The sequence below is a fragment of the Zeugodacus cucurbitae genome, chromosome 4, assembly GCF_028554725.1.
Source record: "Zeugodacus cucurbitae isolate PBARC_wt_2022May chromosome 4, idZeuCucr1.2, whole genome shotgun sequence".
Lineage (NCBI taxonomy): Eukaryota > Metazoa > Arthropoda > Insecta > Diptera > Tephritidae > Zeugodacus > Zeugodacus cucurbitae.
In genome coordinates this window covers 17,310,397-17,432,292 of record NC_071669.1, presented here as the reverse complement: position 1 = coordinate 17,432,292, position 121,896 = coordinate 17,310,397, and the positions used below count along the sequence as shown (strand labels likewise).

The window sequence follows — 121,896 nt, the reverse complement described above, 5'->3', positions numbered from 1 at the left end:
TAAACGATTCAGATTGTCTTCAAAGTTCTGGTATATGGGAAGTAGGCGTGGTTGTGAAGCGATTTGGCCTATTTTCACAACATATCATTGGGATGTAAGGAAACTATTACAAACCAAGTTTTATTGAAATCGGTCGAGTAGTTCCTGAGATATGGTTTTTGACCCATAAGTGGGCAACGCCACGCCCATTTTCCATTTTGTAAAAAAATCTAAGTGCAGCTTTCATCTGCCATTTTTTATCTGAAATTTAGGGTTTCCGACGTTTTCCGTTAGTGAGTTAACCCACTTTTAGTTATTTTCAACCTAAACTTTGCATGGGAGGTGGGCGTGGTTACGATCCGATTTCTTTAATTTTTGGACTGTATGAGGAAGTGTCTAAAAAAAACGACTGCAGAAAGTTTGGTTTATATAGCTCTATTGGTTTACGAGATATATGCAAAAAACTTAGTAGGGGGCGGGGCCACGCCCACTTCCGCAAAAAAATTACATCCAAATATGCCCCTTCATAGTGCGATCCTTCATACCAGATTTTATTTCCATAGCTTTATTTATGGCTTAGTTATGGCACTTTATGTGTTTTCGGTTTTCGCCATTTTGTGGGCGTGGCAGTGGTCCGATTTTGCTCATTTTCGAAAGCAACCTTCCTATGGTGCCAAGAAATAAGTGTGCCAAGTTTCATCAAGATATCTTAATTTTTACTCAAGTTACAGTTTGCACAGACGGTCGGACGGACGGACGGACGGACGGACAGACATTCGGATTTGAACTCCACTCTTCACCCTGATCACTTTGGTATATATAACCCTATATCTAACTCGTTTAGTTTTGGGTGTTACAAACAACCGTTATGTGAACAAAACTATAATACTCTCTTTAGCAACATTTGTTGCGAGAGTATAAAAAAAAATAAAATAATTTACACAAAATATTATTTTTTGAAATTTTTATTTTTGCATTAAAGTTGTAATTACTTCCTTTATTTGCATGTCATTTGAGTTGTTTTGGGCTTGTTGTTGTTGCTGTTATTACATATGTTCAACTATTTTGAATTTTTTTGTATTTACCATTATCACTACACATTAAAAATAATATTATATAATATTATTATTTACTCACATTACACTATTCAATTTAATATGAATCAATATCATGTCTGTATGCGTGAATCTATGTATGTACTTGTATGTGTTCGCGTTTGTGCGCTCCGCGGTTGAGGTGATTGAGTAGAGCAACTTGAAAGCGACGCAGAATATTATTTCAGCTAATTCGCTGTTCGAAATGCAAATATGCAGAAATCTGAAATTGAGGTTATGTTGAAATGAATTTTAAATATATTTTAAAAATATTTTAAAATATTTTTTTCTTTAATTTTTATAAATTTTTTGCTTTTCATATTAAGTGTTGCCTAGTTTTCGGCGCTTCCCAGTTGCTTGACTCAACTGCTTCAAACGCGCTGCAGCTTTCATTTATTTATTTTAATTGCATTTTTGTTGTATTTGTAATTGTAATTAAAACTTGCTGTCTGACATTTACAATGGTTTTTGGTTTATGCTATAATTTTATTATTTTTATTTTTATTTGAATTTAATTTTTTTATTTATTTTTTTAATAATTTTTTTTTGGTTTTATTATATTTCTATTTTTGTTCGCTCGTACTATTAACTTTTGATTTCATGTTTGCTTCTGTTGTTGTTGCATTTTATTGTTTAGCTTAATGCATTTTGTAATATTATTTAGCTTACTTTTGTATAATAAATAAAATAAAGTATTTAAATTTGTATTTTTTAATTTTTTTTGTAATCCCTTTTCACGACATTTTTTGCTGGCTCTCTTTGCTTACCTTTCATAATAAGTAAATATATAATATACTGACTCAACTGCAAATATCGTTTAATCATTTTTGTTTTTGTTTTATTTTATTTTTTTGTTTTATTTTATTTTTTATTCATTTAGTTTTTTCTTTAATAATTAAAATTCACAAAATACAATTCACAACTACTTTATGCTTATATCATAACTCACATTATCATGTCTGTATATACCTGCTGATTTTTTATTTTTAGGTTTGCCTTTTCTTCTGCCATTAACCCTTTTGTTTCTTTCGTACTTCGCTTTGTAAGGTTAATGCCATTTTTCTTTCACCGCAAAACTCGTTATACTCACTTTATCCGCCGTATTTTCAAAAAACTTCACTTTTTTCTTATTATCTGCTATTAAACGAATTTATTTTATTTAATATACTTTTGTCTCACATTGAATATTATTTTTTGTTTTTGGTTTTACTCTTACTCAATATATATATACTTATAAATATTTAATTATATTTTTTTTGCTTAAAAAACAAAAATAAAAAGTTGCTAAATCGTATACATGTTTGAATTGAATGTAAATGCTTAAAATCTGCGAAACCAGATGCTTTAAATTATTACTTTCCTACTTTGCTTTGTCATGCGCTTCGCTAAAATATTTGCTTCACTTTTACATTAATTAGTTTTCGCAGCAAGTAATCATATTTCAACACATTAATCGTTACTGGCTGCTTTGCTCGCGCTTATAATATAATTTTTTATATTTCTTCTCTCTCTCTCTCTCTCTCTCTTTTTTCTCAATATTTTTCACGTCATAAATTTGTTTGCTTGTCAAATTTTGACTCAATCAACTGTCAGCTGAACTCTTCTCTATCTCTCACTTTCTCAAGTACTTACATATCTCCTTTCTAGCGAGTAGCGAGTAATCGTTTATGCATTAAACTAAGAATTTACAGTTTCTTCCTTCAACTTTTGTGTCCACACCTGTCACTTAAATATACATATATATTTTTCAACCAACTTCTTGTATACATTTCAAAACATTTTTCACTTAAGTTTCTAGCATAAATACTTTAAAATCTACTTATCCAATATATTACGTATTTTTACTTTTTTTTGCGTAAGTGTAGTATTGCAATATTTTCATACACAATTTACCTGTTTTACATCATTACATTTTGCTTATTCTAAATTTATTTTAAATATTTTTTTTATATATTTTTTTTTTATTTTTCAAGTTTTTACTTTTTTGTTTTGTTACGTTTTACATAAACAGCGTCTTTTCAATTACGTATATTTGTTGCGATTTATGAAAGCTTATGCATTTAAGTTTTGCTTAAGTAATTAGAGTTTGCATCTAGTATATAAATTTTTTGTATTTATGTACAGTTGTAAGTGTTAAGTTAAGTTAAGTAAGCTTGTAAGCTTTGCCATATGTAGATACCGATCGAATAGCTTTTTATACAGCAAGTTTTAAGCTTACGCTTAGGTGATAATACATTATTTAGATTACTCAGTAGTAAGGGTGAAGTAGTTAGGTGTAATTAAAAGCTTTCACAATCAATTAATTCACACTGAAATAACGATGTAAAGAGAATGTAGTGAAAGCTCAGAAGAAATGTAGTTAGAAGCTTTTAAATAGATATAGTGACAGCTCCAATGAAATACATTGCGCGGTTTTTGGTTGAAAGCTTTCAAATTCTTATATCAATATATGAGTGAAAGCTTCAATGAAATGCGTTACGAAGCTTTTATAAATGAGAAAATACTCAAAATTTAGTATTTGAAAATAAAATGGAAGTATTTTCACTGTGGCAACTGATAACTGAATTAAGTGAAAGCTCTCTGTGCATGTGTAAGACGAAGATTTCAACGAATTCGAAGCTTTTGAATTGAATTTTGATTTAAAGAAACGTAAGCTTTCACTGTACACTGAAAACTAATTTAGGTAAAAGTTCTTAATTTATTTCAAACCTTAAAAAAATTGTTACACTGAACAATCTGAGACAGATATTTAGTGAAAACTTGTGCCATATTACAAACAAGCTTTCATTATTTATACAACACAAAAAGTATTAGTAAATTTATTGACATTTTGAAAAGCTTTCAAGGAAAGCACTGCTCTTGCAAAAGGATTATAAAAATCTGAGTCCGAAATTTGGTGAAACCTTATGTCATACTACAATCAAGCTTTCATTATTTGTACCTCTACGAAAAATGTTATTAAATTCTTCAGTATAAAATCTTTCTTTGAAAGGATTGTTTTAGAAAATAATATACAAATTCGACTTCCAGAGCTTTCACTTAATATATAGGAAGAATATTTCAAAATATGTGTAATTTGTATAACCAACTAATCTTTTAGCTATGTAGCTTTGTCGTGCTTTTTATCATAATTTCTTTTCTTAAAATGCCTAAGGTACCCTTATCAGTGTTTTACAAATAAATGCATTTCCATTCTCAATATTATATATAATAATAAACAATTAAATTTTACACTACATTATTTGCACTACTACTACTACACACATATCTGGAGTAAAGTAAATACAAATTTCACTCGATTTTACATGCTGCCTTCTTCAACTTTTGATTATATGAGGAGGGTTGTAACTGCTTTGTTTCGTATCAAGTATGCCTATGCACACTGGAGTGTATCTAGTAGGTCTAATTAATATTTATACTCCTATATACTATAGGGCAAGCCTGTTTTCACTGCTACGTATATCAACTTTTACAAAATTTACTGTTTGTCGTTAATATGCTTTAATCATATAAAAATTGGCTAGTTAAATATTTCTTCATTCTATTTATTTAACATTAAGCTTACCGAAGAAGTGGAGAGCTGCAGTTCTAATGATACGTATGAATTGTTTGTTTTTGTGTGGAAGGAAAATTAATAATTAATAATAAGATGTGAAATTTTAAAAAGTAAAAAATGATCATAAAAATATAAAAAATGGTTAAACTAAATTATTAGTACTTAAAATAATATTTTTTAAAGAAAACTGTTTATATTTTTTATAATTATTTTATTCCGTATTTAGAATCTAATTTAATAATAACATGCTTTCAAAAAACGGTTTGGTTGAAGAACGCGTTTACTACTAACGAACAACATTCGCCGACCTGGCGACTCTTACCCTAACTTAGCGGAATAAAAATTCAATTAAATTTTGAAAAATAATTTTCAAAATATTTAATTAAAGTGAAAAAAAATACAAAAAATATATGTTGTAAATAAGAATAAGTCGTAGTGTGCAAGTGCAAGTGTTTATAAAAAAAAAATAATTTTGGTGCTTAAATTAATAATTTTATGTGCCTCAGAAAGTATTTGTAAAATTTTGTAAAGTTTTATTTTTTGAAAAGGGTGGCAACTCTATTTTAAAATATGTCTAAATTAAAGACGCTTTAAATACCTTTCATTTGGCACCCATATTCCTTAATATTTTTTTCAAAGGGTGGCAACTCTATTTTAAAATATGTCTAAATTAAAGGCGCTTCAAATACTTTTCGTTTGATACCCATATCAATTTTTTTTAATTTTAAAATGGTGGCAACTCTATTTTAATATGTGTTTAAATTAAAGACGCTTCAAATACCTTTCATTTAATACCCATACTCTCTTATCTTTTTTTCAAAAGGTGGCAACTCTATGCCAAATTGTCTCTAAATGAAAATCCTTTCAAATACCTTTCGTTTGATACTCATATTCTACTCTTTTCTACCTCTTTATGCACGAGAATTGAAATGAGTGCCTTAGGACCCTCATATATCTCTACAAATAATTGCGGTTCCAATATAAATATTGTAATCAATTTTCCTTAAAATAGTTGAATATAAAAAAAATTAAAATTGAAAATAATTTCATCAAGATATGAGATATGCCTAAAAATATCATTAAAATTTGAAAATTCGCACTCAAAATAAAAGCAAACGCAGCGCCTTTTTTTAATACACACACACCCTATCAATGACGCGCAGCCAGCGTCGTCACAAATAAATTTCGTTAAATCAGTCGCCTACCCAACTACCGGGCGAACATAAATGCAAGGCAGCAAACATTCTTTGCAATGGTTGTGCAGCCACTGTATGTGCGTATGACATGCTACACCCACACGGCGCAAAAAAATCGCAGCGCGAAAAATGTAAAGCATGCTTTTAGGGGCACATCTTGTTATTAATGCTGTTCACCTGGTTTGGGCGTAGGTGTGAACGGGCAAACATTGAATTTTAAATTTTCATAAATTTGTGTGTGGGGGTGTGTAGGTACGCACTGGGTGTGAGGTGAAAATGTGCATGGGAGAAAAATGTATGGGGACACGTATCTGCATTGACGACTATTAAAAAAACGCATGCTACATATTTTATAGAGAAAAAAATGTCATGATATAAAATATTATGAAATCAACTAAAATCAACCAAAATCGTATAAAAAAGTTCTGTATGCAAAAAAATTGTTTTTTTTTAAAACTAAATGAAATAAAAACAACAGAAATTATATTTTTTTTAAATAATTATTTTTTGTTTGCATTTTATTTAGCATTTTTAAATAAAAACAATAATCAATCGTTAAAGTATAATAATTATAAGATAAAGTATAAAATAAAATACACAATTTTAACTCTTCGTGTGTTTTTCAACTTAAATTAGGCGAGAAATTTAAATACATATAATAAAGCAAGAGAAAAGTTGTTCGTTCAGTGTAAATAAGTGGCAAAATTTCGTATGTGAGTTTGCAATCAAATGGCTGCTGTTGAGTGTTTTAAGACTCAACAAAATTATTTTTATATTTTTTTTTTTATAAAAATATTTCAGCCTACTAAATTACTTAAAACATTTCATATAATGTCCGTCCTGCCTTGCATAAATATTAATAATATTTAAATAAATTTGAATGCTTTGCAAATTACATTACAATTTTACTTTGCTTACACAACTACTTGTTGGCATAATAGTTTTTCATTTAATACATACAAATTATAAAAAAATAATTATTATTATAACTTAATTTATATAATTAATGCGTGACTACATGCAACTATGTACAGTTTCTTGGCAGCAAGAAATACAAATGAAACGAAAATCAAAAACAAAAATACTTAATTATATTAATTTTGTTGTTATAAATGTAAACAAATAAACTTATTAAAAATAAGTAGGAAATTCTTGTATGCGCTTTGTTAATAAATAATTTATTATAATTTATTTTCTGTTTGTTGTTGTTGCACTTACGATGTGGCAAACAAAATGCAAAATACTTTTTCAACTTTTTTTAAATTTTTTTGAATGTTAATTATGAAAATAAGTGGAAAATGTGCAGCAATTGGCGTGAAACATTTTGGAAGATTTTTTTTTGTGAAGTTGAAAAACAATTTTGTTGAATATTTATTCAGAATTTTTGGTGTTTATTGGCATAATTTTTGAAATTAATTGAGCTTCATCCAAATTGAACTGAATTTTGTGAGAATATTTTAAAAAATGAAAATGTTTAAAAGTATCAAACTTTTTAAGAATTTTAATTATTTTTTGTATTTTTTCATTAAACAGTTTCGGAAATATTTTCAGTATTTAAATAAATGTATTTATTTTTTTTTAGAATTAGAATTAAATTTTTGTGAGAATTTTTTAATAAATGAAATTTTTTGGAAACAAATTTGATCTTATTTTGTAAGGAATTAAACTTTTTTTTTTCTTAAAAAGTTTAAAAAATATTCAATATTTAAATGATTAATTTAATGTTTTTTTTTTTTAATTTTTAAAACAAAATTTCTTTTTTCTAGGAAACAATTAGTTGGAATTAAATTTTTGTTAGAATTCTTTGAAAACGAAAGTTTTTTGGAAGAAAATTTTAAATTATTTTTTAAGAAATTACATTTTGCATTTTTTCCTTGAAAAGTTGCGGAAAAATATTCAGTATTTAAATAAATAAATTTTTATTCAAAATTTTTTTTTTGAATTCAAGTAATTTTTTTCTAGAAAACACTTAGCTCGAAATGCCAGAATTGATTAAACAATTTAAATTATGTAAAAAAATAGTTATTCAAAATATTTTAATTTAAATATTTAAAAAAATTGAAAAAATAATAAAAAAAAATAAAAAAAAAAATGAAAAAATTTAAAGACTTTATAATAAAAAAAAAAAACAAAATAAAAAAAAAATTCTTGAAAAAATCTTTTTTTTTTATAAAAACTGTGTTTAAATTCTCGATAGTTGTTAAATATGAATATATCTTCCAATAAATCTTCAAAAATAATATTCCTCTCCAATCATTATGCGAAAAAAAAACTTTTTTTCCTTCAAAATAAAGAAATGTCTACACAATTTGCCTGCTTTAACACACTCTACACATAATTTTCATATCAAATTTTTCGTATTACATTTTCTTTTAATTTCATCTTTCGTAATTTTGCATTTTTTTTTACGCAAAAAATTAATTATTAATAAATTTCGTGGCGCACATAAACACTTAAATAATTACACATTTTACGCTGCTAAATTAAAAACTAAAATTCAGTATTTACAGTTGGACATTTAGTGCTTGCGCTAATTCGTTGGCATTTAATTTATTATAAATTATTTTAATTTATAAATTAATTATTATTAATTATCTCTCTTCAGTGCAATTTCTTGTTTTTTAATGATTAATTTTTTTTTCATTTCAAAACCCACAATGTGTGCTTTGCTATTATTTTCATATTTTTTTTATATTCATCAATGCTTACATACAAACGCTACATACAGTTAGGCGTATTAAATGCTACAAATAAACATGAAATATATATTTTACAAATGCATTTTGAAGGTTTACAATATTTTCTCATCGTTTTTAACACAACTTTTACACTTTTTGATATTCGACTTTTGTTTTTATTTTTTGCTGGCAAATTTACATGCATTTTCTTATGTAAAACGTATAAGTAGTGTTTTTGTTGTTGTTATAATTTTTTATTATTGTTATAATTAATATTATTGTTGTAATGCAATATGGCGTTGGCGTTTTTGGCAGTGGCAATTTACACACGCAATTTTGGTGGTAGGAAAAATCCAAAAAAAAAAACCTTTTTCAACTTTACTTTTCTCCACCGTTTTTTGTTTTTGTTTTCTTGCTTTACATATGCATACCGTTAACATTTGCATATTTTTGCGTTTGCTTATACAATTCGTACATTTAAAATTTTATTATTATTTTTTATTTCATTTAATTTTTATATTATTTTTTAATATTATTTTAAATCAGTCTATTTGAGTAGAGTGTTGAAATATGGAATTAGGAATAAGTGAAATTATGTTTATAGATTGTTTTTTCATAAAATATTTTTTTTATTGAAATTTTTTTTCTAAAATTATTTTTTTATAGAAAAAAAATTAACGCGCGCATTTGATGTGCTTTTCGTATCGCTTCACTTTTCCTAACTGTGCAACACACTTTACTTTCATTTGCTATTTTTTCAATATTTTATTAATATTTTTTATTTTTAATTTTTAAGAAAAAAAGTTGTAGCAAGTTGGTTGTGTTACGCTATAAGACTATTGACTATTTTTTTTTTTGCTTGAATTCATTTAGTGTTGATATTTTATAGAAATTGTGCTTTGTTGTTGTTGTCTCATACTTTTTCAATATTTACCACATAATATTATTTTTATTTTTTTTTATTTATTTTTTAACTTTTTTCTTTCAATGAAAATGGACTAGAATTATATAGTTTAGCTTGCTCTTACTCGTTACTTTATTACATATACTCGTTTAATTTTTTTTTTTATTGTACAACTATAAATTAGCAGAAAGTAATATGGCGCCTTGTTGTTGTAACTTTACAACACATATTAACACTTCATATGCAGTGCATAAATTTAAAGAACAAAAAATGCAACACTGCAAATGCGTACGACGCGTGTAGCCAGCGCCTGCACGCATTTACAGCTGCGAAAAACTGCTCGTCGACACCCAGTGCGCTGTATCTGGTCGTACCATTAACTATATAGGACCATAGTCGCTCAGCGCCTGCCCGGGGTGTTGCGCGCCCGGCCCACCAGGCAACGTAACGACCACGGACACCGCGCGTGAATCGATCACCGAACCGGGTGCCGTACTCGGTCCACCATTACCACCGCCATTGCCACCCATCGGTCCCATTGGACCAACACCACCACCGCCGCCATTACCATTGCCATTGCCATAAACGCCAGGCATACCCATTTGGCCGGGTGTAGGTACACCCATGCCACCGCCACCGTGCATCATACTGCCAGGAGGAGCCCCAACACCAACACCACCACCGCCGCCAACCGTACTATTGCTCATACCCGCTGTGCTCATCAGAGTACCGTGTCCGCCCAGCACGCTGCCACCGCCAATTGTACTGCCGCCGCCGCCGCCACCACCACCGCCCATCGTTGAAGCTCCGCCTGACTCTCCATGTCATACGTGACTTGCTGCCGGTTGTTTGAGAACATGATGGTGCAAATGGTGATGGCTGGTGGAGGCAACCGATGCGCCACCCGCCTGTGTATATGGTGTGGCGAGTAGCGAACCGGCCGCCGAACCCACTGGCATACCCATGCCGGAGCCAGCATACGGATGCGGTATGGGCGGTCGCGGTTTAATGAGCGCCTGATTGGCGCCAGTGCGATCCGGTGCGCCGAAGAGTCGACGCCAAAAGCGACGCCAACTTTCCAACGTCTTACCGGACCAGATCCAAACGCCCGATGTAATGCCAACTGCCAATGCCATGAAATACTTCAGCATTAGTACTGAGTATAAGGGTTTCTTGCCAGGCCCTTTGGTCTGTGCACATGGGCAGGCGAGCGCTTTGATCCAGTCTTCGAAGAAGGCGGCCTCATACAGGTAGCATCCGATTACGATGGTTGCCGGGACGGTGTAGAGGACGGAAAAGATGCCAATGCGTATCATGAGTTTTTCCAATTTATCTGCTTTAACGCCAGCGCCAACACCGCCTTGTTGCTTGATAACGGAACGTATGCGGAAAAGTGAAACGAAACCCGCCATGAGGAAGGTGGTGCCGATGACGAGGTATACAAAGAGCGGTGCCAGCACGAATGTCTTCAGATGATCCGGATTGAGATTGCCCACATAGCAAATGCCGAGTATGGGATCACCGTCGACAGCTGAGAGCAGCAAAACGGCTACCGATTGCACTGTGGGTATGAGCCAGGCGGCTAAATGAAAATACTGCGAGTGTTTGGTGATGGCTTCATTGCCCCATTTCAAACCAGCGGCGAGGAACCAAGTGAAGCTGAGCACAACCCACCAAATAGACGAAGCCATGCCGAAGAAATACGTCAGCAAAAATACCATAGTACAGGAGTGTGGTCCCGCGGAGCTCTCCTTCAAGTAGCGACCATCACAAGCGATCTCTTCATTCTGTAGAAAATTCTTCGACAGATAACCAACAGCGACCATAAAGTAGCAGGCGGAGAGAAATACAATCGGACGTTCGGGATATTTAAACCTTTCGGTGTCGATGATGAACGTGGTGAGTGTCATCAGTGTGCTGCAGAAGCACAGACCCGACCACAGGGCGATCCATATGCCGGCGAAGTCCTTTTCGTCGTTTGTGAAGAACGGTCCCTTGCACGGGATCGCGCAATTTGGTACGCCGGCGATTCTTTGTACAGTTGAATTCATGTACCACGGGTAATGCATGTGTGGTGGCTGCATCAGCGCTTCCTTCCCCAGGAGTAGGAGTGGCGGGCGACACGAGCACGTGCAATCCTTTACGTTTGTTCTTTCTCCTAGGGAATTTTGGCAGTTTTTTGAATTTTTGCCTTTACATTTCTGTGAAGTTGAGCCACCGGCACCAGATTGCTTGCGTTTACCACCGCCGCCGCCACCACCACCACTACCACCGCTGCCACCGGAACCGCCGGAGCCGCTACCGGACGAACCATCACGTCCAGAACCGCCGCTACCCGACTCCGTATAAGACGGCTGTTCCATGCACAAATTCTCCGGATCGCCATGAACGGGCAAGTGCTCGCAAGCCATACGCTCCGGCCACTGGAAACTATACTGTTGCATGATGGGCGCACAACCGGCGCGTGCGCGCTCACAAACCGAACGACAAACCGGCAACGGCTTGTGATAGTCCTCCAAACAGATGGGTGTGTACATCGAACAAAGGAAGAATTTCAAGTCGGGTGAACATTTGATCTCCACCAGCGGCCAAAATTGATGCACTTCCAAGCCGGCCTCATCCTGTGTCTCGTGATTCATCTCATTCGGAAACGAGGTCATGTTGTAACCAATGCCGCGACACATCGGTATAGTGATCTCTTCGCAGCGTGAATTCGGATCTTTCGGTATGGCGGGCAAGCCATAACCCGGCGCAGGACTAACATCCATCGAATGTGGACCCATGCCGCCCATGCCAACGCCACCGCCGCTATCCGCGAGATGTTGCATGCCGTCCGCATGACAGTTATGTGTGTGTAGCAACAGCACGATGCTGAGTACGAATATAGAGTTGCATAACGCCAGCGGATGCCGCCGCGTCGCATGACTGTTGTGTGCCGTTGTGCGTGACATGACTTATGTTTGTTTATATTTTATATATTTAAATATTTCGCGCGAAACTTATTCGCTAGCGCTTCCAAAATTTTTTGTAGTTGAGTACTTTTAGCTGTCTGTGACAGTGACAGTTGACAGTCAACAGCTGACTGAAGACTGAAGACAGTGCAGAGTGCAAATGTGCAGCAAAGTAAGTAAGTAGCTGTAGTTGTAGCTGTAGCAACGCTAGTGGCGCGCGCTATGCAACAATGCGTACGACCGAACGCACGCTCAAACCGCAGGCGCAGCGGTGTTGTCAAATCAGCGGTGTGCGACAAATGAAGGATAACTGCAAAGAGAAGAGAGACAAAAAATTAATAAATGTTGCTAGGGTCTGTAAGCGCTTAAGTGTAAATATGTCAATGTTTTCTTAGTAACCACAAACGATTAGCTTTAGTCCGGCTGCTGTACCCCCATGAGGATGACAACAAACAATTCGAGATTCGAGCCTAAATCAACAAAAATCTATTAAATATCGAGTTTTAGGAAGACAAACACATAGACTTCTATATATATATATGTAAATATATATATACAATTAAATACTAGTAGCTGCCTAATGTTTTTCTACTCACTGCCATTTCATTTGTTTCAATTCCCAACAAACAGGCAGCGAAAGTGTCAAGCAAACACTTGGCTGAGGGGTGAGAGAAAGACAATAAACTATAAGCTGAGGCTGAGGCTGAGGCTGCGAATAGCAAGTCGCTGACATTAGCAAAGCCAGCATTTAACCCCTTCAGAGAGCCGCCGCGTTTGCCATACATATGCGCGTATATTCAAACAAAAGCGTTGAACGCGTGTGACAAACTGACACTTGCGCGCTTAAACGCACACTCATACACACACGATTTACATACAAATTCACTTTAGATGGACCAGATGATGCTCACTTGTGCCACATCAATCAAAATCAGTGATTTTTATTAAATTTGACAGCCACAAACGGCTGCAGTTACACATTAACACCACTGCATGGTGAGTTATTGGTGGTGAAATGTATTAACTAACGGTCAGGAAAAGGGCGCTGAAAGTGAATTTCTACCGTGAATTTGCACATTTTGCTTTGATTAATTTTTTTTCTTTGAATTTGTTTGTTGTTGCACCGTAGAATATGTTGCGTTGTGCGTGTGTGTGTGCACTCGTGTGTTTGATTGGTCGAAACTAAATTAAGCAAATTGCTCATTTTGCAGCTTGACAAGTCAGCGTAGTCACTGCTGATGGAATATGTATTATATATACAGGATGTATGAGTATACAAGCGGTGGAGAGCGCGAATAATGTATCATTATTGTGAGTGGCTCGAAGTAGAGAAAATAATAAAACATTAATTATGTTAATTTTTTCGAAAGGAATCTATTTTATTTTTTGAATTACAGTCTCCCTAACTCGAATGTTTTTTGAGGATTCTGGTGATTCGAGTTAGGGAAATCTGTACTTTTTATTTCATTTTAATAATGTTTTTTACAAAAATTAATATTTTTAGTAGAAATTAAAGGGGGAAAGGGGGGGGTGTTCGGGCTGTAAGGTTTGTTTCGTCGAAAAAGACCTTTTTTCATGAATTTTTTTAGAAAAAAATATTGCTGTAAGTTTTTTTTTACTTATTATTATATGAAAGTACAACATTTGAAGAATACTTAAAAAAAGTTTTATCGAAAAATAGCGAGGAATAACGGATTTATCGTCGATCTCTGCAGGCACCTCGAAAAGAAGTTTTTGTGCGGTGACCAGCCTACAGCATCACTGGATCATCCGAAACCAAAAAATCAAAACGCTTTCATTAGTTTATTAGTTTATCTTTCAATTGACGTCGAGTTTTTTTAAGTTTTAAATTTTTCAATTTTTGGTACCATTTTCAAGCCAAAATGACGATTTTAGACGAAAAAATCGACCTATTTGTTATTGTAAAATTGTTAGTAATTAATTTGGAAAAACTCGACGTCATTCGAGAGCTATATATATGTAGAATATTTGTTCAAAATTTCAAAACGATCGATGCAGTAGTTTTTTCTGTAGGCTGGTCACCGACTTTAAAAATCACATATTTGGGAAAATGTATTCAAAGTTTTGTACACTCAGCGCAGGTAGCTGGAGGTATCGTTATCGTTATCGTCAATAAACTTTATTATTTTTTTTATTTAAAAAAATATCGATAAATACAAATAGCAATGAATAGTATTCACATATTTAACATAATTTTTTTATAAATAAATTTATTCATTTAGAAAGGAAAAAGAGGCTTCAATTGGAGTATCTTAATGTCATGTTGTGAATGTTTAGACACCAGAACCAATAAAATTTATTTTCTTTTTCGATCTCTTTCAAAAAAAAAACAGCAGGGGATATTGACGTCCTTTAAACCTGATTATTATTTTTCCAGTAATTGTGTGTTCTGCACAGTTTATGACGCTTAAAACTTGATCAAAATCTCATTCAAAGCTTTTGAAATTGATTCTTAAATTTCGAGAATTAAAAAATCTGAATAATATCCAGCTTGTTAGTCTCTAATTGCCACACTAGTTCATTCATTACCAACATTTTAGGTTTTAGTTAGAAAATATCTTACAATTAACAGCTCTTGCTCATTTCCACATTTATTCATTGGGTCCAAAATTGTAAATACTCACTGTAATACTAAACTTGCCTCAGTACCAAATATTAAATTACACAGTCTCACACAATCATGTGACACACTCAACACTCATGCAGCTGTTATTTGCATAATTAATTGCAAAGTAAATAATAGAACAAAAATTCGAGAGCACGCTGCTCAAACAACAACAACAAACATTTACAGAAAACTATCGAGACAACAAAAAATGCGAGCATTTTCAAGAATACATATTTTGGAAACCCCAACAAAAAGCAGCGCTCATCACATTTTAGTGACAACACTAGAAGAGACACTTTACGCGCAACATGTGTAAATGCTTTTATAGAGCACTCATATATAGAATTGTGTGTGTGTGTGTGTGCATGTAAATTGTTTAGTGTCAACAAATGTTATTAATTAAAATGTCATTCAAATTTAACATAATCATCATAAAGCAGCATTGTCATTTGTAGTTCAACAATATAAAATTGAAAAACTTCATAAGCTGCATAGACAAACATATATATTTGTATGTATATACAGTGTGTATATATATATAGAGAGAGATCATAACGATTTCCCTACATTTAGTGCACAGCATTTTCATCAACTTGCCACAATGCGCCGTATTGTCGTTGGAGATCAACTGACAGCTGTGCAGACACAGCAGCACTTGCGGCTATTGTGGGTGCTTACATATATACAAACATATGTATATATAGGGTATTGTCAGCAAATAAGCCACCCACACAGCATATTCAATGCCACGCTTGGTTTCATTAATGCATTTGTATGTATGTAAATGTATCTGAACACAAAACTAGTGTCATTTTAGGGTCGCCCTCACAAGGCACCAATTTCACCCCCTGTCAGTCAAGCAGTCACTCACTCACTCAGTGTTTTTGCGCCCTCACTGTCACTTCGGGCTTATGCTGCTTACTCTTCCTGCTGTTGATTCACTAAATGCTGCTGCTTTTTTGGCTGCATTTTATTATTTACTTGCCACGCTCTGTCTGATTTTCACCCTCTTCACGCTCTTCTGCTGCCACTTTTAGTCAAATACACACTCGCCACGCTTTTCACACAACAATTTCAGTTTTGAGGGAGAGATTTTCCTGTTGTAGTGTTTTACGCATAACGCTGGGTTTGTGCCAGTCAGCGTGATAGCTTTCGAAGTGTCAACTTGGTAAAATGTACACAATTACAGCCGTTGCTGGCCGTCACTCTCGCCGGCTACTCGCATAGCTCTCCACAAACTTTTTGCCGGGTTTTCTTTGCAGTCACGGTGTACTATTTGCTATTGTTGTTTGCGTACGACAGCTGCTACCGTTGACAGCTTTTCGCCTGCCCTACCACTATTGTTACTTTACGTTGGTTATCCTTTAAATCGTCGACGCTCCAGATATTTGCATAAATACGCGCAATAAGTTGGTCCACAAGGGGTGAGTGGACTTGCCAAAGTTTGAGTGTTAAAATTTATTAGTTGGTCAGTGTACGATTTCGCAAAGCACCAGTTGAAAGTTTAATTTTAGAAATTGATTTCTCAACTATGCTTAATTTAATTAAACTGAAAGTGGGACAAGTTTTATTATTCGCATATAAATTTATAATATCACAATTACTTAGCGAATTTACTCTCATGCATTCACTTACGCTGTCAACTGTCAGCTGTCAGCTGTCATACCACTACTCATTATTGGTTAAGCGCTGCGTATATGATAACCCACTTGAAGGTGAACAGTAGCCTAATAATCGCTTCAATTTATTTAATTTAAATATTTCTTTTTTATTAAATAAATATTGAACTACAGTCTAACTGTCACTTTACCCTACAACTGTCACTCAACTGCGGTTTGACCACCAAACAGTCATGACGTGCGCCTGTATGATGCTATAGCTCGTTAGTATTCGACAGTTAAACCGCAAAACGTGTAATTAATACTTACTACAAGTCTATTTTTTAATTTTATTTATATATTTGCATATAGATTGAGTACTAGTAACCTCTGAGCTGCTTATTAATCTATTTTTTTCATATTTTATCTTCATATAATCTATTATGCAGGAAAAAGTGTAACAGCTTGGTTTAGGCTAATATTGTTGTTGAATATGATTTTCTAACCACAAGTGTCAGCTTTCCATAACATTTACAAGCGCTCAAATGAGATATCTGGGATGTAAAGATGGTTATAACGATACCCACTTTCTTCAATATGCTTATAAGATTAGCTAAAAGTTTTTCTATCTGGTATCAACACGCATTTCTGTGGAAACTATTGAGAAATTTGGAAAGAGAAGAGCACTCCGGCGTATTGCCATACTCCTGGTGACTCTGGGATTACTTGCTCTTAACTTTTATGTATTTTGAACTTAATTTTGAGACAGATTCGATTTTGACTGACTCGAACAATTAAATTCTCTATTTTTTGTGCTTCAATTATATAGTTTTTGATATTTACTCCAGTGAAATTTATTGAAAAAAAAAAAATTCTTCCAAAAAATTCTAAAATAATTTATGGAATGGACTATATACACGAATTAGGTCAGTCTAACGACAATAAAAAGATCTCTCAAGGATTTTGATCGTGCCTATGGTCTTTTCTAATGTTCTCTCGGTAACTAAAGTAGTCAATAATTAATAATTGTTCATACTTGAGATTTCTATGGTCAGAGAGTTTTTTTGTATAAGAAATATTAGGTCTACAACTTTACTTCCGCGGTTTTTTTTTTGTATAAAAACGGTTGCAAATGTCGATGACACTCAGCCGCACTTTTCTTGGAATTAAAAAAGAAAAGCAAAATTTCCCGCAAATGTCGAGAATTCGGGTCAAAAAGTGACATTTTCAGTTGAAAATAAGTTTGGGATGCAAACAGATCTCTACAAATATTTTGTTGGGTTAATGTTGACACAACTGTCCAAGATCGATTTAAAACGATTTAATCGACCAGTGATTGACCCTAGAGACATCTATTGGAAAACGGCGGAAGCAAAGTTGTAGACCTAATAATTTTTTATTTCAAATGTTTTACTATCTCAAGACACTACGTTTAAACCACTCAAAATAATGACATAAATTTAATTTTAAGAGCACTGAATACAGTCCAGAGGAAAGAAAAAACAACAATAAAAAAATCACAAAATCATTATTCAACTGCAAGGCATGTTTATACAGTAATAACTGTGTAAAAGCAAATAACCAGTGTGAAATATGAACTTGGCCTAAGCATTTGGCTAACAAAATAAAAATCTGAAAAACCAAAAAGTGCTTAACAAGAAAACTAACAAACCACAAATGCGCACGGGCTGAGAAAGAAATGCTACCAATAAACAATGAGATTGAGAAAATCTGCAGCAGCACTTAAACGGCAAAACGTGACCAACAAATGTTTTCAAGTACCAAAAGCATGATTAGGGCAAAAAAAATCACACAAGAAAAAGCAATAACAACAATAATATACGAGTATGAACTGAGAGGCACTAAAAGAAAGCAACAAAAAGCGCAAGAATTTTAGAAAAACAACAACAAATATTTGTATTGCTTTCAAGTTGTTGTTGTTGTTATTGTTGTTGCACAGCTTAGTTCTTACTTGAAATTGACGCCGCATAACATAACTTTGCTTTAGTGCTGCACATAATGAAGTTGGCTGTAAAGAATCAGTGAAACCACTTGTGGCAAGTATGTGTTGCAAGCAAGCAAGCATTGTGTTGTTGCTGTGTTGCAAGTATTGCTGCTGCTGCTTGCTTTTAAGCTGCAGCACACTTGAAGAATGCAAACAGAAATAGTAGCTCTAGCTATGCACCACAGCCATTACAAGTTGAATAAGTAGCAAGTAGAATGCCAAGAAGCAGCTAACTGGAGCAACAACAAAAACAAGAAGATAAAGAAGAACAGTTAAACTTGGCCATCTTAATGAGATAACAAACTCACATTTTTAGAACACGCTTAAATGCAACGCATGCTGCTTTGGTGCAACAGATAGTGAGTGGTGTGCAGCATGCCACATTCGGTGGCAACAACAACAGGAAAGTGCTGAAGAACTTTGTAAATAGCAGCAAAGTGTGCAGTCTGGCAACACTCAGCACTCAACAGCACTTCGCCACTATCAGCGTTCGCTCTTGGTGATGCTGCAGACTGTGACCACTTGATTTGATTTCGAAAAAATCTCTATTTGTTGCTGTGTGTGTGTGTTTGTGTCTAAATAAACATGCCACTTGGACAATGTGGCATTAACGAGTGTCTGTGTGTGTTCGTGTGTCCGGGGAGTATGAGTAATGTTTCCGAAGAAAAATAGCGACACAACAAACACAAAATTGGAATTCGAAATTGGAGTAGGAAATGATTGTGGCATGCAACTAACGCAAACTGCTTGGTTAAGAATTGGTTAAGAAAACATATAGCAGTAAGAAAATATTTGTCTTTCGCCTTTTCGCAGACAAATCCCAAGGAGACCGCCAGTCAAGTCGAAGGCAGTTGATGATGATGTTGTCGTTGATGAAGAAGCACAAATTGAAATTGAAGTGGAACACAAGTGCGCAGATATACATACATACATATACATGTGTATATGCATATATATTTGTAAGATATGTGTTTCCAAGATCCACGCTGCAAGTTCGTCTTTGACTTGTCATTGTTGATTTTAGCGCTGCGAATGCATTTCATTAGGAGCTCTTGGAGTGTGGAGTATATTGCTGTCGCCACTTTACTAATATTTTATTCATGGAAAATGATGTGCAAAAAATTAAATAAATAAATGAGACATTTGAACATACATATGTATGTGTGTGTCTCTATGTGTAATATAAAAACTAGTTAGAATGCTCAGTTACTTCGAAATGAAGTCGCCACTTCGCTTTGGAAAATGCATTTACCATTTTGGTAGTGTTGCATTTATTGTGGCTAGCTATCTTTTTGATATTGTTGTTGTAAAAAATTTAAAAATATGCGCATAACTTTAATTTTAAATCAACTGAGTTGGTCAGTTAACTTAGGTGTATACATATATGGCGTGCTAGAGACAGCAAGAAAAGCTGGCAAATAAAAAATCAAAGTAAGTACAGTGTTCACCGTTTAAGTGAGACTAGATTGCTTATAAAAACAGTAAAATTATACAATTTTTTAAATGAACTTTTCATGCATTTGTGGTCAAAATTATGATCAACTAAAATTACACTGTGCAACAAAAAAAAAATTAATAAAAAAAAATCGCACAGTGCAAACAATTTCTTTTTTTTTTAATCACTGTACAACAAAATTTATTTTTAAAATAAAATCACACTGTGCAATAATTTTTTTTTCAAAAAATTAAAATTACACTGTGCAACGACTTTAAAAAAAAAAATTAGAATTATATTGTTCAACAATTTTTTTTTCACAAAAATTAAAATTCCAGTACAACCAAAAAATTTTTTTTAATTTGCACTGTCCAACAAAACATATGTATGTTCTTGAACTTTTTACGGATTTTTGGTCAAAATTGTGATAAATTAAAATTACACTGTGCAACAAAAGAAAAAATTATTTAAAAATAAAAATTGCATAGTGGAAACAAGTTTTTTTTTTTGATAAATCACCGTGCAAGAAAATTTATTTTTAAATTAAAATCAAACTGTGGAACAAATTTTTTTCTTCAAAAAATTAAAATTACACTGTGCAACAAAAACATATATTTTTTAAATTTGCACTGTCCAACAAATAATATGTTTTTAAATTAAAATTACACTGTGTAACAAAAATTTTTAATTTTTTTCTTTATTTTTCAAAAAAGATTAACCGAAAAAAAGTTGAAAACGGTTAAAAAATCCAAATGTGACGAATAATAATTTTTTTTATAAAATGATAGGTATATAAGTCCTTTGTTATTTTAGCTTTTATGCGAATATGTACGAAATTAACTCATACTACAGTAGAACTTCCCTAACTCGAATCACCATAATCTACACATAAAACTTCGAGTTAGAGAGACTTCGAGTTACGGATGGAAATTATGAAATTTGACTTCTACTGCCAATTCAAGAGTTCCGGGTATGGAGAACTCTGAATTATAGAAGTTAGAGTTATGGAATATACATTCAGTTTAAGTTTTGCAATTTTTATATTCACACACAAGGTTTAATTTTGACTTTGATGTTCACAAGGACCTTATTGGAATATGGCAAATAATATTTAAATTATGTTTCCTAACCCATTATGATTACTTGTATGAAGATTTTTATGACTTAGATTTAGTCGCCTGTTTGAAATGCGACAAAATTATACATGTGTTGGGTAGTTAATGGGTTAAAATATGTATAAAAAATTCACCCTTTTGATTTATCACTTTTAAATTATTGAACTGCTAAATATATAAAATCTCAGAATTACAGATTTCTTAAGCGGAACTACTATATTATAATAATAGAGTACAAAAGAGAGTAATATTAGCAATTTGGTGTATTATATAAGCCTCAATATTAATTGTGAAACCTAAAATAAAATTTAAATTATTTTAACCAGGTCCTACAAGCGAATAGAGTTTCCTTGCAGCGAGAAAGTACTATATTATGTGAGTGCAACTACTCTCCTCTACTATTTGTTATAACATGTAATGAAGCAGCGCGCTTATGTTATTAACTTTTTACAATTTGCTAATATTTTTTTTTTTACTTTTCTCTACAACGTAACACTAACACTTACTGCCACATACTAAGGAAAAATTGCACTTTTATTTAATTTCGCTTTAGTCGCGTCGTGTTTGCGGAGTACGTAGTATGCCCGGCAGCGTTGCAAGTAAAAGGCGTTAACTGTCAGGAGTTTACAATTGTCAACAACAAGTCAGGCAAAAAAACAACAACAACAATGACAGTAACTGCTTGCTGCCAAACAACAAGCAGACGAAAGTAGTAAGGAGCCAGTGTGGAGTAAACGTACAGTGGTTACTAACTAACCATTGCTAGTTGAGGTTTGGATGGTAAGAAAAACTTTCCTGGTAATCATGTTTATTTAATTTGTAATTGATTGCATAGTTAACGACGAGACGTTTGTGCCCAAGGCAGCATTTGTTTAAGCCAAACACGTGAGTGATGTTTAAAATTGTCCGTTGCATGTGGTGTGTGTGTGATGGAGGTGAGTGAGTGCCTGGAGACTATTGACAGTAATTGCAATTGATTTCTGGCGCTTATTTAATTTTTTTGGATTTTTTGTGGAAAATTTAAAATTTTTTTGAATTAAAATTTTTTGGAATTTTTGTTGGAAAGTAGGTTGGGGTGAGAAATATATTATAGAAAGTTGAAAATTTTTATTTTTAGGAAAATTTTATATTTAAAATATTTAATTAAAAAAAAAATTTATTTAAATTGTTTTTAAATATTTTTATTTCTATTTAATTAAATATAAAAATAATTTTAAAATATGTTATTATTAATTTTAAAATTATTTTTAATAACAAATTTGAGTAAAAATAAAAAACAATATTTTTATAATTTTAAAATTTTTTTTTAAGAACAAATTTGTGTAAAAAATATAATTAAAAAAATTATATATTTGTATAATAAAAGTATAAATAGTTAAATTTTTTTTAAATAAAAAATTATTTTTAAGAGAATTCGAGAAAAATATATCAAAATAAAAATAAAATCTTATAATAATAAAATAACGCAATAAAAATGTCTATATCATACACTCAGTGCCTCCACAAAACCCACTGTCTGCGAACAACTACCAAACAAAATATCCTTCCACCGTCTCCAACACTTAAATACACGTTTCTTTTTAACAACTCAGCAATTTAACAACTTCAGCAAATACATACATTAGACACAGTAGATCATCATGTGCGACGGCAGTCATGTCTACGCCACACAAATCCATTACAATGGGAGTCAGACGCCTAAGCAAACACGGCTTGAACTCCTTGAAATATATGTAGTACCAAAAACAAGCATGAATTGCGCAGGCAAATGAGCTAACAACTCAACGCACTCAGCAAATCTCAGTAAGTACTCAACGCTAAGGCGATCATTGAAAGTCGCGACGCACGATCGTTAGGCATGCCCACAGGTATAATGGCACATAGAGGAGGAAATATACAACAAACAACAACAGCGCAATTGTTAGTTTGCTGCCTACAAACACAGTAAATTGCCGCAAGATCATAGCACAATGATCGGTTGCTGATCGCCAAGGCAGTTAAGCAGGCAGTCAGTGAGTTGATCGCTCTAGGCGCAGTTAACATGGCAATTGTTTGCTAAAGACTTGTAAAGCAGCTAGAAATGCAGTGCAAGGCGAAGAGGATTGTAAATAAATAGAAAACAATGAGTGAGCAGAAGTAGGGAAAGAAATAAAGGAAGAAAAAAAAAAGAATTAAAAATAAATCACAAAAAATTTCAAAGTCAAAGGCAAATGCAGAAAAAATCACGAAGGAAGTCATCACAAAGCAAACACAAGCACAGTAGCAACTAACAACAACATACGCTCCACAAATACAACAACAAACATACAAACAAACGTATTGCATTTAGAAAGGTTGAAATCATAGTGGCACGCATAATCAGCTTGCCGACCAAGTTGCAGACGATGGCTAATGCTGATAAACCAAGCAACTCGGATTGTTGTAGGTCGCAGCCACCACCCATATTGCATGTCGCCAAGATCACTTGAGATTGCATTTGTATGTTTGCTACAACAAATATAGCAACATATAAATATACAACAACAACTACAACAAACATACAAACAATAATTACAACAACAACAAATGCTGCTGGCAATGTTTTGAACCAAGTTGTTGCTGGCTGTTGTTGGTAGCTTATGTTTTGACTGTTCTAAGCTGTAGTTGACTCTCAAGCGCTTTGCCTCGTCAACGACAAGCGTTTGTATTAATTATGTAAATAGTCGTTAAGAAATACATACAAACATATTTCGCTGAGCACTTGAGCGAGTGCAAGTGCGTCGGAGCAAATGCTTGGTTAAGTGGCCAACTGAAGCAGGCAAAGCACACAGAATGCTAAGCTGCGCATGAGCAGTGTTTGTGGCGGGCTAACGGGTAACTACGGCAATGCAAAGTATGCTATGCAGTGGCAAAGTTGCATGGCCACGTGAGTTGATGAAAAAGTTGGCAACTTTCAAGGCTATTGCTTTGAGGCTACTGTGAATTCACAGAATTTTCTTTCGAGTAAATAAGAATTGATGGAAAGTTGGAAGGTTTACGAAGCCTAATTAGTAAAAAAATTGAAAGAATACGATTCTAATATTTATATGTATAATAAATAAAATAAAATAAAAAAAAAATAAAAAAATAAAATAAAAAAAATATAAAATAAAAAAATAAAATAAAATAAAATAAAATAAAATAAAATAAAATAAAATAAAATTAAAATAAAATAAAATAAAAAAAAATTAAAATTAAAATAAAATAAAATAAAATAAAATAAAATAAATTAAAATAAAATAAAATAAAATAAGATAAAATAAAATTAAAATTAAAATAAAATAAAATAAAATAAAATTAAAATAAAATAAATTAAAATAAATTAAAATAAAATAAAATAAAATAAAATAAAATAAAATAAAATAAAATAAAATAAAATAAAATAAAATAAAATAAAATTAAATAAAATTAAATTAAATTAAATTAAATTAAAATAAAATAAATTTAAATAAAATAAAATAAAATAAAATAAAATAAAATAAAATAAAAAATAAAACAAAATAAAATATAAAATTAAATTTTAAAAAATTAAATTAAATAAAAATGAAATGAATAAAAAAAAAAAAAAATTGTTACCAAATTTTACAAAATAAAAAACTGATAAATTTTTTGTAAGTTAACAAATTGAAATTTTTAGTTAAAATATTTACAGTTTACAAAATTATTTTAAATTAAACAAATTTGAATTTTATTAAAAAGATTTTCCCACTAAATAGATATACGAAAAAAAATAATAATTTTGAATAAAAAAATGTTTGGAAAAAATATTAATTTTTAAAATTATTTAAAATATAGATATTTAAAAAATACTTGTTTTATTAAAATAAAGAAAATATTTACCGTTAATAAAATCATTTAGAAAAATTAAAGAAATTATAGATTTTATATACAATTTTTATAATCGTTTTAGATTTATTATCATTAATTGCATTTCAAATATTTATATTCGTTCAAGCATTTCACTTAAATTCAACGATTTCCGCGCGATTAAATAAATTGCTTATTTTTACGCGCTAGTTTGTTGTTGCCGCTATTTTATTACGTACCAATGCGCAAACTTTTGCGCGAAAAACTTTGATTGAAATTCAATCAAATTGAAATCAAAACTTGAACCACGATTGTTTGGCCAAAAAGAAGAATTTTAAATGCTAACGTTGACTGCTGCATGCCGTAGCCAATAACATCATACCACTACATAGCACCTTATGGCATTGAAAGAGCACTGATGCTGACAAGGACTACTACACGCGAGGCACCAAAGTGAGGCCAGAGAGTGGGAGAGATAGTGGAGGGAAAGAGGCGATGCAACGTGGTCAATAAGAGAAAACAACGTAAATCGGCGTTTACAAAGGCAAATAGCCGCTAACACCCACACACATACAAATTGCCAGCGCAAATAGTAGCAACACAAACATACTATTGTGTGTGTGCAACAAAAAAACAAGCGGGTAAACAGGCGCAGACGTGCAGACAATCACGTTGCTTTTGTGCAGAGAAAAACAAGAAGCCCCATAAACTGTTTTTTGGAGCTGTTTTTGCTTTATTTTTGCACCGCCACAATTGCAGCCAACTTCACTACAAGCACGCGGAGGCAACACAACACAATTGCATTGCTACAAAGTAAGGACAACAGTGTGGTGGGTGGAGTGTCTCCCCCACTCCACTTGCGTAGGTGAAGGTGCTGTGCAAACTCAAGTGCGGCTGTTACAAACAACAAATAGCAACAACAACAACAAGTAACCGCGAAAAGCAATTGCCATATGACAGCTTTTGCGCTTGCCAGCGAAGAACAAAAAGGCAAAAGTTCAAAGTTGAAATACAAATATACAGTAGGACCTAAATAACGTGAACAATACATTAAATGCTCTTTAGTCCAGTTTAATTTAGTAAGGTCGAGGTGAAACGATTTCTCCAACCTCCAACTTCAGACATTTTTAATTTTCAACTCAAGTTGAGAAATGAGTTGAGTTGAGAGGTGAAATAACAGAAAAAAAGTGTTTAAAAACGGTTGGGGAAGTGGTGAAGGAACTTGGATGGACGGTGTGTGGTGTGGGTGGTGAATATTTTCTAGTTTATAACGGTACTTATTAAAGTTTACTCAGATTTGGGGTTAGGAACCCTTTCTAGATGTCTCTTTTGCCAAGGATCGCTTTCGAGAGCAAAAAAATCCTACATAAAAAACTTCACTTTGACTCAAGAGATATTTAAGAGCTTTATTCACAACTGGAGCACCTACTGGTATTTTAGTCGGACCATTGTTAGTTGAGTAAGTTTGAGAGGACTTAAGAAGCGGTGAGTGTGGTGTAGGGTGGGGAGTTGTTTCCTGAAACGATACTGTTGGAAAACTGAAGTTCCAAGCGAGTCGGTGCTTCGTTATCAGAACTGTTAACCAGAACCAGTCAAATCAGAACTGTTACTCCATCAAAGACTATTTTTTCGGCGATTAAACCCGAAGCTTCTGATGTTTAGATATTTGAGGCGTTGGTAAACACAAAATTCAATATTTTTAAATAAAATTCTGAAAAGGAAACTAGTCTTGTATAGCTATGGTAAAATCATACTAAGCATAACAATACTAGCCTCGAGCTCGGACAACACTTAATGCAATAATACAAGCATTCTGCGGAGAAGCACTTTCTTTTTGCACTTGTCTGGCCTTCAACCGCGTCGCTAAGCTGCTTGACACTGCATGGTCCTTTCTGATGTTGCGGTTGGTTGGTGAAAAGCGAAAATGGAAAAGTTTTCAGCGAATGCAGACAACAAGTTCTATGACCTTACAAATACAATAAAAAAACAGCACAAAATACAAAAAAAAAATGAAGGCAGACGCAAATGCAAGCAACAAGCAGAGCAAAGCAAACAAATACAATGGAAAAGCACAAAGTGCCATCAAGTTGCTGTCTTCATTCATTCATTCATTATTGCCAACAAGCGGGCGGAAGCACTGCGTTTGCAACAGCTGTAGACTTCTTTAATGTGGAACAACTGAGAAATATTTATCACCCGCATCAAGCGCTTTAAAACGCACTGTTAAAAGCTTAAATTTTTATTTCTAAAAGCGACAATAGAAATCACTCAAGACTCTCTGAGTACACAAGTTTTCTAATCTTTGACATTTAAATGTGAATTTTAAGGATATAATATATATATTTCTTTATGTCAAAAAAGAGACAATGCGAAAAACCACCGTTAGAAATGTAACAGAGCATAATTGAGTGAGAGCGCAAAGCAAAGCCAGCAAAAGAGAGCTTTACTCATAGCGCACTGAGCGTAATATCCTGTGAGTGCGACACTCTCAACTAGTAGTAGCTAAGTAGTTCCCGCGCTGGCTTGTAATTCTCAACCACTTCTCAACAGATTCTCATACCATATACAAGTCTCAAACTTTTTGTTTCACAGTAACTGCGCTCTATTTGAATTTACTTTGACATTACATGCGGAAAGAAGTATTTAATACTTTGGCACTTGCTTTGTGGCAAATTGTGAACTGAAAATTACATTTTTTTCGAGCATTTGCTTTGCATTGCTAAGTATGCTGATACTTTGTATAATTTTTTGCCGCTTTTTGCAACTTTTAGCACTATGCCACTTGCTAGTGGAAGCTTTGACTGAAATTTGTGCGAATTTTTACCTTTGCGAAGACTATCGTAATATAATTAATATGCAGTAGAGCCGAGTTATAGGTGAAAACAGTTTTTTTTTTTAATTTTTCTGTGTAAGTAAGTATCTCTGCATGCTGCGCCTTCGTTTGCCGACCACTTCAAAGCACATTAAAACAAGCTTTACCTTTACCTCTTTTATGTTGACTTTGCCTCATTAATTAATGCTTTTTCAATACGAAGCTGGTTTAAAAGTGCTACAAATAGGCGCATGTTGCAAGCGGTGAAAAAAATCACATTTTATATAAGCCTTCATCCGTTGCAATAAAGTTGTTTATATGTATGTCCGCTTGCAATTGTGTTAAAAGCACAGCAGTTGCATGTGTAATTACAACGTTGAAAGTTCTAGCAAATGTATGAGTGAATGCAAAATGCAAAAAAATAATAAAAAATCAACCGTTAGCAAAGCAGCAAACTATATGCGCTTTTACTAGTAATGCACAATCAATAAGTGTAATGAACCTTCTCCAAAGGCATATTATACATGTGTACATACAACAACAGTGAACTTGTGCATATGCACAGCATTATGGTGCTTATATATGTACATATATACATAAATACTTATATAGATATATACATATATTTAAAAGAGATATTACAATCGTGCTGCCTACTTGAAAGCTCAAAGGACACAATGATTGCAATAGTTTGTATGAAAATTGCCATTAAAGGCTCCACAAATAGATATGTTGGTAACGGAAATATGTTGTGCTAACAGTTGAAGGCTTTTAAAGTTTGTTGGTATGGCACAAAGGAATTGGAAATAGCCATGGAAAGTATGCTAATTAGGAAAGCTGATTGTGAGGTTTAAATGCTAATAAATAATAAATAATTAATTATGAAAATTATTATAAAAATGTTCAATAATATTTAATAGAATTGAAAAAATATAAGATTTTAGTCAGCTTAGAGAGCTTATTTTTCAATTTCAGTAAGCTGTGAAAACAACTCGATTATGCCCCATATTATATTCTGGGTTCTAGGATTATCTAGGAACACTTTTTATGATTAAAATGATCTGCTTATTGGTTTATTTTTTTATTTCCAGTACCTTATCACCTTGAATTCAGTTCATCAGAAGTGTAACATAACCTTTTAGAACCCATCCTCACCTATAAATGTACCATAACCTAATCTAACCTAACTTAACTTAGAACATCAACATTATCTAATCCAAACCAGAATCACTTCGAAGGATACTATAACTAAACTAGAACCTAACACGACCCAGATATGTAAAATAATCTTATTTAACCTAAAAGTCTTATATAGTTTAATGCAACATAACCTAACCTTCAAACTAACAATCTATATAAATGTAGCCAGAATAAATTCGGGTTTAAGATTCGGTCGGGTTAAAGGACTTTTAACTCATTAACGTTTTCAAGAATTATTTGGAAATATTTTATACGGCAACAACAACAACAATAAATATCATTTATATTTGACGAAAACGATGTTTTATCAAAGGACGGTCAACTTTCTTAACTCTTTCAGTCGTGGTAGTTAGTGTCAATAACCACCTCTTTCCGATTTTTATATTAAAATCCACGCCATCTACCGACAATCGCGTGAATTATCATGAATGTTTGTACCTTTTTTGACAAGGTGCGACCAGTTAGCGGCATATTGATGATGATACTTTCAGTGATATTTCAGCTGTAGATAATACCAAAACAATAATCGAAACATTCAACATATTCTTAATTTAAAAGCGTGACTGAAAGAGTTAACAGACTGTCGACATCTCTTATGCTTCTGGAACATTTTTTAAAGAATTAACTACAGATTTATCTAATGATTTTCTGAAATCTTTACTCTCCTAAAGATTTTTTATTAATATATTTACCATATAGATTTATTATAGGAACAAAAAGGTTGTGTCACAAATATGAAACTTATCTATCTCATCTGAAAATATTGGCATCTGGTGCGGTGTTTTCACGATCTATACCTTTACAGTAAAAAAACACTATACCAATAATTATCATTAGAAAGTCATTGAATATTTGCAAACAAATAAAAAATACTTACTATAACACTACACATAACTGCTAGACACACAACAACAATATAAAACTACCACCCCTACCACGCTCACACCACCTCTCTCAACTACTCCTGTACACTTAAGCATGACTAACATAGCAAGCAACCCCACACCCCTGAACTCAGCAAACGCAGCAATTTTCTGCACGCTTAATGACACCGCAAAACGCACTTAAATGTAACAATTCCTAGTGATTTTGTCTGTCCAACCTACTGTAAATGATTTCCTGTATTTTTGTATTTTTTTCCACTACTCATTCAGCTTCTAATATAGTATTTACCGCCTACATTTTTACGCCTGTCATTCATTTCCGCGCAACGAACCCTTGATTTACTAGTGATACAAGCGAGTATAAGAACAAGAAGAGGAAGAAGAAGAAGAAGAAGAGGCAAACAACAACAAAAAAGTGCGTACAAACTTGTGTGTGGCAACCAAAATGGCGCTGCAATGTGACAATAACAACAACAGCACTTTCCTTAGTTGGTCTGCATGTCAGCCATAATTCTGCCGCATAGAATTACAAATGTCAAATGTGGCAAAACATGGAAATAAAATTAAATTTACGATTTTCCTTTTGACACAACACGACATGGCAACTTAAGTACAAACACACATACCTACACCCATATTCGGTGGTATATATAATACGCATACAAGACACAGGACAAGCGTACGCCAGCGACTTTAATACGCTGACAAGGTTGTATTCATTTTGGACAACAACATGTAGGGTGGCTTAGGTTTGCGTGTGTGTGTGTGTGTGTGTGTGTGTGTCGCTGAAATGATATGAGTAAAGTAGGTTTGTGCGTTGCTTGTGCGAATTTTGCTAATAACACGCATTGTCATTGCGCACATGTGCGTATTTTCTGCGATTTTTGTTGGTGTGATTTCTTGCAAAATAAAAAAAAAATGAATGTATAGTGGGTTTACATGGTTCTAGGAGAGTGATAGTGTTTTTTGAGGAAGATTAAGGCAGATTCAGTAGTCGATGAAATTAATTAATTAGTGTCGAAGGCTATAGAATATTGGCCTAATTTTTTGAAATTTTGACAGAAAATGAACTTTATTTATCAGTCAAGGTTTTGAAGTAAAGTGAAGCAGGGTTGCAAAGTGATCTGTAGTCTTTATGCAATTTTTTTCTATAAAATTTTTTAATAAAAAAAAAGATTTTTTCTGTAGAAATATTATAATAAAGAGGATATCTTTATTCTTTATAATTATTTTTTATCTATCTGCAAGATATTAGCATACTTGATGCTATTTTAGATCCTATACCTTTTTATAACCTCACTTTTTGAGCAGAAAAATAAGGGAAATCCAATAAATGATGGAAGTGTTGACTTCTAAAACATTTGGAGCGAGCATGCAACTGATTTAAATCACTAAAAAGCAACTTAATTATTATTTTATTTAATAAGCTTTGCAAAGATCATCTCAAATTGGACAGATTTTTATAAAATAAATGTTCTAGAAAACAGCTTCCTGCTGAGTATGGAACTATTGCTACATTTTGCAGCGATAATTAATTAACACTTGTTTTAAGGCATTAAAATGGTCTTCAGGGTATAAATATCATAGTGCGAGCTCGCTGAGCGAAGCATTTTTAACCTAACCTAATATTATGAGACCTAACCTCAAACGTTCTCAACTAACCTAACTTAACCAGCTCGTCTATTTGGTACATAATTGATAAAAAAATGGGTTTGATGCAGATCTATTTTACTTTGAAACTTATTTTCTTAGTTTTTTGTTAAAAAGAAGAAAATAATTCTTCATAAAAATATATTTTAGAGAAATATTTGGAAATTAAGTGAAAATCTCATGAAATTTTATTCCTAATTAACAATATATTTTTTAAGAATTTCCATATTATATGCAAACACAATACATACATACTATTTGTTGGAAAAAAATTATTCTTTATACAAATAGGTTCCCTGCTGATTTACTCTTTACTCTTTACTCCACTCAACTTACGAAATAAAGAAAGTGTAATCACAAAAATATGCCATTAATTACCGTTGTTAGCAGTAATGTCAGCAGCGCCTGCGAACAAAACTCATTTGTACTGCTCACTTGTATTATTTAATATACTTTGGAGCACTTTACTACAGCGTCGCATTTGTACACTGGCAGTAGTCGGGCCCCCACGGGCAGTGTGACATTAATTAATAAGCGCTGGCGACATTTTTTTACGCTGTCACTTTAGTGAGCTGTCACTTTTTCATTGTCAAATCAACTGCGCAACGGCGCACTTGTGATTTTTATGCAGTAATTTCTCTAACAAGTACACACTAATTGGTGGAGGAAGCACGATTTCTTGTATTCGTAGTGGAGGAATACTTATTTTAGTTATTTGAGTATATTTTTGGATGGCAATGGAGTGGTATAGGTAAGGAAGTGACAACTATTAAGGCAAAAGCAAGAAAATTTTATACAAAGAAGGCTTAAAATGTTATAAAAATTGATGGAGTATAATTTTTTAAATTTAATTCACGTCTAAATAATGAGCACTTCAAGCGCAAAAACTGTCTATGACACATCTCTCCCAGCGCCAAGTCTACAATGTTGCACGGCTCATAGCGTACTTCACAACATTGTCTGCGCAATTTAATTACAATAAAAATATTAACTATTTATATTGAAAAGACACTACTTGAAGTGGGCTATAAAAATCGCCGCACGAGGGACAAATTGCTCACCCGCACCACAGTAGAACAAATTCAACGACAATTTCCAGAAATACAATATTCATTCACATTGAATTAACAGCATTGCGCGACAACAAAATTTTATTACAACAAATTTTCTTGCAACCAACACTACCAGCTTTCAGCAGCACACCCTTAACCTATCCGCTTAACCTACCAACCAATACCATAACTTTCGCCTATTATTTATTATGGTGCTTAGCTGTCAAAGAATTTTACGACACAAACGGCTCTCACTCCAATATAATTACGCGTTACGTTACGTTACGAAATGTCCAAAAGAAAAAGGATTAAATTACTCGCCGAAGTGTTGCCAGACTTTATTGCTTTGCCACATTAATGTCGCTGGTGGCTTCTTCTTCGGTCATTACATTGAATCCCTCACGCATATTTCTACGCTCACATCGGTATTATTATTATTATTTGCGGTTATGTTTTAATATTATAAAATAATCGATTGCTATAAAATAGTCATGAAAAATAAACATAAAAGTGTGGCGCGACAATAATTGAGGGAAGTGTGAGCAAGCAAGCAGTGGGAATAGCCGTAAGTGTTGTCGATTGTTTTCGAATAGGGTTTAAGTAGTGTATGAGCGGGTAATGAGTAACCATATTGCGTTTGTCAAAGTGTCGTTAAATGGCGGAAACTCTCAACGATTTTAATGAAGTCATAAAATACGTTTAAATGCACTTTAAGTGGTCGGGAGAGAGATAATGTTAGAGAAGAGTGAAGAAATGCGCATGGTGTGAAGAACAGCTGATGGGAGTTTTGAGGAATTTGTTATTAAATTTAAAGTGACAACACTGGAAAGTGGCGAATCGCACAAACAACTGGTATAAATCAAACAGAGTGGTATAATCAAAGAGACATAGAAGATTATATCACTTTTATGAGATAACCGCATACTCTCTTATATAGAATTTGAACATAACATCTTTGCTGTTGCTCTCTCATATTATTTTTTCGACAAATAAGTTATAATTTAGCGAGTAGGGAAGCGGCGAATCGAAACTGCTGGTATCTTACTTATACCAATTATTAATTTACTTTAAATCTACATTCCAACCAAACAATCGCATTCAAACTACTGCAACTCTATTAGAGATGAAACAAAAAAATCAAAAATAATAATTGAAATTCAATAAACAACTAAACAAATTCCCTCACTACAAGACAGCATTAATAATTCCCCATCGGCTGTCAATTCCCCGGCCAATTGTCTAACTTAAGCATACTAATGTACTGATCACATTGATATACGCGTGCTAGATCGGTTAGAAACGGCTAGCAACTACAAGCTTCACATCGCATAAACAAAGTGCATACCGAAATTGACTGTACAAGGTGAGCGCTCGTGAGTGTTTACAACACAAATTTTAAACAAGAAGTTCATAAAAAAGTAAACCAAAGCGCATTTGGTTGGAAAGAAAATAGAGATTGCGGTGCATATAATGTTGTAATGAAGAAGTCTCGAAGGAAGTGAAAATCATGGAACCCAGTGGTGAGTTATGGAAGGGAGAGAGTAATGAATCAAGGAAGGAAGTTGGAGAGGCTGTAAGGAAGAAGAGCAGAGAACTACTCACTATTGAAGGCATTAGAAAGGGAAAATAAAGGATAAAGAAGGGAATAAATTAGGTTTGATCTGAGGAGTAGGAATGAATGCTTTTAAAACTGAATAAATTTGAGTATAAAAGACATTAAGATGAACTAATAACAGTGTTCGAAAACGATAAAATAGAATTGCAAGTAGGAGAAAAAGAAAATGATATATAGAAAGAGTGAAAATATGAAGCTACGTTATTGAGAAGGGTGTTAATGCTTTTAAGTAGCACGAGTATGAGTATTTTACCCTAAACGACTATTTTAACAGTGTTGGAAAACGATAAAATACAACTGCAAACAGACGAATGAGAAAATAAAGGTGGGAAAGAGTTAAAAAGGGTAAGACTCGTGACGTAGAAAAGTGAAATGTTTTTAAATTTAGAAAAGTATTAGTATTTGACCATAGTAGACTCTGTTAACAGTGTTGGAAAACGATAAAATATAACTGCAAAGAGTAGTAAGCGCAAATTAAAGGAGAGAGAATAAAAATAATGCCGTTTGGACGGTAAGAATGTTGCGAAGTCTTTAAATTTAAAATATTTTGAGTATTGCACATTAGCAAACACTACTAATAGTGTTTGAAAACAATGAAAAAATTACAAAATATTTATATGGGTCACGAAAATCCATCAATATAACAGTTAGATCGCAATAAATGATATTTTTACTACTCAAATTCTTCTTGCCTCCTTTCTCCCAAACATTCCACCACTGGGAGAACACAGCCAGCTAATAACAGCACAAAAGAAATAGCCGCCAGTGTATGGTACGTGAAGTACAAGAAGAACTCGACTCAAAGGGCTAACAGACAAGCAGCGAAGGGAAAGCCAAAGGGGCAACAAACAAAAACGAGAAGAAAAAAAGTCAAATTCTAAACAAGTTCATTGATTGCTGATGATGGGTGAAAATTGCTGCTGTTGAGGCTTTTACGGCTGCACCAAGTCGCTGACTGCACGAGCGTGCTTTGCTGCAGTGCTGTTATTGCATCGTTATGGTCCGGCTGCTACAAACAAATACATATGTGTGTGGCTGTATGGGCACATATAATTGGTAGTTGTGCGGTGCTGTTGCTAGTAGCCACAATTGGCTGCTGCAGTACAATAAACAAGCAACAGCGGCAACAGCACAACAGCAATAACAACTAACAATAATAATAAAAAACACAACAACAACAACATATATACAAACAACATAGTGTAAAAACGATTTGCAGACAGCATATGTATGCAACACACTTGCGCTGGCGATGAAGTTGCAGAACAACTTCAAGCACAGCACTGCACTGTACTGAGTAACATGCCACACAGTGCATGTGCAACGTGCTGGTGAATATTGCGGTGTAGCAGTTGATGAAAGGCAGCACACAAAACGGTAGTGAAAATAAAAATCTGTAAAAACAACAACAATAATGTGTAGTTGTTATTGGCTATGAGTGCAGATAAAAAAAATGTTTGGAAAAAAGCAAAACCAACGGAACTACAATAACAAAACAAATGGAAATGAAAATGAAATAAAAATTGTAAACAAAAACAAATAAAATGAAAAAAGAAATAGAAAAAAAAAATAATAAAAACAACAACAACTAAATATAAAGTAAAGCACAGCACCAAATTACAGACTGCACACCGTGTTGCACCCATAGTCGGGCCGTCATGGCCGCCGCCGCCATGCGCTATATGCACATACTCGTATATTGTGGCCGTTATCGTTGCGGCTCGTTAACACAGCTTCCAGCGAGCCTTTGCTCCATATGTGCATGCAACTGTGTGCAGAAAATATAAAAAAAAATATTGCCAAACGTGCAGCAAGCGCATGAACGCATTTCGGTATGTACGACAATGGCCAGTGTTGCACACGTCTGCCAGTCTGTGTGCCGCAGTGTTGTAATTCCGCAAATTACGCGTTCGCCAACTGCATTGCATTTGTATGTATGAGGCGTGCTGCAATTTCTTTTTTTTGATTTTGCTTTTGCTTTTGTTTTTGTATTTTTGGTTTTAGTAGAATTCTTAGCTGACACGTCGTGCAAATGAGTGGTTCGTGCTAGCTTTAGCTATCTACGTTTTGGCTCAAATCTTGAAGTGTAGTGAACCGAAAAAGCAACCGGTATAAATTGCATAAACTGGTATAAATTACACAAACTGGCATAATGTAATTGCAATAAAATAACGAGTGTTTATAATGTTTTATGAAATGTTTACTTGGAACTGGTATAATACAACTGGTATAAATTATATAAAATGGTATTATGTAATATCATTAGTATAAATAGTTATATATCACTTTATTAATTGTAAATTTAAATGCTGGCGCATAGAAATAGCAACTGGTATAAATTTTATAAACTGGTATAATGAAATTTCAGTAGTTTATCGTGATTTTATACGATTTTCGATGCTGGTGAATAGAACACGCAACTGGTATAAATTTTATAAACTGGTATAATGAAATTTCAGTAGTTTAACGTGATATTGTACCATTTTATGGAGTTTAAGATACTATTTTTTGAAAACTGGCATAAATTACATAAACTGGTCTAATAAAATTGTAGTAGAATAACAAGATTTTATGCCATTTTTTGAAATATTAACACTTTGTCTTTCGTAAACATCCTCAAGATTACATTTTTGTTGCTTTCATAAATGATGTTTTTGTTAGAGATTCTCAAAACAGTTAACAAGCGGAAAAGTGGTGAATCGAAAGCATCATTCATTATATTTTTCACTCTCGCCTGTTTTATACTTCACTCTACTCTCATAGTATTTATTATAACTGCAACAATCATCCAGCTTTAATAAATAATTTAAATAAACCATATAAATTCAGTGATTTATAGTGTATTTAACAGCAGTTTATAGCCACTTAAGCGACTGACCAAAAAGAAAAAATCAACCAGCACACGCTTTATACAGCACTTATCAGCTTATTTTAACAACTTAACAATAAACACTTTAGTTATTAAACTGTTGTGACTAAAAATAAACGCGATGCAGATAAAGATATGCTATGTGAAAACAACAACAACAACAAAAAATATAAATTAAAAAAATTAACGACAGCTAATACATTATGGTCAATACAAAAAAGCAAAGTTGGTTGAGCCAAAAATGCCAAAATAAAGGTATGAAATACCAAATAATCGTGTATAACGGTATAAACGTTCAATCAAAAAGCCAACAAAATGCCAAAATTGTACAAAACGATAAAGAAATATAATATGTTTGTATGTATGTCTACATTAATCTGATAAGCGCAGTTGATAAGCGTTTGTAGACTAACGCTAAGCAAAAGCCTTCAAACTAGAATACGGTTATACATTGAACATTAGTTGTGGCATATAATAGGTATAATCAGCACATGTAGAACAAACCACTTGAGTTTCAGCTACACTATCTACTGATTTCCTATGTGTGTATTATATATAATATTATTATTTTTCTATTTTTTATCCGAAAATCAAAATAATCCATCATATTTTTATCGATAAGTTTGAAGGCAATTTTCGTTGAACTTTTAATGCTCAACAACGGTATTTTTGTGTTAGTTGGAATTTGTTTTTTCTTTTTGTGTGCTTGCACAAATCTTATCACCGTTATGATTATTTGAAATCAAGTATGGAATAGGACTCGAACTAAAAAGCTAGTAAACTATAGGAGTTGATATATGAGAGTTCAGCCAGTGTTTTGGTAAATTGGGTATACGGTAATTCTAATAAAATTAAAATTTACGAGCTCATGATTTAACTGTGAAAATATACATCTAAACACTTCTTGTAGTTCACTTAGAAAGTTAGACGAGGTAAAGAAAGCAAGCGATTGAAAAATACAATAAACACACACGAATGTGCTCTGGCGACAATCATTTCGGTTTTCTATACAATAAAATCAAATCATAAATAAATCGTTATGCGTAGGCCGGCCACTCGACACTCAAAAACGCTTATCGGCTAAGCAAAACCTAAAAATTATACATAATTATACATACATATATAAATTGTTAAAAAAGAAATACAACAAGAAACAAAAATCCGAGACAATATAGCGCGTGAAAAATAGACCATAATAAATGACCAAACGTCGTTACGCTCAACTTCAAAGGCCCAAAATGCCGCCAACAATGGCACGAGGCGGCTAATCGGCGTTTGGTTCACAGCAGGCAGACATAGAGGAACAAAAAAAATAAGAGATGTGGCCACTGCGTGAGCGTGTTTAAAAAATCACAGTTGTTGTAGAAGCGTAACTTAATAGTTTTGGTGTGTAATTAGTATGACTAGTTTTTAATTTGGTGTAATGTTGGTAGATTAGCAAAAATGTGTTTGGCTTAATGCTGAAATTATGTTATTTTAATGAAGCGATTGCTTGAATGGCAATTAGTTCACAATTATTATGGAGAAGTTGATTACTAGAGTGTTAGAGAACACATCTAAAAGGCTTAAGATAAGATTAGAAGCAAATTTTGGTTGAAAATTAATTTTTGAATATTTTAAATAAAATTATAATATTTTTTTTTTTTTAATTTTTAAATAATTTATGTTAAATTTATATTTATATTTTTATTTAATAATTAATCAATCAATTAAAATTAACCCTTAAGCAATATTTTTTATGCGTTGAAGTATATAATCTTTCTATTCGACACTTTGTATTGCTTGTTCGATTCGCTAGTCGGTAGTTACTGATACCTTATAGCCTTTTTACACAGCCAAGATAATTGATCAATTAAAATTTTGATTGAGAAACCAGTTTTTGCCCTTCACACTGCCGGCTACTCAATAACGGATCAGCGGTTATACATTTTTGTTTTGATTTTCATAAGAAGTTGGTAAATTTTATCAGTTGATTGCTATTTTTAGCAGCGGCATCTACCGTCGTGTAGACTGAATAACAACTCGCAGACGTACGAGTATATATAATTACAAAAACCGTCTTTGTCGCAGAGGTGCATTTAATTTTCAAGACGATTGAAATTCAATTTTAAACTAATATAAATTTTTATTTTGGATGGTAAATCGATCTTAATCAGCGTTTTAATCGAGTAGAGGCCGGTTAATTGATCAATTAGCTCCTGTGTTAAAAGGCTAATATTTTGTAACTCAATAATTAGAGCAATTGAGTTGAGAGAGAGGTTGAGTGAGACAGAGAGCAACAGAGAGAATATAGAGCGATGTATTGTTCAACGCAGGAAAAGTTATTAACATTTGGCAGATAACCTAAAGAATTTTAACTAAACTAATGCTTGACTGGCCTCTTCTGAGACAAAACTATAAAAAATGTTACATGACTTAAAAAAGGTACTTAAAATATGCTACTTAAGTGAAAGCCGTATCAATTACTACTGAAACCAGTTTTCGGAAAATTCAAAGTTACGCATAAATCAATAAAAAACCAATAATAATATTTTAAAGATTTTTACGATGAAAATGCATCAAGCAAAATATGTCAATAATATTTTGAGTCAATGACTTATTCTAATAAATATCTCTTCGTCTCCAAACATACACCAGTTCACAGCGCGCCTAATCATTTTATGCACTTCCATTTTTTATTACATTCCGTTTAGTGTGATTTTTACGAGCGAGCAGTATAAAACCTTGACCTCTGACGCTGTTAAACGCATAATAAACTATGCGATGGCAATTTGTAGTAATAAAAAAGCTGGCAACCGCAAAACACGTGTTGCGCACGCATGTTTGTAAACTAGAAAAGCATTTGTACGCATTTCACTTTTTTATGGCGTCGATATGACGTGTCGTTCTTAATGTGCAAACTCATAAAATTGTTGTATTCGATTTCGTTTATAGACATAAAGAAAAGCAGAAAATGCAATAAGCAAGCAATTAATGGTGCTTTGGTGCTGGATTTCCTGCTATGGCAGAGCGTGCGTTGCATGGGCGACTAATAGACATTGGTAGTGTCGTAAAATTGACGTAGTTGATAGCAAGAAAATTGCTCTCACGAAATTTTAGAAAGTAAATTTTTTTATATTTTTGTTTTCATTTTGATATATTATTGCGTTAAAAGTTTTTGTAGTCAACAAGATAATAAATTTTGATATATTTTAAAGTGCAGTAAATGTTATTTTACATTACGATAATTTTTAAGCAAAAATAAAAAGTCTTCACTATTTGGAGACCACGAAATAATAATTTTTTTCCTGTTTTTTTAAATGCATGCAATGTAATTTCACATTACGCGCATTTTTAAACAAAAAATAAAAAGTCTCCACTTTATTAGAGTTTTTGGAGACCACGAAATAATAATATTTTCAACTGTTTTTGTGTGCACGCATTGTAATTTCACCTCATAAGCATTTTTAAACAAAAAATAAAAAGTCTCCACTTTTTGGAGAGTTTTGAAAAATGTCAGTAATAGTTAAAATATTAACAAAAAAGTATATAAAAATCGTTTTAAGTGTTTGAGCGCTTAAATTTAATATAATATGTGCACTTAACAATAGTAGCATACCATAAAACTGATTTTTATTTATGGAAACTAACTGCACACAACTAAAATGTATTTATAGCAGAAGCCGCTAATAAATTTCACACAGACAACAAGTCTGCAAAACAGCCATTAGTTATAATTCATTTAAATTTTGCGCTCATCGCAAACTGTCTAACGTTGACACTTTTATCGTCCAGTTAATAAAACATATCACTAAATAATATGGACAACTTAACGGCAGCTTGTGACGGAAATAATTTCATTTTACTCCAACCATTATTTACTTTATATTAGCGCTGTAATTACGCTAAGGCTTCAAATAAATTTTCTTGTTTATTGCTGCTGCTCGTCTGCAAGCAAATACATTATTTTCTCAATGACTGTCTGCCAGCTGCAAGTAGAAAATTTTGCCAAAGCAAACATGGACGCACTAGCGTAACTGCTTACTTGCTACAGTACTAAGTAGAAGAGCATATGTTTGTATGTACACAGTATGCACATGTTAGATTGGCTTCACTTGCTTTACAACCTGTCATTAGAATATCACTCATACGCCATGTCTGCTCAACATCACTAATTTCAAATAAAGCGAATTCCGTTTCGCCCGTTTGCTATTATTATTGCTTGCTTGCATTTAGTTCCACTATTTATATCGCATTTTATTAGACAGTATTATTTGATGCATGTAAGCATAGACACATGAGCGTATGCCGGGCGCAGGTGTATCATTCTATTTATTATTCTTGTGCGCGTTCATGTTGTTTGTAATATGTTTAAATGTAAATGTAAATGTGTTTGCAATTGTAATTTTAGCATATGTCTGGCATGTCAGCGTTCAATTCGAATTTAGTTGTGGCATGCATATTGACTGCATGACTGATTGACTGACTAGTTGACGGTTTGATGGATGCGCTGCAGACATATGTTATTATTGACTTTATTGCTATGAATTGTACGGTTTTTCTTAGATTTTTCTTGGTGTTGTAGTTTGTTGATGTACAGAAAATTTCTGCATTTTTGTTTGTTTAAGTTAGCTCACACATTTGTGGGTGTTTAGTGCTTCCGTGTCTTATTAAAAAACAGGCAGTGCTTTTACTTACTGTTTTTTTAGAGTATTTAATGTATTTCTATAAATAGTTTTAACACAAATTGTTTTTTTTGTATTTATATACTCGCACTTTTTACAAATATTCAATTAAGATGACATTTTTCATCAATTTGGACATTTGTTTGAAATTTGTTTTGTTTGGAGTGCTGTCAAATAGCAAATTTAGTGTTTCCAATTAAAGTTCTGGAAGTTTTTCGTATTCAAAACACAAAATATAAACTCTCCACTTTTTGGAGAGTTGTCAAATAATGCTTGTTTTTATTTTTATTGCAATTCTAGTAGTTCTGCGTGTTTAGTATGTTGAAAAAACGTGAAACTAAAACTTTCCACTTTTTGTAGAGTTGCCAAATGACATTTATTTTCATTTCTGCTGCAATTCTAGAAGTTCTGCGTATTAAATATGTTGGAAAAACGTAAAATAAAAACTCTCCACTTTTTGGAGAGTACAAAAAATGCATCAAATTGAACGATTTTTGAATTTCACTAACTGTTACAAACTCAACTTTCGTTATATATCATTAATAGCCTTATTATAAACAACATTTAATTGCTTGTGCTTGAAACTATCCATATTCTTTCTATAGATCTGCCATTTTCGGACTAATGCGCATTTTATAATATCCACAATACAATTTGCTGCTCCATCTAACGTTTCCACTATGCTGTGATTACCTTCACGTATAAATTTTCCAAAATACAACTACGTGCCACACACAGTTTAAAATAGCCTTTACATCACTCTTCCTTCCTTCCTCTCATGCTGCTTGCTTTTCTTCCTACACAACACACCACACTCTACAAAGTCTATTTATTATTTCAATCTTTCATTATTTGGTTTGCTTCAGTTTTATGTTATAGCATCAATTAAATAACAAATTGTTGCTGATGTACAAATAATGTGTTAAATTCAACAAGGCACACACACCCACAAATATACAACAATAAAAACAATATAAAAATAGCATGATTTCGATTAAAAATATATTCAAACATATGAAATGAAAATGAGCTAGCGCGCTGCCTGCCACTGCTGCTGTTACTAAATTGTTTATACGTTTTGGCTGCTTAATACCATATAGTTTATAGTTGAATGCTAATGATTTAGATTTCTCCCCTTCGACACTTATACAACGTGATTTGTTGCAGTGTGTGTGGGTGGGTAAGGGAAGGTAGGGAGACGCTCCCCGTCTAAATTAATTTATAGCATTAACGCGCGTGTTGAAATATTTTCCTTCAACAGTGAGAGAGAGCAGCAGGCAATTAGATAAGTAAACACTAACAATTATAGGATATCAAAAAGAAAAAAAAATAATAAAAATTGGGAAAAAAGTAATGCTTGTAGTCAAAGCGTTGTAATAGTGTCGTGGCAAAGTATTTGGAAATACAGATGTGTCTTCTTCAGGGGTATGCGCTGCTTTAATTCTTAGTTCATCGCCTATAAATTAATATAAATTGGCTTTTTTTAGTTTTTGTTGAATTTTATTTATTTTTTTATCTGCTCATTGTGTGTGTAGCTTGTGATTTAGCACTCAATTGACTTTGAAAATTTCCTGTCCGTCTGTTTTTATTGTACGCCGAGCTATTTTCGCTGGCTTTGATATAAAACTGCTTGCAAATGTTTGTTTTTTCACGGCTTCCTCTTTTATATAAAATTATTTTTTTGTGTAGTATTTTTCAAAAAAAAAAAAAAAAAAAAATTTTTTTTTTCAAAAATTAAAAAAATAAAAAAAAAAATTTTATTTAAACAAAAAAAATATAAAAAAGGAAAATAAAAAATAAATAAAAAAATTTAAAAAAAAAAAATATAAATAAAAAATTAAAAATAATAAAATTAAGAAAAAAAGGAATAAAAAATCGCTTTCTTCGACGTCTGCCTGTCTGCTTGGCCAACAACCAATGATTTCGGTCATAATTTACACCAATTGTTTCTGCGTTAAGTACATACATATGCACATACAACCATATATGTATCTATATTTATATATCTATATATCTATATGTACCATATAGGAATTTTTATGATTTTTTCCCACAAACCGCTCAGCAACGACTCCAGTAGACATATAAAATCAGCAAAGCGCCTAGAACTATACTGTATATATGTTTGTATGTCACATGTGTATAGCGCGCCATAAATTTCCAAACGCTCGAAGCGTATGTGTATTTACAACATTACAACAACAACACTATACATATCAAATAGATCCTTGTTCACAAAAGTATTTTTATGTCTGCTTATATGCCTGCGTGTCTGTGTGTGCGTGTGTTTTAATGTGTGTTAACAATATCCCATAATGATTGTCAATGCCATGTTAGTCGTTTTTATGTGCGCGCCACCCAAGCGCTATCACAAGCACACACATACACGGTCTACACTAACACTCACACAGAAATACGCGTGGGGATTTGGCCACCTCCGTAAACGCCAAACGGCCTTTAGCTCTACAACAATTTTCCTTTTTTTTGGCGGCGGCGGCTGCTGTGCTCCTTCACCTCTTGTGGCACACAGAACGAGCAAACTCACTGCATACACTTTGCTCTTTAGCTCTCTTTAGTTCACTCAATCTCCTTCTCCATCGGTCCACCGCATTGCCCCCACCGCGCTGTGTGCGCGCTTCCTCATGTGTTATTGTATGATTTTCCATTTTCTATTTTATGACATTCTACATTTCAGTAAATATGCGTACAAAGCGTACACATGTCGACGCGCTACGATAGCAACAACAAACACACGTGAATATATAAATATTTTTTTTTTGTGTTTGCTCCAAGCGTTGTGTCGTAGTTTATGCGGCCATTTGCCTGTCTATCTTTTCTTTTATTGTATTTTGCTTGGAGATTTCATTTAATGGATTTTAATGATTCTGCTCGCATACATATTTCCCAGCTTTTGTGCTTTATTTTGCTTTTGTTTCGCCACTTTTTATTTACCCAATTTTTAAGTGCAATTTTTATTGAAATTTTTATTTGCAGTCGTTTGGTTGAAGAAAAAAAAGAGTCAATTAATTCGTTGCGTAATTTTAAAAGCTGTTTCTATTGTACCATTATACAATAAAATTTTTATGCGAACTAATATTTTTATGGTTGAGAGTGTAGTGTAATGTGAGTACTGAAATTACTACGGTTGGTAGAAAAATTAATGTTTAAATTCAATTAAAACGTTTGGCTCGAAAAGTATTTTGCAAGCAGTAAGTGTATGAGGTATGTTGAGTATAAATATGATTCGAGATAACAGTTTTTGGTACAAGAAGAAGTAAACTGACAACTTTCAGAGCAATTTAGGAAGCAAAGTAAGAATATTTTATGTAAAATACTGGTTTTTTCACATTATAAATTTTTTTTTGCGAAAAATATGTTCTAAAGTAAAAAACTAAAAGTCTCCACTTTTTGGAGAGTTTTGAAAATTATTGGAAATGAAACAAAATGCTTATAAATATGCTTACACATGCTTCTACTTTAATTATTTAGCAAAATACCATAAAAGCAAAACTCTCCACTTTTGAAAAAGTGTGCATATTAGGTTATTTCAAATTGTAGTTGATTTTCTAAGGCAACCTAATTGATTTTTTAGCAAAACGAAAAGTCTCCACTTTTTGGAGACTTACAAATTTTATTGAAATTAATAGTTATACAAAAAAACTACTGCAAAAAAACTCTAATGCGTATACAATTTGTGAATATTCGACTGCAGAAATCATTTTTTGTGTTCTCTACATTTTGCCCATAAATAAAACCCCTTCAATATTTTCAAAAATATTTTAAATTATCTTTTAAATACGTGTCAAGCATTTAAGCAGTCATAAGCAGACAACAATAGAATACCTAGCAGCGCATTTAGCATATTCAACACGTTATTTCAACAAAATAACGTGATTTTCAGCAACACTACCTTCTCTTATTTGCATAAAAATTATTGTTTGTTGCAAATTTGACAAAAATTCAATAGAAATACACACAAAGCTAAATGTAAATCAACTATTGTTGCTGCTCGGCTGCTCAAAAATGCCAAACACGGTAACGTCAAAGCACTCAAGCCATTAACACAAGAGAGCAGGCACTGCGCATTTCAATGAACTGGCATGAAATTCGAATGGCTGAAAATTACAAGCGACGTACTCGTGGCTAAAATAAAGCTCCAACATAATTAAATATTAGAGGAAAAAATAGAAGAATAAAAAATTTAACTGAAAACTAAAAGTTCGTTTAACTTGTTTGCCAAAACTCATCAGGAGTGCGCTTGGTGAAGTCAAAGTATGATTTATGGCAATTATAACTGTACTTTTTTTAATTTATGGAATTTTTTTGTGTTTGTTGTAAGTTGACGATTGTGAAGACATTTAATTTTAAAAAAATTTGAATTATTTTTTTTTCGAAAATATTTTTATAAATTTTTTTTAAGTCGCCTGGCAACTTTTTAAAGTTATTATTTTAATTGAGCTTGCGTGGGATTTATGTTTTTGTTGAAATATTTTTTTTTTTTCACTGAGAACTTTTTAATTTTAATACATCTGGCAACGCTCTCCGACCTAAAATATTTCAAATGCAATGAAAAATATGAAAATTCGATTTTCACAGAATTTCATAATTTTCTTTTAAATTTTCATAAAAACTCCAAGCGATTGAGTAAAAGCCCTCAACAGTCAACCACAACTCCAATACATATAAAAATATCACTCAGCCTCATTTACGACACCGTTAAAACCGTCATAAAACGTGTCAAAGTTCGTCGTTGACACGAATGTGTTGCTTAAGCACACGAAAAAATGGCGCGAAATTGATAAAAATGGCCAACATAAAAACGCAAACAACCGAAGTTGTGCTGAGATGGAGAGGGAAGAAGACCACAAGTGCTGGGTGGCAGGCAATAATAATAAAGCACGAATAGGCGCATAAAAAGGAAATGCAATGACATGAAATAACAATGCCAAAAATACCAATACACAGACTGCCAGGCAGCAAAATAATAGTGTGAACGTAGAAATGAGGCAAGTAAAAAGCTATGGGATGATGGCAAAAAACTATTAAAAATGCATAAAAGACGTGTGTGAGTGAATGTATGTGGGAGAGGAGGATGTGGGCGGTAAGCAAGCAAGTGTGGAAGTATGTTTGTATGCATTTAATAGCTTGCTTGCCACGCAAATGTTTAATAACGGCGGCGCAACAATTTAATTGCAAATGTAATTGTGATGTGCAACACAAATGCAAAAAACAACAACAAAAACAAAAACACAGAATATTTTTTTCCACTTGAGTGCACAATAAGCACGTGAAAATCAATATGCGCACAAGGCAGGAAATTATTATGGCTCAAACACTTACAGACACACACACACACACATAACTGTATGCATTTGCCTTGTAACAGCGTTGTGCAACGAAATAAATTGCCTGCTTGTGCGCCTATTGATAGGCCGTAAAAAAAGCAAAGTCTCCACCAACATCGCTTGGCAGCTTTGCAAATGAATTTTTACGCCTACTAAAAGTCAACGCCGAAATAACGGCCGTCATAAATGGTTAGGTGATGAAAAGCAAACAATGCAATGACGTAGAAAGCAGCGCATGTGGCATGCACCAAACTGCAGTTGTGGCAAGCAAAGTTGTTAAAAATCGGGAAAATATATTTATGCACTTTGTAGCATTTCTACCTTTAGTGCGGCAGTAAAAGTCTGCTCGTGGGCGGTACGCAGACGTTGACATTCGCTAGCGTATTGCAGTTGCACGAGTTGGCACGAAGGTACAATTTTTTATGAGAAGTATACTTTTGGGCTTGTGAAATGGGGCTAGACAATTGTCGTATACAGTAAATAGGTAATATTAAGTTGGACAGGAAAGTTTGGTGGGAAGTATGCTTATTTCGTTTAGAATGCTATTTATTTTAATTTTGGGTTACAAAATGTTTTATTAGTTTTTTTATAGGGGTAATTTTTATGTATCACTAGGTTGTGTAGATGGAGATACTATGTAGGAAAGTAGAATTGCAATAATGACAAATAAATATTGGTGTATTATTGGTCTTTGCTTTTATATAAAAAATAATTATAAAAATATTTAAAAGTTATTTTTTAAGAAAAAATTCGAAAAAAATTAATAAAAAAACAAAAAAATTTAAAAAATATTAAAAAAATATATTGGTGTATTGGTCTTTGATTTTATATAAAAAAAATGTTAAAAAATAACATTTGTAAAAATATTTAAAAGTTATTTTTTAAGAAAAAATTTGAAAAAATAAATGAATAAAAAAATATTAAAAAAAAATTAAATCAAAAAAATATTTAACAAAATAAAGAATTTTTTTTAACAGAAAAATCTAAAAATGTATTAAAAAGAAATGCTAAAAAATTAATATAAAGAAAAATGCTATTTTGAAATAAGTAATAAAAATAATGTCCAAAAGAACCAACAAAATTATTTATTATTTTCAATAATATACATATGTGCATAATTAATAAAAGAATATAAAAATTTTTTCAACCAAAAGAAATAATAAAAACTATTTAAAAAAAATGTTTTTTAAAAAAATAATTTAAAGAAACATTTTTATTTTCAATAATATATACGCATAAATAATATAAAAATATTTAAAAAAGTTCAAAACGAAATAGCGAAAAAATAATTAAAAAAAATGTTTTCTGGAAAGAAATATATTTTTCAAAAAACAATAAAAATATTTATTATTAATTTTATTTATTTTTATGTTTTTTTATTTCATTTATTTATTTTTAATTTTATTTTTATATTTTTTTTTTTATTTTTTTTTTGTTTTTTTTTATTTTTTTTTTCATTTTTTGAATTTAATTTATTTTTTATTTTTTTAATATATTTTTCATTTATTTTTTTTATATTGATATGTTTTAAAAGAATATCTTTTTTATTTTCTAAATTTAATAAATTTTAATTCCATCGAATCACGCGTGTCATTATCATTGTGCGCCTTAGATCTACTAATATGCCTCGCATACCTCATAAATGTCTTTCACACTCTTACCACCACGAACGTGCCAATTTGTTATTTTCCAACAGAGAACTGGGACATAAAAACACTATTCATTACTTCTATCAAAAATATTTCTTTCCACACCAGCAACGAGATGACCGCCCGTAGTAGCACAATTGCCTCACGCTCCCATTGGAATTTCTTAATAATTCACAGAAAATTTGTATATTAAATTATTTATACACATAAACGAGATTAAAAATTTATATGTGAATATACTAAATTATAGTGAAGAGCGAAAGAAAGAAATTCTTGAGACGCCCCACAGTTGCAGCAAAGAAAACAACGCCAGATATGCTATATATATATACAGCTACTTAATGTTTGATATCAGGCATTTAAGTAATGTGTGCAGCGAAAGCACCGCTGTGCGCTATTTTTCAATACAAAGTAGCCGATTTTAGAAAATTTTTCAAATTTTCCAAACAACAGCAGCATGCCGTCCGGTAGTCACACGTGAAAATAAACAACCCACCACCACCCATTGGGACGATGTGGCCATTTCGGTTGATTTGTTGTTGTGTGTTATGTTTTTGTTATTCTCTCTACCGGTAGCTTTTCAACTAATGCCGTGTTGAAATAGTCGCTAGCATGTGGCATGTGGTAAGAAATTTCGAAATATGCGTTTTTGAACATACCAAAACGCACTAGAGTATAAGTGTAGTGATATATGAGTGAATAACGTAGAAGAATCCCCCATTGTGCGCGGCATTTTGATACTTCAGCGATGTATGTGTGTAGAGGTGGCAGCGGCATAAACATTCTGGTATAAAACATGTCTGGCAGATGACAGATTGAAAGGGTCACAGTCGCGATCTTGTGGATATACAAAAATAATTTGAAGAGGCCGAATATCTAATATATAGTACATATAGACTGAAATATATATAAATAAGTGCAGGAGCAGTGTTCTTGAGACTTGAGGTTTGAAAGAGTACTTATAATACTACCTGTATTCCTCATGGAGTTGGATGACACAAAAATTATGAAAATTCTATTGAAGTAGAACGTTGAAAGCAACATTTTCCGGAAAAAATTATATTTTCAAAGGCAAATTTGGCATTCTGAAGCATTTTTACTCGAGGGATATTTCAGAATGAATCAGAAAAATTTTTATTATTTATTAAACTGACATTTTCCGAAAACAAATTGGGGAAAATATCTAATTTCATTTAATGCATGGAGCTCAGATATGACTGAATTATTTGGTACAGGTTGAGTTTTGCTAATAAAATAACTCTTCTAGTGTCAAAGCAAATAATTTGAATTTTTTCATTAGTACATATTTGAGGCCGATTATCTTGAGAACATATTAAGAGAATGGGCTCAGTTGTGGAAAAATAAGTTCACTAAGCTTAAAAGAAGTAGATGAAAAAGAAAAACTGAGAGAAAATAAAAAATACAGCGTGAAACTAACAACTAACGAAGCCTTCATTTGTTAAAACTACTACTGGATTATGAAGCTACTGAAGAGAAATATTGACATTTTCTTCATTTTAAATCATTCTAATATGATTTTTATCTCGAAACTAATCGAATAGAAATTTTAAACTTTGAAAACTAAATAATTTTCACTTTAGTAGAACCACTAGATCATACATAATACGAGCTCTAGTGAGAGCGAACATTCCATCTATTAACATTTTATGCGATTTATTTTGGAAAAGCACACATAATGACATACTTTAAAATACTTTTAGCTTTGACAAGAGCACTTCGGCATTTAAAAATCCACAAAAGCTTGGATTTCTTTAATTTTTTTTTTCAGCGCACTCATACTAAGCTCGTATTATATTTTATTTCAAATGCATTTAATAGTTTGTGTATCGTTGAAAATTTAAATTCATATGAATTTACATGTCGTGCACGCTTATCTCAACACAGGCAATCAGACATAGCACAAACACTAAACATGAAGAAGCCGCACTCAAGCGGCGAAGACACCGACACAGAGACGGATAGGGAGATGGAGATCGAGCCAGCTGAGGGGTGAAGCATAAAGATGCTAACTAGACTTAAACGAGCGTGTAGCAGACAAACAGACAAACACTTGAATGCTGTTGCCCCAGCATGTTGCATGCAAAGCAACAGAACAAAATTTACGAGCGCACATTGAGTATGAAGAAAGAATGAAAGAAAGAAGCCTCAAAACTATGGTACTATGGGCGCATAAAAGGCTAAACAAGATTGAGATTGAAGAGATGAGTTGAGCAGCGCACAACAAGGCAATTGGAATGAGAGTAGGCAAGCAGCCAACAGACAGCAGGTATGACGCAGCTAACCGGTAACCGATGAGGTTATAAACAGAGAAGCGCATAAAAGAGGCAGCAAGCAATAAAAGTGGCAAGAAGAAAAGACCTTGAACAAAAAACTAGCAAAATAAGAATGAGCAGACAACTTGGCTAACACACAGCTGCAAGTCAAGTCTGTTGATGACGATGATGCTGTGCGCTAAGGCAAACTAACTAGCAAGCAAAGAGAATATGTGATTGTAGGGAACAGGAGTAGGGAGGCACGTTGCAATGCCGGCAGGAAGAACATGCGATTCGGTTTTTTTGTTTTGTGTAGAAAGAAGTCAACAGCTCGTTAAAGTTAAAGTGCTGAAGCGCAACGAGTACTGAAGTGTTGAGTTGGCTGGATGCTTGCGCGCCTGCAAGGTTATGCAACGCTGTAGAGTTGGCTCGTTGGTAGAGCAAGGTGATAACGTGTGAGCAGAGCAGCAAGCAAGCACAAGCAGGTAGTCAAAATGTGGCTTGTCTTGGACGAAAAGGAAACTACAATTGCGTTTTGAGTTTGAGGATGTGAGGAATGAGGAGCTGTAGTGGGGAGGTATGCAAATGAGTGTGTTGCAATAAATGAAGGAAATAAATAAAAAGTTGCAAAAATGCAAAGGAGAGGAAATGTGAAATGTGGCAAAGAAATACAAATTTTGAAGAAAAAAAATTATTTAAGAATAGAAAAAAAATTAAAAATCGAAAAAAAAATTATTTAAGGAAATACAAAAAAATATTTCAGAAAATAAAAAAATAAAAATAAAAAATAAAATATAAAAGTAAAAAAAATAAATATAAAAAAATTACAAAGAAAATTATTTAAGAAAAGAAAAAATATAAAGGTAGCATCTCAAAAGCTCCAAAAATAAAATTATACAAATGTTCCCTTGCAATAAGTAGCCGAAAATAAAATTCCGAAACATCAAAGCGAGTGTTGACTTGAACTTGAGACCGCCGAAAGTCAAAGCAAAGTGTTAACAATGGGCAACAAGTCGCTTGCGGGCAACAACAGCAACAAATAACTTGAGTTGTGGTGGCAACCGATTGCATAAACCGTTGATTTCTGCGGCCAATTGAAGAGATTTGAGGAACAGTGTAGAGGCAAGGAGAGTAGAAATGCAAATGCAACAACAACTCTCCTGCAACAAAATAGGCAAATGGCTTATAAGTTGGCTTACAAGCCGGCTAAGCACCAAGTGGAGTTGGTTGAATAAACTGGTAGAGTATATTTTTTTTTTCTACATGGATATATTTGCATATATTTATATATATTTCTCTATATATATTTGTATTTATATGAAGTATATGTAGCATTATCGCCGTTGGACCAACTCAAATGCCGGTATAATGCCTGTGTTGCGGTCGAGTTGCTGATGATTGGATCACTTTGACTGCCTTGCTGTCTGGAATTGAGAAATTGGATTTCCCATACATGAACACACAGGTCCAACTCCTCTATGGCAGCGTTCAAAAAGAGTGGACCAGCATAGTGTTGGCAGTTTTTATGTGCCGCCGAAAGTCAGGCAGACAATAAAAATAAATATGTATATGCAGGCAAGCATTTGGCATTAAACTTGAAATTGCATCAGGCAATGGGAATGGAATTGCATTTTTAGTTGCTCAGCAAAGGCTGTGCTGCTGCTTCTTCTATCTACTGTCCATCCGTCTCGAGTATTGTAAATGAGCTATTATGCCTTTAATGCTTGTGGCAGTGAATGTGAGCTGCTAAATTTAAGTGTAAATGATAGTACTACATATACATATATATGTGTGTATGTAAGGCACTTTTAACCTTGTGGATACCTCGAGCGGTCTGTGCATAAATGAATTCGTTCTGACCATTTAAGTTGAAATGTGTTAAATTCGTATTTAAATGTTATTCTATACAGCACTTACAACGTCACAAGAAGTGATTTGCGTCCACATTTTGGTTGCAAGTTTCAGCTGTTCAGCTGCAAGTTGTTGTTATTTGCATCTTAACTTTATCGGTGTTAGTTTATTGTCAAGTTGGCTTGTTAATTGTTTTTTCTTAATGGATATTTGTAAGGATTTTATTCTCTATACAAGTATTAAAACTTACCATTTCCAATTCCATTTTCTCGTTGTTGAGTGTTTAATTACTTTGCGGCATTTGCGTTTGATAAATTAAGTAGAAATTTGCAGATCTGTAATGGAAAGGTGTGGAAAAATTGATTATTTAGTGGTTGAAGTGACAAAAAAACTATTTAAGAAAATATACATACATATATATAAGAAAAATTAGGTGAAAATTTTACTAACTCGAGTTTATAAAACTCGGAGTTTAATGCAATACTTTTTGGAAAAATTTTGTTGTTAAATAAGATTATAATTTAGCGAAAATTGTATAAACTCGAGTTTATGAAACTCATTTTTGTTAAACTCAGAGTTTAAGAAAATTAGTTTTTGATTTTGAACACATTTTGTTGTAAAACAGGATAAACAATAATTCCTCGAAAATGTAACAAACTCGAGTTTAATATTGTTAAACTCAGAGTTTAAGAAATTTAGTTTTTTTAGTTTGGTAAAACTTTGTTGACATGATTATACAATAATTACGCGAAAAAATAACAAACTCGAGTTTAATATTGTTAAACTCAGAGTTAAAGAAATTTAGCTTTCGATCCAAAATTTTTTTGACAATTTTTGTTGTAAAAGTAGCGTATATGACCGCTAACTCGTGTCACAAACTAGTGTTTTAGATTACTAATTAAACTAAAAGTTTAAGAAATTCAGTTCAATAATATTTTTTTCGTAAAATATTGTTTCAAAAATAGCATATACCTCTGCTAAAATTTCACAAACTTGTGTTTAATAAACTCGGAGTTTATTCCAACACATGCTTGACCTAAGAAACTAATATAATAGTTTAATCGAACACATTTGTTTTAGAAATTCAGTTAAAAAAAAAAAAACAAAAATGGTGTTTACTTCCAAACTCGAGTTTAACGCTTTGATATTATGAATCACTCATTTTCATATGGAACTAATCCTTTGAGTACTCGCATATAACTCCGCTAAAATTTTACAAACTCGAGTTTAATAAACTCGGAGTTTAACAAAACTCTTTTTTTTTAAGAGTTTAAGAAACTCGGGATTTAATCTTAAACTTTTTTACAAACTTTTTTCTAATAAAAATCCAAAAATGTTTTTCGTCCCAAACTCGAGTTTAACGCTTTGCGATTATGACTCACTCATTCTCATATGAAACATGGGTGTATTTAAATAATTCCACACCCTCATCATACACTTTACAACAACACTTAAAGCATACACCCTTACCGTTGTCTTTATGTTTACACCTACACAAGTAAATACACCCTACATCAACCGACCAACCAACATTTACTTAACTCACTCAATTAATTTGCATAAATATTTGCATTTTAATTATTAATTAAACACGAAAAGTAATCAACTGAAGTGAAATACTTACTTATAACAACAACAATAAATATGCGTGTAAATACGCAACCAAAGGAAAACAATAAAATGTAATATTAATAATAAAAACAACAACAACGGTAAGCGTAGAGACAATAAATTTCAAGAAGTGTCCACAATTAAAGCATTGAGATAAGCAAAATGACATGAAAAAGGCAAACAAGTGAAACGGTGGAATGAAGTTGAAGAAGATGCGGTAAGGTGGAGAGATAGTAGGTGGTTGGTAAGGAGCTGAAGCGTTGTTTTGTAAACTCAAGTAGAGCCACATTAAAAATGTGAATTTTTAATTATGCGCGTAAACAAAGGGTTATACACCGACATACATTTGTATATAGTGGCTGTGTTTGTGCATAAGCCGTTACAGTATTTATGATAAATTGAAAATGGTAAAACAAAGTTGCCGCCAACAAATACGCGTGTAGATAAGCGAATGCGTCACGGCATATAATGGAGGTAATGCGAGAGAAGTGTTGTTTTTCTTGCTGACACGCGCCAATGCGGAGGCTGTTGTGGGTGGAGTAAAATAGGCGCCAAAATGTGGCAGTATGTGTGTGTTGTTGCCACAAATAGCACAGTGAACCGAATTTCTGGGTTTCGGAAATGTACTAAAGGCTGCGCTTACGAAGTTAATAGTCAAAATTTGAGTAATTTGGCGCTTTGATGGTCGAAACATAATGTTTTCGCTCAAAATTTGCTGAATACTGTAATTCTCAGATGGTTTATGATAGTATAGCTTTACAGGATACTAGGTTATGAATTATTCTCGAGAGAGAGGAATAAAATTTTGAGTAATTACGCGCTCTAATGGTCAGTAGTCGCTTAATTCGCTCACAATTTGCTGAATACTATTATTCTCGGCTGATTTATTATATGAAACTAGTATATTCCTAGTCACTTGCTGGGTTACCTACAATTCATTTACTTAAAAATTGTAAAGAAACTATACAAGTGGACAACGGTGCTTATAATGAGTTGCGCAAAAACTATATTTATACCACTTGTCAGCTTGTGGGTGGCTATTGTCGCCGACTTGCTTTGTTTGATAAATCTAGCGGCGAGTAGAATGAAATAAGACTAATAAAAAAAAGTTGAAAATAAATATAAATTTAATTAAATAGACACAGAATATGCGACTGTATTTATAGTTATAAGCAAAGACTGTTAGTAGAAAAGTAAAGCTTCAAGTGTACAGGTGCTTCAACTTAGCGAAGGTGAATGGAATATAAGTACTGTTGTTTCAGTTAAGGCAGCACTAAAGTTAAGTGCATGTGACAATAATTTGTACTATATAAAGAGTTGAGTGTAAATAAAGTTTTTAATTTTCCTTGACAAAGTAAACATGGCGCTCAACAGTAGACAGAAGAAAGTTGTAGAACTTGCGCTAGGTAAATAGTAAGCATGCTGTGAAGGTGCTGACTGTAAATGTTTTCAAAGATGCCGTTCGAGTGGAGTTGGCGCAGGCAATAAAAAGGCGTATGGAAGTCAATATAGTTAAGTAGACAAAGTTTTGATGGCTAAGGAGAGAGCACATTCAACTCTTCAACTCTTGCTCAATATGACAGTTGAGACAAATAGAGGTGACAGTTGTTATTAAATAAATATGACAGCTGTCAATAGATAGGAAATGTAGTGAAATTGTATCTTTTTATGATGACGCTGTTTAGCGTAGAGTTATTTAGAACAAATAACTATAAATGAGTGTAAAGTGCTAAGTAAATAGCTTGCGACAAATTTTTAATTCATTTTAGTTTTTATTTAATCTTTTTTTTTTGCTTTTTTTACTTTCGAAAACCGCTTTAATGATGTCATATTATTGTTATTTTCTACTTATAGAATTTATAACTTATTATCTTATGACTAGAGGTATGTCATGTTTTATGTCTAGATTGTCCCCTCATTTCATCAACAATTATGACAAACATTTAGATATGTTATGTTAAAATTTAATTAGTTATTTGATTGACAGCGCTTGTGAGCGATTTTGAGAATCTTTTTCGAGTTGCCAACTAGTATTATTTGTTATTTAATAATTTATTATTTTCCTTTTTTATAAAATAAAATAAAATAAAATAAAATAAAATAAAATAAAATAAAATAAAATAAAATAAAATAAAATAAAATAAAATAAAATAAAATAAAATAAAATAAAATAAAATAAAATAAAATAAAATAAAATAAAATAAAATAAAATAAAATAAAATAAAATAAAATAAAATAAAATAAAATAAAATAAAATAAAATAAAATAAAATAAAATAAAATAAAATAAAATAAAATAAAATAAAATAAAATAAAATAAAATAAAATAAAATAAAATAAAATAAAATAAAATAAAATAAAATAAAATAAAATAAAATAAAATAAAATAAAATAAAATAAAACAAAATAAAATAAAATAAAATAAAATAAAAAAAAAATAAAATAAAATAAATAAATAAAATAAAATAAAAAACAAAAATAAAATAAATATAAATAAATAGTATAAAATAAAAATAAATAGTATAAAAAATAAAATTTCAAATTTCTCACAAAAAAGATTTTTATCTGGCAACTCTTAAATTAAACAAACTGTCTTTTCTAACAAAAACAAAAAAGAGCACAGTTAAACAGTCTGATAAGCCACAACCCATACAACTGCTGCTGCCTCGCAAGTTTTATGTCGAGGCAGCAAAGTTTGATTTCCGACAAATTAAAGAACAACTACGAAATAGAGTTGTCTTTCGGCAGCGCTTTGATGTTTTCGCCTTTTAATTTCTTCACTTGTTTGTAAGAGATGTTTGAGTGACAGTTATGTGTACTTGGAAGTTAGTACAGCCGTTTGAGGGGGTGTAGTGTAATCACAACGATAAACTATGAGTACAAGAAAGACACTTTGTGGCTGTGTCTTTGATGCTTTTGGGTGAAGCTGCCGGTTGTTAGAGGAGTAGAAAGGCGGTAATTTCGGATTTGTTTACATTTTTTTTTGCTTGAAGCTTAATTAAAGTGTGTGGTAAGTGTTATCAAGAGACATAAAGTTGGTAATGTAGGAATGAATTTAATAAAAAAAAAAAAAAAATCATTTGAAAAAAGAAAAATAAATGAAAAGAATTAAAAAACATATATATATAAAAATAATAAAAAAAAATTTAAAAAAATAAATATGAATAAAAAATAATAATTTTAGAAAAAAATAATAATTTTAGAAAAAAAAATTAAAATTTAATTTATAAATTTTAATTAAAAATTCAAAGACAGTAAATCATTCTTATAATTTTTCATTACTTTTTAAAGCTTTTTAGGTGCGATCAGTACTCAACATTCTTATTACTTGACATCACTTTCTCGGTAAAAGCTGAAGTCATGAGAGATTAAATGATTTAAGTAAAAAAAAAATATTCAATACAATTGAGCTTCTTGCAGGCAAGTAAGCCGCAATTTATCAATATATCTTTTTTCATAAAAATATTTGGCAAAATCCTCACTCACTGCATGTGGCATATTGAAATATTACTTTGATTTATATGTAGCACATATTAAGTGGGTGTGTGCGCGCTTGTTATGCGAAGGCAATGCTAATTAATTAACAAATATTTGCAGACTCCCATAAAGCAGCGACTTTATAAAACAGATGAATTCGAAGAATTTTGTATTTATTTTTTTATTTTTTGGCTTTCGCACAGCAAACAAAAGTCACAGCAAATTTTATTTATGCAGAAAATAAGTGACTAGCACAAAATTTATGTTCGGGGGATTCCAGGAAAGACATAATAACAAGTGATAAAACAAGAAAAAAATAAAAATAAAAAACAAAGAAAAAATCAAAAAACAAAGAAAAAAAGCGAAAAGCAACTAACAATTAAATAAAGCAACAAAACATCAAAAGCAAAAACTTTAGCAAATTTATGTCTAAATCGATGCTTTTACTTAATAGATGTTAGTTCGTTGACCATAAAAAAAAGCCAAACGCTTTGATATTAACCAAACGCTGTATGTATACACAAGTGTATTTCCTGTGTAGATAAATATGCCTAGCCTATAGCGTATATACTAGCATACATATTTTTATTTAACTGTGACTATAAATCTATGGCAATAAAATCAAATGAAATTCACTTGAAACGCAATAGTTGATACACTGTTGTATTGAAGATGGAAAAATACATATTAGAATAAAGTGCAGAGAACTCTCACAAATTGATTTTAGGTTAGTTGATTACTGATTAGTCAGAGTATAATATAATATAAAGTGAGTGAAAGATGATGGGCGTTTCAGGAAAAAAATTATTAAATGATTTTGAGTTATTAGTTCAAAGTGTTCTTAAGAACTAATGAAAAATATTTAAAAAAAAAAATATTAAAAAAAAAATCCAAAGATTTAGATTTTTCGTTAAATATGGAACCAAATTTTTAAGATCATGAAAGTTAAAATACTGTGAAACATATTTTCGAAAAGGAAGGGTATTCTAACTTGAAGATTTATGAGGATTGCTCGACAAATTTGGGGGGATTAAATTTTTAGGACCATTAGAGGGTTACAAGTCTTTAAATTGCTGACATAAATTATTTTTTTCGAGAGAAAAACTACTAAAATTCATTGAAATGTATTTTTCAGAATTTTTAACACTCTGGCAACGCCAAAAAAACTATATTGTTCAAAACAATTGACAAAGTGAATCCAAAATACAATTTAAGGCTTTACATTTTCGTCAAAATGGATTGAAGTACTTAAATTAACCATAATTCATAAACCTGCTGAGAATTACATGCCTTGTTTTTAAGGCGAATGAAATTGCATATACAATTTAGTTTGTAGCTAACATTGGGGGATATTTAGTGTACACCTTTAAGCTTCAACTAATTAGTATTAGTTATGCTGGCGATTGATTTCTCCGGAACTACAACAATAACAATAAACTAATAAAATCATAAAAAAAATAAACCGATAAGAAATGAAATAAAAAACGGCAAGTGATTTTTGTACTCAAAAATTTTATAAAATTTGCAATAAATTATTTATGACGCGGAGGAAACCACAAATTAAGCGCCAATAAATAAGACAAAATATTTCAAAAAAAAAGAGAGAATCAATAAATGCCATTTGGGTGCCTCATTGCTGCAGTGAGCAAAAAGCAATGCATTAAACAGCGCATTGTTGTGGTTCCACGCATTTAATTGTTGTTGTTGTTCTTGGCGAAGGTAAGGAAATTAAAAAATACAGCAAACAAACGACAAAACAATAATTAATTTTATGCTATAAGATTTTTGGTTTTCGATTCTTTGTTGTTGTTGTTTTTTGGTTTGGTACGAAGACAGTGAATTTATCGAAGATTTATGACAAATAACTGCGGGCTATTTGGCGTTTACTTACGAATGCCGCAGGAGGTAAGCGAAATTGGCAGCGCCAACTACAGAGTTGTATATGACTTTGTGTATATTTATATATAATTTTAAATGTGTGTGCGTGTGTTTTTATATAAAATTAATAAAAAATTCGTGTTTGCATTGGCTTGTCGCACGACGATCAATTTCAAATGTTTAATTTATGAGTGTTGCAAATTTATGAGCTTTTTGACTACATACAAGGGCTAACACAGGCAGCAGACAGCTAAACAAACAGCAACGAGGCGTTTGCAGACAACGCGGAGTTATTAAGAAGATGAGTCTCAGACAACAAGCAAGTGCAGGCTGGCGTGCTGGACAGACGAATTCAATGATTGTTTTTCGCTTTATTTATATTATTTTTTTGGACTTTGTTGTTGCTTCGAGTATTTGTTGTTGTAATTTTTTTTTAATGTTACATTTTTTGTTTTTGTTGTTATTTTATTTTTTTGTATTACTTTTTATTATTTTTTATTTTTTTTTTAATTTCTTGTTATTTTAATTTTTTATTGTTGTTGTTTTAATTTTGTTGTTGTTTTATTTTTTCCTCCTCAACTTTGTTGCAATTGTGTCTCCTGCCGTGCTGTGCGTATGCAATTTCTTGCCTCATTTAAATGCGGCAGACAGCGACGGCCGACCAACGTCGCGGCAAAAGAGGACGCTTCGCCAACCGACAGCCAAGCGAACGCCAACGAATTTAATGAATATGTATGGGCGCGCGCCGCATAAATTTTATATCTGCGAATTACAAAAATTGAAATTCAAAAGAATTTCGTTGCAAAAAGACGAACGAACTCGGCGCAGCAACAACAACAAACAACAAGCAACAAGCAAGAAGGCGATATGTTGACGAGCCAGCAGCCAGCAGCAAACAGGCCGGCGGTCAGCTCCAATTGCACTGACTGTTGCCTGCCACATTTTCTCTGTGTGTGTGTGTGTGTACTTTACCGCCGGGAGGAAGTAGGACGTGCAAGGCGTAAAACAAACAGAAATTAATTATGTTTCAATACGAGGTGGCACACACACATACACATGAGATGCATACAAACAAACCTACAGTTGTTTATAAAGAAAATAAATACATGGCTTGCTTGTTTGTTTTATGCGCTGGTGTTGGTTGTTGTTGTTGCACTGATGCTGTTGGCCAGCGGTTGCTTGATGAAGATGCGCGCACCAGCTTGTGCTACAAAAAACAACAACAAATATATGCGGCGGCTTGCTAGTTAGCTGTTTGTGGTATGCACTTGTTGTTGTTGTTGTTGTTGTTGTGTTGTGTTGATGTTGTTGTTGTTGTTGTTGTTGTGTTGTGTTGATGTTGTTGCAGCTGCGTTAAAGAGTTAAGTTGGGAAATAAGAAATTCGAAAAAATTCCGAAATTACTTTAGTTCTATTTGTTGCTGTTGTTGTTGTTGGCCACATGCTGCTGAAGATGTGGAGAAAATACAAGCACAACAACAAACACAGAGGCAAAAGTACGTTTGAGTCAAAAGTAGACAGTGAGTGAAAAGATTTGTTAAGCGAAGAGAGTGCGGCAAAGCCTACAATCAAATATGCACAGAGAACTACAGATAAACTGTAAAAGAACTGAACAACAAATCTACAAAAACAAAAAAATAAAAAAAAAATAAAAAAAGTTATCACAAGGCATGTGTTTGTTAAAACAACAACAACAACAACAACAAATACAAAACATTTCAACAGCGCCTGCTGTTGCAGTTGCTGCATTTTGTTGTTCTTGTTGTTACTGTTGCTACCAGCAAATGCAAAACACATGCAACAAACCGAAAAATATACACTGCCTTACTTGTTGTTGCAAGTACTGTTTTTGTTGTTGCAGCAGCATAAAGCAGCCGACAGATAATTTTACTACTTGAAGCACTGACTTATTGCGGTGTTTGTATGTCTGTCTGTCTGCATGCCCATCTGCATACTTTATATACTCACTTCTCCATCCTCCATCTCTGTGGCGCGCATTGGGCCGGCCGGCCTTTTTCGTAATTGAAATTTTCTACAATTTTGTTGCGGTTAATTTAAATTAATGTGCAACTTCGGCGAGTGAGCGCGTAAAAATTTATGTGGTGGTTCGAAAGACTCAAGTGTAAGAGTTTTTAAATTAAATATACTTTACTTGTCTAACGTTCTCTATTTGCATTTTGAATTGAATTTTTGATTTGTAATTATTCAAAATTTCGACTAAGCCAGCTTTAAACTATAGCAATTCTACAGAAAAGTATGTAAAGAAGTGCCGAATCGAACACGCAGCTGGTATAAATCACATAGATTGGCATATTTTATTATATAGAGTTAGAATAGGAAGTGGCTATACTACTTGAATAAAATATTCACATATGTACTCTCTTGCATTAAATTAGGAGAGCAGAGATCATGGATAGCTAAGAGAGAAGTTTTTTATTGAATGTAGCTTATATTTAAAGTCGGTTATTTTTGAACTGAACTCGTTGTAGTGAAGGTAGCTTGCATTTAAAGTCGTTTACATTTGAAGTAAACTCGTTGTTCTTGAAAATTTCGCCAATTTTGACACTTTAAATGTGTTTTCTTATCTAAGCGAGTGTTCGTTTGGTACTCGCTTATAAAATAACGGTACTAAATTTAGTAAAACTGCATGTATATAAACAAATACTAGCTCTGAAGCTCGTTGAACCCAAAAATTGGGTTAAAATAGCTATTTTAGAGACACTTTTTACTTTAGCGAGTGTTCGTTTGGCACTCGCTTATAAAATAATATTATTATATTCTGTAAAAGTGCATCAAAATAGTTATCTAATAGTTTTTTAAGCACGTTGGACACAAAATTTTAGCAAAAATTATTACTTTAGAGCCACTTTCAACTTTTAGCGAGTGTTCTTTTGGTACACGCTTATAAAAAAATTAAATTATATATATTCACTAATAATAGATGTAAACGCATTTATTGTAGTTTTTCGAAGCATTTTCTAATATATTTTTCTTTTAGTTGATTTTAAGTTAAGTTTCTCCATCTTTAACACCCTTCGAACCACCCTGTTGATGAAGTTGTAGCAAGAGAACATCAACATCCGCTGTGTAGGCGATTCTTTTACGCACCAACCAAACAATTACGCTTATTTTTAGATATTTAACAGTTCAAATGTTGCAACAATTAAAATGAAAAGTGAAGCTACAGCGAAAAAGTGAAAAATAAAGTGAAAATTCGGTGCTTTATTTAACGCCAAAGCGAAAGAAGGCGAGGAAAGTAGTACACTATTGTGCTTATTTTTGTTGTTGTTGTTTTTTATTTCCTTATTTTTTGTTTTTTTTTTATAGACTGTAGCAAGATTTTGCGTATTTAAAATTGGCTCGTAAATAAATTTGTGATTGCCTTTGCTTCCTTCATACCCCACACAGCTGTGGAGCTGCGCTAAATTTTTATTTGCTTTTTTCATTAAAATTTTAATTAACTTGACATTCTTTTAATGAGCCACATACGTTGTTAAACGCCAACAAAATGCGGCACTGTGTACGTAGGTGTTTTCATATTGCTTTTAGAAAAAAAAATAATAAATTCAAGCAGTGTGTTGCATATGTGACACGAGTAAGATTCAGGGTTAAAGCGGCGCTGTGCAATGCCGCCGCCAAAATAACTGCAACTCACATTGCATCGGTAACATTTTTGTTCTGCAACATGCTAGCAGGCGAGCGAACAACAGATTGATATCGTCAAGTTCATTAGGCGACTGAACACACAGCCGAGCAGTGCTGTGGCTATAAACTTATGTCACTTTTGTTTTTGTTGTTGTTCATGTGTCACTTTAAAGACCCATATCCCTTTTTACGGTTATTGCTACTTGTTTTCTTGTTTTTGCTTTACTTCATGTGTTCTCTCTACTTTATTTATTTAATTCAATGCTTATTTATTTTTATTTTTGTTTTAATTGTGTTTTTTTTTTCATTTTTATTTTTTTGTATCTCTTGTTGTTGCATGCTGCTCCTTCGGCATTTTTAATTGGAATTGATGCGCTTGGCAAGCACTGCAGCTCATCAGTTGGGCTACGAATGGGTGAAAATTAATGAAGTCGATTCTTAAGAATCATGTTTCGAAGATTTTTGGTGAATTGATTAAATTGCGGAGGACAAGTAAAGGGTGAGTGGAGATGAGAGATCATGTATAAAGATTGTTGTTGTTAGCATGTGCTGTTGAGCAAATAAATAAGGAAATGCAAGATCTCTCTGTTTTTTGCTTGGCTTTTCTGCTGGAGTGAACACGAAGCGGTTCAGTGCAGGTAGCCGAGCGACACACGACGACGAAACAAACATTTTTGGCGGCAAGTGAAAGCAGATATGCAGATTAGCCAAAATTTTAGCCGAAAACTCATTAGTTTAATATCTTTCGATCTTGTCTAGACGTGGATTTTGTACCAAAGAAGTTCAAAGTTTCTTTAGAAATACTTAAAATATAGAAATATAGAAAAGAAACTGGAGATTTTACTAATAGCACGTCAGAGAAAAATACTTTATTCAAGAACTAACAAGTTAACTTCGTTGGATTGATAAGATACTTCTATGATCTAGTCTAATCACTAGTCTTGTTCAAGTCTTTTTCAGATCCATTACCAGTCTCTCTTTATGATTTGATATACAACGAGGCATTGCTGCGGAAGTGAATTTGTTTGCCGAAAACTAATGCAGAAACCTCTTCATACTAAGTCTTCAGAAGATTTAGATATGTCTTTACTATTTTTTAGTAAATAAAGATCAAAAATAGGCCTAAATTTGACGATTGCACAAATTAATCTGAGTTTGCAGCATGTTTTTGACACTCAGGACAGACTTAAAGATCTTCTTCAGTTGAACTCAAATCGAAAGAACAAAATTTTTAATTGAAGAGCGTATGATATTATCACTTGAGTGACAGAAATTTATAGCCTTTTCACACAGCTAAATTAATTAATCAATTAAAATTTTAATTGAGAAACCTGTTTTTGCTCTTCGCACTTCAATTCGATTAAAATTCAATTAAAAATTCATGTAGAAAAATTAGATTTTTATTTTGTATGGTAAATCGATCTCAATCAGCGTTTTAATCGAGCAAAGGCCGTTTAATTGATCAATTAGCTCCTATGCGAAAAGGCTATTACAAATAAATTCAATTAGTATTACTAATGATCCACAGCTCACCTTTGACCTTGCTTTATACAACCAACTCATTAACTAACTCTACAAGCCTATACCACATGCTGACTGTCTTCAATAGCACATAAATATTTAATTATAAATATTTTTTTTAATAGTTTAAACTAATTTCAGCTAAAATTAAGCCAATGTCAAGTGCTATGTTGTTGCTGTTCTTTGAAAAAGATCAAAAAGCCGCCAAAAAACATTAAAACAATTTGAGAAATATTAACTAAAAATTCAATTAATTGTTTTAAATAAAAGGACAACAACAAAAGTACACAACAAATATGCCAAAAAATCAAATGAAAAGATATTATACAACAAACAGAGTTGTTGTAGACAGCTAATAGCTAAAAACAAAATCTGTGTTTTGTAATCTTTTCCTCCACCTGCCTGGAGCGAGGCGATTGGAAAATATTTGTTAAAAAACGAAAAGAAATATCAAAAAATTCATAACATAAATATAAAACATAATGGCAGAGAGCTGAAACTAACAAAAAGCAACAATAATAACAACAACCCCTAGGCAGCAGCTGTTGCGTCGGCGGCAACATCAGACATAAAAATTTGAAGATGTTGCTGACTTTTGTTTGTGACTAATCTTTTGTAATTTTTCATTTTCTAAACAAATAGACGCCAGCATAGCTAAGCGGCCATACAACTATGCGATGCACAAGACATAAAGATATAAAAAAAAAATTATGAAAAAAAGGAAAAAAAATGTAATGATTATGTGGAGAGAAACATAGAAGAAATGTTGATTAGCATAACATAGCTTAGCTACATGTTGCTGGAGTAAATGTTATACTGAGCAGTAGGATGCTGGTTTAAGCTGTTGAATGATAATGATGGTGATTATGAGTGAGGAATATGAGCAAATAAATCAACGCACAGCGGGTAACACGCAAGCGCATAACGATATTGAGCGCTTAAGTTTGAGGTTATCATTTTTTACGTGTATTTTGACAGGGATAATTGTTTGGCGAAACCATTTCAACGAGCATCTAATATGTGTGTAACGAGCGAAGTCATGAAAAAGCAAAAAAAAAAACGGTGAAATTTCGTGCCAAAGGCGAAACAATAATCAATAAGCCGGTGATTAGTTTGGCGCTCTGTGAGCGTTAGAGAGCGTATAGAGCAGTAAGGAACCGTTTGGAAATCCAGCACAGTGACGGTAAATAGTAATTGATTACTTTGTGCCGAGAGTAAGGTTATTTGCGGACAGTTGGATGAGTGAATTGGAGCACACGAAGTAGAGCAAGCAAATGACAGTTGGTCACAAAGAGTTGAAATAGAGTATTTTCTGGAAATAAAGTAAATATGAGCGATTGTTTGACAGAGCTGAAACCTTTGTGTCGAAAATTAGGATTGAAAAAAATATAATAATGAGAGAAAAGCGAAAGGAAAAGGGATATGGTATAAAAGGTAAAAAAGAAGAAACCAATGAAGAAATATATAACTTAAGCGAACATGGCATATCGAACAAGCAATTAGAGACCGATTATAAACTGCTTAAACTACTTTAATTGAAGTATTGGATTCTATTCAATAACTCTCTGCATGCTTTCACAAGTAAATTTTAAGACAAGAGAGAGAAATATAGCAACTAAGCGAATGACGTATCGAACAGGCATTGAGAAAACGAATATAAAGCTTTTAAACTACCTTCATTGAGGTATTGAGTTCAAAACAACAATTCTCTCTTACTTTCACAAGTAAATCTGAAGACAAGAAAGTGGTGCTCAACTATCAAAAACAGTTAAGTGGCGAATCGAACGAGACTAATTGATAAAATGAGCGTTTCGAAGTAATTTTCGAAAGAAATATTATGATGATTCCACAAACAAGAACCAATTTGCTTTAACAACAACACAACAAATTGATTTTTGGCCACACACGTAAGGATGACTAAGCAGAAAGGATACAGATGCATATAAGTGAAGGTGGAGCTGGCACAAAATCAATTTTACCAATTTGAAACCAAGCAATTGCGGTTTCAGTAGCGCTGGATTGCAGGGGGAACATCAAAATATCGATTACTGTTGATAAAAAAAGAAATGAAGATAAGGTAAAGAATCCAAAAAATAAACACGGAACATGCAAGTGAAGGTGTGGCAGCACACTTGCAGCTTCATGTGGCATGCCAAAAGGGGCAGATAAGCTGATGATACCGTGAAAGCAATATCAATAGCAGTATGGTGTTAACGAAGTGAGGTTAAGCCCGACAAAAGCGAGAGAAGAACAAATAGCTATTAGCGACACATACTGCTAACAAAAAATAATAAAAAAAGCAACAAAAAAGAAGAGTAAAAGAAGACTACAGAACAACAACCATTCTTGCAAAATCAAGCAAAAAAACAAGATGGATGAATTACAACAAAAAGATGGATGGTTTGGTACGATTGATGACGCGCATGATGCTTACTTTCGAAAATAAGATATTGGAAGGGAAAACCCCCTTCAAATAAAAAAAAACGCCATCCACAGCAATTGGTTATGAGTTAGCCAACAAACAATCACTTTGCCACAAAGCGTGTGGCGCAACATAATCAACAAACAACAGAAACAAGGCAGTTAGCCAATCAGTCACTCAATCAGTTAAGCATTCGATTAGGCAACATGGCAACCAGCAGCTGCCCAGCGCAAGAATCTTAAATGCTTAAATGTTGCTTTGTATGTTGTTATGAAATTAATCAAGTAAATTAAAATTATTAATCATTCACCGCCATACAAGAGTATTGCGGCTGCCTGAGTGTGAGTATGAGTTGATGGTCAAAACAAAGTAGAGAAAACAATATGAGTTGGCTGTGATTTTGAGCAAGGCAATTGTGAGGCGTGCGCGCTACCAGCTTTGCGCTTTCGTCTTTAGCAGGCAGCTGTTTGGCGCGGTAGCATCATTTGTCTTCCTAGTTCATTGAACAAGTAATGAATTGTGCTAATAACTGTGGTGGTCAGATGTACATATTTGTTGGGAAAATTAATAGTGCGTGGTGACAAATGTATGTGCGAGTATTTTGAGACAAGAATTATTTGGTGATTATAATATATTATTTTGTGTGATATATTAATTTCATATATTAATCATTTTCAGATGATGATATTTTATTTGTTCATTTAGTTTTATTTTCTCTGGTAGAATACACAAATTAATAATTTTCAGAGAAATATTTATGAAATATATGAATTGTGATAGCTAAGAATTTTTGTGTAAATTTCTTTTTTAATTTTTTTTATTAATGAAAAATTATTTTTAAAATTTTTTAATGCCAAAAAACACCAAATTTTTTTGTTTTTGTTATTTTAAAGAGGCTCTGAGCTACGGCGAATATTTAAAAAATATATTATGAAATTAAATTTTTTTTTTATTTAAATTCAAGAAATCAAATTGAATTTATTAAAAAATTTGAAATATGTAAATAAAAATAGAATTAAAATATAATGAAAGTATTTCTTTTAAACAAAAAAATATATATAATTTTTTAATGTTGTTCTTGATGGTTAATTTTACTTAATTAATAAACGGTATTTTTTTTAAATATATCTTGAAACACAAAAATAATTTGATTAAGTTAAAAAATAAAATAAATTTTATTCAATAAAAAAAGTGGAATATATAAAAAAAAAATTATAAAAAATATATAAAATTAAAAAAAATATTTTGCAACTATTTTTAAATTTCATAGCTCATTCCGTTAATTATCGAATTCAATTTATTTATTATATAACCAAACAATTTATTATTGTCAATAAAATATACCATAAACTAGTATTTAAATTTGAATAATAATTTTTAACAGCCCAATCCTCATTATTATTAATTAATTAATCCGCCCAACCCCTAATTGGATACCTAACCGGTTAAATAAGTGGGTGTAAGGTAAATAAAATAAGTTTTCTATTCGATATTTAATAATATAAATTTCTGAGCACTTAAGTTTTTACAGTTAAATTACCATATAAAAGCCATAAGCTCAACTATTTTGCGGAAAAATAATTGCTAAGGCCATATTAACGGTATTTAAGTGCGCTACTGACCACACACGTGCAGCGCTTTCACCGCAATTACTGTAATTAAATAATTTTAACTTATGCAAATTTATTGAAAATGGTTATTTAATAAATTGCAAAATTATTTAAAGTTGAAAAAAAAAGTTTGAATATTATAAATATTTTTTAACTACAAAATTTATTTATTATTTTTATTTTTTTATTATATTTTTTTTATTATATATTAATTATTTATTAAAATGAATAAAAATTGTAAATAAACATTAAATAAAAATAATGATCAAATATTGTGAAATATTTGTTATAAAGTATGTAATGAAAAAATATCAATATAAAAATATTAAATAAAAAAAATATTTTAAAAATATACTTTTCAAAAATTAGTTCACAGTTTGTGTGTCTATGCATGGCAAACAAATTAAAAATTAATTTCAAAAATAAATAATAATCAAAATCAAACAAACTGATTGCCACAGTTAATGGAGCTAATAAATAAATACTATAAAAATTTCGTTCAGCTTGTTAAATGCAATTAACACCAACTAAGCAGGACAAAGCACAGCTGTGTGCATATACATATATACATTTGTAAATATAATTTTCGCATAAAACAAATATTACAACAACTATGCTACAAAAATTTAAATGAGGTTTGTGTATAAACTAATTTAATATGAAGGTGTCACAGCAGCCTTCACTGCTACAAACATACTTAGATACACACATAAACATACATATGTACATATGAAATTATGTCGCTTAGTGAATTATGGCTGTCAATAAACCCAACACACACACACAAACGCAACTAAAAATGTTGGCAAAGATGCTGTAGCAAAGAGCTGACTCTAGAGGTAAGATTTACTTACACATACACTTGTATATATGTATGTATATATAGTAGATATGTAGTCAAGTAATCACAATGGAGAGCTGCGCAGGCGTTTTGTAGACTAAACATAATAAAATTATGCCGTGAAAGACGCCAAGCAAATAGCTATTAAATAGCATACACGCTTGACTACAAGGTGTGTTTAAAAGATTGCAAGACCATAGCAGTCTAGCTTTATATGAAAATTTGTTTATAAACATATATATATTTACGCATTTGAGACATTTTTTTCTTCTCAACTATGTCGACATGTGTTTGTGCCACCTAAAGCAGGGTGATTTGTTTATTTAGCACTTTTAACCTTTTATTCAAATGCAAATTAGTTTATTTTGTATTAATTTGATTTTTTATATTTTTTCAGCAAATGCTGGTTTGATTTTGGTATGGAATATGAAAGTCACAATATCTGCTTGTTAAATAGAACTTGTTAAAATTTTTTTATGATTTTATTAAATTCTTTGCAAAATTATAGGGGTCATAAATTCAAGTCTTTATGGAAAATATTGGGTACAAAACTTGATGTTGCTTTAATAAAAAATTAAAACAATATATTTAACATTGAACACTACTTATAAACTCGAGTTTAATAAAAAAACAATTATTTTTTGTCTTCTTTTAACCTATCAAGCCCATTAATATCTAAAAAAGCGTTCAAACAAACTCGAGTTTATTTGAAATTTCGGTATTTAACCTTAAACTCAAGTCATAAACTCGGAGTTTAACATACATAGGCTTTATTATACCTTTCCACTAACTTAATAAGCTTTCAAAATTAAAATTGTATGTTTTGGTTGCTTCATAAACTCGAGTTTATTTAAAATTTCGATGTTTAACATTAAACTCAAGTCATAAACTTGGAGTTTTACATACAAACATTTTCAAATTACTTATCTACTAGCATAAAAATCTTATTAAACTATAATATCGCGTTCTGGTTGATGCTTAAACTCGAGTTTATTGCCTTTTTTGAGTTTAACAATATACTCTAGTCATAAACACGTAGTTTAATAAGCTAATAGTTTTTAGAAGTCGTGTTTTAACCTATCAAGCTCATTAATACCTAATAACGCATATGGTTGCTTCATAAATTCGAGTTTATTCGAAATTTTTTGACTTTAACATTAAACACTATACACAAACATAGAGTTTAACATATAAAGACATTATTTTTATTCATTTACTAATCTAATAAACTCATTTAACTCTAATAACGTCTTAAGATGCTCCGCAAACTCGAGTTTATTGTTTATATTGTAATTAAACATTAAACAATATTTGATGAATAACCAAATTATGTCGGTTTTTGTGTGATAAGACAAAAACAAATGTTTCGGATAGCCACTTAACGTAGTCAGTTAAGTATTCGAGCAGACGATTAGCTAATTAACTCAATTAAGAAATTATTGGAAATGCCTAGTAACCAAAGAAGGCTGCAAAAATATATGAGTGTCGATCGGACTAGTAATTTATGTGAAAATATACAGTCTGCTTCTCTTGAAAAGAAAATAGACTACTGTTGAGCGGTTGAAATAAATATTAATAGGGCGAAAAATTAATAGTGTTATCTGCGGTTCGGTTTTGTATAAATTAAACAAAATTAAGTTGTATAACAAGTAATCAAATGAACTGTATATTATTTTTATTGTTTTCAAGGGTATGCTTTTTATTACTAACAATTCTGTTGATATCAAAATTCAATACCTTGCGACAATTTTCCACGTTTCTTTCGCTACTTGCCTTTAAGCAACTGCGTTACTACTCTGATTACAAGTATGTAATGCAAACAACTCGGCATATTTTATGAGAATTGCAATGAAAAATTGCAGAAATTTATTTTGTAAGCAAACGAGCTGCAGTGCTTGCCACGAGGGCGTATTGCAGTTGTATATTTATGAGACAATAACGCATGGAATTTGTAAATAGCAGCTAAGATTGCGAGGACATAGGAAGCGCTATACGATATGTGAGAGTCAAGATGAAGAGTAAGCGTCAAGGAAGTGGGTTTAAAAATAACTGCAGGCAGGCAGGCAGACAGAAGTACTTATGTATAAGAATATGCATACACATATGTATGTTAAATGCCATATGTAAAGAACATATGTATAAATGTAAATCAGCAGTAGCTCTTAAAGCAACGTGAGCTATTGCAGAGCGGAAGTGTGGGTGTATACACACAGATATACATAAATTTGTATATAAAAGTAGTTGAGTAGGTGTTGAAGAATTTATTGATCTAGAGAATGCCGCCTATAAGAGAGTTTATATTCAAGTACACGTGTACTTTCCAAAAACAAAAACACAAACAAGCATTGCAGCGCAAAGATAAATAAATAACTGTTTAGAAGTGTATAAAAAATGTGTCGGCAAACGGAGTGAAAATAAAAAAAAAGAGCTGAATAAAAAACATTAAAGAAGAAATATGTGTATAAATTAGGAAAAAGAAAAGCAGCGAGAATATCAATAAAAAAACAAAGAAAATTTAAAAAAAGTATGCTAGCTCCACAACGAAATAGTAACCAGCACCCAACTAGCTGTAAACACCGCCTCAGCGCTTCAAATTACCGCCAACGCTGCCACCATTGCTGCTGCTGCCACCGCTGTCGCTGCCGTTCACAATCAGAACAATAACTGCTGTTGCTGCTGTTGATTACGAAGCCAACAAATCGATGAAATGAACTTACAAATAAATATACAACACACATGTTGGTTTGTCTGTATATATACATATGTTTGTATACATATATATGTATATATGTATGTCTGCTTGTAATCATGTACAATTTTTCGTGAGACAAGAAATTATTGACTGTAGATATCGATGAGGAATTGATGAACCCACAGCGCTCGCAAACGCGTGGATACACATAACTAAACAGCAACAACAACAACAACTACCAATACATACAAACACACACTATATTGATTTATATGATTTTTATTTATTGCCTGCAGTTGAATAAGCGGCAAAACGGTAACTATGCGCACCTAACAAACAACAAATTTCCAATGTTTGCATGTGTGTGTTTGTGTGCTAGAAGTAACTGTAGATATGCTATGAAATTGATTGAGTATGTCGAGGATAGGATGTCGCGTTGTTTGGGTGTGTGTGGGGCACACATATCACACACATGCACATGCACATATTCAGATACATACATGTGCATGCTTGCGGCAGCAATCTCTTAGATAAATATTATAAAATTATAAATACTACCTAAAAGCGGTGGCAGCGTCGGCGGCACTGTCATATCAAACCATGATTGCAACGCACATATGAACACACACGCAAGCAAGTAGGTGTGGAAGAGTGAAAAAAACAAACCACAAAAATGTCGATGATTTATGATGACGACATTTGCCGGCAAATCAAGCTGAAAATTACCACAAACAACAAATAATTGAAAGTTGAAAAATTATTATGCGCCGAAAAGTGATCGACATGTGAAGGAGTTGGCTGTGATAGGAAAATTGTATATTAAATGTATGAAATTGTTTAATGGCCCGGAGGCTAAGTGCATTTTATAAATGCGCGATTAGATAGTTGTGAAGTGGCAAAGAGAGAATTTCAAAACGAGTACTTGTAATCGATGAAAATAGAATTATGTTAAAGATGCGCTTTAAATTTTGTAAATATCAAAATATTAAAAAAAGTAATCATAATGGTAATGGTAATCAAATTTGTACTGGTAATGGTAATCATAAAAGTACTGGTAATGCTTATGATTATTAATAGATAAAAATGTTTTAAAAAGTCAATCACAATAATGGTAATCAAAATAGTATTGGTAATGGTAATTGAAATAATACTGGTAATGCTAGCAAAATAGTACGATTTGTTTGTAAAAATGGGTCTTGAGAGATGAAAAATTAGTAAACAAAAGTAATGAAAGTATTGGTAATGGTAATCAAAACAGTAATGGTAATGGTATGAGTGTAAACCGATAAAGTTTTTTTAATTTAAAGTAATTAGGTAATGGTAATAGTAATCATAATAGTATTGGTAATGATAATCGAAATACTACTGGTAATGGTAGAAAAATAGTGCGATGTTTACAAAATGCAAACATTTCTACGAATTTCATAGAAAAATTAGCACTTTTTAACAAAATTGATTAATAATATTATTTGTTTGAATTGAATTACAGTAAAAGTTGTGCTAATTGCAGTAAAGTTATATTGGTAAGCACAAGAAATAATGTTGGAATAGAGAAAATAATGAAAAAAGAACTTCAAAATGTTTTGAAAATCAAAGTAATGAACTGTAGAGTAATGGTAATCAAAATTTCAATTGTAATAGTAATGGTAGCAGTAATTATGATTACAAAGAATTTTATTAGAGAAATAAATTGCAAATTTCGCTTTATTTTCATTATTTATTATGATTTATTTTCAGTATACTGTTTAATTACTTTTCAAATAGTAATATAAATGTATTTCCAGTAATTATAATAGTAATTACATTTAATTAGTATTGATAAAAGTAATCGTAACGGTTTAAATGTAGACTATGAAATTTTAGAAGGAAATATTAAACGAAATATGAAAAATTACTGGTAATTGTAAGTATTTAAAGTAATCCTAAAAGTATTGGTTGCTCAAAATTAAAGTATTGCTCTATAAAAAGTTAATTTTAAATGTCATTTGCATATTCTACAAATTTCCCATACCAATTGAATTCCTTAATATTACAAATACAAATACCAGACTGCAACAAAATTAATAAGCGTCGTGACGCCGCCACCAGAACTTTGACAACTCAACTCGAATCAATGCCAAATGACAACTGAACTGTCAATAGTGTCAATAAATCTTGCAACGACAAATGCATACAAATACATTAAGCGACTGCAAACAGCAAATAAAAAGTGGTAGTATGAAGCAAGAAAGATGGAAAAGTAATCAAGAAACGGAGCAGAGCCAATAAAAGCAAATAACAACAAAAATTACTATTTTTGCAATTGCAATTGCAAGTGATTATCCTGCCAATATATCTCCGCATGGCAACATTGACATTGACACATAAGTATTTAGACACATGCCGAGGAAAGTAGCAAGCGACTTTGAGAATGGTAAAATAAGAAGAGCGAGAGTAGAGGCAAATGACAGCCGAGCTATGCAAGTTGGCAGCTAGTCAAGAAGTCGAAAAATTTATTGCGCTGCGACAAAAGCACGTGGAGTATGTATATAAAAAACGAGTAAGAAATGGCAGAAAGTAATGAAAGCAATAAAATCAAAAAAAAGTATAGCAGAAGCATAACAAACTTTATGTGGGCGAATCAAAAAAAGACGGTAAGAGGGTATGGAGAAAAAAATGCGAAAAATCAACGCCAGTTAAGGTAGCTACTAAAAACATAATTTATGGGCTAATTTTAAATTATAAGTTGAGTGGTTAATAAATAGCGGCAGACAAAAAAGAAGAGAGTCAACAGGAACGAGAGTCAACAAGATCCGAGTAGAAAGGAGAGAGAGGAAGTGATCGTTAGCGCGATCAAAACAGAAACGAAAGTTGAGAGAAACGAAGATGAGAGAGAGCGCCGCTAAATGTTATTAAACAGCAGAGACGACGCTCTTTAGAGCTGGCAGGGAAGGTAGACAGCTATTTAGTGCCGTCTACGGTTTTTACAGTCATTTAGACGGCTTATGCGGCACCACAAGATGCAGGTAAACAAAAACGCCGCAAAATTTTTAACTGTCTGACAAACCGTACCGCGATAAATGAGTACACACATAAACTTTGACTTTTTGCCTTCATAATCCATTGTTTTGCCCAAAATTTCGTGCATGTTCGAGCGATCACCTGTTCGAGATTTCACTGAGCTCAACAACAACATTTGTTGTAGCCAAATCTGCATTTTTCGACAAAGTCATGTATACAGCGGAGGCATGTACACTTCGGGTACGAATACGTGGGCAAGGCAATCTTCGGAGAAGTCACCGTCACTGCGGGTGTTCAAAAGCTGCAAAGTCACTCCGCTTGTTGTAGTTTTGCAAGCTCATTGTTGAGATGCCTAACAACCACGCCTGCGCGGCAAACAGCTACAACAACACACATATATCTTTACCTTTTGTAAAGTTCTGTTGCAGCACAGCAGGCAGTTTCTTGCTGCAAACGTTCAACATGTTGCTGGGGCGCACGATTGATCGCAGTCTGCACGATCAACCGAGTGATCCTTGTTTGGATATTTTTTGTTGTTGCACACATGCTGCGCCACGTTAAGTGACAAGAGTATGAAGATTTTTTATAAATTGAATTTTGTTGTTGTTCTTGTTATTGTTGTCATGCCTCCACTTGTTTGTTGTTGCAATTCAAGCGCACAGACGATCGATCTTCTTGTATCTACTGATCTCCTGCCTTAACGAACTTGTTGTTGTTTTTATTATAATTTTTTTTTGCTTTTATATAATTATTCATCTGCCTCGTTTGTTTGCCTTGCTCATATGTAAATTGATATTTATTTTTCATGGCGTCGACGAGGTGGTGCATACAAATTTTCGCATACGTTCGAACACCTCCTGAGGTGATGCGACAGATTAATAATTTGTGGACAACAGTTGCGGGAGCGAACGGTTTGCGTTGATTGCTTGGTGAGCGGCAATGTGGGAAGGAAGGTTATGTGTTTGGTAGGCAGTGATCGGTGACAAGGTATTTTTAACGAGTTGGCAGTTAATTTCATGATGGCGCTGACGAAGTTGAAATTCTCGGGATGCAATGTCGATGTATTTTGAATCAAGCTGGTGGTATTTGGTGGGTGATGCGTAAATTTTAAGGGATCTAGAGATCAACAATTCGTGAGCTATGACTTGGATTCGAATTTACTCCTAAATATCTGTATATACTGATCAATGGTTCCTGATTTTTTACCTTTTCCGATGATTTAAAAACATTTGTCTTCACTATAGGTCTTATCTTGTGAAACAAACTCAAAATATCGGCCAAAAAGTTGAGAAAGAAATAACGATCAATTTTTGGATCGCTTGACCTTATAAGATCAATGATCGTGAAAATCTCTATTTATGTTTTTTAGTTTCTGTTGTTAATTTTTGGCCTTTTTGAATAATCTTCAATACTTTTCGGATAGTTAAAGATTGTTATATTGGTTGTTTAACCTATCTGGAGTGTTTTTATAGATCGTATAGATGATCGTGTTAGGCTATAGTGATCACATGAATGTTTTAAAGGGGTTCTAAACATTTAAAAGGCTTAGAATATCTACTGATCTGTTGAAAATTAAGCGCTCTGAAGCATTTATCTGAACTCAACAAATAATTGTTCATGCTTGTAACTACAGATCGCCGATCGTTAGGCGGTAAAATTTATGATTTTTGTATACATGAGCTTTCTAATTTTTTTTAAGTTGTTTAAATCTTTATTAAAACTCAAATTACTGAAAATAATTTCAATAATGTTTTGTTGATCAGTGATCTTCCTTACAAAAATAGTTTGAAGATTATGTGATCATGTGAAGATTAGACGATCAGTGATCTTGCTCAGAGAATTAATGTCAAAATAAATATATTTATTGAAAAAAATTAATGTAAACAACATAACTAAAGCTAACACTTGTAATCTGAACACCCAAGTCGCTGAAATTTGCTGATTTTCTAATACAAGATCAATCGTTGATCATTAATTGCGGTTTTTATAGTTTTCTGAATAAAAAAATGAATGCCATGTCAAACTACAAATCTAAAGGTTTCACATAAACTTAAACGCAACACAAGGTTACACAATAACAATCAAAAATGAGACATTAAAAAATGATCTTACTCAAGCGATCGCAAACTAAACCCAATACCAATGCAATAAAAATCGAATTGAGTCAAGCGAAAAAGTAATTTGAGACGCCTAAAAACTGTGGTAATTAATTGAAATTTTTATGAGGATCAAGAGACGATAAAAAATGCACAAACATGGATGCTTGCCAAACTTCCTGCACAGCGGAGCGACACAGCCTTGTGGTATACAATTACCACAAAGTACCTGTTACCAGCGAGCGCGCAAACGGCTTAAATAGGTTAAAATAAAAATTTAAAAACTTTACATTTTATTTCGTTGCGTACATTAGACTAGCAGGCTTGGTTGGCTGAGCTGACTTTGGTGACTGCTTTGTTGTAGTTGTTGGAAACCTGTTGTTTTAAGCCATTAAGACGGCGCTCAAGTGTCAACTTATGCAGAGACTAAGCTGTATTTTTGTATATAGTTGTTTGTACGTTATTTTAATACATAAATATGCTAGACTGCTATATTTATTAGGCGTTCAAATATGGCAGCTAGTTGCTTTACAACAGACCTAACAAGCAAAAGGTGTCATGTTACGCATAATTTATGACTCTGTGGCTATTAGTTAGTGTTTTTGTTATACAATATATACATACATACATTAACTACAAGGCATATTGAATTCGTGTATATAGTTAAAACTCAGTAGAGCTATATGTTTGTGTGCTGGTAGGCCGGCTTGTCAACCGAAATTCATGTTAAAATTAAATTTACTGATCGTGTAGATTACCTGTTCTCCACAACAATCTATCGATAAACATATATTTATGCTGTATATTTAGAGGTAGAGGTAGAGGTGCATATGAAAAGAGCGAGTAGAAGAACACGTAGCAACATTCTTATTTTTTCAATTACTTAATATGCGCCCTGCGGCGTTGCATGTCCAAAACAATTCTCAGTAGAGAGGAGACGACATTGTCGGAAAATGTTGACATTTTCTACTACGTTGTTGTTGTTGTTGCTGCGTTCAAAGGAAAAATAATTAAGGCGACAGTGTGTGTGTGTAATGTGAGGAAAATTGCTCTTCTACACGTTTGTAGCGTTCCCAATGGGATTTACAGCATGCAGGTAGTGAAATTTTAACGAGCTGACCTTGTTGGCCGAATGCGCACGCAGAGAAATGCACAGAGAAACACACATAAGCAAATCAACACAACGCAACATGTTGCTATACATACAAATGTTGCCAGCGCAAGGAATGTTGCCACAAATGCCTATTTTATGCATAAATATTGCAGTGGCGCGGCGCAAAACGGCAAGTAAGTTGCCAAACTAGTAGCGCTGCAACACATATGGCATACAATATATAATATGTATATGGCTGGGCGCGAAAAAAAGCAACAAACTCGTATTGACATTTATGGCGCTTGCAGCCAGCGAACAAACAACGTTGTACCATCAGCGAAACTGTGCTGTTGCAAGCATTGCGTTGCGTACGACCACCGCCAGTAGGCCGCCAAATTGAGTGTTTGTGGCCAAATTTAGTCTACTAGACTTGGTTCTTTGGTGCTGCCAGCCAGCTGCATAGCAGCGCTGAGTAAGTTATGTGTAAATTAACTGCAGTGGACAATAAATTGCGCTTAAATTGTGGATGTTGCATTACTTCAATGATGGTGAGGTGTGAAATAAGTTGGGAAGATTTGCGCTTCGTCGTGACAGAGTATAGGAAATACATAAGGAAGGTGATTTTATAGAAGAGTGATGAGAATAAATAAATTTGACACGGAAAAAAAATTTATTTAATCGAATAAAAGTAATTATTAAAAAAAATGTGTTTGGAAAATCTTTAAAAATAAAAATAATTATTATAAAAATAAAAAAAAAATTTTACACTGAGAAAAAAAATTTTACTTTTAAATAATTTTTACACCGATTTTTTTACATTTTTACTCTAAAAAATATATTTGAATCGTATAAGAAAATTAATAGAAAAATATTTAATTGATAATGCTTTTATATAAAATTTGTATTGTAAAATAAAAAAAAAATATTTTTTACACAGATAAAAAGTTTATTTTTAAATACATTTTTTACATTGAAAACATTTTGACTTTCAAATATTTTTTTAAATTATTTTACATTTTAAATATTTTTTTCAATGTAAATTAATAATAAAAGTGTTAGTAAGTTTTTTGTGTTTATAATAATTTAGTTAAGTAATTTTATTTATTTTTTAAATTTAAAAATATATTTTTTTTTTAATTTTTTATTTCAAAAATTTTCGAAAATTATATTTTTCAAAAAATATTTTTTATTAATTATAATATATTAATTATGTTTTAACAACAATCAATGCGCACTTCCAAGCGAAAAACCCCAAAATATTCCAAAACACAACAACAACATCCTTAAAACGCTTATCACTCAAATATTTATGACCAAAACTCTTCGAATATATGTAAGCAACGTCACAACTAATACTAGCCGATATAGAAAACACAAGAAACACACAACCTCTGTCATTTACGAGTCAAAAAAAGTAACATAAATATTATTTATGTAGATCATATGTATGTTTGTGTAAAAACACTAGTTATATTTGTTAGAGTGCAAAGATAAAACCAAATATCGGACAATTTGTACAGTATATCGGTAATCAGCTAGGTGATAAGCATGAAAATGTTATCAAAGCAAAGAAAACAGCACAAAAAAAGACACACAAACACCAACGTGGCCGTCATCAATAGCATACACCTAAACAACGGCGGCAGCAGAGCCATAGCGCAATAACACCTTTTGCAGCAAACGCGACGGCAACGCGATAGTCAGGCACACGGCAGCAGATACACAGTGTCAATGAGCGTTCATTGCTTATCGCATATGCATAGGTACTCAAATATGGTATGTAGTTGTGCCGACGGCCTGTCGAACGTTAACAAATTTTCGTTGTATAAACAAAATATTTGTGAAAAATTTCATATCTACAGCTAATTAGAGACAAATTTGCCGTGACAGAGACAGGGTTGTATTTGTAGTACATTTTGGAAGGAAAAAATTGAAATAGAGCAATAAACTCATGGTCAGAGTCACTTTCAAGTTCAAGGAATATTGTTTCTAAAGCTAATAGGCTATTATGAAACATCCAAAATGCTAAAAATTTACAGCAAGAAATCGATAAGGATACTTAAGTCGGTGCAAAAGACTACAACTAGTCAGGAACTAGTTCATTTCGGACATTATATGAGTTTAATAAGGGCAAAATTATAATATTTTATTCGTTGCGAGCTGAATTGCTGTAATACGTTCAAAACCTCTGCCTATGTAACTTTTGAACCTTAAAGTATACTTTATTTATCAGTTGAAATTTCGAAAAATCAAAGTTTAAAGAAAAGGTCATGAAGACCTAGAAAACAGTACCCCGAACTACTCGTTTCCATCAGAAAACACTCTACTGTTTGTGAAAATTTAATGAAATGTTTTTCAATAGGCAACAATGCTAGTATAACAACAACAATTTAGGCACATACGTGGTATATACCTCACACTCGTCCTTCTTGTGGAAAAAAAAAATATATGGGAAAACGTGAAATAATATTTTGATAAGAGCAGCAGCAGAGAACTTGTGTAAATAACAAACAAAATAATGACAAAAACAACAATAAAAAAGTGATAAAAAAATAAAAATAAATTATTCTTTTTTGACAACTACTGATGAGCTACCAAATGGTAACTAATAAGTAATAAAAATAACATTGAAATAAATAAAATTGATATATAGGACAAAAGAGAGATTGGAAAAATTAAAAAAAGAAAATGGATCTATATCTATATATACATATGTATATATAAACCTCCTTTCAAATTAATAAATGCCTTTTATTGCCCTTATTTCCACTACACTTCACAACCAAAACACCTTCTTGACATTCACTGCAAGCACACATGTGCCTTGAAAATGTCTAAAAATTTAAGCGAAAAACAATTGAAAAACCAAAAGTTGAACCCTGCTCTGTCACAGCTAGCAACACCACCAAAACGCCTGAGAATGGTGACACAAAGCAATTTGCACTGGAAAAATAATACTTGACTTGGCAAGACAAACAAAGGCATAACATTAAAATATATATGTATGTGCGCTCATAAGTGCACACATATGTGGCCGAAATGTGTTGCATTTACATACTATATAGATATAGTATATGTATAGTATGGACACATATCTTTTACTGTCTTGCTTTTCCAAAATACAATATTGCCCATCACCACTTTGTTGTTGTGTGCTATTTCTTCTTTTTTCTGCCTTTTTGTTTTTCATTTGCGTCAAAGTATCGAATTTCTTTCACGCAACAAGACTTAGACGCACCAAAAATTATATATATTTTATATATAATTTGTATATGATATATGACTGTGTATTAAAACCATAATTCTGGGTTAACAGTTTTTCACAGTTCTCCAAATTCGACTTTAGACACTCTACGTAAAGTCACAGCACACTGCTATCCATTCTTCATTTGTGCGTAATATTATACTTTTTGTGGAGTCTGCGTTTCGTTTTATTTAATTTTTTGTAGTTGCTTCAATTTTAATTTGATTAAATATCACTTGAATACTTTTTTATTGTGTATCTTATGATGCTGTGGTTTGGTTATAAAACCTAACAGTAATGTGGTTTTGGGATTGGTGTCAATTTACTTTGTGAGATTTAGTTGTAGCAGGTTGTTAGGTAGACTATATTGAAGGAGGAATTCTGAAATTGGCTATGTAGTTTATGGTATAATATTTTATTAAAAACTGAATTTACTTATGTTTTGTTGTTGTAACTATCAAATATTTTTATGAATTTATTTTGTGTTTACCTGTTTTTGATATACTGTCTTGTCGAGATTAAATAGAAATAACTTTCAAATCAATTGACTCAGTGCTTCCAGAGTGATTAAAATTATGATTTTATATTATCCAAGTGGAGACGATTGAATAACGTGAATAATTACCAAAAGTTTCGTTCTAACTTCAATTAACTTTCTACAAAAGATAGTTAGTGCTATGTACTAAGATACAACCGCTTCCGTTTTCATATGAGTTCTATTAATTTCAGCCAAAGTATTGTTTCAGGGTTAATACCTCTAGAAATAAAGTTTCTTTTACTTTGAATTCATAAAAGATCAGAGTTCTAAAATAAAATATTCTTTTGGATCATTTAAATTATACATTTCCTCTACAAAAAGTTTGGTTTTACTTAAGAAAGATTTGGGTTTAAATAAAGCTAAAAACGCAAAGAAGTATCGAAAGTTTCAACAAAAACATAATAATACAATTTCTAGCACCCATATGTTCCAAAGTATTGTACTAAGATCTCACTTAAAACATCCTCTATACTAGACTAGTTTCATTTCTTACTAATCTTGAAATAAATTTAAGGGTAATCATATAAATATGGTAAAAGCATTGTTCAACAGACTTTTTCGGAGCGGCGGGATAAATATGGCCCTGTTCCAAGCCAAAAAATTAGTTTGTTCCAACTCTCTGTAATAAAATTGGATACTAATTGGATATTAATGTTACATTTTGGGTTTTTTTTTTGGTAAAAATAATATCTGCCAAGGAATAATTTCGCTTCAGAGCACCACTGTCCTTCTATATGTTTTAGAAACTCACTCTCAATATAATACTCAATATATTAAATTTTTTCTACAAACAGTTTGGTTTTTAAGAACATTTTGGGTTTATAGCCAAAAAAATATTTATAAAGCAAACAAATACAAAGTTTCGACTGAAACATAAATATGTACATGTTCCAGAATCGCTTCTCTAAAGTATTATTCTAAGGACTTTCTTAAAACATTTTCCATTTCACTTCCTAATAATATTATTGAAGATTTAAGCGCCATCTAAATATACAGAACTGCAACAGAATGCTTGAGTAACGGAATGGCACCGAGTAACCCGTTGTCTCTTCTATAAAAGAGTTTAAGATCACTCGTTAGTTAAATTGGAGATTTTAATGGAACTAAAGTCAACTGAGACTTGAGAGGAAAAATTGTCAAGGGCCAGAGAATTTCTAGATTTCCTTCTTGAGTTTGTTTTGCGACAATATTATTGGGTTGCTTGAGAGAATCTATGTTCTGGTGTATCATATCGATATTTATCTCTTTAAACTAATATAAAAATTTAATATATTTCATTTTAATTATTTTATTAGCACTCTACATACCTTTATGGTTTTCAGCAGTTATTCAAAGTTATCCAAAAGTAAAATAGTAGAAAATAGTTGAAATTCCAAGCAGATTTTTGTATCCAAACAAAAATAGCAAAATTTTGAGTAAATTTGGCACACAAGTTATCACAGAACCAAAATATTTGCAAAGTAAATCGTAAACAAAAGCGATAAATAGTACAACTTGACAACAAATTTTGTGTAAATAAAATTGTTGCAGTTAATAAAACTATTTTTTAAGGATTTTAATGATTTTCCGTTGAATTATTTTATGGTATTTAGTGCGTTTTTTATATGCTTTAGTTATTTTTAATGTTTTATTTTATTGTAGCACTCCGAAAAATGGCGCATTTTTATTACTAATAAAATTTTATTTTTTTATTTTTCTATATTTATTATGAAAAATTCATGCAGTTCAGCTGCAGTGCACCGTCTGCTGCCACAGTGTATATAACGTTGAAGCCGTCAACATCATCGATCACCGGCCAACGCACTGCCGCCACATTTTTGTTTTTGTTTTTATTTTTTACTTTAACACAAGCAACAACAAAATCGTAATAAATTATAACTTTTTTCCAATAACAATATTACAATAACATATGGTTGTTGTTTGTTTGTCTCTCAGACTGACTGCGTAAAATTTTGATTTTCCGTTTTCTTTTCACGTTTACGTCGCTTTTCCACCTCTAACTCGTTCGATTTCAGCTTTTTTTCACTATTTATTATTACTTTTCTATGCCTTGACTTGCCTTCATTATAGCTTGTTATTGTTGTCGCTAACAATGATTCTCTCACTTTTCTTTTGGCTCCGGCACTTTGCCTACCTTTGACTCTCGGTTAATACTTTATTGCTGTTTTTTTCACTTTTCAGCGTGTTCTATGTTTCTTTTACTTTTTTGTTGCTTTTTGCTTTGCTTTTGCTATTTATGTTTTGTTTTTATTTTTTCTTGTTCACTAATTTTAACAAAGCATAACAAATTTATTTATGGAAAATAAATTGTTGAAAACGAGTCGTAACGAAATGACAACAATGCCAACACCAACAACAACACACACGCATGTAGATATACGCAAATAACCGGGCTGTCCAAAAACAAAACCGGACCAACGGAGAGTGGTGGTTGGTTTGTAACGAGAATTTTGCGCGAGTTGAGCCGAAAATCAATTTTTGCCAATTAGTGGGTAGAGTTCACATGTTTATTTGCTTTTCTTTCTATAATAAGCAATTTGTTGTTGTTGTAACACAAAAGTTCGTAACTTTATTGTTTGAAAATGTTTCACAATTTCTTCACTTCTTTCACAATTCATACATTCGAAGTAGTAGCTCCTCTACTCGTTCGCCGCAAATGCATTCGCTAATGCAACAACACCGTCGTCGTCGTCACACTTCCGTACAATTTACTCAAATCAACCAAACGACACGATCGCCAGAAATGAACTGAATTAAAGTGGCTCACAGATAAAGTGGGCAAGGTTGTAGGACAGCAAGTCAGCGACGAGTAGTTGGCACACACACACACACTCGAACGAAAAGCCGACAAATTTGTTGTTGTGTGTGTTGGTGGTGGTGGTGTTGCTGCTGCTGGTGTCGCGCGCTCCCCCAATTGATTGTTATTTACGGCTCTCACTAACCGGTTACTAAAACACACATGCTGGCAGCAGATACATAAATAGAGATACATGTGCGAGCGAACGTACTCTCAGCTATTGTAATGAAAATAACCTGAAAATATCTATTTATGCGCTACATAGCTGAGATTGTTGGCATGATTCATGGATGGAAGTCAAAATGTGAGAGGGTGAGTGTGCGATACTCGTGAGCGACATAGTGAGAAAATGCATTGTTTGTTGTGGATGTGTGACTTTGTTAGCTTGTTTAGCGAGAGGAAATAGTGCATTCATTGCACGATTGTGAGAAAATAGTGCAACGCTCTCATTTTCAGATATACAGTACAAATATTTTACCTGCAGTTTGAGGTAGTAAATTTTGTAAAGAGCGTGATATTTATTCATTAAAGAACTGAGTACTTCAGAAACATATAATTTTGAAAGAGTAATTGAGAGGCCTCAATATGCTCGCTTTAGTGTGGTGTGAGTTGGTAGAGTGAGTATTATAAAGTTGCTAGTTTTTTGAAGATATGAGAAAAATTGTATAGGTTCAGAAGTTACATGCGATTTTTTGTTAGTTTGTAGCATGCGATATTTTCAAATAAATTTTAATAAGACTGGAGAAACAACATAAATAACTTTTTTAATTAATGTTGTGATCTTCACGAAAATGTTTTGTCTTCACTATTATATAATTCAGTTTATATATTCATATAGCTTGATAGAAAAGACTCCATGACGTTAAAAACCAGCTTATGAAATCTAAAAGCAATCTCTACTGTTACAGGAATGTTAGATATTGACTGAAGTCGGCAATCATTTGAGAAACCCTCCCGTGGGTGGCGACTAGAAATAGATACCACAGAGTCTCGACTAAGACATGAACGGGCTGAAAACAGTTCGCCCATGTTGTAGTCGGAAGATTTCTAGCTAAGATTTGACTCTAGCGTTGAGTGTTCGTAGCTCCTTAATAGCCCTTAAATAGCCCAGTCGCTAATGGAGGTTACGGATACCTGGCACCGAAAGAGCCCGCCGTTCCTTCGAAAAAGCCGGAAGGAACGAGTAGTTCAGTTAAAAGTTCCGCGTCTTTAATGAGCTCTAAAAACATTGCTAAGGGAATGGCTAAGCTTGGTCTGGAGACAAAGGCAACACTAATACGGTAGCCGGAACCGAACTGATTAGCCAAAAGGTGACGTTGCTGGTGGTGACTATGCCAAAGAATGGCAGGTGGAAGACCCAAAAAAGGCCAGATACGGAGTAGCGTCGTGCTGCCTATTTAGTTAGGAGGTATGCGTTTCTACATCCTCCGACCAAAGAAGAGCTTACAAAGGAGCTCCCTTAGATCAGTCGACTGGAAGCGCCGCTAGCAACGAAGAGACAGAGGTCAGCTGAAGAGGCTAAGCCTTCATGAAAACGTTTAACATAAACTTAAAGATTCCAAGAGTTCGCTTTGGATATCACAGTCATCACTTAAGATATCAGAAAGACACGTTTGATAAATGTTATTGCTTTGGTTTTAATCGTACGAAATTACTGTTAAACGGTATTATTATATTATATCTCAAATTTTAATATCATAGTTATTAGAAAAGAAGACGAAGTGATTTCTGACACTATCAAATCTATAGAAATTTTTTAGAAGATAGGAAAGTGGTACCTTCTGGAGGATTTAAACTTTTAATGTGGGAAGTTTGGTAAGAACAGAATACTTTAATTTAACGGCCCTTCCTTTTTAAAGAATACGAAAGTCTCTGACAAGAAGTAAATGTTTTCATTATAAAGTCAAATGAAAAGAAGATAAGGCTACGATGGAAACTAAGGTATTCGAGTTAGTCAGTCCTTAAGGTGTCAGAAAAATCCGATAATTCTATACATTATAAAGCTTCATTTAAGAAAAGAGAAACATTCAAAAGCTTTCAGGGTTGTCAAAAATAAAATTTTATTTAGTTTTAAAAGAAGTCGGTGCAACAATGGATGAGAGAAGGTTTCCAGATATGAGAGATTTTCTGCTAAGAGTCTTTAATAATGGAACTTGAAGCAACGAATTCCGAAAATAGCGAAATTAATGTTTGAGGTTATTAAGGCTGTCGAAATCACTAACCCAAGTAAGCATACAAGTTTTCCCACGGCGACAACATAACTTTTCCAACTCGCAGAAGAAGCAACGCTTCAGTAGGTCAGAAGAAATACACACCACTACAATATTCTGCAGTAAAACTCATATTAAATTAAAAAATCGTACATATGTTTGTATGAACTCTTAATCTCCCCCTAAAGCTCTTTTCCACCCTTCAACTTTATACCAACGCTAAACGCGAAACTGTGAAACAAAGCGCTGTACAGACGCTCGCACCAAAACACCCAACTTTCGGTGAAAACAAAAAATTAAATGTAAATCCTAATCCTCGAATCCTTGCACTGTCATGTCACACAACAAACTCGTAAATCTGACGCAACTGTCATACAACATACACGGACAGTTAGTTGACAGTATTTTGCATTTATTGCGCTGACACTCGCTTTCCAGCATGTGAGAGCAAGTGGGATGCCAGGTGAGCGGCAGAAGGACGAAAAGAGCGCAGAGTAGTGAGTATGATATGCAACAAATTGCGTACTTTTCTCGTGACATTGCAACCGATTTTTAGTTAGTTGTGTTTGCCACCACAAATGATTTACTTTGAGTCGTTGCAATGCTCGAGAAAAGCATGAAATGAAATTGCAAAAACAAGAAAAAGTAAATCAAATGTAAAAATTTCAATTTGTGCGGAGGCCTCCTGTCATGCGTTCGCCTCGCCGGCACATATGGAAATTTATACTTCATATGCTCTGCATATGTCTGTATGTACTGTGTATATAGTATTTATAGTATGAGCTTCATGCATGCTGTAATTTATGTAGCGCCCCGCTGATTGTTTGATTTGGTTGCGTGGTCCGCTAATGGTTGGGTGGCTATTTGGCTGCTGGCTGGCTTGTGTCTGCGCGCTCCGCTTGGAATTGCATTGCCGCCGCCTCGTCATTAGCTTCATGCCGCGGTTGGTTGCTCTTCATTTGGTTTGGAATGCCGGGAGGGCAATGAAGGGAGGGCGAAGATGCCGGAGCAACAATTGTAGGCGCTGCTCGTTGCGCTTACGGAACGAAGTAAATTGACTTATGTAGATAATGCCGAAATATTTCTGGTATTTGAGAAAGTCAGTCGAGTTCCTAGTGTGATCGGACGTTGACTTATTCTATTAATGATCTTCCGATCGTCAGCCAATGCTTTCGCCGACTGAGCGAATTCTTAATTTAATGGATCACTTATGATCGACTGAATTTTTATGGGATCTAGTCACTATTTTTGAGTCGAATCTTGACCAACTTTGGTTTGAAATCTCATTTGCCTCAGCTTCGCCTTTTTTAAGGTCGCCCGACAAATAGAGGATGTTGGCTTTAAATGACAGAACAATCTTCGGAATTTTGCATTGCTTGTCGAGATACGACTATCATTCCCTGTTATTCTCAGATTTTTAAATGAGTCGGAAACTGTCACTGGATTTTGGTCCAGAGCTGCTGCCTTAACCAATTACCAGTTCTAAAGAGGTAAGCTATACAGGTTCTTATTACTCTTCCAAACTTTTTGTAGATTAAGAAGACTCCGTTTTATGTGCTCATGTCTGAATTATTTTATTTAGAACTATGTTCTTTATAATTCTCAATAAAATCTCTTTTCGGTTTACTTCGTGTATTCTTCGTCGTAACAGTTGTCTTTGTAAAGGCTCGTTGAAATTATATTGCTTTATTAACTGTGTTACGAGCTCTCTTTTATGTCTTTCAGACACTCAATATGTCTGAGGATCCAGTATACATGCCAGGAAGGAAGACACGTCTACTGCATGTCTGATTTTCAAATTTTAGATCTTCAATCAAAATTTTATTAGTTAAGGGCTATTTAGAGGTATTTTGAGCGAGTTCGCTAGGGAATGTATTCATGTTCATCCAATCGAGGGGTAATAGTGAAATAGGTTTCTGAGATGAGAGATTGAGCTATAACTTACAAGTTGTGTACGAGAAGGACAGCTAATATTCAATTGAATTTGATATTTAGAATTCCGGTTCTAACAATTTCATCTAAACTAACTTCAGTCTTTAAACAGCACATTTCCAATATGTTTTGAAGTTAAATATGTAAGAATGGAATCACTTAATAAATCTGTTTATAGATTGTAGGGCCGGCAGTTAGTTAGTCGGGTTTCCTGATTAGATACCTCTGAGAAACTAGCTTCATCGAAAGTACCTTTATCGCAACTTCCTTCAGTCAACTCAGTATGGGAGTATAGATGATCCTATGATAGATCTAGTGAGAGTTTCTAATTTAGTTAATAGAGGTTTCTTCACTAAATAGCTTGTGAATTGTAACCCCGGCGTCTGATAAGTCGTGTACAACAGTTGGCTCTGTATTCATTTCAAAAAGTAGTACCGCCGACATTTCAACATGTTTGCTGATCCATTTCGTCGATCTCATTCCCATTGAAAAGTCTTGCTAATGAGATTTTACTTTTTGTGGACTAATTATAGTATCATTTTTTGAAACATTCATTAATTTTTCAATTATAATGATACCTTGTTTGGACTTACCTACACGATAGCACTGCACAATGGGTATCAATTACAAAATATTTACCCGTGTAAGTTCGGCTTGAAATGACATTGACTTGGCGTATGCTCATCAACTATGCACAAACAAACAAAAAAGTAGTAAAAATGCATTTCACGGTTGCTAAATAAAGAATAGCGCATCGAAGAAGCAGAAGAAGTGGAGAGTAATAAAAAAAGACACGTGAAGTAATTTTAACATCATTTATCATAACAGTAATTAGAGAATCGTTACCCATATCTAATAGTAGGGCGCCCCGAAACATAATTGGGAGTGCGCCGTACAATCGTTATGGAATTAACTGAGAACGAAGCATAGAGAGAAGAGAGTGTATGGAGAGAGAGAGTGCGTATTTTGGGAGTTACAACATACAAATTGTTTCAAAGTCACTAAAATAAAATAGATTGTGTGGAAAACTTACTTTTTGATGGAGTTGAAGTGGTGTTAAATTGAGAGAGCGCACTCATAACAGATATTTTTAGTAACTGTCAAATGTGACACTCAACTGTAACTAACCAGTTTTGGTAAACAAAATAATAGATCTCTAGCTAATACTTAACTATTTTTAACTATTTCTCACTCTTGCTCTCTCAACCTATAATTACAACTACTATGCACTCTCTCTCTCGTGTATATTATTTCATAGCTCTCTCACCTTCCTTTTTTCGAACCTTATGCTTGTTACTCTTTATCAAAACATTATTCTTTATTTCACCTTTGTCTTGTTCTTGCTGCTTTTATCTTTTTAAGGGTCTTGTTAAAAGTAATTCGTAACACGTTGTTACCAGATAACGCTAGCGGCACCGAAGCCGCGCTCAAACTGAGCATAGTTAGTGGAGATAAAAAAACGAGAGAAAATGAAGGTAGCAGCAAGTGAAGGCACTGAAGACACTAAAGAAAAAAGGAATCAGCAAAAGCAAAGCCGACTTGTTAGCAAGCCATACCAACAATTATATAGCTACGATATGGGAGCACAAGATCACCAGCTGAAGATCGTACCTGTACACACACAGACACTTGTAAGTTCGTCTTTGCGCCGGGTCTGCGCCTGCGTAACTCACGTTTTGACTTTTGCCACGCTATTTTGTGGCTTCGCGTAATTTTTTTTGCTTTTCGTTCGTCTGTGGTTTTCGCTCTGTCGCTCTTTCATGCGTTGTATGCGCTCTATGCGGATCTTTCGTGCGCGCTCACTGACGATCATTGCAGCTTGTTAGCTCGTTACGAATGCAATGAGTTCAATACACCCATTGTGTGGCGCATGATAATTGTTGTTGGCCGCATACATACATACGCCTAGTGAGTGACTGAGTGTACCTGCAACATTTACCGGCACGATCGGTCGGTCGACCGCATGCAGCACCAAGACATGTTGCGCCACAGGGTGTCGCACATATATCTGTCTGTTGAATGTCTCTGCTTTGTACTCGTATGTATGTCTGTATCATCGTTGTTTCTCTGATTGTTTTTCATGCTGGTTCGCTTATCTCACATAAACATGCGCCGATCGCACCTCCAGCATCACTGTGCTGTGGCAGCGGTTGGCTTGTGGTTTGACCCGAACGGTCGCGCTCATTTAGCAAGATACTTTTCGTTGGCACGAAAGCCAACGTCAAGCTTGACGGCAATGTCTTTCGCTTTTTAGTGTTGGGGTTAGTCGTTGCCGCCGCCCGAGGTGGTGTACAATTTTGTAAAATAAACAGAAATTCCGATGGAGGTTGAGGTGCAAAATTGTGCCGTTCGGTTAAATGCATTGATTCCCATTGTTTTTCGGCGCTTATACCAATTTTGTTGTTGTTGGTGTTGCTGTTGGCTGGCAGTTAATGAACTGAACATTGAATGTGAATGTTGACGCTGTTGTTAGTTGCTTGGTGTGTTGCTGTTTTTGTTCTTGTTGCTGTTGTCGGCATCTGGCTGGCAGGCGATTTTCAAGTGCAGTGGCAAAAAGGTGTTGAAGGAACTATGGGAGCTACGTGGTGCAAGGCATGGCACACAGGGCATGCACAGTAGAGGAGGGGGATTGCGGTGGGTGTGGTAGTTGAAATTGGTGTTGAAATATTTATAATTGACTTTAAATGCATCGATTATTTGAGTTGATTATTCGAGAAATGGGATGCGGTTGAAAACAATGTTGAGGGGGAATGTGGAGTTTGGTGATTTGCAGACAAAGTTACATTTATATTTATTTATTATAAAGTAATTTGCTACTAACGAAGTCCACGCTTAGAACTCTGAGAAATATATGTGGGAATAATTGAAGACCCGTGAAGCATGTCTATGACTGCGTTCAACTTACTAGCAAAGGAAGGAAATCGAAATCTTTGCATTTGCTAGGATCCGCCGACAAATAAAGGGCCTTATTAGAAATGAAAATAATCTCGTTCTAAGCTCGTTCAATAATCTAACGGTTTACATATAGCCAAATGAGATTATCAATTGTCAAATCTGTTGTATTTGTTGTTGTGTTACACATCTTTCTCTCGCTGTCGGCCATTTTTGTTTACATTTTCATTTGACATTTCTCCTCTTCTTCGCAAAATTATCGATAAAACTAGGAATAACACCGAAAATCTAGTTGTATAAAACGAGATAATTTTATAATCTCGGACTATCAAGAGAGGAATTTTGTATGAGAAACCTCGTTTCTTAATTACAGATTATCAAGTTAAGCTCGAAAATGTAGATAATCTCGTTATATGTAAACAAAGTATTAACAATTAAGACGAAATGTTAAGGAATAGATTTTTCATTACAGTTGTAAGTTTGCATCGTTGTTTTTTTTGTATGAGTCGAAAACTGTCATCGGATATTGGTCCAGAGCTGCTGCCATAACCGGTCGTTCGGTCGTAGAATATCTTAAGAAGACTCAGTTTTTATTCTCACATGTTTGCTTTGGAGTTCTAGTCCATATCCGTCTTCAAGTCCTTATTGGAAATCGAGATCTGATAATGTTATGCAGAATAACTCAACATGATTGCCTCAACTTCAATAAAAATGATCAATATATACATAAAAATGCATAAGGTGGAAGGTAATTTCCTTCAATAAAAGTGGGTTAAGTTAAAGAGATAGTTCACGTGTTTGAACGCTATCAATGTATGGAAGGACCAAAGAGTTGAGGAAAGAACCTTTCGATTTATCGATATTTTATTTGACATTTTTCGAAAATTTATAAAGACGGATTCACACTGACCCCTCTTGTTATTAAAACCGATGTATGACAATTTGAAATAAATTTTATAAATAAATTGGAACTTACACTTCTGTGGTATTTGAGCTCAAAATTTTTAACAATATTTGTCATACGAGCCTTCAGAAACCTGAAACCATAGATTTTATGAAGCTTTATTTGAAGTATTCAAGATGAAAATACTATGTACTAGGCTCTCTATTGCAATTAGTGGTTGTTTCAAGGATTTTCATACCAAAAAGCCATATTGAAATTGGAGAGAATGAGAATGAATTATTGAGAAACCGTTACGCTAGTATTGTGAACTTTTCATACAACGGTTTAAATATCAAGCTTTGAAAAAACAAAATGCTTCGATAATCTTCTGCTCATCTCTATCCTCATCTATGTTCGAACAATCAGAATTGTTTTAGTATGAATATTCTAATCTTATGTTGTTGCTGTTATAAAGATTATAAAGATTCTTTAAAAAATTAGGGTGTTTGTGGGATCACTTCTGCCGGTAACGAACTTAATGCTGAATAGTTGATCGATATTTCATATCACACAATAGTGGCTACCTTTAAATGACAATGCGATGGCTATCGGGTTTTATTAAGACCAGTAAAGAATAATGAAATACAGAGAAACCTTTCATAACGGATACCTACCTCCCTTGAGTGAACATTTTTTTCATTTACCAACTTAAATTTTTAGAACAAATGACTCTCTCTTAAGTGGACACGTCTCTTTACGGTAAGTGTCCATCCAAGAGAGGGGTCACTGTATAAGCAAAATTGTCGTTGAGGAGTTTGGAAATCGGTACGATTAGTGTCTTACAGACCTCCTCTAAAATATTTTTCTCGACAAAATGTAATTCAAATTGCATTTATACTTCGCATCTTTCAAGAAAAATATTTAAATACGTTTGTATTAATATACGCTTTTTTGTTGTTCTTCTATACAGCTGTATACATACATAAATACACAAATTACATTCCGATACAAAAGTATTTAAGTGAATGTCAAAACACTGTCCAGTTATCTGCCATTTCCAAGAACATCTCAACACAGACCTCACTCCTTTTCAGTCAAAACACGGCCCAGCGGGAATTCCCATTTGCGATTTTTCAACTTAATTGAATTATCACAGCGAGCCATCGGTCGCCCGGCGAGCAAGGTAACACGCCATTGCAATGTGCTATGCTCGTATAAGCAGAAGTACGAAATTTTGCAAATGCATTGTGTGAATGCAAGCAAAGGCTAGAATGTCAATCGTAATCTGTCAATATTTGTTTGTATATTATTTATTAGAATTTTGTTTTTGTGCCCACTGCTGCAATTGTAAACAAGCTATTATAATCTTTGTGGTTATTGTTGATGTCAGTTAGCTGTGGTGAAATATGATGGCGTTTTTTTCTATATATATATGTACATGCATACATAAGTTAAACCTCTTTTGGAAACCTTTGATATGGAAATCTCGTAATACTTTCGAACTATAATTGCAGTTAAGAAGAATAGGCAAAGAATAAGGAAATCGCAGTCATTCAACGACATCAGGGAATTTCTAGAGATCTGTATATATATATGTGTCAAGCCCAGTTTTCGTTCTGGAACATCGTCTATGGAGGAGAGGTACAGTAAGTTTTTCACGGATTGGTCGAAGCTAAGAGGGAAGGTGGAAGGGGCACTTTTCTGTCGGGAGCTTTCAATCAACACCAGCTTTAGGCTATCAGACCACTACAGTGTCTTCCAAGCGGAGGTCGCTGCGATTAAAGTAGCGGTGGTCGCACTGCTCCGTATGGTGGCCTCCTTTAGAGAGGTGTATATTCATTCCGATAGTAGAGAGGCAATTCTAGCATTGAAATTGATGACAGTAAGCTCTAGGCTAGTTAAGGAATGTCTTAGATCTTTATCAATAGCTTATAGCTTTTTTGATATCCGAGCCGTGGGGCTACCCGGTCCCCTCGAAACCTCGTTGGTAATTGTAAGGCGGACAAGGTTGCAAGAGAGGTGCCCTAGCAACATTGTCTTCGGAGTGGAAGCGAGTTGGTAATACATGGTCCATTAGCGCAAGAGCCCTGGACATACAGACAATGCATGAGCTCGCCAAGCGCTGGTCAACAACCGGTACCTTTGCAATTGCGATGTCCCGCTGTGGAACGTAAAATGTCCTCTGAGCTGCTTTCTCTTAGCAAGGTCCATCTCGGCGCGATCATTAGTGTGCTTACTGGAAACTGTCCAATAGGCACGTATGCGTTGAGACTTGAGATCTTGGCAGATGAAAGTTGCCAAAGCTGTTTGGAGGAAGGCGAGGTGGAATCATCTAAGCAATTCCTTATCCACTGCCCAGCTTTTGCCAGACTGAGAATGAAACACCTTGGAAGGCTCATCTTCGGCGAACCTAGCGAATTGGCTAGAATTATTATTAGCCGACTAAAGAAGTTCGTAACAGATTCCAAGCGTTTTGCTAAATCTTAAGGGTCTTTAATCCATTATGAGTTTATTGGTATCACAAAGGACAACGCTCAAAACTGTCTAAGTTAGATCTTTCTGCATATACAGGGATCTGCCTACTTACATAACCTAACCCAACTAGCCTATAGGGTTCGTAGTTACGATTTTTCAACCTAGAGATGAGAAGTTCTGTCTTGAAATAGTCTTTCGAAAACACGCAGGTCTCTTGGTATTTCTTCTTATTTTCTTCATTCATTCAATGAGTGAGAATTGAGGAGGACACTCGAGTTCATTAAATCCACTGTGACAAATTGTGGACATCAACTAACTCTTCTTCCACTACAATAACACTAAAAGCTATATACGCTGGTTCCACAATCGAAAATATTGCCAATTAAAGTGAAATTCTGCGTATTTTTAGTGCTGTAGTTGTTGTTATTGTTCATCACATTCTAACGGGTGATTTTTTTGAGGTTAGGATTTTCATGCATTAGTATTTGACAGATCACGTGGGATTTCAGACATGGTGTCAAAGAGAAAGATGCTCAGTATGCTTTGACATTTCATCATGAATAGACTTACTAACGAGCAACGCTTGCAAATCATTGAATTTTATTACCAAAATCAGTTGGCAGAAAATCCGCTTTTTTATCGACAAATTTTGTTCAGCGATGAGGCTCATTTCTGGTTGAATGGCTACGTAAATAAGCAAAATTGCCGCATTTGGGGTGAAGAGCAACCAGAAGCCGTTCAAGAACTGCCCATGCATCCCGAAAAATGCACTGTTTGGTGTGGTTTGTACGCTGGTGGAATCATTGGACCGTATTTTTTCAAAGATGCTGTTGGACGCAACGTTACGGTGAATGGCGATCGCTATCGTTCGATGCTAACAAACTTTTTGTTGCCAAAAATGGAAGAACTGAACTTGGTTGACATGTGGTTTCAACAAGATGGCGCTACATGCCACACAGCTCGCGATTCTATGGCCATTTTGAGGGAAAACTTCGGAGAACAATTCATCTCAAGAAATGGACCCGTAAGTTGGCCACCAAGATCATGCGATTTAACGCCTTTAGACTATTTTTTGTGGGGCTACGTCAAGTCTAAAGTCTACAGAAATAAGCCAGCAACTATTCCAGCTTTGGAAGACAACATTTCCGAAGAAATTCGGGCTATTCCGGCCGAAATGCTCGAAAAAGTTGCCCAAAATTGGACTTTCCGAATGGACCACCTAAGACGCAGCCGCGGTCAACATTTAAATGAAATTATCTTCAAAAAGTAAATGTCATGAACCAATCTAACGTTTCAAATAAAGAACCGATGAGATTTTGCAAATTTTATGCGTTTTTTTTTTTTTAAAAAGTTATCAAGCTCTTAAAAAATCACCCTTTATATTCTCATACTCTTACACGAAAACAACGCTGCCTGCAACTTATTGCGGCGACTATGTTCGCGAATGTGGCAACCGACAAACTGACAGGCTGAGGTGGCAACAACACCTCTTGTTGGTTTTGCTCATTGCTGAAGCACACAGACATACACACATACACTTGCATAAATATACATTAGTGCGTATGAGACATGTTAGCTTCGCTATAATGTCTTTGCTGTAAACTGCAGCTCAAAGCGCTTTTTGTTGTTGCACAACTACTTTCTGCCATGACGCAGTCTGTTATACCCACAGTAACATTGCTACTTAGCTCCTTGTTGCCATTGCTTCCGTTTTTGCCAGCGCTGCAACTGGAGTTTCATGTTTTGACGGCTGGTGTTGTTGACGTAAATGGCTTGTTAGTGCCTTATTGGTTTTTATGTTTTTGCTTTTTTGCAGTTTCTTTGTCAGTTTAGTGTTGCTGTCGCTGTCATACTTCTTGTGCGTGTGCATCTTCCATTTGTGTGTGGCTATATGTGTGTTTGGTATATCTTTGTCGTTTTCACGTACTTTTGAAGTTTTAATTTCTGCTTGGACTTTTATCTCAAATCTTTTTGGCAATATTTTGAAGTTTGTGAGATTTAGTTTTCGAGTAATTTGACATAATTTAGTGTTGGTACTTCTCACTGGATCAAGATGGATTTTATTTGCGGTACAAAAACGTGTGATATTGAAAGGGAGTACGAGAGAGTGTTTATTTTTTGGCGATGTTTACGCACAAATTTTGCAAAATAAGTAAATAAAATGGATTAAGTTGAAATTTATCAAAAGTCTACACAAGTGGATACTTTTCATTTGCGCTTAAATACATACATACATTTGATTAATTTAACTATTATTTATTATATTTAGTAAGAAATCGTGTTAATTTGCAGCTCTCCAAAAAGTGGAGACTTTTTATTTGCGCTAAAAATCATTAATTTGTATAATTAAACTATTATTTTTAAATATGCAGTATTAAAAAGTGTAAATTTACAACTCTCCAAAAAGTGGAGACTTTTTATTTGCGCTAAAAACCATTAATTTTCAACATTTAACTATTATTTTTAAATATTTAATACTAAAAAGTGTAAATTTACAACTCTCCAAAAAGTCGAGTCTTTTTATTTTGTGCGAAATAGCATACATATATTTATGCTAACATACTTGTAATAAAATTTAATGTTTTTAACAAACCTGAATGAAATTAAAAGCATGTAGGACCTAATACTTTAATACACACAAATAATGTTAGCTCAAATGAAATCAACTTCAACTTGTAATGATTAATTCTCAAAATTTTTATTGCATTATGTGATATTATACTTATCAGTATAAAAAACATATCCAACAAATCTAATCGCGAGCACAACTAACGGCAGTGGTAACAAATCAATTTATTGCCCATAAATTCTCACACAACACAAGTACAAATAGGCACAGTCGGCAACAGTGTCTCCTTGCTGCTCAATAGAATAGCCTGTTGCATGTGGAAAGCAAGCAGTTCAAAGCGGCCTTTTTCAGCGTATAGTTTTGCTAGCGATAAGATTTTATATAGTGTGACATGCAATCAGACACAGGCATATTTGTACTTTAATGACTTAACCACAAATTGCCGAATAATAAAATTTGCGCTAAATGAGTTGCAACTGGAGCACAGTGCATGCGCGCGCATAAACGACTGCATACAAAAGAGTGTGAGAAATAATTTGTAGACGAAAAACCATTACTGAGGGGTGCGTGTAGTGCCAGCCAGCCAAGTGCGTCACAACACATCGTAAATACTGGAAATCGTGTCATAAAAATCGACTGAAAAGTGGGTATAAAAATTGTAATAAATACTATATGGAGAGAGCATACACTGATAAGAGCAATGACGGCGACAAAATCGAGCACAATGCAGGGGCGCACAATACAGTAGGGAAAAGCAGTAGTAGTCGTAAAAAGTCGCAATTGTTTGTAAATATTTATGTAAATATTGATAATAAGTGCTTGCACGAGTATGACGTTTGTCGACATGTCTCAAAAGACGCCGCTAATACGCCTAGGAGTCGAAACAGCGTGAGCTACTGTGGAGCTTTGTGAGGTGGAGACCCATGGTTGAGTTGGAAAAACAATGAGATCAAGCTTAGACAGACAAGCACCTCATTCAGGGACAGATATAAGGAGAAGCAGTCACAATAACAGCAACAACAATAATAATAGCAATAACAACAACAATTAAAGCAACAACAACATTCATACATTATATATGTATATGTATGTATGTAATTTGGTCTGTGGGTAAGCGACGCTTGATAACCTTTTCCCTGCCACGGAGATAACCCGCATAGATAATTGAATAAGAATGCGCAAGCTTACAGGCAAACACACTCACAGACACATACAATCTTCACTTGCTTTGAAAGAACCGTTGTTTGACTTAAGCGCGCCGCACAGGCTAGTTAGACGGGACTATCTTCAATGCTACTTTTTGTTGCTGCGCTTCCGTCTATCATGACTTTTTCTTTTATAAATTTTAAAGTATACATACATATGTACATATATGTATGTATGAAAATTTATATACATAAATAAATAATTCTTCTTTTGCTAAATTGTTTGGCGCGCGAGCGAGTGGGTAGTAGATTGAAATTTATTGCATCGTAAATTGACAGCAACATGTGAGACTGAGACAGTTTTTGTGTGTGCGCCCTCATAATGCGCTACGTCTATCTGCAACTACTTACTTACTGCTCTTTGGTGGTGATTGGAGGTCGTTGTTTTTGTTACAAAAACCTACTACTGTTGCTGCTGCTGTTGTGCTTACAGCGCCCTAACAATATTTGCTTTGTTCCTACTATAGGCAATTTATGGCATTTGCCGCTTTGTCGGCCTAGCAGTATTGAAAATTCTGACGACATATTTATATGCATGCTGATATATACATATTTTATATACTATATGCACAAACATATTTACTATATATGTCAGTGTTGCCTAGTAAATTGCATGACAACTCAATTCTCGTATGACATTGAGTATAATTTTAATATATGAAGATGCATTAGTTTGAAAATTTGGCTAAATTATATGCTGACAGCCATAATAATTGCTGGCATAACAACAACAATAGCAGATTATACAATTGTAAGTGTAGATTCTGTAACTCTAAGCAGCATGTTGGTCTCATTCATGTAATTAAAGTTGTAAATTTCACAAGCAGGCGAACTAATGATGAATTTGTTTCATGAAATTCGAAACATTGGGGAGTGCAGCATCTTAAAAGTTGGCGAGCTTCAAAGAATGATGCTTGTATATCAAAAGAATAGATTCTCTATACTTTAATCAATTACAAATGTGAATACCAATATCTTAATCGCAATTTAAAACATTTTTTAAAAGTCTCCAAAAAGCGGAGACTTTTTAATTGCGCTAAAATTCATTGCTTACAGTTAGTTGAACTTTATAATTCCATTCTGAGTAAAATTTATGGCAATTTTGAAAGTCTCCAAAATGTGGAGACTTCTAAAATTCACTAAAATTCAACTTTTACAGTTACTTAAACTTTGTTAGTAAATTTTGAGTAAAATTAATCACAATTTTGAAAGTCTCCAAAAAGTGGAGAGTTATTTTTTACGTTGATTTATATATTTTTATGCGTTTTCTAACTTTATGTATTATTATATTGTTGTTAAATTATAAAAGCAACTCTATGGCTGTTGGGTATTTGCATTTTTTGGTTATATAATTAATATTCAGAGCAAAAATTACAATCTCATTCGTTAATGAGCATTTATAATAATATTTACTGCATATAATATCCATTACTTATTGCATTGCTGTTAAATTGAGTATAGTTAATTAAACCAAAATAAAATAGACAAGAAAAGTTTATTTACCCAAATCCCCTTTATCTCCATTAAAATGTAGCAACTTCATTAAAACCAAACCTTTACTTCAAAAACAACTTACAAACAAAAACCAAAACACTAGTTTACCCAACTGTTCCACTTCATTATGCAATGAGTTTTTGGAGTTGCCACAACTCATTACTTAAAAGCATTTTTAGTTTGTTGACAACAATTGTGGTGCCAATGGTTACCAATAACCCACAAAGGCACCCATAGAGCGTGATAAGAATGCATGAGAGATCAGAGACAAAGAGTTGTAGGAAGCTGCTACGAAAGCGACAAACTTTTCGTCAATAAACCGAAACAAATAAACCAAAAACAGAGTTAACTGTAAATTGTCACAAAGAACCAATGCAACACTGTGTACTCCGTACACTTGCAACAACTTCACTTTCGGTTATTAAACTTTTTCCTGTTGTCATTCACAATACGTTTTTTCTCTCCATCTAGCTTGCTGCAAAGTACACTATTTCCCTATATTTGTCACGATAACTTACTGTGCAGCACAATTGTTGCCCAGCAACAACAACAACAAAATTGGCAAGAAAGGATTTTAATAGAGAGTATACTGCAATGTCTCCTGTGGCAAACAGATAAGCAGAATAATGGCTATTGGCAAGGCTGCCAACTATGGGAGGAAAAACAACAATTTCAACATGCTGCAGTTGGAAAAGTTATGTGATCTCTTGCCCCATTGCGCAATACGAACGCTTAAACTATGTAAATAATGTTGCACTGAGCTTTGGCGTGGAATTAGTTGCTGGGGATATGCAAAAATTGCTTTTGGCAGTGAGCTAGGATATTGTAATGAGTGGTATAGATTGAACATTTTTCAAGCGTTGGTGGTGGTATAAGAAGTAGAAGAATGGCTTTGAAATCGATTCAGAACAGAAAATAAAGTAATAAATTGGATGTTAAAATTCATTCTTAATTATAAATAATGAAACAAATTTGAAGAAGTACTACAAAAATAATAGAAAAATTTAATATCTCATTACACTACAAACATTGGAGACTATAGAAAAAAAAAAAACAAATTCCACTTTTTAAACAAAAGTTTTATTCCATTTATAATCAATAACCAGTTATATTTTGAAAAATTGAAACTCTCCAAAATTGGAGACTTTTAAAAAACTTTGTATTATGGCCTTCAAGTAATATTGAAAAAAAATTGTATTCCATTTATAACTAATAAACCGTTATTTTTGAAAATTTCAAACTCTCCAAAAGTGGAGACTTTCAAAAGCTAAAATTTCATCTTTTAAACAAAAAATTTTGCTCCGTTTATTGCCAAAACACCGTTATTTTTGAAAATTTCAAACTCTCCAAAATTGGAGACTTTTCAAAAACTTTGTATTATCACATATTTTGATTATTAGAGTTTTTAAAACTAAATATTTTGTAATTTTAATGGCCTTCAAGTAATATTGACGCTGATTTCTATATGCGTTTTATTAAAAGAAAGTGCCAATGCAATTCAATGACGTCATTGATTAGATATCTCTGCTTCCACCTACATACAAATATCCATATGTATTATTTGCTCTACTTTAGAATCCACTCAAAATTCATTTGTTTTTCTTTTCCCGATTTTATATTTTCCTTTCGAAAGATTTTCGATTATATTCCAGCAAAACTAAGAAAATATTGTTCTTAAAAATTACTCACGCATACACAATCTAAATACATAGTGCTAACTGCAAGAATATTTATGCAATATAATAATGAAATCTCAAATTTTCATTATTTAACTTGCTGACTGAAGTGCACTTCTCGAACTCATGCAATACATACAAACACACATAAGAATGCCGCTGCACTAGTGCGTGTGCCATATTTATTTTACTTTACTTATAAAAAAATCCACTTGAAACTTTGCCACTTGACCGCTTTTCTAAAATCATTGTTGTTTTAGTACAAACTCTAAATTTTTACTTCAATGAATTGGGATTATTTATTTATTTTTTGGTTAAAATTTAGTTCTAAAGTTTTTCTTAATGACTCTTACGCTGCGTGGTCAGTAGTTTGTCTGCTATTATTGATGGAGTTTGGTAAACAAACACATTTCGGTAATAAAGTGTCACATTTAATTAGAAAAGTTCTGAGCGTTGCTCAAATGCAAGAAAAACAAGAGAGTAATGTATTTTTCAATCATATGTGGTATGGATAAACTATGAAAGAAGGAGAACAGTACAATGAAGTTAAAAAATAACTACAGTGGAACTTCTATAACTCGGACTTCTCTAAGTCGAAGATCTCCATAACTCGAACTTTTGTATTAGCAATAACGTTTGGAAATCAAATTTCATACAAATTAAAGGGCATAATACAAGATTGAAAATTTTTCTATCAAGGAACAATTTTAAAGGAGTCCCCACGTTCGTATGGAGACCAACGAAAAATATATTATTACACTTATAGATTTCATAAATCGTGCATGATCAAAGAGCCAAATAATAGCAAAGTGCAACAAACAAAATTACAGAATACATATTTTAATGTATTTAAATAAAACTTTTTGCGAAATAAGTAAATAAAACTGTGGGTAAATCTATTATATATTTTATCCCTGAATAATGTATGTTTTAATGGAAATTTCTATAACTCAAAGTCTCTCTAAATCGATGTTTTTTTGTGGATTATGGTGATTCGAGTTAGAGAAGTTCCACTGTTTATTTTTTAAAACTTTAAATGTTTATTTCTAAACAAAAAAGAAATGTCTTCACTACTTGGAGAGTGAGTAAAATTGCAATTGAGTGTGCTCAAATAACAAGATTTCAGATAAAATTAAAAAATCTCCACTAGTTGGAGAGTTAGTAAAATTGCTACTGAGAGAAAAAATGCAATTTAAGTTGAAATAACAAGATTTCTAATAATACTAAGGGGCACACATAGTGTGAAAGTTCAAAAAAATTTTCAAATCGATATCTCAAATAGTTTTTGAGTTATAGCAATTTAAAGAGCAGCCGCTCGGCAGCTACAGAGTCTCATTAGCTACGAGACGTACCTGAGGTATTGTTCACAGTCTACTGTACTGAGAAAAGCTTCTTCAGCTGAACTAGACCTTTGCGAAGAAGAGGAAGGTGAATTATAGGCCCTGGAATAGCAGATTAGCTGTAAGTATGATTTTAAACCACATATAACAGTGAAAACGATCATTTTATCTTTAAATGCGTTTTTCTCGAAACAGCATTTTCCGAATTTGCTACAATGATTACTCAAAAACAAATGATCCGATCACTATCGAATTTTTTTACATGTTCTATATACATATAGTTCTCCGTACAATGACCTATCGATTTTTTATCTGATCAAAAAATCGAATTTTGCCAGGCCAAAAACGACCAAAAATGTTGGGTAAAATTCGACTATTTTTTTTAAAACGCCGCCATGTTGTCAATTTTTGATTTTTTTTTTTTTATCGTAGGTCATTGTACAGACAATATTATCTAGTTTAACGAGAATTTTTTTTTTTTAGATTTCATCCACGGAGAAGGCCGGAATCACTGCAGCAGTGAAGGACCTTTTTTTCGCCCCGTTTGCGCTGTCTATAGTACTAGATTCCAGCATAAGAAAATCCATCAAGCTACTTGTCTGTCCCCGGATCGAATCACTCGCAACTAGATCGATCATGTTGTGATGTGAGGGACGACATGTCTCCAGTGTTTTTGATGTGCCTACGCTTCGTGGTCCCAACATAGACTTGGACCACTATCTTGTAGCAGCTAAGATACGCACTCGCCTCTGTGTAGAAAAGCGCACACGTCAACAAACATAAGGAAGGTTCGACATCGAGAAGCTGCAATCACAACCGACAGCCGAACGATTTTCGACTCGACTTGCACTCCTGCTCTCTGAGAGCACTCATCAGCATCTCGGTATAAGGGAACTGTGGGATGGCATATCAAACTCCTTACGTACAGCTGCAACCGAAACCATTGGCTTTCGGAAAAGTCAAAAAAACAGCTGGTATGATGAGGATTATCGTCTCGCAGTGGAGAGAAAACAGACTGCCTACCTCCCAATGTTGCGATCGACCGCAACACGAGCGGGATGGGAAAAATACCGAGAGCTGAAGAGGGAAGCGAGACGCATTTGCAGACAAAAAAAGAAAGAGGCCGAAATGCGTGAGTATGAAGAGCTTGACAAGCTGGCCGACAGGGGTAATGCTCGAAAATTTTACGAAAAGATCCGGCGACTAACTGAAGGTTTCAAGACCGTAGCACACTCCTGTAGGACCCCCAGAGGTGATCTAGTTATTGATGACCAGAGTATACTGAGTTTGTGGAGGAAACACTTCTCCAGCCTGCTGAATGGCGGTGAAAGTACAACACCAGGAGATGGCGAACCCGATTCCCCAATTGTCGACGATGGAGCAGATTGTAGATGAAAGTGCTCCAGCTCTGAAAGTATTCGGGACAGTATCCGCTGGTGGACGCCGAGGAAGAGGGAGACCTCCACTCCGATCGAAGAACCAGGTGGAGAGGGAACAGGCTTCGCTTGGTATAAACAATTGGCGCCAAACTGCCAGAAGGAGGGATTCGTCGCTGTTGTGGACTCGGCTATAACCGCGTAAGCGGTGTCTTCGCCAGTCAAGAAGAAGAAGAAGTTGGAGATCGACTATAACTTAAAAACTGTTTAATTTTTTTCTTCCAAAATTTCACTGTATTTTCTTGAAACATATATAAATATATTCTTAAAATTTTGAAATAATTGATAAAGTATTTTTTTTTTTATAAAAACTCCCAGAAATCAGCTTTTTTAGGCCATTACACTAGGTGTGCCCCTTAAAAAGTCTCCAATATTTGGAGAGTTCCAAAACTTTTTGAATTTTTATAAAAAGTAATAATTTAGTTAAATAGCAGATTTTAACTTTGCTATTTTCTTTGCAGTTTTCTTCCATAATTAGCTATGAAATATGTATGCCTCCACTATATTTCTTTCTCGCGCTTTCACTTGAAGTGATTTTTTAGTCTATTTTGTCACTGCGATTGCGTGTATTTTCATTTAAAAACGTTTACCTACACATACTAGTGCTCAAAATTTATAAATAAATTGTTTATACATATTTAAATATCACAATTTCAACAAAAATTTTTCAAGAGAATTTTTTCCACGAACATTTCACACTTTTACCGGCGGTATAAAAGTCAAATGAAGGTCAAGCAAAGGGGTATGCAAATGCGTTCTATTAATTTTCCAAAGCGTAACATACGCAGTCATGTCTATGTGTATGTATGCATAATCACTTTTTAACACCTTCATGCAAATAACAAAATTCTCTCCAAATGCAAATTTATGAAGAGTACAATTGAAATGTAAGGGTCGTTTCACACCTTTGCGATGTCAATATGTGTATATATACATACATATGTAGGCATGAGTGTGTGTGTATATGCGTGCGTATATGTAAATTCGTTCGGTCAATACCGTTTCTGAAAGTTGTCGAAATCTTGACAACTGTTGTCAAGGTTAAGGTTGGTTGACTATAAATTTTCACGTCATTTAACATTGGCCGTGAAATTTAGAGGAAATGAAAGCAAGCTTATTGAACTATTGCATAAGTATATAATAGAGCAAAATATAATAAAATCGAGCTCAAAGATTACTCCACAAGCAAATCCATTAAATATCTATTTTTCTTAATTAAAAAGTGACTTTACGTCTCTTGTGTTTCCGTTTCTTTGTTAAAAAATTTCTTTTTTTTACATTTTTTTCACATAAAGCCCGCGTCATTTATGCCACCACGCATTGACCCCAATATCATCCAAACCCATTAATTTGTCAATTTCTTACTTAAATATATATTTGTTTGGGGACTTTATGCTTAGTATACTGCATTGCGTTGAACGCTAAATCACTTAAAAGGCAGTAAATTCTCATAATATCGATTTGGAACTGTCAAACGGCATGAATAAATGGTAAGTAATAAGTTGGATATACCACATACAGACATACCCAGCTGTTTGTATTCGGGGTATAAAAAAATACAGAAGAAATCAAAAGCAATGAATTGCAGTGATTTTCAATAAAGAATTGCACGCAAACAAGCCACAAATCAAAGTAAATTCCCGCGCACTATACTCGTACTGCATAGGCGGTGGCGGTGGTGTTGACGTTAGGCACCAGCTCCAACACTACCTACTGCGTTGTCCCATAAGTATTTACTTGGATTTACTTAAGACGTTTGCTGCTTTCTTTCTGCCGTTTTTGCACTCAATAAATTTCAATCAAAGCGCAAAGCACTATGCGCTTGAGAATACAAAAAAAAAAGTGGCGTAAAAAATTGGGTAAAAGTAGTGGCTGCAGAAGTAGCTACTCAGTGGACTTTGGTGAAAAGGCAACGCTTAGCAAGTAAGTGAGTGCTAAGTGTGAGCGAAACCGCATATATTTGAAAGAAAAACTGTAAATTTACACTAAAGTTGCATATAGTTGCGATGATGTTGAAAAATGAAAAGTCTCCACTATTTGGAGACGTTTTAAATTTGATAATAACGCTTAATTTATGCATTTTTAGGTATTTTTAAGTGGAAAATACTAGTTTCGAACATAAATAAGAAGTCTCCAAAAAGTGGAGAGTATGAAAAGTTGTGTAAAAATTTAATATATATGCGAAGTGGATATATGCTATTTAAATGAACTCAAACTTATATGGATATGCAATACAGAGAAGAATAATTTGTATAAAATATTTCAAAATTAATGAAATTTTCTATTTTTATTCCACCCTAGTAGGGTTCATATTAAAAACATATAAATATATTTTTGTATATTGAGGCACAGTAATGTAAAGTAAATACCGTCAAAAAATGCAGCTTTATAGAAAGAAAAGCAGTAGAAATGTAAAAGCATTTGAAAACCGCATTCAGAACCTTTCACATACAAATTCACGTGGCATGGTGGAAGAGTTGCCACCAGCTGGCAGCAGCATTGGATGTGCAACAATAAATCTCAATTGGAAAGCCGCGCGCTTTTGCTGCAAGCAGTATGAATTTACTGCCATGCTGGGCCACTGCTAACACCGCTGCCATTTGAATCGGTACCACTTACTTGGCGGCGGTATTCAAAAGGGACACCCAACTGCTGCAGCCATTGTGTGGCAGTAACAGCAAGAGCGTCGTTTAGTGGTAGCGCTTACTACGCTGATTCGAGCCTTAAAGTGTGCTGCACTACACACTCCTTACGCTGCCTCCTTCCGCTAAGGCAGCTAATAAAAAATCACGCCTTTGATGTTGTGCAACAAATCGAAAAGTTGCGCCAATTGACTTCTGCCGCTTTGGCAGCGTCTTTTGAAGATTTTTTTTATATTCTACTTTTCTTTATTTTGATTTTTTCTTTGCGTTACTTTTCACTGCAATTTACTTTTCATTTTTTTTTTTTCGTTTTCTACAAACATTTCTTCGTTCATTTATTGCTTACAGCCGGCAATTGAACTTAGAACCTTCAAATCGAAATCAATTCGCACATTTATTTCACACTTCTCTGCGCGTAAGGAAGATAATTTATAGTGATTTAAAGTAAGTTTTGCTGCTTTCAGGGCAGTAGCTCGGGTGCGTAGAGGGGTTCATGTGTGTTTTTAGCGCAAGTGCATGCGGAAGGGCATTCATTTTTAATTAACTACTTTTTAATGCGCTCAGTTTTTCAATTAAAACTTTATTTCAACGTACATATGTGTAGAGGGGGGCAAATAAATGAGCGCGTGTAGAGAAGTTTTGAAAACTTAGGAAGAAGGAAGGATTAAACAAATGTGTAAGTCAAACTTGGCAGTTATTTATATTGAATTATAAAACTCACTAAAATGTGAGATAAGTAATTTTATATCTTCAAATGACCATATGAAAAGGTGTTATCTCTACACAGATTCGTATAATCACTTACATTTAATTAAAATTACTTATAAATACAATCAAAATATACTTTTTTTCTTACTCACCGTCTCAAAATCCAGTTAAAGTTCAGTACTGAAAATTAAAGAGAAGATATATTGTTAGTTTTTGATAATAGTTAATATAAAATACAAGTTTTAATTACTTTTAAACAAAAAATTTAATAGCACTGCATTCAAAATTATAATTGCAGCATAAATCGCAAAGTCTCCAAAAGTGGAGAGTTTTTAAAATGAGTTTTTAGAAGATATTCTGATGTACTTTGACGAAAGAAGTATTAAATTATTGATTTCACTTAAAATTTAAAAGTCTCCAGTTTTTGGAGAGTTGCGAAATATTCATATTTTGAGTAATACTTTGAGTTTTAGTTAATCATTTGACGAAATAAGTATTAAAATAATGATTTCAGTTGAAGTTAAAAAGTCTCCACTTTTTGGAGAGTTGCAAATTTTACTTATTTTGAAAAATACTTTACATTTTAAAAATTTTGGTTAAAAAATTTGACATATTTTCTTTTTCGCGTTAAAGTTTTTGAATATAGCATAATAAAAATAGTCTATTATGTGGTTTTTTTGCTCCCCCACAATTATTTTTCTATCCTTGTCACTCTTTTTACTGTCACTTACATCATATAATACACTGCTATACGCTCACTAAATCAATTTCATTGCAAAACTGGTGTTTTTTTCATATTTTTTTTTAAATTTAAGTGCTTTTCAAATAATAGACTTAGACACTTGATTTGCTATCAACAACAACACGTCATTACTTTCAATTGATTTTCACCATTTATCAAGTACGCCAATCAAATTGCAAGTGTTTGCTAAACTAGAAAATATCACACAAACACACACACTCACATACTGCAAGTACTTTATGAAATTACTAGTTACCGCTTACTGGCTGGCAGTATCAACGCCAACAAGAGGCGTCAATAATTGCAATCGCTGCCAGACAACAAATAACACAAATCATTCATCAATTTTTACGATTAACAAGTTTTTATTGGCGAATGCGAATTCGCAGCTTTACTCCACACAAGAGTATGAGTGTGTGTATGTGAGTAGTCGCGATGACTGTGAACGGTTCAGCAAAATGCGACCTGTTTTCCATTACTTGTGGCTGCAGCACAGCAACAACAGCAACTTTGTCTGTACGTCAGCAAATGTGATTTTCTTAGAAACAACAACAACAACAACAATAGCAATGCAGTTGGCCCACCACTTAACCGCAAAAGACGACTTTGGTCGTCAGGCAGGAAATCGATTCTGTGGCTGCATAGATGAGAATATTTCTTTGACTACATTAATGTATGTATGTCTGAATGTATGTGTGTATGTGACGCTTGGGTGCGAGGACAAAATCAACGCGCAACAGGCAAATTGGCAATGCTGCTGCGACGGCTGCGGTGACGGCAGCGGCTGCATATCACCACCGCAGTTAACAATTTGCCAATTGCGGAAAAGCATTTGCGCAAGTCACTTTGTGCCTTGGAAGCTGAATAATGCCAGAAATGAAATTTCATATACACGCTTGCAAATATGTATGTATGTATGTATGCGTGAGCGTTATGCAAATGCGTAAATGTGTTTTCCATTTTGATTCCTTTTTTTACTTGGGCTTTTGTGCGATTTTTCGTTTTTCAATTTTCGCTTCCATTAAGCGTGTAATGGAGGGCAAAACCGCAAAACGGAAGTGGCGTTACTGCGCATGTGTCAATTACATGTCAAATGGCAAGTCTCTACTGCATGTATTTGTTGTAAAATTACTTCTTTTTTGTTACTATTTTATTTTTGCCTATGAAATATTTTTTCGATTTCACTTCTTTTTTTGTAGTAAATGGTAGAACCCCAAACAATTGCTGCAGGAAATGAAGTCGTTTCCGTTGTGAAATAAAATTTGCAAAATATTTTTGATTGGCGCGAAATTGTTTTTGTGTGTGCGTTGATTAAGTAAACAAGTTATTTATATGGAAATGAATGTGGCAAATTCTTTTTGAAGCAACTTTGCAATGTTAGGGAAAAACTTCATATTGGATTTTGGGAAATAATTTGGATGGATAACTTTTTTTTTTATTCACGAGTGGTGAAGTTATTGACGCTTGAAAAAAACAGCAACAAGGTTAAATCTTTTGATATGAAAGACATACAAGTTTGAATAGCTGTAGAAACTTACTCGTCTACTTGCCTAAACCAACAGCGCTTCCGTAAACTCGAGTGTAATAATATGTTATTTTTTCTAATAACACATTCACGCTGTTTTACGAACTTATAAACTCAAGACAAATCAGGAATATATCATTACACACTACTCATAAACACTGAGTTTAACATTTAACACTGTCCATAAACAAGCAGTTTATCACATCGACTATTTTTCTTTAACTCACCATAAACACGGAGTTTATCACACCAAAAAATGTGCTTTTAACTAACCATAAAAACTACTTTCTTTAGTCTTCTATTAAATATAAGTCTGTTTTGTAACAATATCATGTCTTAATTTTTAAAGTTAACAGAGTTTTTTAAACACTTCGATGTAAATACTTGAGAGTCACCTATAAACTCAATTCTTTAAACTCGCGTTTGTGGCACATAGTAAGCTTAGTCTTAGTTTATACTAAAATTTCTGGATTTATGAAAGCATAGTTTCCGGATTAAGGAGGAATCAATAAAGCCTATCCTGTCCACGTTAAACTTTCATTGGATATCAAAAGTTTATATTATACACAGATCTGAAATCCTTCCAATAAGTTGTTACAGGTTCATTTTGTGAAACCAAAGTCTTCATTTTCTTAATAAACATTATTTTCTACTCAGTTCTTAATACACTCCTATTTGAGAGAATTTATATGAGACTTCATCGTAATTATGTCGGAAATAAGTTTGTTCTATGTTAGAACCTAACCAAATTGGGTTTTGATTTTTTTTTTTAATTTTCTGTAATATGTTTCTATATTTTTAGACCCTTTTTTGATATTCTGAAGTGTAAAATATATATTTTGAGATTCAAGTACAAATTTGACCAATAGTTTTCGTAAGAATTCCATGACGAGTAGTGTGCAATTCTTTGTAAGTTTGACCAAGAGAAAGGAAAAGACAATTCGACATATAACTCTTGGCTTGGTTATAGCCTTTTTACACAGGAGCTAATTGATCAATTAACCGGCCTCTGCTCGATTAAAATTCTTATTAGGATTGATTTACCATACAAAATAAAAATCTATATGAATTATTAATTGAATTTTAATCGACTTGAAAATGAAATGAAACTCTGCGACAAAGACCTTATTTGGATTGGCGATTGGCAGTATTTGTTGATAAAAAAGCTACGGTAGATGTCGCTGCTAAAAATATCAATAAGCTGATAAAACTTACCAACTTCTTGTGAAAACCAAAAATAAAAATGTATAACAGCTGATCGGTTATCGAGTATCCGGCAGTGTAAAATGCAAAAAGTGGGTTTCTCAATAAAAGTTTTGATTGATCAATTAATTTGGCTGTGTAAAAACGCTATTAACCAGTTGAATTAAGAACTTCTATTCGAGATTTCAATAGGCTATTGTAATTTAAAGATGATAATCTTAACATTGAAAATCGTCCAATTTTGAGGGATTCTGCCGAGTTGAATGTCCTTACAGGATTAAAAATCTGGGTTGATTGGGGCATTTGTCTTCGAAGTTATCTAGCAGGGGTCTGAACAAAGAGAAAAGGGTGTTTGATGTTACTATACTCGGGTCCTGCGTTGAGGGTTTGTTAGAAATCAGTCGCTTCCGACGTCTGGTCAGTATAGTGCTGTATGCTGTCGACGCATTTGAGGAAAGTGCTTTGTAGTTTGTAGTTTGCTTATCTGCGTACTACTGCCCCTAGGCGATCATATTGAGGTGGCATAGTTTATGACTGTCTCGCCGATTGCTTGGTAAGTTGCTAGTAACATTTCATTGTTCTTTCTTTATGTCCTGCCGGCGAGCCACCTGAGGATATTGTCACGGTAACAATCCCGGTCGTATGCGGATTGAGAAGTACATGCTGCCTTATGTAAAACCCAATATTTTGAAGTTGTACATAGTCGGAGTTTTATTATCATCGACAGAAATATTTAGATCTAGATTGTACTCCTTCATTCAGTTGGTGAATATGGTCACTGTGGATTTAGTAGGAGAGAGTGTTAGGCTGCTAGCAGTCAAAAAGCGTGAAAGAACATAACGGAATCGGCTGACTTGTCGCGTCATCACTTTAAAGTGATTTTGGAACGAAACTTTGGAAAAGTCGACACAGTAGATTCATTATGGATTCTCAATTTGGACTTTAGGTAAATGCTTTGTAATTAATAATACATACATATGTATATAACGGTTCCAAATTCTTCAAAATCATGAGATTGAGGAATGTAAGAAATTACTATTATAAAGTAAATATAGATGGCATATCTGATGGAAGATCTAGCACTGTTATCTATTTTACATAAGATTTTTGGACAAGGAAGTAGAAAATTGACGAATCGATAACAACGGGATCTAAGAAGGATATTAAGTGAGTTATGGGTGACCCAAAGATTCCATTGAACGTTGAAAATTTATATAATATTATTTCAAAATACAAGCTTCCAAGCATCAATTTGATGAACCATACCATCTATTTCCTACTAAACCATTAAAGCCACAAAGTAGCAATTACTGTCTTAAAATTAAACGTTTTCGCCATTATTATTTCACCAAGACACACACACCTACTCACATATACTTGAAAATGTAATTGCAATTTTATAACCAATTTATTTGCGACAACAACAATTTTCCATTTTAATGCGTCTAATTGGTTTGTTTATTTCATAAAATTTTCGGTTTATTGCCACAACAAATTTGCTGGTAATGGTTTTTATGAGGTTTTTTCGGTAAATAAAATCCCACAGAAAATGCTAATTTCTGATTGCATAATATTGTTGTTGTTGTTGCAATTGTTTATCATTGTTATTGCAATTGTTGCAGCCGTCTAACTGTCATTATAAATTGACAGACATGCAACATGGACAACAAATGAGACAATAAAATTGGAAATCTAAAGGATGTTGAAGAGAATAGGCAATTGGAGGAGTTAACGAACGAACGAACGAACGACCGAAGGATGACACTAACACATATTAATGATGGCTTCTTTGTGTGGGTGAGTGTGAATATGCAAAATGTTGAAGTAAACAGTTTTGCTGATTGTCTAAACGATTGTTGTTGTGCATGTGTTGTTGCATTGCATTGTGATTGCATTTATGGATAAACTGCATAAATGAATGGCATTCGATGAATATGTATGTGTGTGTGTGTTAGGTGTGAGCTGTAAGCCGCATCATCCTTGCCACAACTGAGGCCTGCCAACGGCGCAGGCACACCAGTCAGCCATCCAATCAACTAATCAAAATCATAACCAGCAGCTTTTCAGGCAATCAACTAGGTAATCAGACGAAATTTCCATTGCAACAACACACACACACTCACACATCCATACAGGCATGACAGTGCATTTGCCGGCATTCAATGGCAACATGCCTACTTTGTTTGGTAGTAACTGCATTGGCACGAAACAAAATCAGATTAGGCTTGCAAATATACAATTTTTTACTGTATGTAACTGTATTTACATATCTAAATCTGTTATTTATGTATTGTTTGTTGTACAGTTTTGGCAATTTTATTTGTGGTTGCCACATTTATTGGCGCTTAATTTGTTTTGATTTTTGGTCATTTTGTCTGGCATGCAATCCTGTGCTGCATTAGTACCGTGTTTTGGTGTATTTGGTACCGTTATTTAGTGTATTTGTTCGAGCGGTTCGATGCATACAATTATTTCTAAAGGATGCATATGCACAATCGCCACAAATATAGATAAAATACTATATTGGGCAGCCAAATATTTATCTAATAGTGAAAAAAAACGTTTTTTGTGATTAAATTCAAATAACTTTTTTCTCAGATTCTGGAAAGCCTATTTCGTCTTCCTTAGCAAAACAGTCCTGTGTGGGCCATTGTTACCTTAATCATCACCTCCAGATTTCTCGATCCGTTATTAATCGTCACCAGCTTTTCATGTTCATCTCTTTGAGGTCATCGTTCACTGCATCTACCTATCTTTTCTTTGATCTGCTCTCAAATCGTTTCCCAACTGGCTGACTCTTGAAGACTTTTCTCGGTGCTTTATGATTTGGCATTCTTTGCACATGCCCATACCAGTATATTCGGTGGGTTTTTATGCATTTTATGTATCTAATACGATCTATGCCATCTTCCACCTTGATTGAACCGTATATTCTGATTTATGTATTTTCCTTTCATTCATCGTCTAGACTTCACAACCGTATGCCAGTATCAGATGCAAGAGTACATGATACATACGCAGTTTTTGGTTTCTCGGCAAGAATTTGGACTTAAATAACATACTTAAATACTTCTATAGTTTCAAAACATGTGCTGTCAATAACAATATAAAGCCGGAAATCCTATGAGACTATATAATTTCTAAATTTCTAAAGTCTCAGTAAATGCTTTCAGAAGACTTTCCCTATAACTGACAGGACAAAACCGCTTATTCACTGAATATATTAATTGGAAGATTTTCCCCTCTCTCTATCTTTTTAAACCCTACCTACCATAACTCTAAGCGAAATCGACGGGTATTGAGAGGACCTGTAATAAAGCATTCCTGTAGATCCATGAAATTTCTTATACCACATAGTCAGAACGCTATAACAAATTCTCAAACTCTCTGAATGATAAATATTCTCGAAACTCTCTACCTTAGTTTCAGATCGCAGTACTATAAAAAGTAACGAATCGTCTTTCAAAAAACGATTGCTCTAAATTACATAAAAACATGGCTAATCTATAGCAATGGGACCTTCTACCTTCAAGATTCTGTAGTCTCATCCGAAGCAGTTTCGAAAAAAATTATACATGCATTAGAGTTACCATAAAGATAGGTACTTATAATCTTGAGTCTAAATTGTCTGAGTGGAATAATATTAGATTAATTATTATACCTTCATCAATACGGTTGATAGGTTAGTGACAAAATAGTTGTCTTCTTTAAACTAGATAATTTTACAATTCGAATTTCGATTCTCCGTTGAATTTTACCGCTGAAATTTGATTGTAGTTTGCTTTGAATTTCTTTCGAGACTCACTGGTCATCTCAGTTGAATATTCTGTGTTCGGCATTATCGTCAAAGTAATCGACGATGTAAGTTGTAATTTTTTAAATGTCTATAAAACTCTTGAAATTTTCACATTTTTTCAGAGATAACGTCGAGCTATTTAAATATTTAAAATTTCAAAGGGCGGGTATTTTTAACATCTCATAATAAAAAAGGATCGAAATTAGTTAATAGTGGTAACGAGTTTATCACTATCCAGGGAGTCAATATCATTAATTGGATTTTAGGATGAGGCTCTAAGGTAAGGATCCTATCGAGGTGATGTTCTTTTTACCACATCGGTAAAACATTAGAAGTTGTGTTGTTAAAAACTTGTTTCAATTTATCTACTTAAAATTATCCACTTATGCTAGCCAAGCATATGATTGGATTATAAGACAACTTTAGGCCTTTCACATAACGTTTTGAGTGATCGATAGCTATTTACAGATTTACAAAAGAGAGGCTGAGTGTTAATTCGTTGACAATGATATCAAATTTTGCAATATCAATTGAATCAATCAGTTAATTAGAAGCAAGCACAACATTAATTAGAATTCAGGATATATAGAATTTTTATGATCTTTAACTACTTCTAGAAATCAAAAACGTATACTCATGTAAAGGACTTTCGCATCTGAAGGTGTAAAATATTTTTTTTATTTAAAAAAAAAAACGATCTCCACTTTCAAAATGTATTATTATCAGCTTTCCAGTACACTTAAAAAGACATAGGGGTGCGTTCAGTTAGACTACCGTTTATTGAATTTTCTGCTAAATTTTCCTATAAAGCAAAACTGTTCACACCTATCAATCAACACATTATTCGCTCAATTCGCATGTCAATCAATCAAACTTTCGCACACAGTTCGATAATATTTTCGACACGCCTCATTCTCACAGGAGCATAGAAAGCCGATTCTTTTTTAGTAAAAAAATTCGACGCGCTCATAATTATGCGTACAAATCGATTTGAGAACAAATGCAATTTCCTGCAAACAAAAACAGCGTTACAACAAATAGAAATAAGAATAATTTCCTGCTGGCGCGTAAGGACACTCTGCCTTTATTTTCATTGCTTGCGCTAATTGTCTGCAACACCCAAAATAAATATTTATTTTTATACTGTATGTGAGAGAGTGAGTGTGTGTTTCTAAGGACATTTGTATATGCCAGCATTTATTTAGACAATTTACAGACAGCTGTTAAATGAGATTTTTGCAGACAGAAGACCAAAAAAAAAGAGAAAAGAACCTTAGGTATACGAAATGCAATTTGAGCCATTGCGGCAAGGACAATGGCACAATTCATTTTAAACGACACGAAAGCGGATATTCAAGTGACACTTTTGCTATTGTCAACTGAGCGACAGGCAAAACACACACATTGAAGCGAAGGTACACGCATGGCAGTAATAGAAGAAGAAGAAAAAAAGAAAGTACAGAAAAATTCTCGAAGGGATGTGTTGTGAAAGCGGCTATTCAGTCGGTAAGATTTGTGTATTTTGATAGATGCTTCATTGCTACAAAAATTTCATTTGAAAAACAATGAAATATGATGTTTTGTAAGGTGAGCTGTGAGTGCCTTAATGAAATTAGAGTGTCGAGTGTAGAGCTATAGAGCGAGAGAGATAGAGTTCGAGTAGGTGAGAGTGAATTGACATTTGACGCGTCTGCGGTTGGTCTTCGTCGAGGGTACACCACACACCGTTATCTAGGAATTGCCGAGCACTCATACAACTAACGGCATTGATTGTGTAAGCGGTGTTTATGTTAGGAAGAAAGAGAGCGGAAACAGCTGTACGATTTTATTTCATTGCAATCTCGCATCCTATTTTGAGTTAAATTGTTTTTGTAAGCAATGTTTGCAATTCAAAAATTTGTTTTCGGTTCTTTGTTTGTTGCTGTGTACTAATCTCCGTTAAGGTGTTAAAGTGCAGTAAGCTGTGAACACAAATGAAGATATGTGTATTCAGGCTAGCAGTACAAATCAATCAGAGCGGCTTGAAGGTTCGAAAAGGTGTGAATGGTAGCTGTGACAAATATAATCTTTAAATACAATAAATTTTTTTATTATTTACTCGGTTTATTCAGCGGGCATTAACTTAATTCGGATTTTTTACTTCTTCTTTTAATTAATTTTTTTTGTTTTTTGTTTTTTATTTTTTTTTTTTTTTAATTTTTTTTAATCTAAAAATTATTTTTTTTACCTTTTGTCCCTCACTAATTGAATTGTTTATCCATTGTCTGTGGTAGCAGGATTTCTTACTTTTATTTTTACCGCCTTGCAGTGTCGCATTTGCGTTTTGTTTAGTCTACACTTTGACAGCTCTGAGAAAAATGAGCGAGAACCACAAAAAATTGTCTAAAAAAGATGGATTTGCGCAATTTCCTGTGAATCCTGCATGATTTTTTTTCGCTCAGAAATAATGTCATTCCATGTCATGAATTTGGATATTCAAAAAAAGCTTGGCTGTCAACTTGATTGAAAGCACAGAAAGCTTAGCGGCCTGGAAAAGAGTATTCTAGCAACGAGGTGGACTTACTTTAAATAGGGATTTCTTTCAAGAGATATATGAGTGAAATACATATTATTAAGAAGAAATGTTTTACATTCTATTTTTACCAGCAACTGATAGGAAAATAAACTTTCCCGAAAATGAAAAGCTTTAATCGCAAAAGTTGGGGTTTTGAATCAAGAGTAGACCGGAAATTATAGTTAGCCAAAGACCATCATTTAGCAGCATTACCATAAACGAGAGATCTTTTCTGATACCACTTACAAGAACAAGAATAACACCAATGGAAAGTAAGTGTCTCAGTTTTCCTGAAACTTATCGGAACCAGGAAACGTCTTTATGGTCAGGAAATGGTATACCAAAGATCATGAGTAAATTACGTATCGTCTCGCGGGTCTTATTAAGTATAACAATATGAATAAGTTCTATGAAAAGATACGGTAGTCCACTCGTAAAATCTTTCACCTATTATCCATTTGGCACGAAGATATGCCTTTTAATTTTTGCCTCAGGACTCATTAAGTGGCCGAGACAGTTAAATAATAGAAGATAGTAAGTGGAAAAACAAAACATATCGGCGCGGAGAAACTGAGGTTAAATCCTTAGTTTTCGTTTGTTGAGATTTCTTAAATTTGGAGCATCTTCTACTGTCTACCATTATATGTGTGAAAAAACTTTAAAACCGGTTAGAACTCCTTTGACTAAGGAAAGATTGACCTTAATGAGACCGAAGAGTTCCCTTGACCATCTTGCAATTACTTTGGGCCAGAAGGATCTTGCGACAGAACAGGTGCAAGTGACTGTTCAGAGCTTGTTCAGTTCAGGTGAGATCTATTCATCCAGTTGTTCCCATTCCACTGTAGGTCAGACCGACGCTCATTAGCCTTACAATTTCCTGTGATTCCGCAGCGACCAGGCACCCAAACAATTCTGATTGCGAAGAGATTCCATGCAACTGTTAGCGAGGATTGGAATTCCTTTACCAGGTTAGAGCTTAGATCGCACAATCACCCAGCTCAAGACTAGTGTCGCCGCTCTATCAGAATGGATCGTCACCTCTCTCGTGTGAATCCCCTGCAACTTTTATGGCAGCCACTTCCGTTTGAAAAATGCTACAACAGTCTGGAAGCCTGAAGCTGAGGTTGATGAGTAAGATGTCAAATTGATGTCAGCTGTATGTTAGATGATAGCTGTCAGATGCCGAACCTGGCTTAACTGAACTGTTTTATATTTTATTTAGCCAAGGACTTTAAATTAAGTTCTATAAAACCATTTCGAGAATATTACAACAACAACAGTGTAATTACGAAATTCAAGCGAAATTCATGTTTTAAAGTAATCAGTGTAATATACAAAATATACTCCTTAAAACAACAAAAAGAAACAAATGAAAAACATTCCAGCAAAAAATCCAAAAAAGCGAAATCCAGCCGAAAAATGTGAGTCACGTACAAAATGCTGTGCCCGGCCATGCAAATGAACCAATAACAGACAGGAGACATTGCGCCGAAAAAAAGGAACTGAGCTGAATTATTTGTTTCACGACTCTTTTTCCTTTTATTTTCAAACATTTGTATTTTCGACGAATTGCACTTGTTTTCCTTTTCTTGCAACTTTATATGAAGTAATATGTACATGCAACAACAGAAAAAAGAAACCAGCAACAGTGTAGTACAAACACAAACAAATAAGGAAAATTTAAAATCGTCATTAAAATTCTGTACACGTAACAAACGGGAAAAATTAAAGCGAAAAAATACAACAAAATTTAAAGCGTTGCAAGCCCGAAAACGGCAGATAAAAGAGAGCGAAAAAAAAACCAGAAAACAGAAATTGTTTACCGCTCGTCGTCGCATGTTAAGTGACAAACAATTGAGTGTCACATTTTTATTTCCACGTTTTTATCCTTTTTTGTTGTTTTTATTTTTATTTTCATGTTTCAGACTCCATTTAAATGCCACACGAATTCATTTGCTGCAACAGTTAAATTCTGGTTTTCCATTTGCTACCATTTTCCACGTACGTGCTGTGAAAATTCAGCGAAATCAATAATTTCGCACAAAAATTGTTATTGCCAAACACACTTGCACTGTTGAAAATTTAATGAAGAGCAAATTTGCTTTGGAATGCATTTTTAAACAAACACTTTTCCCCCAATTTAGCTATTAAAATGTTCAAATATGCTCTGGTGACTCATTGTGTGGCGCTGTTATGCGCTGCGTGAGTTTTCCCATGTGATCGTGGTGGCTTTTGCTTAGCTATTTTTGGTTAAAAGCGTTTAAAGCAGGTGACAGAAACGGAATGCAACCAAATTGAGTCGAAATTTATGTTTTCGCTTTGTAATTATTTATGGTTTGAATTATGGTGATCTAATATAGTTAGGGGGTTCTTTAATCCCGCTAGGTTAGGTTAGGTTAGGTTAGGCTAGTGTGGCTGATTTCCTGTGCCACAAGAGATCTCACTTGGACATCTAAAGCCAGTCCTTTGTGAGGCCGCCAAACTCCTAAGAAATGGATGTCCAAGCCACTCAAGTAACGACAAAGCGCTTTGAGCCTTTCAGGAATTTGTGCAAGTAACTAATTTGTAGGCGGGATACTTCAGCTGGTTTTTCAAAGTTGGTCCTGCCAAGATATTTCCGCCGCTGTCTAGGGAAAGCTGGACAATGAAGGGGAAAGTGTCTAGGTGACTCAATATCTCCTTCTTCCATGCAACTTTGGCAATTCGTTAGGATACTCAGCCTCACGGCATGTAACCCCATCGGGCAGTGGCCAGGGATATTGCCTATCATCACGGCCAGCTGAACGTTATTAAGAGCAAATAGCTTATTGGATCTCCTGCGATCCACCTCAGGTCAGAATGATCTCGCAGTCGCACAGGTACGAGTTGATTTCCAACGCCTATCGTGCTCATTCAACGACCATTGATCCAATGAAGAGAGACATGTGGATAGAGGGGCACCGCTAACTTATGATGAAATACTAAGTTGATTAAAGATAATACATAAATACATGTTTCAGATGTGGTCTACGTGTTCATGGTCTACAACTTAAGAATCTGAGAACATCTCAGATGCTATATTATAAATTTTATGTATATCAGAACATACCATTAGACTTATATTTGCAAATATGTGTGGTCCTATTATACGGCCCAGAAAGACAGACGATGATAACTCGAGAGGAGAAAGTAGTGGAGCATTCAAGAGAAATGTTTGCCGTCAGCGGGAGCGAGGAATACCGTAGACATGGACACAGTTAAGTCCATAAAAATTCAATGAATACGCTGGTTAAGCTATGTCGTATGTATGAAGACGATGCTCCAGTGAAAAGATCCTTCTATT

General features: G+C 33.3%; 2 protein-coding genes across 2 annotated transcripts; both read right to left on the bottom strand.

The window, feature by feature from the left end:
• Positions 1 to 6,571: 6,571 nt before the first annotated feature.
• Positions 6,572 to 10,204, bottom strand: LOC114804607 (uncharacterized). Its single transcript, XM_029043540.2, has one exon. It carries the CDS (start codon positions 10,202 to 10,204, stop codon positions 9,788 to 9,790), a length of 417 nt encoding a protein of 138 aa, XP_028899373.1. The 3' UTR covers positions 6,572 to 9,787.
• A 27-nt stretch (positions 10,205 to 10,231) lies between these two features.
• On the bottom strand, positions 10,232 to 85,255 carry LOC105215685 (frizzled-2). The gene is made up of 3 exons (XM_054230252.1): positions 83,803 to 85,255; positions 53,080 to 53,164; positions 10,232 to 12,668 (listed from the first exon to the last, which is right to left on the bottom strand). Exon 3 carries the CDS (start codon positions 12,356 to 12,358, stop codon positions 10,232 to 10,234), a length of 2,127 nt encoding a protein of 708 aa, XP_054086227.1. The 5' UTR covers positions 12,359 to 12,668; positions 53,080 to 53,164; positions 83,803 to 85,255.
• Between the last annotated feature and the right edge of the window lie 36,641 nt (positions 85,256 to 121,896).

Coding starts and splice junctions, on each gene's coding strand:
- LOC114804607 (XM_029043540.2), bottom strand. CDS start 10,204: ATGGGCGGTGGTGGTGGCGGCGGCGGCGGCAGTACAATTGGCGGTGGC.
- LOC105215685 (XM_054230252.1), bottom strand. CDS start 12,358: ATGTCACGCACAACGGCACACAACAGTCATGCGACGCGGCGGCATCCG.